Here is a 144179-nt window from a genome sequence, read left to right as displayed (position 1 = left end):
AATCTTTAGTTCTCTCCAGGACTGCCTTATGATTTCTGTGGACCCTGGGCACTTGCCCCTTTGTAGAAATATTAAAAGTTATGTTTTATACTGTTTTGGTATAAAGGTTAATATAATCAGTCTGAGTTCATTATTTTGTACTCATTATTATTCATTTTTTCTTCTGATTTTAACAGAAATTAAACTTAGAGCATCCTATGAGTCCCTGAAAATAAAGCAGTCCCAAATCACTTTCTCTTCCTTGTTCCAAGTGTTGCTCTCTCTTTCCCTTTCACCAAATCTTACCAGCTTTCCATCTTACTCTTCCTTTACAAGGCATAGACACCCAAGAACATTTTTTACTGATACTCTGAGACTGCCTGAAACCTTGGGTTTCTTCCAAACTAATCTGAGCTGCCATTTGGTTAGCACTTACTATGTCCCAGGTACTCAGTGAAACACCATCTATCATGTCCTTAAATCACTACAAAAGCTCCCATTAGAGGCGTACTATTGTTCCCAGGACACAGATAGAGCAGCTGAGGCTTTCAAAGGTTTCAGTAGCTGGCTCAAACTCTACTGTCAGAGGAGGTGGGCAGGATTCAGACCAGATCCATCTCACTCCATGTCCCAGGGCAGCCCCAGCTCTTGCCTGGAGACAGGACAGTAGGGAAGGAAGTGGGTGGGGCAACGGGAAGCTATTCTGGCTGTTCTCTCTCCTTCGGCAGAAGGGAGGTGCAGGCAGCGGGTCCTCTCTCCATTTCTACCTACCAGGTCCTTAGAGAGTCTTTGGATAAATTTCCATAGGAAAACAGAAAAGCTTTTTGCTCAGCTAAATTCTATCATGTACGTACACCCCTTCCATGCCCTGTCTCAGGTTCTGCCTATAAAACAGTATATTCTGACTGACACAATAGACACTAACAAAGCAGGCTCTAAGTGCTAATAGATGCCTCTTACTGCCAGCACTAAATACAATATTCTAGTATGTGGCAGCATTCAAATGCTCTAAAGTTATAAAATTAAATTAAATTAAAGTTATAAAATGAAACATTTTAGGTGGGGAAAAAACAAAGACAACTGAAATACAAACAAACCTATGTGCTTTTATTTTTTTTTAACTGATTTAAAATTTTCTGATGCTCAGTTGCACCCTTCAGCCATCATTCGACAAACTAGAGCTTTTTTTGGAGAAAAGACGCATTTCTGGACTCGGGGGGGGAGTACATTTATCAAATTCCCTCCTGCCCGTGGAATAAAAGCTCAGGATACAGTGCTTCGTTTCTCAATAAGAAAGAAAGCAAGGCGCTTGATTTTTTTATTAGGTGTGCGCCCAGGCTCCCTTATGAAACAGAGATAAGAGCAGAGCGTGTCTCGGTGAGTAATCGAGCACTGTTCATTAGCTGACTGAGGCGGTGGCCAGCAGCCAGCACAGCACCAAGTAATAAAAGCAGTGGCTGTGTGGGCTGGAGGTAAAGGTGTCTGAGGGGAAGGCTGTGACTAAGTCTCCACTAATCACTGTTTCATCAGTGCCTCACAGTGGGACCTTCCGTGGGCATGCTTAGGTTCCCACTCACACAGACTTCAAGGCATCTGCCCAAGAGGATGGGGGTTGTGTCTGAAAACCCTTAAGCTACATTCATTTATAACCCCAAGTATGAAATAAACATGAATCCTTACCAGTAGAAATAAATGACTGAATAAACAAAGAATGAAGAGAAGAGACATCTCTTCCTTATAGAAGAATCCAAATACTACTCCTCAGTCCAGGAGATGGAGCTTAATCCCCCCACCCCCACTCCTCAGGGATGGGCTAAACATAGTGACTTGTTCCCAAATAATAGAGTAGGGAAGGGGGAAATGGTACCTTTGTGGGTACTTTTGCAGGTACCCTTGCAGACCTGGGAAATACTTGCTCAGCCAAGGGAAGGTTCCCATCACATAAATATCATGTACTCCCTGATCAAAGTGACAGGAATGGGACTTCACCTCTGTGGTCTTCATTCAGAACCCAGAGTCCCAATCTCCAATCTCCAAGACCTCAGACAGACCAGATTCTCTGGATCCCTGACCAGTCCTCCTCAAGACTGTGGAGGTTCTGAAAGACAAGGAGACCCTGAGATCCTGTCACAGATCTGAGGAAACCCAGTAGATGGAAAGACTAAATACAATGCTGTGCCCTGAACTGGATCATGGAAAACCTGTGGTTTCCTTAACAGACTCATACATCTGACAAATGAATCATGAAGGTGTTAGATATTGATATTGGAGACCCCAGGTGAGGGGTATACAGAAGCTCTGTGCTATATTTGCAACCTTTCTGCAAATTCAAAATTATTCCAAAATAAAAAGTTATTAAAAAAAAAAAGAAAGGAAACTAAGTTTACTCGTTTACTCCCTAGGAAAGGAGTAGATTATTAGGGATGTCTACTACTTTTTTTTTAATTTTTTAATTAACATATAATAAGGATGTATACTTCTTGGTGTATTCTATAAGCTAATTCACAGTTTGATTCCTCCTCCCCACACTTGACTTAGTTTTGCAATACAGTATTGCAAAACTTTGGTATCTAGAGTTTTCATTCTTTATATGCCTTTTGAAATCAAAATGCTTGCTGTTGATCATCTTGGGACAGCTAAGCTATGCACAGCCTGAGCCTGGAGGGCAAGCCCAAAGAGCAGATTGAACTTTCGATCTTAAAGCCTTTTAATATATTCCAGCTATGAATGGCTCTCTGCGTAGGGCAGCAACACTATTGACAAAGGCGAGTGGTCAGGAAGGGAAGGGAGCATGTTAAGAAAATGCTAATCTGTTCTGGACAAAGGACTCTCCCTGTCTTTCCAGAGACCCTCCTCACAGGGCAAAAATGGACTGGAGTGGCAAGAAGAAGAAAGGAGCGTGGCAAACGGGTGTGCTCCTACCCTATCCCAGGCCTGTCTTAACATAGCCTCCTAGCTTGACTGTCACCCACACCTTGACTCTAATTACCTGGAGCTCTGTGTCCCCCATGCAGACTTTCCCAGCTTCCTCCCTTGACAATGGCCGCCAATGTCCTAGAGGTGGTGGGAGCCACCAGCTCCTATTGCCGCAGGGGCTAAGGGACAAGGTGTGATTCTGCAACCAGAGTTGAAGAAAGTTTTCCTCCAGAAACAACTGGAAACTTGGCTTTTTTGGGGCCTTAACATAGCATTATGCTTTCTCACACATTAACAGATTAATCTGTGTCGGTTTAAGAAAGTAAGCTCCGTTCCATTGCACTATTTCTCTGTGGAAATCATTTCGAATTCTGAACATCAGCTTCTAACAGATGATTTGGAACATTTAAGTTGGGAATTGCTTGATCAAATGAAACCATCAGCCCCGATGAAAGTGGAAGATATAAACCTTGGTAGAAAAAATAAAAATCAACTCAATTTCACATAGAATTTAAGATGAAAAGAGAAAAGAAAATGGAATCAGAATAGCATAAGCCCCGTGAGATTAGCTCTCCTTGACTAAATGCAGAAACTCCCAAGCCCTTGTTGAGTTAGGTGGCATTCCAAGGCAAGGACATCATCAGGTTGAGCTTGTATCTTTCATAAGTATTGCAGAGGTCAGGAAATATGACTTGGAATAATTTGGCACTTGACTACCATGGTGTCCTCTTTCAAAATGGAAATGACTATCTTTGTTTTCCATCATGCACTGCAACAGGGATTCACACATTTTCATGAGAATTGAATGGGTATACAAATACACTCCTGGGGGCAAAGGGAAGGACAGAGTTTGAATTCCATTATGAGTTTTCTTTAGAAGAAACTACCATAAAATGGTCCCATTCACAGCCCCATAGCATCAATATATACTTGGGAATGGGAATATTCTTTATTTCACTTTGCCATGAAAAGCAACTCACAGCTAAGGAAATTTTTTTCATTCACCAGATACCTCCTTTTAAATGTCTGTTAACTTTTAGGCTTCTGAGCTACTCTTTTTTTTACATCAACTGATCAGTATCCTCTCACAAGCTATAGGCCAAAAACATAGCATAATATCTGATTGAAAATTAAAATGCAACTGATTTTTGTGAAGAAAAGAGGTAACAGCTTCCAACGTGGAGCTGGGACTGTATGATAGAAAACCTCTATTCTAGCCATTTCGGTGTCCAAGCTGCTTCAGAGTCAGGGAGGTGACTAGGAAATTGGGATTTTAAGAGCTGATCTTTTGATCTGCTGTTTCCACTAAGGCACAAATACATCCTCTGTTTTGGAAAATCATCAGGTTTTCTCTGCTGCCCACTGACCTTCAGACGGTCTGCAATGCCCTTGGTCCACTGCAGGGAGCCAGGGACTGGGTCCATCTGCATAGCAGAGAAAATCTTACATCTTCCATTTAGGTGGGTGGAGAAATCAATTTCTTAAAAATCTGTATAAACCTGGTGTGCACTTGAATGTGAGCTTCTTGAAACATTCTTTCCAATAGAAGGATTAGGAAATCATTGGGAAAGTCATTTTTACATCTCCCAGCCCCTGGATCTTTCTACCCACCAGCTAAGCTGTTGGCCCATAGATGTTCTTGGTACTTGAGTCCCCTCAGGGACTGTGGTATCTCTGAGGTCTAGGCTAAAGAGGTAAAGTGAGAGGCCTTTTTGAATAGAAGAGTCTAATCAGAATTATTTTTTCTAATCAGGATTTTTTGACATCGTGATGCCTGCCAACATGCATTGGGGGGAATGAAAGACCTCAAATTCAGCTCACATGTGAGCTTATTCAAAATTATATATAATCCAGGTGTCTCTCCACAATGCAACGGATGTAAATTCCCTCTCCTATTTTGTGCCTCACCACTAACAATCTGCTTCATACAATCACAACAGAGACTATTAATAGGAAAACAGTAGGAGAGGACACTTTCAGTATATAACTTGGTGTTTAATCTGATGAGTATGTCTATCTCTGGGGACACTGAATATATGATGATATGTATATGCACATAATGATTATTTCATTTCCCAGTGTCAAAGATTCTGTGAATCCTCTATGCCTATATTTTCTGTAAATAAAACATTTCCTGCCCAGAAGGTTCATATCATTCATGGGATTTTTAAAAAGTTCTTTTCACTGAAGTCCAAGAATCACTTATAAGGCACATCTATATTAGTAATTTGTTTAAGTCTATATAGTATTTGTGACACACAGGCACATGCATATGTGAAACTGTGTAACTCCTTAGCACATATATGTCTTCAATTTAATTGTTAAGGAAAGCTGTATGCATTCAGTTCTCTAATACTGGATTAGTTCCCAGTAATTCTTTATTTTTCGTCTGAAATTTTAGATTTAAATATCTATTTTAGGTATGGTTCTTTTTTTTAAGATTTTATCTGTATATTTGAGAGAGATCCTGAAAGAAAGAGAGAGAGAGAGAGAAAGCATGAGTACAAGCAGTGGGAGGGGAAGAGGGAGAGGGAGAAGAAGACTCCCGCGGAGCAGGGCCCATTGTGAGGCTCCATCCCAGGATCCTGGTATCATGACCTGAGCTGAAGGCAGATACTGAACCAACTGAGCCGTCCATGTGTGTTTTGGGAACATGGGAGTCATGTATGTTTTGGGAGCAATATCTATATCCATCCCTTGAGGAGACAGTGAAGGTTAAAGCAGATGAAAACCACAGAAGGTACGTGCATCTCCTAGTTCGATGTGAAGTGCCAGGTGCAGAACTTGCATTAGGAAGTTATGGAGATCACAGATAGATACCCCACGCCAGGCTGAGATGAAGTCAGCATTCTCATATGGGGAAAGAGCAGACGTGGAGGATGTCCACAGTTACTGAAGCTCAGAAAGTGCAAACTTGTTTCCTTTTCCCGCCATCTGCAGTACCACAGCCTTCCCTGTCCTCTTTAAAGGTGCTGCATATCTTTCAATAAATCCACATGAACCAAATCAGATGTTAGCCTGGCATCTTGACAAAGTAATTTCTTTGTGGGGCAGAGAGCAAGCATTCTTATACCACCTCCAAAACATGTGCAGCAGTAAAACCCATGGATGGGGTATTAAAAACAAAAAAAAACAAAAAAAAAAAAAAAAAAAAAACAAGGAGAGTCAAGATGGCGGAGAAGTAGCAAGCTGAGACTGCTTCAGCTAGCCGGAGATCAGCTAGATAGCTTATCTAAAGATTGCAAACACCTGAAAATCCATCGGCAGATCGAAGAGAAGAAGAACAGCAATTCTGGAAACAGAAAAACAACCACTTTCTGAAAGGTAGGACCGGCGGAGAAGTGAATCCAAAGCGACGGGAAGATAGACCCCGGGGGGAGGGGCCGGCTCCCGGCAAGCGGCGGAGCAACCGGGCACAAAATCAGGACTTTTAAAAGTCTGTTCCGCTGAGGGACATCGCTCCAGAGGCTAAACCGGGGCGAAGCCCACGCGGGGTCAGCGTGGCCTCAGGTCCCGCAAGGTCACAGAAGGATCGGGGGTGTCTGAGTGTCGCAGAGCTTGCGGGTATTGGAACGGGAAAGCTGGCTACAGAGATAGAGCTGACAGTAAGCTCGCAGCTCGGTGTTACCTTGAACCGGTCGCAGGCTCGGTGAGCTCGGAGCGCGGCCGGAGGTCAGGCAGACGGGAGTAACTGGGCGCTGTTCTCTGAGGGCGCACTGAGGAGTGCGGCACTGGGCTCTCGGCTCCTCCGGGCCGGAGACCAGGAGGCCGCCATTTGTATTCCCGTCCTCTGGAACTCTACGGAAAGCGCTCAGGGAACAAAATCTCCTGAAAGCAAACCCGAGCGGATTACTCACCCCGGCCCCGGGTAAGGGCGGTGTAATTCCGCCTGGGGCAAAGACACTTGAGAATCACTACAAAAGGCCCCTCCCCCAGAAGATCAACAAGAAATCCAGCCGAGACCAAGTTCACCTACCAAGGAGTGCGGTTTCAATACCAAGGAGAGCAGCAGAATTCCAGAGGAGGAGAAAGCCAAGCACGGAACTCATGGCTTTTTTCCTGTGATTTTTTTTAGTCTTGCAGTTAATTTAATTTTTTCTTTTTCATTTTTTTTTTTCTCGCCTTCGGGTAAAATTTTTTTTTTTAACTGTTACCTTTTTCTTTTTTAACGATTTTTTACTAGTTTATCTAATATATGTATATATTTTTTTACATTTTTCTTAGGTGTTTTCTTTTTTTAAAAATTCTTTTCTTTTCTTTTTTTTTTTCTTTTTCTTTTCTTTTTGTTTTTTTTTTTTTTCTTTCTTCCTTTTTGAACCTCTTTTTATCCTCTTTCTCCCCACTCACGATTTTGGATCTCTTCTAATTTGGTTAAAGCATATTTTCCTGGGGTTGTTGCCACCCTTTTAGTATTTTACTTGCCCCTTCATTTACTCTTATCTGGACAAAATGACAAGACATAAAAATTCAACACAAAAAAAAAGAACAAGAGGCAGTACCGAAGGCTAGGGACCTAATCAATACAGACATCGGTAATATGTCAGATCTAGAGTTCAGAATGACAATTCTCAAGGTTCTAGCCGGGCTCGAAAAAGGCATGGAAGATATTAGAGAAACCCTCTCGAGAGATATAAAAGCCCTTTCTGGAGAAATAAAAGAACTAAAATCTAACCAAGGTGAAATCAAAAAAGCTATTAATGAGGTGCAATCAAAAATGGAGGCTCTAACTGCTAGGATAAATGAGGCAGAAGAAAGAATTAGTGATATAGAAGACCAAATGACAGAGAATAAAGAAGCTGAGCAAAAGAGGGACAAACAGCTACTGGACCACGAGGGGAGAATTCGAGAGATAAGTGACACCATAAGACGAAACAACATTAGAATAATTGGGATTCCAGAAGAAGAAGAAAGTGAGAGGGGAGCAGAAGGTATACTGGAGAGAATTATTGGGGAGAATTTCCCCAATATGGCAAAGGGAACGAGCATCAAAATTCAGGAGGTTCAGAGAATGCCCCTCAAAATCAATAAGAATAGGCCCACACCCCGTCACCTAATAGTAAAATTTACAAGTCTCAATGACAAAGAGAAAATCCTGAAAGCAGCCCGGGAAAAGAAGTCTGTAACATACAATGGTAAAAATATTAGATTGGCAGCTGACTTATCCACAGAGACCTGGCAGGCCAGAAAGAGCTGGCAGGATATTTTCAGAGCACTAAACGAGAAAAACATGCAGCCAAGAATACTATATCCAGCTAGGCTATCATTGAAAATAGAAGGAGAGATTAAAAGCTTCCAGGACAAACAACAACTGAAAGAATTTGCAAATACCAAACCAGCTCTACAGGAAATATTGAAAGGGGTCCTCTAAGCAAAGAGAGAGCCTACAAGTGGTAGATCAGAAAGGAACAGAGACCATATACAGTAACAGTCACCTTACAGGCAATACAATGGCACTAAATTCATATCTCTCAATAGTTACCCTGAATGTGAATGGGCTAAATGCCCCTGTCAAAAGACACAGGGTATCAGAATGGATAAAAAACAAAACCCATCTATATGTTGCCTCCAAGAAACACATTTTAAGCCCGAAGACACCTCCAGATTTAAAGTGAGGGGGTGGAAAAGAATTTACCATGCTAATGGACATCAGAAGAAAGCAGGAGTGGCAATCCTTATATCAGATCAATTAGATTTTAAGCCAAAGACTATAATAAGAGATGAGGAAGGACATTATATCATACTCAAAGGATCTGTCCAACAAGAAGATCTAACAATTTTAAATATCTATTCCCCCAACGTGGGAGCAGCCAACTATATAAACCAATTAATAACAAAATCAAAGAAACACATCAACAATAATACAATAATAGTAGGGGACTTTAACACTCCCCTCACTGAAATGGACAGGTCATCCAAGCAAAAGCTCAGCAAGGAAATAAAGGCCTTAAATGACACACTGGACCAGATGGACATCACAGATATATTCAGAACTTTTCATCCCAAAGCAACAGAATACACATTCTTCTCTAGTGCACATGGAACATTCTCCAGAATAGATCACATCCTCGGTCCTAAATCAGGACTCAACCGGTATCAAAAGATTGGGATCATTCCCTGCATATTTTCAGACCACAATGCTCTAAAGCTAGAACTCAACCACAAAAGGAAGTTTGGAAAGAACCCAAATACATGGAGACTAAACAGTATCCTTCTAAAGAATGAATGGGTCAACCGGGAAATTAAAGAAGAATTGAAAAAAATCATGGAAACAAATGATAATGAAAACACAACGGTTCAAAATCTGTGGGACACAACAAAGGCAGTCCTGAGAGGAAAATATATAGCGGTACAAGCCTTTCTCAAGAAACAAGAAAGGTCTCAGGTACACAACCTAACCCTACACCTAAAGGATCTGGAGAAAGAACAAGAAAGAAACCCTAAGCCCAGCAGGAGAAGAGAAATCATAAAGATCAGAGCAGAAATCAATGAAATAGAAACCAAAAAAACAATAGAACAAATCAACGAAACTAGGAGCTGGTTCTTTGAAAGAATTAATAAAATTGATAAACCCCTGGCCCGACTTATCAAAAAGAAAAGAGAAAGGACCCAAATAAATAAAATCATGAATGAAAGAGGAGAGATCACAACTAACACCAAAGAAATACAAACTATTATAAGAACATACTATGAGCAACTCTATGGCAATAAATTTGACAATCTGGAAGAAATGGATGCATTCCTAGAAACATATAAACTACCACAACTGAACCAGGAAGAAATAGAAAGCCTGAACAGACCCATAACCAGTAAGGAGATTGAAACAGTCATTAAAAATCTCCAAACAAACAAAAGCCCAGGGCCAGACGGCTTCCCGGGGGAATTCTACCAAACATTTAAAAAAGAACTAATTCCTATTCTCCTGAAACTGTTCCAAAAAATAGAAATGGAAGGAAAACTTCCAAACTCATTTTATGAGGCCAGCATCACCTTGATCCCAAAACCAGACAAGGATCCCACCAAAAAAGAGAGCTATAGACCGATATCCTTGATGAACACAGATGCGAAAATACTCAACAAAATACTAGCCAATAGGATTCAACAATACATTAAAAAGATTATTCACCACGACCAAGTGGGATTTATTCCAGGGCTGCAAGGTTGGTTCAACATCCGCAAATCAGTCAATGTGATACAACACATCAATAAAAGAAAGAACAAGAACCATATGATACTCTCAATAGATGCTGAAAAAGCATTTGACAAAGTACAACATCCCTTCCTGATCAAAACTCTTCAAAGTGTAGGGATAGAGGGCACATACCTCAATATCATCAAAGCCATCTATGAAAAACCCACCACAAATATCATTCTCAATGGAGAAAAACTGAAAGCTTTTCTGCTAAGGTCAGGAACACGGCAGGGATGTCCATTATCACCACTGCTATTCAACATCGTACTAGAGGTCCTAGCCTCAGCAATCAGACAACAAAAGGAAATTAAAGGCATCCAAATCGGCAAAGAAGAAGTCAAATTATCACTCTTCGCAGATGATATGATACTATATGTGGAAAACCCAAAAGACTCCACTCCAAAACTGCTAAAACTTATACAGGAATTCAGTAAAGTGTCAGGATATAAAATCAATGCACAGAAATCAGTTGCATTTCTCTACACCAACAGCAAGACAGAAGAAAGAGATATTAAGGAGTCAATCCCATTTACAATTGCATCCAAAACCATAAGATACCTAGGAATAAACCTAACCAAAGAGACACAGAATCTATACTCAGAAAACTATAAAGTACTCATGAAAGAAATTGAGGAAGACACAAAGAAATGGAAAAATGTTCCATGCTCCTGGATTGGAAGAATAAATATTGTGAAAATGTCTATGCTACCTAAAGCAATCTACACATTTAATGCAATTCCTATCAAAGTACCATCCATCTTTTTCAAAGAAATGGAACAAATAATTCTAAAATTTATATGGAACCAGAAAAGACCTCGAATAGCCAAAGGGATATTGAAAAAGAAAGCCAACGTTGGTGGCATCACAATTCCGGACTTCAAGCTCTATTACAAAGCTGTCATCATCAAGACAGCATGGTACTGGCACAAAAACAGACACATAGATCAATGGAACAGAATAGAGAGCCCAGAAATAGACCCTCAAATCTATGGTCAACTAATCTTCGACAAAGCAGGAAAGAATGTCCAATGGAAAAAAGACAGCCTTTTCAATAAATGGTGCTGGGAAAATTGGACAGCCACATGCAGAAAAATGAAATTGGACCATTTCCTTACACCACACACAAAAATAGACTCAAAATGGATGAAGGACCTCAATGTACGAAAGGAATCCATCAAAATCCTTGAGGAGAACACGGGCAGCAACCTCTTCGACCTCTGCCGCAGCAACATCTTCCTAGGAACAACGCAAAAGGCAAGGGAAGCAAGGGAAAAAATGAACTACTGGGATTTCATCAAGATCAAAAGCTTTTGCACAGCAAAGGAAACAGTTAACAAAATCAAAAGACAACTGACAGAATGGGAGAAGATATTTGCAAATGACATATCAGATAAAGGACTAGTGTCCAGAATCTATAAAGAACTTAGCAAACTCAACACCCAAAGAACAAATAATCCAATCAAGAAATGGGCAGAAGACATGAACAGACATTTCTGCAAAGAAGATATCCAGATGGCGAACAGACACATGAAAAAGTGCTCCATATCACTCGGCATCAGGGAAATACAAATCAAAACCACAATGAGATATCACCTCACACCAGTCAGAATGGCTAAAATCAACAAGTCAGGAAATGACAGATGCTGGCAAGGATGCGGAGAAAGGGGAACGCTCCTACACTGTTGGTGGGAATGCAAGCTGGTGCAGCCACTCTGGAAAACAGCATGGAGGTTCCTCAAAATGTTGAAAATAGAACTGCCCTATGACCCAGCAATTGCACTATTGGGTATTTACCCTAAAGATACAAATGTAGTGATCCAAAGGGACACATGCACCCGAATGTTTATAGCAGCAATGTCCACAATAGCCAAACTATGGAAAGAACCTAGATGTCCATCAACAGATGAATGGATCAAGAAGATGTGGTATATATACACAATGGAATACTATGCAGCCATCAAAAGAAATGAAATCTTGCCATTTGCAACAACATGGATGGAACTAGAGCGTATCATGCTTAGCGAAATAAGTCAAGCAGAGAAAGACAACTATCATATGATCTCCCTGATATGAGGAAGTGGTGATGCAACATGGAGGCTTAAGTGGGTAGAAGAAGAATAAATGAAACAAGATGGGATTGGGAGGAAGACAAACCATAAGTGACTCTTAATCTCACAAAACAAACTGAGGGTTGCCGGGGGGAGGGGGTTTGGGAGAAGGGGGTGGGATTATGGACATTGGGGAGGGTATGTGATTTGTTGAGTGCTGTGAAGTGTGTAAACCTGGTTATTCACAGACCTGTACCCCTGGGGATAAAAATATATGTTTATAAAAAATAAAAAATTAAAAAAAAAAAAAAACAAAAAAAAACAAAACAAAAAAACAACAACAAAGTATACACTGAATAAAAGGTACTAATTATTTTACAGATATTACTGACTTGGCATAATAATATTTCACTGGTCCTTGACCATGTTTCTCAGTCTCCCATTCTTAGTCTTAGTTGCATGTATGGGGCTAAGCATTTTCTACAAAGAATTGAGGAGAAACTAAATACATAAATATAAAATAGAGTAACAGTAAAATTAACAGATAAATTTAAAAAATTAGATCATGAAAGCACATGAAAATATAGAACATATTTGTGATGAATTTCTAAAATTTTCAAAACTACACTTAATGACTTTGGATAATCATAGTTGAAGCTGGCTCTAAATAGAATATATAGATATTATTAATGACATTTCAAAGGAAATACTTCAAATTTCTAGACTCCAATGGAGCAACTATCCTTTCTAAGACATCATTTAATCTTATCTTTTAACTTGTTGAAAACTTCCTTAATTTATAAATGAATTATTCATAAGCTCCACTCAGCATCACTGATCTTAAGCCCACCCTCAAAGGAGGCCTTAACTAGAAATTAATAATGTAAATGGTTTTGAGTATATCAGACATAACTTTGATGTCAGTTAGTTTTACGCAGAAGGGCATTCTAGTCAAAATACCTTTGAGGAAAAAATGTTCTTGGCACAATACTAAACACGTAAGAGCTACTCTAATTATGTTTAATATTTTTGGCACAGTGTCAAATTCCTGTGGTATTGAAAATTACAGTGGAAAGGTTTTTTCCAAAGTGGTTTCTAAAACAAATAAAGCCTATACACAACAGACACGCACGTACTGCTCTAATTTGATGTGGAACTCGAGCTCCCTCAGTCCAGGGAGGAAGACATGAACCCTGCCTGAAGTCAACTCCCTGGGACAGATCAGAGGAGAGCCAAGGGATGCAACCACAAGATACCTGGTACCCAAAGGGTGCTGTGAAATCAGGTGTGATTTGTGTTATGCCTGAGTTTTCGCGTCCTAGAGACCACCAAGGAGCCAAGCACCGATGCAATCACACGAGGGTTTATTTGACAAGCTTAAGCTTGGGCCCAAGTATACCCAACACAGCGGAGTAGGGACTTGGACCCCGAGCCAGATTACAGTCAGAGTTTTTAAAGGCAGAGTAGGGGTGGATGCGGCGGTGGTTGAGGACAAAGGGGGTGTTCAGAAGGGCTATCAGGGTAAAGAAGACTGTCAGGATATTGAAGGCCTGGTTACTATCAAGCCAAAGCCATTTTTCCCTTTAATGAGGCACTAGCATGAAGACAATTGGGAGTTTCCTGGTGGAATGTCACATTCTTGCTATCAAGCGTCCTTGTTAGTGAGATTTGGATTTAGAAGAAATTTAACTTTATTTAGGGCTTGAGGAACTGAGTTATTTGCCTCTGGAAATTGTGCTATTGTTAGATAGCTTCTTTGTTTGTAGATCTCTAGGACATTTGTAAACCTAGGGAGACTTTGGTCTTGCAGGATTGTGATCTCTGTAAATTAACTGTTTGCTTTTCTTTTAGGGCAGTTAGAGGTGGTTGAGGAATGTCACACATACTGTCCAGGGGAGGGGAGCGGGTGGAGAGGGGGTGCAAGGTGCCAGCTTTTGCTTTGGCAAGATGGCTGTACTTATGTCAGGGGTAGACTTGAGGTGGGTACAGCCCTGTTTTTCTTGGCTTATTAGCCAGATGACTGCTAGCAACATAATAGCCTTGTGATCTCAACTCCTAACTCTGGGCCCTACAAGGTCATGGTCTAAAGTTAAAGAAGAATAGTGATAACCATTAACTATGGAATGCTAACCACAATAATTGCTATTTATTAGGCACCGGTTTTGTATCAGGAATTAGGCTAAATGGTCTAAAAACATCATTAGTTTACAGCATTATATGACCAGACACAGTGCTAGAAATTTGCTATGTATTATTTCTAAAACTTTGAACAACACTGTAAGATAGTTATCATTGGCCTCATTTTCCAAATGGGAAAACAAAGGATAAATACGGTTTAATAACTTGCTCCAGCTTGTATGTGAGAGATTCAGGATTCACTCCTGGCCTATAAATCCTAAATTAGTGCTAAATCCCCTCATGAGACTGTATTGTGTTTCGAATATGTCTCAAGCATAAATGGGTCAGAACTTGGGGTTAATAAAGCCAGCTATAGGCAAATCCTGGAGAATTAAAGAGAAATGATTTGAAAGTGGACACATATATGTCAAGGATTCAACTAATAGTAGTGTTAATGACAGAACAATAAAAACAACTCAAATTTGATGGACATGTATTAGGTACCAGCCATAGGTGATAGCAAACGTTTAGTGTTTTCACCCAACTGACATCTATTGCCCTTTTTGCCAATAACAGAAACTCAGAAACCCTCCCTTTTCCTGACTCTATTAACTTCAGGTGAGATCCATTCACCTACTTGAACTCCTATCTAAAACTCTGGGGCATGAGCTCATGAGGCTGACCTTGCTACATAACATCATTCCTGGTGTTTTCAGAATTGCTACATAACCCAGATCAGACCAACCTGGAGTCATCCCCAGTGCTTTTCTGGGTGTTATCAACAAAAAAACCTGTGCTAGACAGATATAATATCCAACATGCAACTGTACTTCATCACCTTTGAGAACAGTCTGCTTGAGAAAGACACACAAAACCAAAGGAACTCAGAGATAGAAATTCCCAATGATACGAGACCACACTTTAAGCCATCCTACCCTTAGATTTTTCAGTTAAGTTGAGTTAATGATTTTACATTTAAGCGAATTTTCAATTTTTTCAATTAAGCGAATCTAGCTCAGATTTGGTTTCTGACCTTTGCCACTGAAAGTTCCCTATAATACTCCATTCTAACAGTGTGCATGCATTAGTTTATTTAATTACATTTAATTGTTGTAACAGCCATCTAAACATTGATTATACCTTGTATACTGTGGAGGTGGGATATACCCAGGCCTAGGTCAAAGTCATGATCTGAACAAATGTCTACTACCACCATTTCCTTTTTCTCCGTCTTACTGTAGTGTCAGAATATTGTGTAATAACTATAGTCAGCATTGCTATGCTAATTCATATATCTAATTTTTACCACTTGGGGTGTTCTTTAACTTAAAAATGCCAGTGTTGTTGCTTGACACTTTAGCTCTAAGTCTGGTATTTCCCTGAAGCCCTGGTCCCATGATGTTAGTTAGCTCTTTGTTGTACAACATGACTTCTTTTCTGAGTTTCTCTTCCCTACCAATCCTGTTCACTGGGATTCCTGTCTGCAACATGGGGTCTGTTGCAGTAGGACCTGAGAAGTCCTCCAGGTAAGCAGAAATAAATAGAAACATTACCAACTGGAGTGTACAAACTTGCAAGTAGTAGGAGTGAATAAACTACATGGACCTGGACACCTTAAAAACGCACCCAGATGAGTAGATTCTGGCCCTAGACCATGAGTAAAACACTGTCAGGAAAAACCCATGAAAAAACTAATTTGAGCTCAAGAATATTATAGGATCTTGGTAAAGATAATCATGAAACCACACTTGTAGGCCCATTGTAGGGCAAAATTATAGGGCAAACTCCAGACTGCAGAGCACTTGCAAGACTGCTGTGAAACATAACTCCTGTTGAAGATAAAGTCACAACTCCATACTACAAATACTACAATGGACATGAAAAGAAAATCCTGAGACTTATAACTGGGTTACTTGATATTCATAGAAATAGAAAAAGTTAGGCAAACAGAAAAAGATTTAAAGCATGTGCAAAATATTTAAAGAGAAAACATGATTTATATATCATAGAAATAGGAGATTATAAAATAATAATGAACCAAGGAAGGAACAAGGGAAAATATATGGTAATTGAAATAGAAAGTTAATAAAAAATAGACATGTTAATCAATAAAGGTGACAAAGTGGAAAGGGACTCCATTGAGTGGAATAGAGACTTCGGGACCATGACAAAAATGGAAGTAAAATGAATGGAAATTTAAAAATTGGAGGGAGAGTAGAATGAGACATTTTAACTTAAATCAAATAGCAGGATCCAAGAGACAGTAAGTGGAAAGGTAATGTTCCAGGAAATTAAGAAGAAGTAAAAAAAAAAAAGTGGGGGGAGAAGAAGAAGGGAGAGAGGGAGACAACAGATCAGGAATCAGAATGTCAACTGGGTCTTTTTATACCGAAACCTGATTGGTTCTCACATCTATAAAATGTCTTGACTGCCTATGAACTTCACAACTTACTTGGCAAACAAATGGCAGTATTCTGTTACTGATTATTAGTTTACGTAACTGCCATTGATACTTCGTGTCCTCTTTCTCCTACTCTATTTGACTGCATATTCCATGCTTAAGAATCTTCTTGTTCCCCCCAGCCTCATCAAACAAGCATTCATCATCAGTAGATTGTTGCTTGACTGACATGACGTAGTGATATAAACACACTCCAAACCATACACATGCACACTGACAAGCTTGGCTGTCCATGTCCTTAACCAGGGTATCCAACTTTCTATAGTGTATCAATCATGGTTTGTTAGGTGATGCTGGGGTAGTAATCAGCCTCCAAATCCTAGTAGCTTAAAGCAAGCGATATTTATTTCTAACTCTTCCTTAATGTTGTATGCAGGCCAGATGAGAGCTCTGCTCTGCACAGTCTTCTCTAGGATGTAAGTTACTTCGTAAGCCACCATCTTGAAATTTATTAGTCAGAATCAAGGAAGGAAGACAGTAATGCAGATCCCACCCTGGCATGTAAAGCTTATACTTCCATATTTCCTTGGTCAGACAAGTTATATGACCACACCCAACTCCACAGGGTCAGGAAGGGCCGCCCTACTCTATGACTGTTTGGAGAACCAGAAATGTTTGGTGACCAGCTCTAATAACTGCCATATAGTAGTAGGATCATTTCCCTTATCAGATTTTGAGGAACATTCTGAGACAGTCTAGCTTAATTTCTTAATTACAACCTATGTTGTAGAAAATAGGTAGTCATTTTTTACTTTTTCAGAGAGTCAGCTCTGCCTAGAAACCTCTGACACATACCAAAAGATGTCAACTCTCCTTGGCAATAAGCAAACAAGTCATCTTTTCCACCTGGAGAGAGGTATTGTCAAGGGTATTGTCAAGAAGAGGGATTCCTTTCATTCTTTCATGACTAACTTGTGATTTAGAAAACATAAATAGTGTCTCAATGGAATATTCTGCCATATGAGATTCTCAATAACTTTCTACACATTGATACAAAAAAAATCCGTAAAATATTTTATGAAGGTTTACCATTTGTTAAGGTATCAGAGCATACAACCAAGTTTTGAGTAAAAAATAATTCTCATCTCCTCATCAATGAAATATAAAACTGGAATTTATATTCTGGATTTCATTAACTTATTATACTTTAGCTTCTTTCAATTATTAATTAAGGTGTATATGAATACATATTGTTTATTTGTTCATGGTTTGTTATTTATGGGTTTAGAGTCATATAAATCTGACTTTAAATGTTGGCACTGCCCATTACTAGCTCGGTTATCTTTGTGAGTTACTAGGTCATGCTGACACTCATTTTCTTCAGTTAAACAACTGGAATGGTAATATTCTTCTAGGAGGTTTTAATAGGATTAAATGAAGAAATGCCTGACCCAACATACAGTTAATATTAGGACTCCTCTTGCCTTCCGTCTTGCTCAGGCAAGACTGTTCTACACTGTTCAGATTGCATCCTGAAATAGGATGCCTACAATGTGCATTTCTTCTTTTAACTAATCACAGAGAATAATGAGTAATTAGGGAATGTAAAAGCAGAATAAATAAAATTCTTGATGACAGTTGGTTGGCAGAGTGGCAGTAATTCAATGCAAAACTTAATTCTGTGGCTTATAAATTCCCCATGATGATTGTCTCTAGAGTTCTTGAATTGCATCCCCCTGGAAATCCGCATAAATGCAACAGGAATGCAGGGCTCAGGAATCAGGGATGCATAACTTCCTACTCAGATTTCCACCGCCCTGTACATGTGAGAGGTAACCAAGCACCTGGGGCTCACAGGGACAAGCACCTTATGGTTTTTGCTCCGTGCAGCTATTGACCTTTCTTATGTTGAATTCCAGGTGTGTCTTTTTTCTCTTTCACACACTTTATTCATATTCATTTATTCTTCCTCTCTCTGTCATCTCTTTCTATTACACTCCTTCCTGCCTCCCTCCTCTTTTTACCATGTTTCTTATTAGATATACTTCCCCAATTTTCTCTCTTGCCATTTATGATTCAGGAACTTATTAATCATTTATTCCACCTAATTGCCACTCTTCCTTCAATTCTATTCATTACTTATTGAGAATAGTAAGACTTGCCTTAACTTTTAGATTCCTGTAATCGTCCCAGGATCAAGGTCAGCCCAGCTTTGTCCTCTGAGTGACCTTTTAGATAACAATCTTTGTAGATGATCATCTCTACCAGAGCTTGCCAATGGAAAAAATCCTTTTTTTTTTTTTTTCCAGAAAGCCTTTCATGGCATTGTCAGGGAGCTCTAATATTTGCACTAAATTTACTCTCACATTTTTTCTGCTACCTTGACTCAGTGGGGTACACTGGAGGCCTCTTCCTCATGAGCCTTCTAGGTATTTGGAAATACCAGTTATAACTGTGTTTTCTGTGGCTGCAGACACACATTCTCAATTTTTTGCTTATTACTCTGCCTATGAGCAGAACCTATAAGTATAAATTTGATGCTCTTCTTGAGCTCTGGGTCTTGGCCTATACTTCTAGCTCTGCTTCCCCACACCATATGCTGAAAAGATGTTTAATGGGCATCTGTCATCCATGGAACTCCAAATGGGTTCAGAACACAGAAAACCCAAGGGATAAGTTTTCTCTGGCTTGTTCCCCAAAGATGCAACATCAACCTACAGTTATGAGAGAACAAATATACAAATGAACAATGACCAGACCATATATTAAAAATAGAGCTCTAACCCCAAACCTTTAGCAACAAGTTTAGGAGCCAGCATATCAACCACACTAGCAAGCCAGGAAGCCATTCGGCTATCCTCATTGCAGACAAATAGGACATCTGACCATGCTCTCTAGTAACAATCCAGGGAGCCAAACAACAACCCCTATAACAATTGACCCCAAATGGTCAAGACCTGCTTAATAACTGATAGCTTCCTTAATTGTTATCTCCACTTTTAACTTAGGATCAATCAGAAAAAGCCAAATTATGTATGACAAACCAAGCATACAGGATACCATATCTCTAGCCAAAATCCTCCAAATGGGGCATATGTGAAGCCTTCTTTTTTGTTCCTCTATGACGCTTTCCCTCTCCTCCACCAACCTTTGGATCACTGTGAAACAAACAAGATAGTTAACTGTTTCCTGATTTTGTTAGTTAAAGCTTTTGCACAGCAAAGGAAACAGTTAACAAAATCAAAAGACAACTGACAGAATGGGAGAAGATATTTGCAAATGACATATCAGATAAAGGACTAGTGTCCAGAATCTATAAAGAACTTAGCAAACTCAACACCCAAAGAACAAATAATCCAATCAAGAAATGGGCAGAGGACATGAACAGACATTTCTGCAAAGAAGACATCCAGATGGCCAACAGACACATGAAAAAGTGCTCCATATCACTCGGCATCAGGGAAATACAAATCAAAACCACAATGCGATATCACCTCACACCAGTCAGAATGGCTAAAATCAACAAGTCAGGAAATGACAGATGCTGGCGAGGATGCGGAGAAAGGGGAACCCTCCTACACTGTTGGTGGGAATGCAAGCTGGTGCAGCCACTCTGGAAAACAGCATGGAGGTTCCTCAAAATGTTGAAAATAGAACTGCCCTATGACCCAGCAATTGCACTATTGGGTATTTACCCTAAAGATACAAACATAGTGATCCAAAGGGGCACATACACCCGAATGTTTATAGCAGCAATGTCCACAATAGCCAAACTATGGAAGGAACCTAGATGTCCATCAACAGATGAATGGATCAAGAAGATGTGGTATATATACACAATGGAATACTATGCAGCCATCAAAAGAAATGAAATCTTGCCATTTGCTACAACATGGATGGAACTAGAGCGTATCATGCTTAGCGAAATAAGTCAAGCAGAGAAAGACAACTATCATATGATCTCCCTGATGTGAGGAAGTGGTGATGCAACATGGGGGCTTAAGTGGGTAGGAGAAGAATCAATGAAACAAGATGGGATTGGGAGGGAGACAAACCATAAGTGACTCTTTTTTTTTTTTTTTTTTTTTTTTAAAGATTTTATTTATTTATTTGACAGAGAGAGATCACAAGTAGGCAGAGAGGCAGGCAGAGAGAGAGAGAGGAGGAAGCAGGCTCCCTGCTGAGCAGAGAGCCCGATGCGGGACTTGATCCCAGGACCCCGAGATCATGACCTGAGCCAAAGGCAGCGGCTTATCCCACTGAGCCACCCAGGCGCCCCATAAGTGACTCTTAATCTCACAAAACAAACTGAGGGTTGCTGGGGGGAGGGGGTTTGGGAGAAGGGGGTGGGATTATGGACATTGGGGAGGGTATGTGTTTTGGTGAGTGCTGTGAAGTGTGTAAACCTGGTGATTCACAGACCTGTACCCCTGGGGATAAAAATATATGTTTATAAAAAATAAAAAATTATATTAAAATTTCAAAAAAAAAAATTAAAAATTAAAAAAAAAAAAACAAGATAGTGATTGACTCCCTGGTCATAACAAGCTCTGAATTCATAAGTTTTCTTGTTTCTCAGTTAGTTAGTCTTCATTTATTTCCAGAGGTAGGAGCCCAATGGGATAAAGTGGTGATTTTTCTATGACAGAGATCTAGTTTTTACATGGGGGCAGTGCACCAGAGAGACAAAAATCATTTCTAATTAACTTAGAGGAGCCTATAAGGATTCATATGGACAGGACCCTCAAGTCTCTAGCTCCAAGTCTAGAAGACCACATTGCTGCCATGCTAGATCCTTTTTATGGTCTTCGTGCCCAGTTTCCTGGTTCTCTTGGAATCCTCATCTGAACTTAGGCCACAATAGAGAGTCATACAGAAAGAATCAAACATGGCATTCTTCCCTATTTTCGAAATGCCTTTTGAAAATGAGTCCCTTGACCCATCTTATTCCAGAAGATTACTGTTATTACATGCCAAGAAGAATCTACATCAGTTTAATTTCCAGTTAAAAGAGAAAGGACATGGTGAACTAGCTGTTTAATCTGCAATCTTCAACTTTTAGAAAGTCAGTAAAAGATCTTTTTCTTCTTGCTTTTTTTTCTATATAAATGTATCACCACAAATGATGACTTAACATGACAAATGAAATTTAATTTTATGCTATTGATCTAGACTCTCAGCAGGTCAGGGGAGGTGAAGCAGGGAAATAAAGGCATTGAAGAGAGAATAATTTTTAATCATTTTCAAACCAAAATCCTTGATGCTGTGCATGTGGCAAAATAGGAGGGAGTGATGGTGGGGAAGAAGTCCAGGAGAGGTTTTTTCAAGGGATGCCAATGAAGATGTTTGCTTCACTGCCACCCTCCAACCCCGTGCCTCTGGGAAATTTATGGGATATATCACTTGGTAACAGTCCATCCATAGTCCAGAGCTAATAGCCCTGGAGGGGTTTGTCATTTAAGGCAGTAGTAAAGGGTGACTGCGTGGCTCAGATAGTTAAGTGTCCGCCTTTGGCTCCAGTCATGATCCAGGGGTCCTGGGATCAAGTCCCATATTGGGCTCTCTGCTCCTTGAGGAGTTTGCTTCTCCCTCTGCCTCTGCCTCTCTCTCTCTCTGTCTCTATCTCTTATGAATAAATAAATAAAATCTTTAAAAAAAAAAAAAAACAGGCAGTGGTAGAAATAAATGGGAAAGGGTTTCGATCTCTCCACATTTATACTTACCAGTTATTTCATGCCTGCCTTATGCTAAATACCACACATATTCTCATTTGATTCTTATTTACATCAACTCCATGAGGTTGATATTGTTAATATCCTTCATTTTGTGAATGAAGAAACTAGGACTCAAAAAGACTATTGAACTTGTTTCAGGTCCTAGGATTGGTTAATTGCAAGCCAAGATAATACCTGAACTGACAGCCTGGGTTAACCATGGAACTACCCTGGTTTCTGTTGCGTTCACATACTGAAATCACTCTCAAGTGATCTACATTGCTTTGGGAAGGTAGGCAGTCTTGGGATCCCACCCCGGTGGAGTGGAAGTCCGGCTGTAGGGACCAAAAGAAAACTGGGAAGGAAAAAAGCTTCTCCATCACCTGCCTGAAAAACAATAAAATAAGCAATAACGTCGATCCCTATTTTAACAGCATTGTAAACGCCTTTGGCATTTATACCATTGTTCTCAAGACACGATTTACAGACGATGTATTTACATCAAGGATATTAACAACTGCTGAGTCCTTCTCTGTCTTTTGATTTTTGCCTCCCCCGCCGAGGGGAGAGCACTCTGATGGACAGCAGATAAAGAGCATGCTATGTTTGTTGACAATAGTTACCCAACTTATTTTTCGGATGCGGAGGCAGAGAGTGGTGAAGCGAATTACCAGTTTTCATAAAATAAGTCAGAGGCAGAGTAACGAAGAAAGCTCAGACACGTTGTATTGTCGGGGCTGGCTTCAGGTTCCCTAGGCGACGGGATCTTTGTGTCAGCAGATAACAGAATCAGTCAGAAAAGTAATATTAAATGGCATCAGTGAAAGTATCTTTTAAATTTAAAAAGGAACGCTTACAAATGAATCTTTGTGGCAGAAACAAATGAAAATTATTAAAATAGAATAGCTTTTATCCTCACACAGAATAAAACTTCAGCTGACAGCTATGTTTTGAGAGACATTTCTATTTGATTTTTGGTGAATTAAGGGAATTTAAGGGAATTAAGTCATGATTTCAGTCACAACAGTATATAGAAAAGATAATTGGAAGAGATAAGTACACAGACAATTGCAAAAGTGAGAAAGTGTGGTGGAGTAAAATGCCCATTCAATGGAACAGAGAATTAGAAATATAGTGAGGCCATTTTTTGTTACTACCATTTGAATGTGCACATCACATCCTTCATTGGAATAAGGCAAGTCAGAAAAGTTTCGGGTTCCCGCCTCAGAGAAGGCCTACATGGAAGTCTCTCGATTTATTCCTTGACCAGCTGCATGTCCACATCTCTCCAGGTAACAAATTTACCTATATAAATAAATGTACCATTGAGGGAAAGGTAATAAAAAGTTAATGACAAAGGGGCACCTGGATGGCCCAGTCAGTTAAGTGTCTGTCTTCGGCTCCAGTCATGATCCCAGGGTCCTGGGATAGAGCCCCACATCAGGTTCCCTGCACAGTGAGGAGTCTGCTTCTCCCTTTCCTTCTGTCTGCTGCTCACCCTGCTTGTACTCTCTCTCAATCTCTCTCTGTCAAATAAAGAAATAAAATCTTTTTTTTTTTTTTTTTTAAGTAAATGACAGGAAGGGACACTGAACTCCTGTTCGGTTTTCCTCTCAGTGTCTGTACATGTGAGAAGCCCAAAGAACTCAGGAAGTAGGTTAGCTATTGACCTTGAAACTGTAAAATTCCACATATAACAAATGTCATTAATGGCTTGTGTTTGTAAGTGCATTTCTGACAAGTTCAGGAACATCACAGACCTCAGTGGATCCTGGGTTTAACTTCTGGGAGGCAGAACTGAGATGTACTTATGAAGAAAGGAACTTAATTTATCACACTGCACCCTTTCTGCAGTGATCATACAGATGGAAGGAAACTAGTTAGATATAAACTAACCCAAAGATTCCATTTAAGCACCCTATGGGGAGAAGATGCTCTCTCTGGTCAGCATGGATATCCTAAATTGATCATCTCTAGGAGCATAGTAGGCTGTGGAAACCAGAGGCCATTACACCTTGGAACCAGGTAACCACCAAAAACAGGACTTGCAGTTTGCCTTCTCCTGTACTCATCAGATCAGAACAAACATCCATTTCCCTTCATAATAACATCCCTCTTTGCAAAATCATGCATTACATTCTGGCAAGTTTTATTAGTATGAATTAGCACCTCTGAGTCAGTTTGCTGCTGAAATATTGACAGTACTAAATTTTTCAGCTTATAGTGCTAGGGGCCAGACTTTGAGCAAGGTTGATCTCACTCACTTAGAAGCTGTCTTAGTGGTCCTGATGGAGCTAGAGGCACCCTAGATACCCCTGTCCAATGCAAGAGCTGCTAGGTTCTATGTCAGATTTCAGGGGCAGCTGCTCTTAAACTTAGATGGAAAACTGGGAGTAAAGATGTAAAGAGGAAGTTCTAGTTTTGTACTAGAATGTATCACTTTAGTAATTTGTTGGTTTTGATTTTGATTGCTTTCTAAATTTTGGTTTTACAATTTTCATTTTTATAACCCATAAATTACTGTAGATTAATTTATTTTGACATAATACTCTTTTCCCTTTATCTAAAATGTTTATTACTTTTTTACCTAGTAGATTAAAAACATCCAGATTATAGATTTTAGTCTTAGGACAATAGACTGCCTCCCTATAAAGATGTCCTTATCTGGGGACCGTGGGTGGCTCAGTCAGTTAAGCATCTGCCTTCAGCTCTGGTCATTTAGCAGGGAGTCCACTTCTCCCTCTCCTTCTTCCCTTACTTGTGCTCTCTCTCTCTTTTTCCATCAAATAAAGAAATAAAATCTTAAATTTTGTTAAAAGTCCTCATCTGTGTGATAAATTAATTCTTATTAAGTAGTATCTGTTTAGAGTGTCAGCTCCGACTTTTTCAATTCTACTTCCTTACAGTTTCACTAGAGTCCTCTAGATAGTTCTACATTTAAAGGACAGATGAGTGGTACTCAGGCCTTCTAATATGTCCCAAATAATTAGATTACCAATGTTTCTTGCTAATGTGCTCAAAGCTTTATCAAACCCCCTACAGAGTTAAGGAGCAAGATTCCAAGCTTTGTTCACCAGATTCCAGAGACTGTCAATGATGAGGTCAAGGCCAATGTGGAGACAGATTTATGGGGAGTTAGAAATGGATGGAAATATTTGAGTGCCTCTCCTTTGTTGAGTTCTGTTTTTGGACCAATGCCTGTAATTTTTTTCTCTTAGTAACTGTAGCTTGAACCTGAAGGATGTGGGTGATGAATGTAATTTCCACATTAAGAGACATACCAACCCCCAAATATTTCCTGTATCTGCACCACCTCTTCCTGTGGTCTGGGCTCAGGGACAGAATTCACTACCCAGTGTTCCACTGGGTCTGTGGAAAAGGTATAATGAGGGCCCTGTGTAAAAAGGCACACGATAGCAAAAATAGGTTCATAAACAATTAGCTGTTTATTCAGTCAGTCGACTGTTCAGTCATTCAGTTGGTCTTTTGATTAGTAAATTAAAAAAAAAAAGTTCTCTGAAAAGTACTGTATCATAGGTAACTTCAGTGAACAATATTGGATTTGGAGTAAATTACCCCTAAAAAGCTTCGAGTTCACAATTAATTTAAAAAGCAAGTCAAATTTTAAATGTAAATCATAGAACAGAATGCCTGACACCAATTAGTCCTTTAATAAATGTTATCTCTTATTATCACCCACAGGATACATATATTCACAACTATAATTAATCTCATCCATCATCACTGCCACCTTAGTTTCAGTAACTAAGAGTGTCCTCTGTGGCTTAGAATCTTGCCCTGGACTGTTCCTCTCTTTTCTCACTAGAGATTCACACCCTCCATCTCTATTCCAGACCTTACCTCACATGGGTTTCTGCAAAAAGCATCGTTTTTCATGCAGTCAATTCACTGTTATTCATTCATTACTCAGTATGCACCTACTATGTGTCAGGCTCTGTACAGGGCTCTATGGCTGTCTCGAGGTTCACCAAGGGAAACCTGCCCTTCAGATAATGTTACCCAAAGTAACTATCATCATTGCCATCATCATCATAGCTTAAATACAATAGCAGAATTCCTGAATTGTATGACATATCAAATCTATTGCCAGATAGGTAGAATTTTCTTCCAAAACATTTTCTGTGATTATAGTTGTAACAAACGATGTTTTACCAATTGGTGCATAATCACACAAAAAAAGTAATGGGAAAGGCAAGTGCTATTTTATACTGAAGTTACAGTCAAAATTAGCTAAAGTTTGCTTCTTCAGACTCTCATCAAAATAGACTTCTGCCATTAAGTTTAGACAAAATATCAGGAAATATTACTAGCAGAGGCAAAGAACAGCTAGTAGAAGCTAATTCAGAATTTGAATTTCTAAGTTTGACTAGCTCAGGGGTTGGTTATTATTACTGTAGAAACCACAAAGAGATATTTCAACATTCAGTCAATAAACTGGTGGATAAAAGTGTTGAGAGGTAAGATGGGAATGCTTAATGCTTTGTCATTATCAGGCTCATTTTTTTCTTGTCATTGTTCGGAATTCTCCCTTCCTTTCTCAGAGAAGATAAGAAGTTCCTCATTAGTTATGACAATCCAGGGTTCCGCTCTGCAAGTAATAGAATAGAGCAATGTGTAGAAGCATCACTGTCCGTGGGACCTTACCTTCTTTTAGAACTCTGTCTCTGGGTCTGCACTACTGTGGGAATGGCACAGGCAAGGGTGGATGCACAGACACTCAAATAAGGAAAACTGTATATTCTGAGTATTCAGTTCCTTCAGAACGTTTCATAATAATCCCAAGCTATGCCGACGTAGCTCTGCTGCTTAGGGGCATGTGTCACAGCAGAGAACCTAAAAGATCCTGGTGGAATTTTAGGTTGACAATGTACAGACACTTCTTCTTCTCCTTCTAAATACAATTCTTCACTAATGACGCTCTTAAACCTTGATGGCCAGAACGGAACACAGTACTGCAGATGTGGTCTCTCTACTGTGTGGAAAACACAGGCTTCGAAGTCAGACAGACTCTAGGTTCTAAGCCAAGCTTTGTTGTTAATAGTGGAGTGACTTTGGTCAACTGTGATTTTTGAGCCTTAGTTTCCTTATCTGTTAAAAAAAAAAAGGCAATAAATGCTATAAAATATTACTGTAAAAATACATAGTGTAGTGACGCATTAAGTATATATGCCAGGTTAAAAAAAAAACAACTATAGATCTTTTTTCTGTTGTCTACGCTTTTCTTAAATTACTCACTTATCTATTGAATGACTCAGGACCAAATACAGGTTAACCCTGAATAACCAGTCAGGGTTGTTCCTTTACTACTATTCCAACCTGACTTTATTTTCAGCCACCTTACCCATATAGATAATATGATAAATGAAGAAATCGCTTTTAAGGACTTAAGCTCTTGATTCAGACAGGGCAGGTTCAAATCCCAGGTCTCACCAGCTGGGAGATGCTGACAACAGGGCTTAAATAGCCCCAGCCTCATCCTCCTTGTGTCTGAGACAGGCATCCCAGTAGTACCAACTTGGGACCTACTAAACATCTGGTACATATCAGCTATTATTCATAAGTACCTTTCAATATTAAAATATTGAATGTCTTGCATGTCTATAGTTAATCTGGCATGAACGCTGTCTCCTAGACTTCATATTCTTTTCAAAAATGGTCATGAGTTATTTACATGTCCCAGCAACTTCATTACCACAGGCTAGCCTACCCTTCAGTAATACAACAATACAAATCAGTTTATTAATCTCCTCCCCGGCTCTGTTGTCCTCTTGCTATAATTCTACCCATACTGAAGCCTAACTTGCAATCTTTCCCAATGACATTCTTCCCAGTCTGTGTTTCCAGAGCATTTCACAGCATCTACACGTTCCCCCATACCTATCATTACCATGCACTATCCTTATTTGGGATAAGGATATTGGGATAAGGACCCTTTGCAACCTCTAAATTAGACCATAGGGTCATGGAAATAGAAACTGCCATTTGTTTTAATACCTCAGTCATGCCCTGCGTATCACTTGTGGAACAACTGAAGAAATAAATGAATCCATGGTCTAGAATTTTGTTTGCTTATCTAAATCAAGATAATTGATTTAAAATTTTGGATTTTTTATCTTTCTTAGCATTTTCCTAAGGTTTCAACTTATTATGGATTACCTACTTCAGTCTATTTAATAAGTCCATTTTTATAAGTCCATTTTTATGCCACCTTTTGGGTTTCATTTATTTCTTTTCACTTTTGGTTATGTGATTTTTCTCCCTAGTTTTGTATATGTATTTTAAATCTAAGGTCATCTGAGAGTTTCCTGTGCAACTGAATGTGAATTTCTTTGGCTTCTTATACCTTTTTTTCACAACTGGAAACATTTATGATTGTATAGTTTCTTTTCAGAACTTTACATTCCTCTTAGATGATGTTTTCTGTTGAGTCTATGCCTAAGAAGGACTTGGGACCTGTTATTGTCTGTGCTTTTTGAGAGAAACCAGTCAGGTCAGACACAAGTTGGACATCACTATATTGTACTCCTTAGCAGAGAAGTCTTCCTTCTTAGGGAAAGAGGCCTCTGGGTATAACGTGAGAGGCTAAGAACGGAGGGTCATTTGTGAGGATATGTGTTACTTGCTCTGAGCTTCTCAGGATTTCTGACCAAGAGAAGATTCCATACCACAGGAAGCTGGAAAGCAGGAATGACTCTCCCAGAATCTTGTGATGGCCTTTGCTCATTGTCTACTTCTCTAGCCCATCCACCCCACACATCATTCTCCTTATCAGTCTTCTGTTGAATCTCCCTTATCTCTTCATTTTTGTGTCCTGTCTCTCTGTCTCCCCTCTATCTGCCTTCCTCTGTCCATCTCTGTCTCTGAGTCTGTCCTTTTCTCTCTCAACTCTTCAACATCCATACTTTAATGTCCACATTCCTTTAAATAATGTTTTTCCTATCTCCTTTTGCTCTTACATTTCCTTTCAAAGTCTCTAGCCATGGAATCATGCCAGTCTTTTTATGAACTTCTGAAAAATCTGTTTTCCTAAAGTCTAGAATGCACATCTGACTATGCCCACTGTTTCCTTTCTTCGCTATTATAAATTCCAAGATGACTTGATTTCTCCCAAGGTTCATATAAATTTTACTCCAACAGTAAGCTCTTTCTTGTTACTTAGAATCAAATATAAAATAACAATTTTCCTTGCTACTTCCTCTACAAGATGAAATTGTCAATAAAGAATGTCAGATATTCTACTTTCCACAGAACGTTTCCAGAGTTGTATCCCCTTCTCACTACTACTTTTTGCCTTTGAGATGATCTATATTTTCAAACAAGATCCATCCCTTTTATCTTCTACCTGCCAGGAAGTTTGTCCTACATATCACAATATTGTTGTCTGCTTTTCTCCCTTTTGGCCTCACCTGAATGTTTTCTACCATTCCTTATGGTATTTTGTAAATTATGTGTATCTTTCAAGAAACATAATCATCATTCTATTGGAGCTATCTCTTTTGAGCAAAATTTATCCACTAGTAGTCCTGTTTTGGTCATCAATTTCATGCCATCCACAGCTGGAGATACTTAATTTCTGTAAACTACTGTAAACTACTTGAGGCCAGAAATCATATGATATTCATTTTTGGATTTTCAGAGCCTAAAATTGACCTGAAACATATCCAACATGAATTCATTAAACTGACCTGATGCTTGTTTTAAAACTACAAGTGTAACTGACTCTCCCCAGTACACTGTGCATAGACATATAAACATTTGAGACTTTAAGTGGCTTCTGCATCTTTCAGTTTTTCCGGAAGATAACCTAATATTTCTTTCATAAATTCTTTCTGTTATTTTTCATAGTATATAACATGGCATTTTCCTCCCTAACTTCAAGCTCTAATTTGAAGAGCTTTTGAGCAGCCACTGATAGAAGATTATCATTGAGAAGCATCAATGCACCCAAAACTACATTAAGTGTTCTGTGAATATCAATCTTAATCTTTACAACAACCTTACCAAACAGCTATTAGTAAATTATATATATATACATATATATATGTATATATATATATAGACATTGAGACTCAGGTTAAATGACATAATCCTGCCAACATAGCTATCAAGTAAAAAGCTAAAAGAACTAAAAGATCTGAGTAGTACCAAAGCTGTATTTCTTCTTCTAGTACCATCCATTCCACCTGGCTGATTGGTCAGATGTTCAGCATTATTTTAGGGCACTTTCAGGTGTCATAACCAGCTTTGCTTGATTATGCAGGTGAACAAAACTGGAATGAACTCCAGCTCTTGGTTCTGCAAGGGAATATTTCCATTGTGATTAAAGGTATGGTGACTCTTAAAATACTACACTATTTTAGAAAAACCATGGCTGACAACAGTGGCACCATGGTGGCTTCAAGAACAAAATGTGTAGTTTTTCCCTTTATCTTTGCCATGGCAGACAGAAGGATAATATAAAAAAGCAGGAGGCAGGTCACCCATCCTCTTTCATGACCCCAGCAAGAGGGTAGGAGAGAATGATTCATTCCTCTCTTTACTAGTTTGATCTCGCCTGAACTATAGCTGCAGGCTGTTGGCCTCAAGAATAGTCTTGGACCGCTGTTCAAGCATGCAAGAAAGACACATTTTATTTTGATATAATTCAACCTAATTATTATTTTGACCTCCTAATCTGCTGGTGTGACAAAAACTGAATTGTAGTTATTTTAAGTATTCTGATCTCACTTCTACCCTTCTCTTGGGATTGTGTCTAAGTTTCTGGGACATCAAGAGTACTGAGGCTAGGTTTGGACAACAGTCCAACCTTCCTCCTTGTCTTTTGACTACATCAGCCTCTGGGGACCCACTTGTCACTCATCTGGTCCTTTGTCATCAGTCCATACCAGTGATGGCACAAAAGCAGCTGTCAACCACTTTTATCCAACTAACATTCATTGAGTGTCCATTGCATAGAAGGCATTGTACAGACTCAGCCCTTCACATATGGATGCAAATGAGACAGATAGGGCAGAGGAAAGCTGCCTTCTCCCCACTGCATGCCAGGACCATGGGTAGGGAGGAGCACTGGGGACAAAGGCCAATGTTGCTATAAGAATGCAGAGTGAAGAAGAGAGGGGCCCAGGCTGAGTCTGACATGTGTAGGGTCAGAACAGGTAGACCATGGAAAGTTTACCATCTTTACCCTAAGATAATAGAAGCCACCAAATGGTTTTAAGCCTAAACTAGTATGTTCTGATTTTGATTGCTAAAAATAATCACTCTGGCTTCATGCATAACCATTTGTCAGAAGATGAAGATCGGTCAGGAAGTCCTGACACTTATTTACATGATGGTCTGTTAAAGAGATTGGAGAAAGTTACAGATACTTCAGGATGAAGTATTCAGATGGAATTGAGGGAGGTAGAGTAGGTGGACAAGGGATGTGGAGAAGTCTCCTTGGGAATCACGCTTTTGTTATGTGTTTTGTTTTCTGTAAGTCATGCCCAGAGTTGCATATAATGCAACAAACAAGTACAGGAAGTTAGTGGCTTACAGTCTAGGAAGAAATATGACATTTGCTAAAAACAATAGACAACATTTACTGACATCTAATATGTTCTAAGAGCTTTGCCTATAATACGTCATTTTATTCTTAAATGATCCAAAAATGATGACACTAGGTTAATAATACTCATTTTATAAATAAGGAAGAGACAAAAGGAAGTGGGGTAATCCATGCAGGTCTCGCTTTAGAATTTAAACACTTCAATCATCATTACTTAAATATGTTCAGATCAGGGCAAAATGTAAAAGGAAAGAGTTAAGTCCAGCCTGAACAAAGGGCTGAGAAGCAGTGAGAAAACCCTTCACAAGATAAGCAACGTTGGAGTCTTCTCTTGAAAGATGAGGCGTGGGTATTCCACAGGCAAGAACAATAACATCTGAGCTAAGTAAGTTACCATATTAGTTCACAAAACTGTTGGCCTAAGCAACGTTTTTGAACAATACAACTTGGAACAAACGAAGGGCAAAGTGCTGGGAGACAGACTCACAATTCAATTTACCTCTGATTGCTATGTATGTTTGGGTGAGTCACAGAGTTCTCAGTAAGTGAAAAGTTCTTGAGGATCAGTGAAGCTGACTACAGTAACAATGAGTCAGGAGCTAGATGTCTAAATAATCTCCTTCATTATATTTAAATAATATCAGAGGAAAGAGAAGAAGAGGGAAAATATTTAGATAAATATCACTTTTGAGATAATAACCATCACCTTGGGTTATATTAGTTTACCATTCTAAGGACTGGAAAAGTCCAGAAGAGTAGTGAACAGTTTTCAAATTCAATGCATTAGACCATATTCATTTACCATCTCCTGAACATTAGCAGGCATTAGCTTTGGCTCTATAGAGCCCAATGAACATTGTAGTACCATTTGGACAGGATTCAATTATTTATTAAGTTCCAAAATTTCTCCCCTGACAATGTGAACAGCAAGGTGCACATAAGAAGTTAATTTAAAGGAATGAAAGACTGATTCAATCTGCCTTCCTCTCCCACTGAGGACCCTATCATCCTTTTCCCAACACTGCAGTTTTAAGAAAGATTTTTCTAGTCTTTCCTCCCATTCCCTCCAAATCCCCTGCAGTCTAGTTCTGAGCATACTCCTGTTATCTGTTATTGAAGGATGCCAGAGACTTGCAAACCACCAGGTAGAAGGACCTCTCTCAGACAAGCTCGTTAGGTTTCACACTGGACTTCTTCTACACATTATCCCTTAGCTTCCTGTCTCCTCAGACTTAACTCAGCTCCTTAGGAGATCGTCCTTGACCTTCCCTCCTAAGCAGCCCCGCGGCTCTGTCTCCAGGGCTTTGTATCATGGCTTTCATTGGCCTTGGGCATATTGGGCTTTGTGGCCCCTTCCTCCATAAAAATATATTTAAAAATTATATTTTACAACTGCATTGGTATAAAGATAAATATATAGTAAATATTGTCTTTGACCTAAAGTTTGTGTTTTTCTTTTGACTTACAAAATAAATGAAAGTACTAGGTGGTCAGTGCCATGAAGTCAGGGAATCTAATACTGCCCTTAGAAGAATGTCTGGTAGATTTAGTCTTTTTTCAAATATTTTAGAATTTTTTTAAATTTTAAATTGTAGTCTTAATAAACACTTATTAGATAGATCAAACTCATTCATCCCTTGAGTGACTTTCTCCTTCTTTTTGAGCTTCTTCTGTTGACTTCTGGGACTACTCTTATTCAGTCTTTTCTTTTTCTGGGACTACTCTTATTCAGTCTTTTCTTTTTCTTCCTGTTTGTCTCTTCTTCTTCCAATTTTCCTTTAAATTTAGGTCTTGATTTATCTGGAGAGTTCTAGGCTTACATTTTTGCTGGCTATTTTCACATGGTTCACTCCACAGTACCATCCTCTAAATAGATAAAACAAACTCACCAGCTTCTCTGGTTCTCCGTAGTGTTATTATTACCATTATCATCATTGTTATCATTATTCCTATTCCTGGCATCTCCATAATGGTAATGCCGTCATCGTCTTTTGAGGTTCTCATGCCTGGTCAATGGAAGTTATCTTCAGATTCCCTTTCTGCTTTATCGGAGGTCCAGTTTGTGCCCAGATTTTGCTAATACTGTCCTTTACCATTTCAAGCACATCTGCTTCACCTTCAGATTGACACTGTCTTGCTCTAGACCTGCAGTAAGCCTTATTGGTACAGCACACTGGCCTCCCAACCAGTCTCTGGGTCTCTTGTCTTTCCCTTCCCTGTTCTAATAGTCACACTTCTTCCTAGAAAATCATCTTGGTTAAAATATTTGGTTGATGCCCATTGTATACAAAATGAATTCTAAACCCCATAATTCAATATTCAGTGTCTTATCTCCAACTTATTTCTACCAAACAGACCCTGTGGTCCTGTTATACCATGCTACTTCATAGTTCCTAAAAATGGATACTATAATTTTCTGCATTCTTTTTTCAAACTATTCTTTCCACCCAAAATGGTACTCCACTCCCCCAATGTATGTGCATCTATCTGAATGCTCCATGAAAGCACAGAACACTAGCAGGTAGCAGTTAGATCTTAATTCTGTGTCCCTCCCTAGTACTAACAGAGGGCTTTGTCCAGAGGAGGAAATTAGTAGATGTTTATTGTTAAACTTAAAATGAAAGAAAGGAAAATAAACATAAAGAGCATTAGTTTCTACCATGGTATCATATTTTATGTCAAAAGATGACAATTTTAACTTTTTAAGAAATAGTAAAGAAACAACCAAACAGCAGAAGTCAATGCAGGTAAATCTACTTACATCATTATCATTCTGTATCAGTATAATCCAAACTGTACAACCATTTAGCATGATAAACTCAGGCAAAGCTAATTTCAACATGGATGAATATTTCCATTTCAGAGTTTTAATCTAATCAACCTGAGTAAATTAATCAGAAACATCTGCCTTGTCTCAAGAAATGCCTCAATCACTAAACCAGCCTTAATAAGACAAGCAACTAATTATATTATACCTCTAATAAAAGACAAGGAAAGGTTAGGGTACAGGAGGAATAATGGGCTTTCGTGTAAGAAACACAGATAATGTGAAATGATAATTCGACTATCTAGGGATTTGGTGATGAACTTGATAATAAAATGTAAAACACACTCCTCTTCTTGTTAAACCTGAAGTTTTTTATTTTATAAAAAAACAAAAATGAGTTTTTTTGTGAAAAATTTGGATAGCACAGGTAGGTACAACTAAGAAAATGGGAATAATAATAATCCCACTCCCCAGAGAAAATCACTGTTCATATTTTGCCATAGAAATTTCTAGTCATTGTTTTGTCTTGCCCTTTGTGTGTACGTGTGTGTGTATGCAGAGTATATGTGTGCTTGTGTGTGTTGTGCATGTGCTGTGTGTGTATGCATGTGTAAGGTCCTATATACTTCTGTGTGTATAATGGAATTTAGAACATAAGGTATATAATCTTTTTAACTTCCTTATTTTTTGATAAGCTGTCAAGCCAATAAATATTCTTCTGTAACATTATTTTTAATGACTGAATAATAATCCATTTCATTACTGTGCTCTTCTCAGAATTTTTCAATCTTTTACCATGTGCTTTGAGAAGAATCTTCTACTTTATTCTGTGTATACACTATCTCTGTGTCACTTAAAGATAAATTCCTATGTGTGGTAGAGCAGGACAAGAGATGCAAAATATTGTCTTTTAAATAAAATCACTCTTCACAGATCTGATATATCAAATTATATTAACATCAGCATTCTCACAGCCTTTTTGTTTTTCAAGGATTTTATTTATTTGTTTGAGAAAGAGAGAACACAATGGGGGGAGGGACAGAAAGCAAGAGAGAAGCAGGCTCACCGCTGAGCAGGGAGCCAGACAGGACCCCGGGATCACAATTTGAGCAACCTAGGTGCCCCTTTCTCAAAATCTTATCCACAATTATAGTAACATGGTAACATGTTTTACAGATAAGACTGGGTTATTTAATATGCTCATTCATCATTTGCATTTCTTCTTTTCTGAGCTTATTACCTATCATTTGAACATTTGTCAACTGGAAACATTTTTCTTTTGAAGGGCTCTTCATATTTTTTTTATTATGAAATATTTCAAATAAAATATAAAGACTAATATAAAACACATTTAAGCCTACCTCTAGCTTTATTAAGTCTCAAGAATTTTCCATATTTATTTCAGTCATTTTTTTTTAAACTATAATAAATTACGCATCAAGTGCCAGGCCGGGCACCTGGGTGGCTCAATGGATTAAAGCCTCTGCCTTCAGCTCAGGTCAGGATCTCAGGGTCCTGGGATCGAGGCCTGCATCGGGCTCTCTGCTCAGCGGGGAGCCTGCTTCCCTCTCTCTCTCTGCCTGCTTCTCTGCCTACTTGCCATCTGTCAAGTAAATAAATAAGATCTTTTAAAAACAAACAAACAAACAAATGAACAAAAACTTCCTTTAAAGTACCAGCTCTTGTTACCCTCCACTCTGAGACAATCACCTTCTTCCCATCTGAAGGAAGTCCCTTTACTTTCTTTGTTTCCGTGTGTGCACTTTTGATATTACTGTAGTTGTGTTTGTTTATAAATTACAAAGTTTAGACTGATAATATATATAATCACTAGTGATTTCGACTCACTGTTGTGGAGTTTAAGGTTTTGCATCCGTATTTGTCTTTTTGTTTTGTTTTGTTTTTGTTTTTTTAAAGATTTTATTTATTTATTTGACAGACTGAGATCACAAGTAAACAGGGAGACAGGCAGAGAGAGAGAGAGGGAAGCAGGTCCCTGCTGCTTCAAGCCCAGTGTGGGGCTTGATTCCAGGACCCTGAAATCATGACCTGAGCCGAAGGCAGAGGCTTAACCCACTGAGCCACCCAGGCGCCCCACATTTGTATTTGTAAATGAAATTTATTTATATCAACTTTTTCTTATGTTTCATTTTCTGGTTTTGGTATTAAGCTTATATTAACCTCATAATTAAGTTGGCTATTTCCTCTCCTTTTTGCTATAAAATATTTTGTTTAAGAAATGGATTATTTGTTCTTTGAAGCTTTGACAAAAATTTACCTACAATATTAAGTCTCTATTTCATCTATAGCTATATTCATCAATATATTTGATATGATAATATTTGAAATATTATTTATTTATCTCTTTTCTCTCTTTTCCTTGATAATATTTGCTAGAAGTTCTTGCAGTTTATTTGGGATATTACCTTTTTATCTCTCCTATATGTTACAAATATTTTTTTCCAAATTGTCTCTCAAGGATCAATTTTATTTATGGTACATTTTCATGTAAAAGAGTTTTTAAATTTATCTCTTTGTTTATATGCATTCATTTAAAAATACTTATATATCCCCTTGTACTATTTGTTTATTTTTAAAATTTAAGCACTTAGCATACTTAGAGATTTTTTAATTTTTAGTTTACATTAGAAACTGAAGCTCTCAAATAAATCTTTTTTCTAAATATGCTGCCAGTCTTCCAACATTAATTATTAAATTTTTCACTAATCTGAAAAGCCAGTTTATTTTTTCTAAATTTTATTTATGTTTGACTCTATATCTGTTTGAATTCATAGATCTGTCCCATTGCTTTTTTTTTTTTTTTTTTTTTTTTTTTTTTTTTTTTTTTTTATAAACATATATTTTTTATATACATATATTTTTATCCCCAGGTCTGTGAATCACCAGGTTTACACACTTCACAGCACTCACCAAATCACATACCCTCCCCAATGTCCATAATCCCACCCCCTTCTCCCCAACCCCCTCCCCCCGGCAACCCTCAGTTTGTTTTGTGAGATTAAGAGTCACTTATGGTTTGTCTCCCTCCCAATCCCATCTTGTTTCATTTATTCTTCTACCCACTTAAGCCTCCATGTTGCATCACCACTTCCTCATATCAGGGAGATCATATGATAGTTGTCTTTCTCTGCTTGACTTATTTCGCTAAGCATGATACGCTCTAGTTCCATCCATGTTGTTGCAAATGGCAAGATTTCATTTCTTTTGATGGCTGCATAGTATTCCATTGTGTATATATACCACATCTTCTTGATCCATTCATCTGTTGATGGACATCTAGGTTCTTTCCATAGTTTGGCTATTGTGGACATTGCTGCTATAAACATTCGGGTGCATGTGTCCCTTTGGATCACTACATTTGTATCTTTAGGGTAAATACCCAATAGTGCAATTGCTGGGTCATAGGGCAGTTCTATTTTCAACATTTTGAGGAACCTCCATGCTGTTTTCCAGAGTGGCTGCACCAGCTTGCATTCCCACCAACAGTGTAGGAGGGTTCCCCTTTCTCCGCATCCTCGCCAGCATCTGTCATTTCCTGACTTGTTGATTTTAGCCATTCTGACTGGTGTGAGGTGATATCTCATTGTGGTTTTGATTTGTATTTCCCTGATGCCGAGTGATATGGAGCACTTTTTCATGTGTCTGTTGGCCATCTGGATGTCTTCTTTGCAGAAATGTCTGTTCATGTCTTCTGCCCATTTCTTGATTGGATTATTTGTTCTTTGGGTGTTGAGTTTGCTAAGTTCTTTATAGATTCTGGACACTAGTCCTTTATCTGATATGTCGTTTGCAAATATCTTCTCCCATTCTGTCAGTTGTCTTTTGATTTTGTTAACTGTTTCCTTTGCTGTGCAAAAGCTTTTGATCTTGATGAAATCCCAGTAGTTCATTTTTTCCCTTGCTTCCCTTGCCTTTTGCGTTGTTCCTAGGAAGATGTTGCTGCGGCAGAGGTCGAAGAGGTTGCTGCCCGTGTTCTCCTCAAGGATTTTGATGGATTCCTTTCGTACATTGAGGTCCTTCATCCATTTTGAGTCTATTTTTGTGTGTGGTGTAAGGAAATGGTCCAATTTCATTTTTCTGCATGTGGCTGTCCAATTTTCCCAGCACCATTTATTGAAAAGGCTGTCTTTTTTCCATTGGACATTCTTTCCTGCTTTGTCGAAGATTAGTTGACCATAGAGTTGAGGGTCTATTTCTGGGCTCTCTATTCTGTTCCATTGATCTATGTGTCTGTTTTTGTGCCAGTACCATGCTGTCTTGATGATGACAGCTTTGTAATAGAGCTTGAAGTCCGGAATTGTGATGCCACCAACGTTGGCTTTCTTTTTCAATATCCCTTTGGCTATTCGAGGTCTTTTCTGGTTCCATATAAATTTTAGAATTATTTGTTCCATTTCTTTGAAAAAGATGGATGGTACTTTGATAGGAATTGCATTAAATGTGTAGATTGCTTTAGGTAGCATAGACATTTTCACAATATTTATTCTTCCAATCCAGGAGCATGGAACATTTTTCCATTTCTTTGTGTCTTCCTCAATTTCTTTCATGAGTACTTTATAGTTTTCTGAGTATAGATTCTGTGTCTCTTTGGTTAGGTTTATTCCTAGGTATCTTATGGTTTTGGATGCAATTGTAAATGGGATTGACTCCTTAATATCTCTTTCTTCTGTCTTGCTGTTGGTGTAGAGAAATGCAACTGATTTCTGTGCATTGATTTTATATCCTGACACTTTACTGAATTCCTGTATAAGTTCTAGCAGTTTTGGAGTGGAGTCTTTTGGGTTTTCCACATATAGTATCATATCATCTGCGAAGAGTGATAATTTGACTTCTTCTTTGCCGATTTGGATGCCTTTAATTTCCTTTTGTTGTCTGATTGCTGAGGCTAGGACCTCTAGTACGATGTTGAATAGCAGTGGTGATAATGGACATCCCTGCCGTGTTCCTGACCTTAGCGGAAAAGCTTTCAGTTTTTCTCCATTGAGAATGATATTTGCGGTGGGTTTTTCATAGATGGCTTTGATGATATTGAGGTATGTGCCCTCTATCCCTACACTTTGAAGAGTTTTGATCAGGAAGGGATGTTGTACTTTGTCAAATGCTTTTTCAGCATCTATTGAGAGTATCATATGGTTCTTGTTCTTACTTTTATTGATGTGTTGTATCACATTGACTGATTTGCGGATGTTGAACCAACCTTGCAGCCCTGGAATAAATCCCACTTGGTCGTGGTGAATAATCTTTTTAATGTACTGTTGAATCCGATTGGCTAGTATTTTGTTGAGTATTTTCGCATCTGTGTTCATCAAGGATATCGGTCTATAGCTCTCTTTTTTGGTGGGATCCTTGTCTGGTTTTGGGATCAAGGTGATGCTGGCCTCATAAAATGAGTTTGGAAGTTTTCCTTCCATTTCTATTTTTTGGAACAGTTTCAGGAGAATAGGAATTAGTTCTTCTTTAAATGTTTGGTAGAATTCCCCCGGGAAGCCGTCTGGCCCTGGGCTTTTGTTTGTTTGGAGATTTTTAATGACTGTTTCAATCTCCTTACTGGTTATGGGTCTGTTCAGGCTTTCTATTTCTTCATGGTTCAGTTGTGGTAGTTTATATGTTTCTAGGAATGCATCCATTTCTTCCAGATTGTCAAATTTATTGCCGTAGAGTTGCTCATAGTATGTTCTTATAATAGTTTGTATTTCCTTGGTGTTAGTTGTGATCTCTCCTCTTTCATTCATGATTTTATTTATTTGGGTCCTTTCTCTTTTCTTTTTGATAAGTCGGGCCAGGGGTTTATCAATTTTATTAATTCTTTCAAAGAACCAGCTCCTAGTTTCGTTGATTTGTTCTATTGTTTTTTTGGTTTCTATTTCATTGATTTCTGCTCTGATCTTTATGATTTCTCTTCTCCTGCTGGGCTTAGGGTTTCTTTCTTGTTCCTTCTCCAGCTCCTTTAGGTGTAGGGTTAGGTTGTGTACCTGAGACCTTTCTTGTTTCTTGAGAAAGGCTTGTACCGCTATATATTTTCCTCTCAGGACTGCCTTTGTTGTGTCCCACAGATTTTGAACCGTTGTATTTTCATTATCATTTGTTTCCATGATTTTTTTCAATTCTTCTTTAATTTCCCGGTTGACCCATTCATTCTTTAGAAGGATACTGTTTAGTCTCCATGTATTTGGGTTCTTTCCAAACTTCCTTTTGTGGTTGAGTTCTAGCTTTAGAGCATTGTGGTCTGAAAATATGCAGGGAATGATCCCAATCTTTTGATACCGGTTGAGTCCTGATTTAGGACCGAGGATGTGATCTATTCTGGAGAATGTTCCATGTGCACTAGAGAAGAATGTGTATTCTGTTGCTTTGGGATGAAATATTCTGAATATATCTGTGATGTCCATCTGGTCCAGTGTGTCATTTAAGGCCTTTATTTCCTTGCTGATCTTTTGCTTGGATGACCTGTCCATTTCAGTGAGGGGAATATTAAAGTCCCCTACTATTATTGTATTGTTGTTTATGTGTTTCTTTGATTTTGTTATTAATTGGTTTATATAGTTGGCTGCTCCCACGTTGGGGGCATAGATATTTAAAATTGTTAAATCTTCTTGTTGGACAGACCCTTTGAGTATGATATAGTGTCCTTCCTCATCTCTTATTACAGTCTTTGGCTTAAAATCTAATTGATCTGATATAAGGATTGCCACTCCTGCTTTCTTCTGATGTCCATTAGCATGGTAAATTCTTTTCCACCCCCTCACTTTAAATCTGGAGGTGTCTTCGGGCTTAAAATGTGTTTCTTGGAGGCAACATATAGATGGGTTTTGTTTTTTTATCCATTCTGATACCCTGTGTCTTTTGACAGGGGCATTTAGCCCATTCACATTCAGGGTAACTATTGAGAGATATGAATTTAGTGCCATTGTATTGCCTGTAAGGTGACTGTTACTGTATATGGTCTCTGTTCCTTTCTGATCTACCACTTGTAGGCTCTCTCTTTGCTTAGAGGACCCCTTTCAATATTTCCTGTAGAGCTGGTTTGGTATTTGCAAATTCTTTCAGTTGTTGTTTGTCCTGGAAGCTTTTAATCTCTCCTTCTATTTTCAATGATAGCCTAGCTGGATATAGTATTCTTGGCTGCATGTTTTTCTCGTTTAGTGCTCTGAAAATATCATGCCAGCTCTTTCTGGCCTGCCAGGTCTCTGTGGATAAGTCAGCTGCCAGTCTAATATTTTTACCATTGTATGTTACAGACTTCTTTTCCCGGGCTGCTTTCAGGATTTTCTCTTTGTCATTGAGACTTGTAAATTTTACTATTATGTGACGGGGTGTGGGCCTATTCTTATTTATTTTGAGGGGCATTCTCTGAACCTCCTGAATTTTGATGCTTGTTCCCTTTGCCATATTGGGGAAATTCTCCCCAATAATTCTCTCCAGTATACCTTCTGCTCCCCTCTCACTTTCTTCTTCTTCTGGAATCCCAATTATTCTAATGTTGTTTCGTCTTATGGTGTCACTTATTTCTCGAATTCTCCCCTCGTGGTCCAGTAGCTGTTTGTCCCTCTTTTGATCAGCTTCTTTATTCTCTGTCATTTGGTCTTCTATATCACTAATTCTTTCTTCTGCCTCATTTATCCTAGCAGTGAGAGCCTCCATTTTTGATTGCACCTCATTAATAGCTTTTTTGATTTCAACTTGGTTAGATTTTAGTTCTTTTATTTCTCCAGAAAGGGCTTTTATATCTCTCGAGAGGGTTTCTCTAATATCTTCCATGCCTTTTTCGAGCCCGGCTAGAACCTTGAGAATTGTCATTCTGAACTCTAGATCTGACATATTACCGATGTCTGTATTGATTAGGTCCCTAGCCTTCGGTACTGCCTCTTGTTCTTTTTTTTGTGGTGAATTTTTACGTCTTGTCATTTTGTCCAGATAAGAGTAAATGAAGGGGCAAGTAAAATACTAAAAGGGTGGCAACAACCCCAGGAAAATATGCTTTAGCCAAATTAGAAGAGATCCAAAATCGTGAGTGGGGAGAAAGGGGATAAAAAGAGGTTCAAAAAGGAAGAAAGAAAAAAGAAAAAAAAAAAAAAAAAAGAAAAGAATTTTTTTTAAAAAAGAAAACACCTAAGAAAAATGTAAAAAAATATATATATATATTAGATAAACTAGTAAAAAATCGTTAAAAAAGAAAAAGGTAACAGTTAAAAAAAAAAAAAAATTTTACCCGAAGGCGAGAAAAAAAAAAAAATGAAAAAGAAAAAATTAAATTAACTGCAAGACTAAAAAAAATCACAGGAAAAAAGCCATGAGTTCCGTGCTTGGCTTTCTCCTCCTCTGGAATTCTGCTGCTCTCCTTGGTATTGAAACCGCACTCCTTGGTAGGTGAACTTGGTCTCGGCTGGATTTCTTGTTGATCTTCTGGGGGAGGGGCCTGTTGTAGTGATTCTCAAGTGTCTTTGCCCCAGGCGGAATTACACCGCCCTTACCCGGGGCCGGGGTGAGTAATCCGCTCGGGTTTGCTTTCAGGAGCTTTTGTTCCCTGAGCGCTTTCCGTAGAGTTCCAGAGGACGGGAATACAAATGGCGGCCTCCTGGTCTCCGGCCCGGAGGAGTCGAGAGCCCAGGGCCCCACTCCTCAGTGCGCCCTCAGAGAACAGCGCCCAGTTACTCCCGTCTGCCTGACCTCCGGCCGCGCTCCGAGCTCACCGAGCCTGCGTCCGGTTCAAGGTAACACGGAGCTGCGAGCTTACTGTCGGCTCTGTCTCTGTAGCCGGCTTTCCCGTTCCAATACCCGCAAGCTCTGCGACACTCAGACACCCCCGATCCTTCTGTGACCCTGCGGGACCTGAGGCCACGCTGACCCCGCGTGGGCTTCGCTCCGGTTTAGCCTCTGGAGCGATGTCCCTCCGCGGAACAGACTTTTAAAAGTCCTGATTTTGTGCGCGGTTGCTCCGCCGCTTGCCGGGAGCCGGCCCCTCCCCCCGGGGTCTATCTTCCCGTCGCTTTGGATTCACTTCTCCGCCGGTCCTACCTTTCAGAAAGTGGTTGTTTTTCTGTTTCCAGAATTGCTGTTCTTCTTCTCTTCGATCTGCCGATGGATTTTCAGGTGTTTGCAATCTTTAGATAAGCTATCTAGCTGATCTCCGGCTAGCTGAAGCAGTCTCAGCTTGCTACTTCTCCGCCATCTTGACTCCTCCTCCCATTGCTTTATTATTTTGTATTTTATAAAATGTTTTTAAATGAAAGGAAAATGATTTCCTGCCCCATTTTCTTCTTTCTTTAGAATTACATGGTCTTTTCTTTCAGACTCACCTTAAAATCATTTATATTTTAACCAAATTTAAAATGTAATCCAATCTGCATTAAATATATTGACAAGATGGATTCCAATTACATTTCTGTAGCATTAAGTTTTCACACTAAAGAAAGCAGCGTGTCTTTTTTATTCATTCGAATTTCCTCCTTCATGTCCATTATTAGTAAAACTTTGTTGTTTTTTCATAGATATCATTTAAGTTCTTTGTTAAATTCATCCATATATATTTTATATTTTTCCAACTATTGGGAATGGAATTGTTTAATTTATTTGTTTCTTTGTTTCTTTCTTTCCTTGTTTTCACCAATTTTCATATGTGTTGCAGATAGATACTTGCTTTCTTTCCAGAAAACTTTAAACCAGTTGCAAAGAATTATTGAGGTACATTCTCCGGCCTGACTAAATTATTTGAAATCCACCGGTTAGCACTGGTTGCTGAAATTCAGCCATGGCAACTTTTTCACTTTCAGGTGGTTTGTGTTGTTACTAGAAATCTCACCCAGCCAGGTCTGGGGGCACCTGGTGAGCTTGCGCCTTGCCTTGGAGAGGTTCCCATCCTTTTCCAGCCACTCATTTCAAAGAGTTCCGTATTCAGTTTTTCTCTGTTCCCAGGACTGTGCCAAATTATTTCACTTGCCTTATCTCACCTTCTCCCAACAATAATCCTATTGTTGCAGGACCACAGGATTCTAGTCTCACGGAGTAGAGGAATGAATCTCCCAGACACAAAAGTGTGAAATGGAGTAAAAGTTTAACTGAAGGTGGGAACAGACAGCTAGAGTGAGGTGGGTCCCAAATGGATTGCCGCTGCCAGTATTTAGGGCAGGTCTTTCATTGAAAACTTGACCACGGAGCTTGTGGCCTTGAGATTTTTGTGTCATTTTTGGTTTGAGCAAGAATGATTGATAACACCCTCATGACTTATTTCTTTGAGGTTTGATCATTTTCTGTGATTACATTGTAGCTGTCAAAGAAAAATACTCCCCAACATCCCCCACCAGGTGGTCTTGTCTAGACTCTCATCTCTGGTTCACTCTGGCTAATGCTTCAGCCTTCCAGAAATAGTCTCAGAGCTTAGTCAGAGGCCCCTATCTCTCCCTGCTTATACCTTAACCCTTTCCTTATTCACTGTGAGGCTAGAAATATTTTTATCTCTCTGAGGAGACCACTTTGTGGTTTAGCACGTTATATCAGGATCAGGCTGATCTTCTTGTCACATAAGATGTTTTGGCAATTTCATCTGTTGCTTCAATAAATCAGGAGGAAATAAAAAGGATATTTGGTGTTCTTTCATGGGGTTAAAGCTAGCTTTATATAGCTAATTTACTCCAACAAGAAACTTAGGTATTAGAGAATCTAATCTTAGCATGTGGCTCACAGAAAATATGCAACATAAATATTGCCCCAAAACATGGAATGTTGCCTCAGTCCATATGAGTAGGTCTCTTAGTCCATTCTGTATAACTGATACTTTGTTCCCAATTATGCTATTTGCTTATTGAATAAAAAAGCATTAAAATCTGTTGATCTTCAATTAAGAACCATTCTTATCTTCCTAAGTGGTGAATTATACTTGCATATTCTCCTTTTTCCTCCAAAGTTAATTGCTGAGTGAATGTGATTTGAATGTAATTTTTTTTAAAAGAACTCTGTTTTATGTGTATCATATTTTAAGACTTGCCAGGGTCTGATCTTTAAGGGCTTGAAGAAGTAATCATTAATTTAGAAATAGAAAAGCTTAAAATGACATAAATCCATAAGTATATAACAGATTTGAGTAAGGGTCAGTTTGGGGTTTTTTCTTTTTCTTTTTTTTAGCAATATTCTCATCTAAAGTTATTATCAATGAAAATTGAAACTCTTTTAAAAAACATAGAAGAATAGGGTCAGTCTATATGATTTATTTTCAGTGGGATGGAGATAGCTTTTCAGTTTTAAAAAGAAAATGTTACTACTCAACTGTTAATACCTGTCATTTCTGTCACTATGATGAAATAAAATAACATAACTGAACATCTCTGTGTACCAGATGCTTCCAACATAAATATCCTCACCAAAACTTGAGGATCCAAGCTTCACATATTCTGCTCTTGGAAGCAGAGAAGGAGAGAGGAAGGGATCCCTCTCTGGTCTTGACAACAAATCAGTCTCAAATAGAAGAGTGTACAGTACATGGGGAGAATTTTTACTCTCTGTCCAGGAGACAAGACCCTCTCCCAGACCCTTTTGGAGCTATGTAAGCCTTTTGTTCAAACCCCAGATACATTGGAAGTGACACAGAGAAACCAAGCCCTGAAAGATAAATTCTGAAATTTAAGTGAGGGACAGACTGAGCTCACATCAGGAGCTTAAGAGCCTGTCCCACAGAAAGCCTAAAGTTGAAGTATGGGGACTCATATGCTTACCCAAGGCCAGAGACTCCCAAGGCTTGGGCTCCTCCTAACAGGTCATTCTCTAATCACTTCGAAGGAGTCTTTTTGAAGGGATCTAAGTTGAAAGGGGAAGGGTGAGGAGGGGAGGTAGAGAGAACCAGGCTCTCCTGGGATGAAGGGATGCTTTACATGACACCCACAGCCTAGGTCAGCAGGGAAGATGGCTAAGAATTAAGAACTAGAGAACTCATCAAAAGCATATTTAAATAGAAGCCCAAAATCCCTGAAGCAGAAGCTACAGAGTTAGGAGTTCCAGTCAGTCTCCAAAGAGAGGACAAGGCTGAGCCTTAGAAAATCAATATACACTGTATGTTGAGAGAGGGCCGAGTCCAGAGAGAGACCAGCATGCTCCCTGGAGAGGTACCCCCCCACACCCTCACCCCACCTTAGTTGCCTACATGGAGAGCATTGGCAAGGATTTACTTTCCCCTCAGGAGCTAGACTAACCCGGAAGCCAGGGATTCCTCCCTCAACCCTGGGACCACAATACAAAAGGGTAGGGGAGAGAGGTGAGAGAGAGCCTGTGGATTTAACTGAGAATTTACCCCAGAGAGACCTTTAAATGGTCTTTAAATGGGAAATAGATTGAGTTATCTGAAGGTGGCAAGATGAAGAATTTCGCCTTGAAAGAAAATGGAAGCTTCTGAGGTAAATTAACTTCAGTGACAAAGAAATAACAAATGTTAGGTATTAGTCCTGAAAAGTCTATGAAATCATATAGAACATACCAGATAAGGAAGATCTTTCTTTAGTCAAAACACGTTTTATAGCTTTCTAGCTCATCAAAACCACATGGCAAGCCTCAAATATTTCTTCCATTTCTTTTTTCAAGAAATGTTTATTGAGCAGCTAATACGGATGATAGTTTGTTTCCTCAAGATTAGTGAAATAAGATTGGTAGAGGAATATTAGTGTATTGTGATAAGTCCTCCAGAACAGGGTACTATTTGAGCACAAAGGAAATTACAGTTACACCCTAAGGGAAGAGGTGTTACTTAGGGAAGCCATCTGAAAACACGTGACATCACTTAAGCTGGGAAGAAGGAGGAGGAGGAGGAGGAAAAGAAGGAGAAGAAGAGGAAGAAGAAGGAGGAGGAGAAGAAGAAGAAAAAAGGCAGGGGAAGAGAGGAGGGAAGAGGAGAGGGGGAAGAAGAAAAGGAAGAACGGGTTAGTGGTCGGCCATCCAAACTGAAGAGCAATGGGGACTCATTCCAAAAAGAGAACATGGCACATACAAGAAATGAGAGGCAGGCAAAGGAGAAGTGGAGGTTGGGCTTGGGGTGGGAGGTGGGTGAGGGAGACCCAGGACAGAGCCCAGAAATCAAAGGCTAAGTGTGGTGCCCGCAGAGAAGACATGGCTGTGGACTCTGAGGTGGCCCAGGGGGAAAGCTGTAAGAAGGTGGACCCATAAACACAGCCCAGACCATATGTATAAGCCAGATTGGAAGACCGGACTTAAACAGGGGAATGACGAGAACAAGAGCAAATGTCAGGCACCACAAAGCAAGTGGGTCATGGCAGGTACTCCACACTCCATCGGGGGTTCTTTTATTCTTTCTCTGAAGATTTTATTCATTTATCTGAGAGAGAGAGAGCAAGCACAAGTGGGTGGAGGGGCAGAGTTAGAAGCAGATACCCTACTGAGCAGGGAGCCCCATGCGGGGCTTGATTCCGGGACCCTGGGATCATGACCTGAGCAGAGGGCAGACGCTTAATGACTGAGCCCCCCAGGAGCCCCTCCATATGGTATTCTTGGTACTGGGTGGAGCCATCACCTTTATAACAAGTACACGCCTCTCTCAATATGCTTTCACAATTTACTTGGCCCTTCACTGATTGCGGCATCAGTCTTTTGCAGATAGACTTGCTTCTTTTTTCTGAAAAGGACCTTTTTAAGGCATGTTTAGCTAATTACAATTTATACTGAACAATTATGCAGGGTTTTATGTATGGGTTTTATTTTGTGTGTGTGTGTGTGTGTGTGTGTGTTTTCTAGTGTTCAGCTTTAAGACATTTCAACCTATTTCTTAGCATTTGAGTGGTTTTGAGACTCCAAAAATTTGGCTTCCTGTTTTCTACAGAATAGGAAAAAGATCCCCCAAATTAGGAACACAGTGTATAGAAAGGTTGAAAAATTGTTAAAAATGCTAGTGGAAAATTTGTCCTGTTCTCATATCTCAAACAAACATTTACTAACTGCCGTATGCGGGCAATAAGGTGCTTGGAGACCCTCAGAATATTTGGAGTTTTCTTCTTCACATCTCGTTTCCTTGAGAAATACATAATCTTAGCTACAGGGAAAGCAGGCTAGAGCACATGAAGGTTAAATAGAAAAACAGATGTTCTCAGTGCTCCCAAAAGAGGAAGAGAGTGGTCGAGAGTGACAAAGACTGTTGTCTTGTCTGGTGAGGTACCAGTCCAGATAAAAGTGCAACTTGGTTTCTTCTAAGTGCAGCAGGCAGAAAACTTCATTGGTTTTTGAGACTCCCCTAAATCAGAATTTGAAAGAACTCTGGTTAACAGGCCTAACATGTACCTTTGTACTTTCTGTGGAGTAAGAGCTTACAAAGCAATCTAAAACTGTAAGCAAAGGAAATGCTAAAATCTCAAAAATATTTTAGGGCAATTTGGAAAACCACTTTATATGTAAATTTTGTTCCAAAACACTGAACATACTCATAAATTATTCGTTTTTTAAAGTATTTACTTACATAGGGGGTTCTCTTTCCTACCATCAGCATTTGCAGTATTTCAGTATTTCAAAGAAATTAAAATAAAACGTCCTAGTGTTTTAAAGTCAAAATTTTTACCCTATCATATAGATGGTTACCAAACTTTGCTCTGCAAAGAATTTGCAGACTAGGCAGTAGAAAGATAAGTGAAATTTGTTGAGTAAGTGGAAAAGTGTACAGCCCCCCAAAGGACTCACCAGCATGTGCAGGTCACAGACACACCAGCCACCATAAGCATGTGACAGTCCAGAGAAAAATTAATAACGACCCGTATATAAACTATTCCTGTTGAAAATGCATTCTCCTTTAGTCTGTCAATTATTTTGAACTTGTGCTAAATAATAGTAGAGTTTCCTATGTTATCAGTCTATTTGGCTTGCCCCAAAGATTGCACCCTCTTCCTCCCACGTTAAGTGCCTCCAGGAGCACCCTGACTCCATGCCAAGGTGGCTGGGGCCTCCTGTAACACTGTCGTGTGGCCCTGAGCAAACCCATGTTTGCAACTAGTTACCGCCTGGCTGGCTCTAGTCGGAGGGCCCCTGGAGTCTTGACTGCACTGTCCAAACTGGAACCTGTTCCCGCCCCACACACTGCTCTTCCTCCTACTTTCCTTATGCAGTTACCTGCACCAGCCTGGCCATCTTGCAGCCATTCACATGCCTCTGTCTCCCTGGGCATCTGCAGGCGCCGCCTACGTCTCTTCCCGCCGTTTGCATCTTTCTGCTAAGCGCTGCTCTAACAGAAGAACTCACTAACTGATTCCCACAACCGAAGATGAAAGAGAACAACGACAAACTAGTTTCCTCTTCAGTTCTGCCTTTGTATGTCTCCCACATAAACTCCTTATATGAATTAACATCTTGCTGCTCTAACAAATTACCACAAACTTGATCATTTAAATGACCCATAGGTGCTATCTCACAGATGCAGAGTGCAGAAGTCGACAAGCCTCACTGGGCTAAAATTCGAGTGACATTAGGGCTGTGCTCCTTTCTGAAGTCTTCAGGGGAACACCTGCTTCTTTGGTTTGTCAGGCTTCCGGAGGCCGCCTGCGCTCCTGGGTTCGTCTCCAAAGCCAGCAGAAACATTAGGCTGAATCCTTCTCCTGCTGCCATTTCTCTGGGTCTCTCTCTTCTGTCCTCCACTTTCTGTTTTTAAGGATGCTTGGGATTGCATTGGGTGTCCCTCCCCGATAGCCCAGGAGAAACTCCCATCTCAAAACCAGCAGGTGAGCAAACTTAATTCCATCTGCAACCTCAGTTCCCCTTTGGCATGGGAGGTAACTCACAAGTTCTGGGATTCTGGACACAGATGTTTTGGAGGGTCGTGATTCTGCCTGCCACACCCCTCATCTTCTGATCACTGCCCCGCCCGAATTTCAGTGCTCATTTGCTGTCTTCTACTAAAGGCTTTTTAACTGGCTTCCCTGCCTTCAGGCTCCTTATCCTCAATCCTCTATCCACAGAGATCCAGTTATCTCTGTGGAACACAGATTTCATTAAGCCACTGTTCTTCATCTCTGCCTGCCTCCCATGGCTTCTAGTGACCCTGCCCAGCCTTCCCCAGTTCCTTCCACAGCCCTGCTCCCAAAGCCCCTCTTTCCCCACAGGTGTATTTGCCTGTTGCTCAGGCCTGTCATTGATGGAACTTCCTCTCACATTGTGCCCACTTCTGGCTTATCCTGTCCCCTTTCCCACCTGGTTCTCAAACCCTTTCATCCCCAAACTCACTCAACTGTTACCTTCTCTTTGTGGATTCCCCAAAACCTTTACCAAGCCCAGGACAAGTAATTGCCTCTCTGTATAACACATACTCCATCGTACTGTGGCTGTTGGGTTATATGTTTTTCTCTCTAAGCTTGACCGTGAGTGCAGTGTTCACCCATTTATCCATCCATCTTACATGTTTGTTGAGCACCCACCATTTGCTAAACTTAGGAACATATGTTTTGGATATAGTGGATCCTGGCCTTCGGCGAGAATATAATCTCTTGGAGGAGGTTGACAAGTGATCAGACAAAATTCCTGGTTCCTGTCTTAAAATAGAGAAATATATTATTGGTAGCACAGAACACAGAGCAAGTAATTCTGTGAGGGGACTTAAGGAAGGTTTCATAAACGGTGCTATTTAATCTGGTTCTTAGGTTAAAAAAAGAAAAGAAAAGAAAAAAATACTAGACATAATTGAGGTAAAAGGATATATCTCTCCCCTTTGTAGCCCCAAGAACTAGGAGGTATTTGTTAAGTTGAATGTTGAATGGAGAGAGTTGGAAGACTCCAAGGACAGGCTGGGCATGCGGGGTGGGGGGGGGTGGCATGGGGAGGGCCACCTGAAACACTGGATGGTGAGCTCAGCTGCCCACTTACAGATCAGATCTCTGCGGGCGGGGCTCCTGAATGGCCTGTTCACTATGCTTCAACACATTTCAGTTCTACAGTCCCTGAACTAAGCTGAGAAGACCAGGTTGAGAATGCAGAGTGAAACCAACGAGAAGGAGGTTTAATTAGGCCTAACAGAAAGATACCTGAGGTGCTCATGTTTGTAAAAACTCCTTCAGCAAATATTTACTGAGCAAAGATTATGTATTGGGCACTATGCCAGGTGAATAAAGAACAAGAAGGCTCTAATCTCAAGAAGTGTCCCCGCCAAGGGGGTATTGCTTAAAGCAGGCATGCAGAGAGTAAGATGAGCATATGGGGAAGGGGTTCCATGAAGGACCCCGGAGATGACAAAGCTAGCACGTGAGAGCTGGGAGAGAAGAGTCACACAAGGAAGCGCAGAGACAGCAGCCTGAGGTCCAGAAGCTCTCAGCCTACTGAAGGGGCGATGAGGAGGTCAGCGTGGCTCGAACCCAGAGAGTACATGGCAAAGTGAAGTGGGAGGCGCCTGGAGAAGGGAGGAAATGAGATCATCAGAGTTTTGGGTGACCCACCATCCAGGTCCTAGGGATAAGAGATATCCTGGGACTCAGGACTTCCCTAAAACTAAGACAGCCCTAGGCAAACCAGCACAGGGCCTAGAGCTTTGACCAGAGGCCAGTCTAAGACATTTGCATTATAAGGGCAATGGGCTGAAATTAAAGCATTTTAAGTAGGTCCATGGGCTATGATTTACATTTCCAAGAACCCCTCAGAGTTTTGGGTGGAAGATGGATTGGGGAGGAGGCAGCCAGAGAGGACGATCTTCCTTGATTTGCAATCGGTTGTTACCAGACTTGGCGGTCGTAAGAAAGATGAAGAGGGGAACAGGTGCAAGGTTCATGTGGAGCATAGAAAGAAAAGTTGCCGGTCACTTACAGGGGAGAATGAGGAGAAAGGGAAGAATCCAGACGGGCTATGGAGCTGGAGCAGGGAGCCCTCAGGCGGCCACAGGGTTAACGGGAAGATACACTTTTCAGGGAGTGTCTCAGATAGGCAGCTGCGTTCATGGGTCTGCAGCACAGAAATGAAATGTCACAGAGTTAAGGAATTCACTGGATTTACCCGCAGGCAACCTCACACTCCAGCACTCTCTGGCTGCAGGTCACCTCGGACCCTAGTCTCTGTGATGGCTCTGGTGAACTGGAGCCCCATTTTCACCCGCGTGACGAGGGGAGCCCGACAGAGCACCTGCCCGGCCGCACACCCTGTGGGGAGCTCAGCGGACAGGGCGACTCAGTCCTGAAGGAACAGGCATACCGCTATCACGCCATTCAGCTCCCAGCATCTGCCTTAAAAGCCTTCCTTTGAGGGGTGCTTGGGTGGCCCAGTCATTGTCTGCCTTTGGCTCAGGTTTGATCCGAGTCCTGGGGTTGGCCGAGCCCTGCACTGGGCTCCCTGCTCGGCAGAAGCCTGCTTCTCCCTTTCCCACTCCCCCAGCTTATATTCTCTCTCGCGCGTGGTGTCTCTCCCTCTGTCAGATAAATAAATAAAATATCTTTAAAACAAAACAAAATAAATCTTCCTTTGTGTTCCACCTTCCAGCCTGGAAGGAGAGGAAGGGGCTACAGTGATAATTCCTGCCTTCCTGAAACATGTAGTCTTTTTTGCATGAGCCGAGGCCACAGCTGAATGACAGAACACAAAGCCTGCTTCCATGTTTTATGGAGCCTTAAAGCATCGTTCTTCTGCCCGAGTTTCCACCTGAGAACCCAGAGCAGTAAGATTTGGTCAGTTTGCCTAAAGACAAAATACAAGTACGTCCAAAACTGTCTACCTTTAAAGGCCCGCGTCATAACACCCAGTAAAAAAAATAAATAAAAATAAACCCTATGCCCTTCTGAAACAGCTGGCACTATCGACAGCAGGTTGAGTGACCCAAATGTTCCCAAAATGATTCTTCCAGGTGAAGTGCCTTTTCTGTTTAAAGTGATTCTTTAAGATGACCTTCTGCTTTTGTTCCTTAGACACAGCAATCTTCCAAATCCCTTTTGTGTCCCCAAAGGCATCTTGTCTACACCCCCACCCCAACTGAGATAGCTTGATGAATTTTGCTAGAAGCCGTGGGCATCTTGATCTACTGAAATTAACCAGTGCCCCACTCCTGCTGCACCATCTGCCCCCTCAGAACTGCCCCATCACAAGACAGGTGGGGCCAGACACAGTCACAAAGAGACACCAGCTGCTCCCACTAAAAACAGAGTTTACCTCAAACACTATTCTTAAGTAAACTCTTATGTTAGAATGTTATACCTGGGAAGTTCAACCAGCCAAAGAGGGTTATGACTAGTGAGACAATTTCTGTTGTTCTCAGTTCTAACTTCAGGATTTTGAAATTCAGACCCAAACTCGAAACGGGGCTTTTTCTCCTCCTCGATGTGGAAAGAGCGATGCTCTGCTTCCCCTGTGTGGCAAAGTTTGATACTTCACTCTCCAGAAACCAGATTTACAGCCAAGACAAAAGGAGGAAGTGGGCGCTGTCTGGAGGTTTATTTATTTTTATTTTAAATGACCCATATCACAAGTTCCTTTTTTGAACAAAAGAAGCCAATAGCGATTTCATAATATCTTAGAGGAATTTCCTTCTTATTCTTCTTCTCAATTTTGAAAGTCAGCCAGTAGCCCTCTCTATCTATAAAGATGGAGGGTGTTCTTTAAGCTCATGCCACACTCAGGGGGAAGCCAATGGTAAGTTCATACATCTTTCCAGCTCCTCTACTTTGTAAAATAACAACCATAATAATATCTATATAAATAAAGTCAAGTTCCTATTTATCTAAAAATGACATATACGACATGCTGAAAACGGAAGTTTAAGATGTCCTGGGAATTGGGAAAGTACCACCCACTGTGGGAATCTCTCTCTGGAGCCCCTGAACCAGATGGCTGGCCCTAAGTTCTCTCAGGTGACATAGATACGGGCTCTGTGGCGGGAACAGCACCTACCTTAGTGGATCCACAGAGAACCAGAGAGATACATCATTATCTTGAGCCTCTAATCTCTTGGATGTCCTGCCTGTATGGGCAGCACAGTGGTCTCCTGGGAGCATTTTGGAAATGTGGCCTCTCCACCCACACCAGACCCCACCAACCCAGAGTCTGCACTTCAGCGAGATTCCCAGATGATTCGCATGGATTTTAATGGGTGAGGACCACTGGCACGACTGGAACAACCAAGACCCACCCACTGGGAAAGAGGATGACGGAGTTCGTCCACCATATTGAAAACCCACAAAGGACTTAGAACCTCACATTCTCCTCTTTCCAGAATGAGGCCAACCCTTCATGTCAACACGAGGGATAAGCAAGAAAGATGGGGACTCTGGCCTCCAGGCACCCAGAATTCAACACACTCAAACCTGCTGTGTTCGCTGTTTCCTATTTGCCTTCTGCCTTGTCCGCTGATCTTCACATGGGTTTCTACATGCCAGCAGAGGGCACAGTCACTCAGACCAAGACTTTTTGACCAAGTCACCAGACTTTTTGCCTCGACTCGTGGAAATTTACAGAAGAAGGATCAGAGATCCTGAGAGAGAAATAAATTCTGATCATAAACACAAGGGTTCAGGCCAATCTGTATATCTTCTGCCTCTCCCCAGCCCAATACCTCACACAAGAGGGGTCAAGAAATTGGCCTTTAGGCTTTAGGCATTGGAGGATACAGCCTGCTGCTGCAGAGCTGGGGTATCATTGAGACCTGGGCCTCCGATCAGGAGGGAACAAGTGAGAAATCTGACAACACTTGTCAGCTGCTCTTCACAGATGGGCGCTGGCTGAGGATGAGTGGAGTTCCTTCATCTCCTCCTCACAGATAAATCCTTGATTAGATTTTGGTTGCTACTGTTTCCTCTGTTAGGCTTTTTTCCTTTTTTTTTTTTTTTTTTTTTTTTTTTAACAGACCTTGGCTTGTGTCTTGGACAGAGAGTTTAGGACGGGCAAGGGTATGTGTCCCAACCAAACCCACCACCATCCTTTCCAAGACTTTCCTGTGGAGTTAGTACAGAAGATGATTGCATGCATGCGGGGACTGCTGGAATAACATGGATTGGGGCTCGCTGACAGCCATGTTCCCCATTTTGTGGAGCAAGACAGTCTGTAGGACAAATTTATTTATTTGACAGAGAGGGAGAGCACAAGCCGGGGAGCAGCAGGCAGAGGGAAAGGGAGAAGCAGGCTCCCTTCTGAGCAGGGAGCCTGATGTGGAGTGGGAGCCCAGGACCGTGGTATGACCTGAGCGAAAAACAGACACTCGAGCAACTGAGCCACCCAGGCACCCCAATAAATCATTTTCTGCTTCGGTTAATTTGAGTTAAGTTTTGTTTCTAGAGAGCAAGAGAGTCGTGCCAAATGAATACAGCCTGGAGCAGAAGGCTTCAGATCGGACAATCAAAAAAAACCTGGGGGGTGGGGGGCGTGAGGGGGTGGTATTGCTTGGTGTGCGGAAGGGGGCAGTGTGCATCCTTCAGGCCTTGTATAACTGTTCGCCGATTGTTCCGTATTTTACTTCATTTCATCTCACAGCACCCCTGTGGGTGGTACTGCTGCTAAGCCCCTTCATGTCTGAGCACCTTGCTCAGGACCCTTATGACTGAAGAGACACAAAAGGGTGTTCAAATGCAGGTGCTGCTGCACCAGAGTCCTGGCAGTGACTTGCCTACTCAATGCTCTCCCTGCTGGAGGTTCCCAACACTTGTCTCTCACACTGCTTGATAACCCAACTGTCTATGGGCCACAAGTTTCACAGATCTACGGATCTGCCCTGTCAGTTTCTAGGCGTCCAGGGCTGCGGGTGACCTACCACTACTGGAAATTCAGCTCTTACTGTTAGTGCAGTATCATTTTGTTGTCTGACATACTTTACAATTTTAAATGTTTCCTTTTGTTGAGATATTTAATCCACTGAGGTTTCCAGGACCTTTGGCTTGCAGTCCAAAACAACCGTTTGACACACCGAGGAATGTTTTATCCCTTCTCCAAAGAATAAAAAGTGTATTCGAGCAAGATTGTTTTCCTCCCGCCCCATGACACGCTGCTGCTTACCTAGTAATAGCTGCTTTAGGCAAAAATTACATCCACTTTTAAAAATATTTTCCATGACAATGTTCTCTTTGAAAAATTAGGCCTGGTCTTCTGCCAACTGGAGATTTGATGTAACCAAAGATCTTAATCCAGCTAGAGAACTAAATTCACTGAAAACAGAAAGAAAAACTTTCACAAATGGCTGTTTGCATTCCTACTGTGAAATAAGATCTGACCCAGTACTTATCTGGGAGGAACTCCCACCAGAGCTGTGGAAATCTTGTTTCATGATCAGAAATCTTGTTTGGGAAAGAAACTACTCTGCTCTCTGTCCAACAATATGGACTCCTTTGTTTCCTCATGTTCTCATGTTAATCCCCAAAGCACGACTGGCTGGTAAACAGCACTGGCTGGGAGGAAGGGATAGAAGTTCTAGAGAGTAAATGGAGACCATGTGAGGTGCTGACTTCATCAGTGAATTCACTCTGAATCTTTTGTTTGCTTGTTTCTTTTTTTTTTCCCCTCCATGGTCTGAGTTTCAAACTGAACAAGATAAGTTAAAATTCTCAGAAATTGAAAAAAATTTAAAAAAGTATATAATCTCTGAAATATCAGGTGGTACTTGGCACTCTCAGGGTCATCCCTCTTCTGGGAAAACTTGAACCTGGGTTGAAGTACTTTGGAAACTCTAAAATGATATTCCTGGTAAGAGCCTCCCAAAGGGGCACCTGGGTGGCTCTGTCAGTTAAGTGTCTGCCTTTGGCTTAGGTCATAATCCTGGGGTCTGGTGATAGAGCCCTGCTCAGCAGGGAATCTGCTTCTCCCTCTTCCTCTACCCCCATCTCTCTTAAATAAATAAAATCTTTAAAAAAAAAAAAGAAAAAAAAAGCCACCTTAAAGAGTTAAAAGGGTGGAAGAAAATAATCCTTGAAATTGTTTAAGAGCTGAGACATTTAAAAATGTTTCTGTGCTAATCTCAGATTTCAAGATATACTACAAAGCTATAGTAACCAAAACAGTATGGTGGGGGCACAAAAACAGGCCCATAGGTCAATGCAACAGAATAGAGAGCCCAGAAAGAAATCCACACCATATGGTCAATTAATCTACAACAAAGGAGACAATAATATATACACAATGGGGAAAAAAACAGTCTCTTCAATGAAAGGTGCTGGGTAAACTAGACAGCCACATGCAAAAGAATGAAAATGGACTACTTTCTTACACCATACACAAAAACAAACTCAGAATGGACAAAAGACCTAAATGTGAGACCTGAAACCATGCAATTCCTAGAAGAAAACATAGACAGTAATCTCTCAGACTTTGGCTTTAATAACATTTTTCTACATATGTCGCCTCAGGCAAGGGAAACAAAAGCCAAATAAACTATTCAGACTTCATCAAACTAAAAAGTTCTGCACAAAGAAAGAAAGAAACAAAACAAAAGGCAACCTGCTGAATGGAGGAAGACATTTGCAAATGGCATATCCAGTAAGACGTTAATGTCCAAAATATATAATGACATTACACAACTCAATGCCAAAAAAAAAAAAAAAAAAAAAAAAAACCAAAACCCCAAATAATATGATTAAAAATGGGCAGAAGACATGAACAGATATTTCTCCGAAGAGGACATCCAGTTGGCCAACAGACATATGAAAAGATGCTCAGCGTCACTTCTCATCAGGGAAATGCAAATCAAAATGACAATGAGATATCACCTCACACCTGTCAGAACAGCAAAATTAAAAGACCCAAGAAACAACTATTGACAAGGATGTGGAGAAAAAGGAACTCTTTTAGCACTGTTACTGGGAATAAAAACTGGAGTAGCCATTATGGAAAACAGTATGGAACTTCCTCAAAAAGTTAAAAATAGAACTACCCTAAGATCCAATAATTACACAATTGGGTTTTTACCCCCAAAACACAAAAAAACATTAGTTCAAAGGGATATATGCACTACTATGTTTATAGCAGCATTATTTATAATACCCAAATTATGGAAGCAGCCCAAGTGTTCATCAATAGATGAATGAATAAAGAAGTGTTATATATTATATATTATATATATATATATATTTTAAGATTTTATTTATTTATTTGACAGAGAGATCACAAGTAGGCAGAGAGTCAGGCAGAGAGAGAGAGAAGCAGGCTCCCCACTGAGCAAAGAGCCCGATGCGGGGCTCTATCCCAGGACACTGAGATCATGACCCAAGCCGAAGGCAGCGGCTTAATTCACTGAGCCACCCAGGCACCCCAAGAAGTGGTATATATTTTATTTTATTTTTTTTTTAAAGATTTTATTTATTTATTTGACAGAGAGAAATCACAAGTAGGCAGAGAGGCAGGCAGAGAGAGAGAGAGAGGAGGAAGCAGGCTCCCTGCAGAGCAGAGAGCCCGATGCGGGACTCGATCCCAGGACCCTGAGATCATGACCTGAGCCGAAGGCAGCGGCTTAACCACTGAGCCACCCAGGCACCCTTGAAGTGGTATATATTTTAAATGGAATATTATTCAGCTATAAAAGGAATGAAGTCTTGCCATCTGCAATGACATGGAGCTAGAGAGTATAATGCTAAGCAAAATAAGTTAGTCAGAGAAAGACAAATACTATGTAATTTCACTCATATGTGGAATTTAAGAAAAGACAAATGAACAAAGAAAAGACACCAGCCAAGAAACAGACACTTAACTATAGAGAACAGATGTTTACCAGAGGGGAGGTGGGTGGTGGATGGGTAAAATAGGTGATGGGGATTAAGGAGTGCACACGTGATGAACATTGGGTGGTGAATGAAAGTGTTGAATCCCTATATTGTACACCTGAAACTAATATAACACTGTATGTTAACTATGCCAGAATTTAAAATTTAAAAAAAGGATCCAGTGTTTCTTTAAAAAAAAAAAAAAATGGGCAGAGGAACTGAAAAAACATTACAAAGAAGACATACAGGTGGCCAACAGACACATGCAAAGCTGCTCAACATCACTCATGATCAAGGAAATGCAAATCAAAACAATGAGATTATCACTTTATACCTGTCAGAATGGCTAATATCAAAAGGAAAAGAAGCAACAGCTGTTAATAAGAATATGGAGAAAAAGGAACCCTTATGCACTGTTGGTGGAAATGTAAATTGGTTCAACAATTGTGGGAAAAGGTGTGAAGATTCCTCAGAAATTTAAAAATTGAAATACTGCAAGCGTACCTGGATGGCTCAGTGGGTTAAGTGTCTGCCTTTGGCTCAGGTCATGCTCTCAGCGTTCTGGGATCGTGTCCTACATAGGGCTCTCCACTTAGTGGGAGGTCTGCTTCTCCCTCTCACTCTCCTTCTGTGCTCTCATGTGTGATAAAAAATCTTTAAAAAAATTTTTTAAATTAGAAATATACATAAGCCAGTAAGTCCACTACTTTGTATTTACCCAAAGAAAAAGCACATGCTAATTCAAAAAGATATTTGAAGCCCTTTGTTTATTGCAGGATTTTTTACAATAACCAAGATATGGAAGCAAACCAAGTGTCCATTGATAGATGAAGGGAGAAAGATGTGGTATGTATACCACGGAAAATTACTCAGCCTTAAAAGAAAAAAAGAAGATTGCTATCTTGCCATTTGTGACAACATGAATGGACCTAGACTATATTATGCTAACAGAAGTAAGTCAGACAGCAAAAGACAAATACCATATGATTTTACTTATATGTGGGATCTAAAAAACAAATGAAAAAAAAAAACAAACAAACAAAAAACAGAAACAGACTCATCCCATAAATATAGAAGACAAACTGGTAATTACCAGAGGGAAGGGCGTGGGAGAATGGGCACAATAGGGAAGATGAGTTGAAGGCACAGGTTTCCAGTTATGGGATGAACAAGTCACCAGGATAAAAGATACAGCATAGACAATGTAATCACTGGTGTGATACTAGCACATAATGACAGTAGACGATAGCTACCCTTCTGGAGAGCATAACACAATGTATAGAATTGTAATTCAGCATTGTACACCTGAAACTAACATAATATTGTGTCAACTATACTTCAGATTAAAGTTTTTGTGCTTTCAAAATACTCAGATTTTATAAACAATTTTTAAAATAATGGTCTATATCCTAATTTTTTATTAGGATGTAGAATAGAATTCTCTATTATTTATATTAACAAATAGTATACATCTGCTGATGCAGAAGTCAAAGATATGAAATAACCGAATTTATAATATGGGGCTGATGACATCTTTTTATTATCTGTAAGACTTGAGGAAAACAAGCACCTTGGAGATCGTTCTAATCACACTGTTTCTATTACTACCTTTCTATATATTTGTCCTTAGCTTCTTTTGCTTTTTCTAAACTCCCTCTATCTTAAACAAATCTAAGAATGCAAGATGTAATTTTGCTACGACTACATTTATCTTGTACACCCCTTCTCAAAGAGATGGCTTTCCTATACATGGTGAGAGAATCTCAGAAAATTAGTTCAAAAGCTGATGCATTCATAGAAAAGAGTAGCTCCAGGGGCTGAGGTGAAGGGGGAATGGGGAGGGACTCAATGGGTCGAGTTTGTGTTTATGATGATGAACAGGTTCTTCAAAAGCATGGTGGTGACGGTTGTCCAACATTGTGAATGTATTTAATGCCACTGAATTGTGCACTTACAAATGGTTAAAATGGTAAACACATATATGCATGTATGTCACCCTAGTTTTAAAAAAAGAAGAGGTGGGAAAGGCAGATGCAGCACACCATTTCTTTCAGACATGACCAATTTATTCAGAATATTCAAATTTCAGTTTGGCAAAGTATATCCAGGAGCAGAGAGTTTGGGACAGTCATTTCATTGGAAGCAATCACATTTTCTAGAGCTAAATAAATGTCCATGGGGTAGTATCTAAAGAAAGCAAAACTTTAAAAAATAATTTAGTGTGCATGAGGTGATAATCATAAATATTGACAGAGTCAACAAAACAATCAGTTTACCCAATCAAAGCATGAAAAATGCTTATTCTAGTAGTACTTCTTTATTCAATTTAGTTCAACACACATTAAGCACCTAATTTATTCAAGACACTGGGCTAGCTGCTGGGGTTGATGTGGAAATACAATACAAAGATCACCAAGACACAATCCCTGTCCTTAAGAAATTTACAACAGCACATATAAAAATGAGTGCTATAGGTGAGGTACAAAATAACTGCTCTAAAAACACGGAGAAGAGTTAACTTCTCAGTAGAGATTAAAGTCAGGACCCCCTTAATTTGGTGCTGTGCGTGAGGCAGGATACAGCATGCCAAGAGAAGTATGGTGCCCAAGCATGGCTTGGCACCAGGAAATGGGACTAGCTCCTCCATAGCTTTAAATGTGTGATTAGGGCAGGAGTACTCAAAGGTATTTATTTTTAATTCCTCTCATCAATGTTAGCCCATTATAAGAAAAAAGATCTACAGAAGTGAGGTCTATTAAAAAAACAAAGTCTGAAGAGGCAGGGATATGAGCAGGAAACACCATTATGTGTAAACTCAACCCCATGCGTATATATACATCCAGAAGCTTAAGTAACATCATTAAATGGGGTGGGGGGGGAATCCATTGGGAGCACCACAGTTTATCATGGCAGAACAAGTTCTCTCTTGTTAGACTATAAGACTAGCTTTGGCTCCTGCCAGTGGAGGATGTAATGCTACACGGAAATTGAAAGTCCGTATTTTTAAACATGAATTAAAGTCCTTAAATGTTACCTCTTCAACTCAGCATAAACGATGAAGACAGTTTAGAAGAGATAATTTGTGGAGAGAGATTAAGTCTTTCTAGGCTAACTGATCTAATGATGACTTGGCATGCTGTATTTCCTATTTAAAAAAATACAAGATGATCAAGTCTTTCCTGAATAACTATGTGTAGAACATACCTCAAGAGGAATTTTAACAGAACATACTACTAATCAAACATCACAGTTTCTGCTTTTGTAATTTATACAAATTAACCTTAATTATAATACTTTAGAGAACACTTACAAACACAATATGTAATGTTGCTTTAATATTATTCATCAGCCTTAACTTCTACAAGTTTGGCTTATATTATTTTACCTTAAAAAAAAAAAACTACTTCTTTTATAAATCTCATTTTCCCACAGAATTAATTCACTATCCAATTTTAAAAATAACTTTTAAACAGAAACCAATAGTAAACTGGAATGCTAATACCTGCCAGGCTTTGATTAAAAATAAATCATATATATGTATCTTACATAAACAGCACCTCATAAAACCAAAACCTTTTGAAATACAAAGTTCAATTCTTCTTGCCCTCTTAGTAACTGCTAATCAAACCCCTCCCCCCCTCAATCCAGGAACTGTTCTGGTTTGTTAAGTCACATAACACATAGTATCTTTTAGCATTAATAAATTATTGATATGGTATCATGAATAGCTATTTTTTTAAAAACCAAAGCAACTCAGAGGACTAGTAGAACAAATATAATAGTACACTAAAAATTTAAAAGAAAAAAAATTTTAAATATACCTTATCCTGGTCTTGTAGTAATTCAAATTAAAAACCAAAGGATGAAGTATCATTTCAGACCTATATACATCAAGATGCCAGTTCTTATAAAAATGTACTTTAGTTGTAAATGCTAGGTTATGCAAAAATAAGTTTATATCAATTGTATTTAACTTTAATGAATTTCCCCCAACTCTAATATTAAAAATGTTACAAGAACTTAAATTTTAATGGCAAAAAGTTCTTATTTTCCCCATCTATTAAAAAAAGATTTTATTTTCCCTTATTAACATACAATGCCCTATTGTTAAGGCACAACTTTTTTTTAGAATAAAAATGAAACCATAGACTAGGTTTATTTTATATAACAGTTACAAGACAGACTTTTTTATAGGCATATACTGCAAATAATATAGCTCAGATTCAACCAAGATCAAAAATGAAAAATCAGTTTCTGTGCAGGACCAGTCAACACATAGCCAAGATAAATAGCTGAAGCTAGAATAACCCAAGTAGATTCTATTTTTAACCTGCCAAAGATTGTCTCCATGAGGCCATTTTTAAGGTGTTATCAAAGGAGAGGCAAGCTGGATATTCTCTTGAGGAACTGGGGGTGGTGCCACCCCAGCTTTCTTTACTTTTGCGTTGCTATCAGAGATAGTTGTCACCTTCAAAGCCCAAGTGAGATCCAATTTTTTAACATCTGAGACAAGGGCAGAGTTCCTGATCCCAGGGCTCAAGGCAGAGAGGGAGGCTTTTTTGCTCTGCATTCTCCCTCTCCTACCCTTCCCTGGAGCTTTCTTCCTTCCCACCCTCTTCTTATCTACTTACCCTACTTCCTCCAACCCAATCTGCCCATTATTCAAGGGGAGCACCAAGCGAACAGAATTTGCACAATTGTTAGATTCATGAACTAAACACTTATTAGATTCATCATATAGCCATAAACTATTCATCTGAATGCTGATTTAAAATCCAGAAAAATAATAAAATCCAGAAAAAATACAATTAAAGAGGACAATTGAATACCAAATATGACCCACCTTGTAGGCCCTTTGTAATCTCAACTGAAATAGGGACACAAGTATGAAAGCCAACAGAAAAAGGAGGTTTTCATTAGCAGGCTTATATACCTAATTCTTGTATCTTCTGCATTTTCATTCTGTGAAGAAAGGATCTGGAGAAATGCTTTGTAAAGACAGAAGCACTGGATTAGACTCGATTGTGTAAATATTTGTGGTTTTGAACGTGATTTTCCTTTATCTTTTGAGAACATCTTTGAGGAGTGATGGTCAACCAGAATTCTTGCCCAGCTTCATCTCCCTAAGAACTTAACTCAGTTCTACCATAATATTTCAGCAGTCAATCTTGAAAGAAGTGGGTCTAGGAGAGAACTCAGGGGTTAAGTTTTGAGGGAGAATACTGGTCCAGAAAGAGGGGCAGATATAGAAGAACATCAACAGGCTGTAGAACCAGGGAATGAGGTAGAGACGAAGGCCAGAGCAAAGGGACAGCTAATATATACTGAAGCTACTGATGCCACTACTTTTACTAAATGTGATGTGTAAAACTCAAGTTTAAGGGAACATTGTGCTCTAAATGAGGGCAAAGATAAAGGAAAGGGAAGACCAGGAGTTGGGGAGGTGAGGCTCACTAAAAGTTCAACTCTAGTTATTTTGCTACATTTTAGAAGTAATTTATGTAATTCTGAGAGATAGTACATGCCTCACTTATTCATGGTGTTTTACTGGTATGTTCTGGCATGGAAATGTCTCACATTAATAAATATAAATACTGTTCTTTTTACTTATATTAGTTCTATAATGTACATTATCTTTTAGAAAAAAAATTAAAAATGAATTTTCTACAAAACCACGTAAAAACCATTAGTAACTAGACTATACCCAACAAATTATAAAAATAATGCATTAATCTGTCAGCCAATATCTTAATTTTTGTACACAACACAAGCCCTTCGCAAAGTCATTATCTACATGCAGATTAATGGAATTAAAAATAAAACGAAAGCGATCATGCTTGGTAATATGATCTAGTTTCATTTCCATTAAATTACAAAGTTTCCATGTAATATTTAAAAAAAAAACTCCACAATTAAATGCCATTTCTTAATATGCCAGTCTTCTTGCCCCATTTCTGATACATTACAATTAAAATAAATGCTTATACCATGGACTCTGGAAAGAGTATATGCCTCTGCCATCTCTCCTGAGGAAAAAAAATATTGTTTAATTGAAAAGTAAAAAGATGAGGTCTCCCATATTCTATTCTGACTCCCCTAAGTCCTGTTTAAATATCGAGTGTTCCAACTACCAAAACTTTGTATGAATTTTCACTGAACCAAATCTTACCTATTGAGGCCCACTACACTTTCAGGTCTGTGACCAGTTGCTAGAGACTGGGTGGAAACATGTGCTTTGTACTAAATTCAGTTCCCTAAGGAGGAATGAAAGGACTCTGGAGACTATAAAACTCAGGCCTAAAATTGTATGCACATTCCACCAGAAGAGGATGTCCATTCTTTGGTCAATTTTACCTCTAAGATAGGAAAAGAAATGGAAAATTGTTTTAAAGAAAAGGAAGAAGAAAACAATGAGCAATCCCCTTCCCCTCTAATCAGTATATTATAAAATACAAGGACATCAAAGTCACATGAAATAACGGTACTGTTTACACGAAGTTTCCAGATAACATACTAACAGAAATCCAACATCCCAATGAAATTCACAAAACAAGGATCTAATTACAGTGACACAGTGAATATGCCACCTTTCTTCCAGTCAGATTCTGCCTACTGAATTAAAAGAGAAATTAATCAAAAAGTAACATTAACCTTTGTTATTTTAATCTGAACAGAAACATTAAAATATATTAAAAATTACTACTTTGAGATTAGGTCAGATCCATTTATTAATGGTGAAAGCAACCATAAATCATTCTTGGTAAGGATAGAACCTCTACATACAAACCTGGCAAAGTTTTTAAAAAGTACTAAAACTTTTGAAAATAAGGAAAGCTAGCTCAATTTGTGTAATATCAAATGACTCAACTAACAATAATTTATATTCTTATAGTGCATAATTTATCCCTAAGGAGAACATGTACCAAAATCCTAGTGCTAACCCTGAAACCTTAATCCAAACCTTACGTGTTGAAGACCAAATGTTGGTTAGGAGGGAAAGGATGGGACCATGCAATGTCCACAGAGCAAACAAAAATCAAGAGTAAGATGGCAGGAATGTTGGACCGATGGGTACAAATACACTTTTCTGTACCAAAACAAAAAGCAAAACAAAAATACACACACAGAAACTACAATTACAACGCAATCATCATATAGCTATATTCTCAACTAGCTGGTGAACTTATTATTAAAATTTCAAAGAAAAAAAAAAACAATTTAAGTTTTTTCTTTTTTAATCCATAAGAAATATTCAGTAACAACAGATAAATAGAGCATTTGTTGCATATTAATGAATGTGTGGCTTCTTGTGCTTTCCATCTGAATTAGGGATAAAAACCCCCAATTACTTTATTTTCAATGAGATACAACTGTAAAGTAGTATTAAATCTACACAAAATCAATCCTTTCTTCAGCCCAATTCTGTATGAAAATACTAACAAATAGTGAAGATTCATGATGTTGTGTGAACATGGTGACTCATAACAATGTAGACTCAGCTATAGATTTCAATTCACAAATGTGTGTGTGTGTGTGTATGCATGTGTGTGTGTGGGTGCTTTGTGTAGGACAACCATACGAAAATAGTCTCAAAAATAAAGACAATACTTGAGACAGGAAGCAACCCACTTTCCCTGATCTTGCATCCTATTACAGGGAAAGTAAGTCTCTGATGCTTCATAAATACTTAAAAAGTTCAGGATGGCCTTAACCATGCAGAGTCTCCACCGATGCATTTGAAGCCCCCAGACGCTTCAGGTTGACTGTTCAACTGAGGAAGAGCTGTGATCTGTGATTGCCTTTGCTTATTTATGTCCTGTCTTCTCTAGATCTGGGAGTTTTCTGACCAGAGCTTGGTGGTTCATTCTGATGCTAGCAAGAAGCCCTCCTTCAATGCCGTCGGAACCAGTGTAACTGATTTCTTCACCACTCAGGGTAGTCATATGCCCCCCAAGGGCTTTTAAGATGGCATTGCCAGCACATATATCCCATTTTTTGATATATGTCACATGGATATATAAATCAGCTTTTTCTTGACTTTTATCAGGCACATCCAAGAGTGCTAAAACTTTATAACCTAAAAGGTAAACAAAGAATTTAGATTACAACTCAAAAGATTTAAAAAGTAGCTTACTTTTTAAGAGTAATTGTGAAAAATAACAGCACACAACAGGCAGGAGTTCTCTATACTATCTCTACAACTGTGAAATCTAAAATTATTTAAAAATATTTTTGTTCTGGGGCACCTGGGTGGCTCAGGAGGTTAAAGCCTCTGCCTTCGGCTCAGGTCATGATCCCAGGGTCCTAGGATCAAGCCCTGCATTGGGCTCTCTGCTCAGCGAGGAGCCTGCTTCCTCCTCTCTCTCTCTGCCTTGTGATTTCTGTCTGTCAAATAAATAAATAAAATCTTAAAAAAATAGTTTTGTTCTTTTCTCAAGAAAGTAAACAGTGCAGACATTAAATCCAAATGAGCAAAAAATATATAATGTAAAGCTATTCTCAAGTGTAACCAAATACACATCTATAATCTTTTAAATTTAAATCTACTTTGTGAATGTGGAATACTATACTGAAGCTAAATATCCATGGATTTCATCTGAATTTCTAGGAACACTGGATTTGAAAGAAGACAAAATAACACAATCTTAAGTCTTTTTTGTAATGAAGCAGAATTTTTTTTTTTTTTTTTTTTTTGATGAGGCAGAATTTTTTAAAAATAATTAAACAAAGAGAAGAAACCAGGTCTTGAATCTGGTTTATCCCATTCATACTGGGTATTCTGAACATTACCCTTCCTAACCAACATTAACAGAGGGCTTACAGGGAAATAATAAAGTCATACTAAGTAAGGTACATATATGTAATCACTAAATTAAAACTATTAGGCTTAAAAGTTAATAAGCATTATTCTTCCCTTTATTACTATACTGAAAAGGTTTTCAAACACACATTTCTGACTATAATTTCTTATTTATTTGAATTAAAACACTTCTGTCATATTAAACAGCACTCAAAACAAGGGCAGGCAAATGGCCTGCGAGCCAAATCCAGGCCATGCACTATTTCTGTACAACCTTCAAGCTATGAATGGTTTTCATATTTTTAAAGGGTGCTGACAAAACAAAAATCCAAGAACAGTAGGCAAGAGAGTCTACACGTGGCTCATAAAGCCTGAAATATTTACTCTCCGGTCTTTCGGAAAAAGTAAGCTGACCCCTGATCAGCAGCAGGTAATAAAACAGAGCAGAACATACCAGTAAGCAGAGTGGCCCCCAGACTCTGGCTCATGCCGGACATACAAGCTGAGGAGTTCAAAGGTGTTACAAGTGCCCAGGGTTTAATCATCCTAGTAATACTTATGAGGATCCCTGGCATCTTGGGGCCACAGAGAGCATTGGACTGTGCTTGATCTTCCCTTCTCTCCCTGACAGTCCTACAGTTAGCCTAACAGAACAATTACTTTGAAATTACATCATATATAAAACCATTGTTGCTGATACATCACTGACATGAAGATGCTTTTGTAGTATTTGAGGAATAGCAGTCACTGTAGTGAGACTATTGGCCCTACTGTGAGGTGGTTTCATTCTTTTCTTTCCTTTTTTTTAAAAGATTTTATTTATCTATTTCACAGTGAGAGAGAGAGAGCGCACATGCACAAGCAGGGGGAGCAGCAGACAGAGGAAGAGGGAGCAGCAGGCCCCCTCGCCAAGCAGGGAAATCAGTATGGACGCTCATCCTAACGAGCCACCCAGGCGCGACTGTGAGGTCCTTTCTAACAAGAAGGCACGTATGACTGAAATCTCACCCTAGAGATAACTAAGCAGGAGACCATGTCTGTCTGCAAAGTACATTCTCCATTCTCACTTTTTTCCCAAGCACAGGAATACGAAATCTTTCTCCCAACATAAGCCTTAACACTGTCCCCAGCACTACAGGGGAGTTGCAACGTACCAGCACCACCAGCTGGGATAATGGTAGTCTGGTTTCCAAAAGTCTGAAGAGCAACCTGTTTGACCATTCCTGAATGTGAGCGTGACACTACGATCCTTGGGGTCTTCTCATTGTAGGAAGTGCGGGCTTTCACATTGGACCCACCGTCTACCATTGCCCAAGCTGAAAAGGAAATATAATATTCATTAATAGCACTGAAACTTTTTGAAACAGGAACTCGAAGTGTCAAGAATTGACCAACAAAATAACCTTTTCCCCAGAATTACTTGTATGTTCTCCCCAAAAACAGAAATACTTTTTTTCTGAGAACGAGTAATATTTAACATTTTTATACATTAAGATAGGTAAATATTAAGACAAAGCTAAAAAGGCCATGTAATCCTGCCCAACCTCAGATAATAACTACTAAAAACTTGGCTTAAGAACTCCCAGGCTACACCTCCCAGTGAGGTGCTAAATAATACTGCATCAATTATCTCTCTGTACCTAAAATGGCTTCCTTCCCTACCTTACACAACTTTGATCTCAAGGTAGTCTTTCCTGAATATCCTGCATGCTAATCTCTATCCCAAAAGTCTGGTTCCTGGGGAACTCAACTATGACAACCTAGGACATAAAGACAACTAGTTACCCTGAATAATTCAAAATTTAAAACAGGTAAAAACCTGTTTTTTTTTCCTGGTTTTTTTTTCCTAATTTTTTTTCCTCCTCCTATTTTCTCCTCCTTACTATTTCTCCTCCTCTTATTTTCTCTTCCTATCTACTTCTGATATATTTATGGTTTTAATGATAAACAAAACAGAGAGGTGAGTTAGATTTACACATCTGCTTTATCACGAGAATATAAAAAGAAAATGCTCTAGATTTCAAAATAAAACAAATTTCTAAGAAGGTGAGGAGACCTTAGAAATGGCCTGAAATATTTTTCTTCACTAACTATACCAAGCTATACAAGAAAATAAACTTACTCAGAATCATCCCAATCAGACTGCTGTTCTAGCAGTCACTCACTATGGGGTAAAGCACAGTCCACCACGGCTAGCAGTGAAAGCAGCTGCATTACCACTTACTCCCGGCTGCAGGAGAAAGCAAGGAAAACGAACAGAGAGTCTGGGTTTCTGAGCTGCCCAAGGATGATGGCAGTCTTTTGGACTCCTCTCACACTTCTTTCTGAAAACCATACACTGCAACAAGAAGAGCAAATAATAACACCCTTAATCAATAGCTAAAGAATAAGAAGGAGATGAAGAATAGTCATGAACACAAATTTATGAAAAAGAGGGAAGTAAATACCGAAGATCAGTAGAATGAGTGCCAGAGCTGAACCCAGTGTGGGGAATATGGCAGGAGCTTCACAGAAATGTCAAGAGTTGGTGGAAGCCTCTCAGTGGTGGTAGGACTCAGAGAACAGCCAGGATTTCTCCCCAGAAGAAAAAGGTCCCATCTAAAATGAGAACTACTGAAAGTAGGCCCGAGATATGGCAACAGAACAGTTATAAGAGGAGGCCTGGAGAAGACACAGAGCCAAAGTGAAGTTCTCAAAACAGACCAGATGACATACAACATCTTTCAGAAAGTGTCCCCATGAGAGACAATTGGAAGACAGCAAGCAGAAGAAAAAGAACGGGTTGAAGATAAGGACTTTACTAAAACAAGACAAGATCCAAAAAAACAGAAAAAAAGTGAAAACAAAAAAAAGATGCCTGATAATAAAGATAATGCCTTCCTCGCTCTAACAGAAAAGAAATTTCCTGAACTGAGAACAACCCAAACTCCTTTTCTGCCACCTTCCCATCTACTGCTGGTGGCCGGCCCAAATATAAGAAATATGTACAACTGCAATGTCCACTGAGAAGTCTAAGAAGAAAACACAATGAATGAAGGTTAAAATATTTCAGGCTACTTGAAAATTTCTCTAAAGCAGAGTAAAACTAACACAACATCCGAAGACGATTAAAAATAAATAAGCAACAACAAAAAAAACACTATGGAACAAAAAATAACTCAAGAAAGATAGAAGATATGAAATGGGAACTCACATTATAGGAAAGAAACTGCAAACAACAACAAAAAGACAAAATCACTTAAGATTTAGCACTCGATCACAGGATACACAGAAAGGCAACAGATTGGTTCAAAAGCACAGCAAGCAATGAGAAAAGCAAAAAATTAAGTGAAACAAGCAAACGGATAAAGGGGACCAGAGAGAAGGTTAATAGATACAGAAGTCAATTAGAGAAGAATCAATATACATGTATCAGGACTCTGTAAGAAATAAAAACAAAAATAATGAAATAGAACTAATCTTTAAAACTTTGATTCAAAAAAATGTTCCTGAAATAAAAGACGATTGGGAGACAGTCACACTGGGAGACATACTGTGTAGATATCTGCCCTGAATCCCAACTCTGAATCTGAGATGTATCACAGTTCTATTATTTGTCTTTTAAAATAAAGCTCTTTGGGGTTCCAGGCAAAAATACTGAGCTACTTACTGACAAAGGAAAGAAAATCAGATTATCAGCTTTTCTGCCAATAAGCTTCAACATGCACCCACACAGATACCGTATCAGTCCAACAGTTTCTACCCAAGAAAAAAAAGAGTGTATAGTTGAGTGATACAGTGTCCTACAAAATTCTGGTCGACGGGAACCTTCAGAATATGACCTCATTTGGATATAGGGTCTTTGCAGATGTAATTCAAGTTGAGGTCATATTGGATTAGAGCAGGCCCTAATATTGGTGTCCTTATAAAAATAGATGACAGAGAAATATATACCAGGAGAATGCGAACTGGAGGTACGAACTGGAGTGGTATGTGTACAAATCAAGGCATGTCAATGAACACCTAGAGCTACTGGAAGCTGGAAGAGGCAAGGGAAGATTCTTTCCTGGAGCTTTCAGAGGGCACACAACACAGCCAACAACATGCTATCAGACTTCTGGCCCTCAGAACTGTGAGAAAATAAATTTCTGCTGTTTTAAGCCCTCTAGTTTATGGTAATTTATTAGAGTAGTCCAAGGACACAGGGCTAAACCAAAGAGTCTATAAGTAGCTGAGAGTTTTTCAAGAATGAAGGCTACAGAAAAAGCTTTTCACATGTGAGAACTCACGTAATATGACCTGGATGAGCTAGCTCTCCTGAAGTAATCTACTAGAGGACAAGTTTTATCCAACCAAAAGATGACTGAAGATCTCTTAGCAAAAGCACTGTTGGTCAACACTGAATAAATTTAACTGTGGATTTAAGAGAAAACCAAAGATAGGAATAAAAGTGTGTCAATGTTATCTCACAGAGTCGAAGGTTACCATTTAAATCAGAAGAAATGAACAGCAGAAACACACATTATCAAAAAAGAAATGACTTACTAAAATGGGATGGTAGTCAAGGAGCCTAAAATAAACTGATTTCACTGTTGCTCACAGGGGAGAACCAACAGAGGAGACAACTAAGGCAAAGGACGATATAATGGCATTTAAACAAAAAGGCATATATAAAGTAGTTAGTAAAAATAGGCAAGGAAAAGAACAGATTTAACTTAAAAAACAGTATCTGTAGTTTGAGTAGCAGTGAATATACAAAAATCCATGAGACCTTAAGGATATCAAAAAAATAAAGGCAAAGTCTGCTCTTCATCGAAAAAAATAACATTTGTTTCCACTGGAGGTAGTTTTTACCCTACGTCCTTACTTTGAAATTGGTGAAGAAAAGAAGTTAAACGTGTATTTTGTCTTCCTAACAGGAACTACCTTTCAGGATTAAAAAAGTAACTCCAGTTGATAGAAGAAATTTCTCAGTAGAATTCCAGCTCATGTATGTAGAAAATACAATAGAATTAGAAAATTCCATTTCACATCTTTAATAGATCTTAAAATTATTCTGCGAAATGATGAATTAGAATCCTGATTTCAAATGGTGCCAAAATATTTCTCCAGACTACTTGCTGATAGCAAGGGAATCAAAATAATTTATAACAGAGATCTGGTCAAGACCACTTGAACCATCTTACAGCATCACTAATAATGACACTAGATATGTCATATAAAATGATGCAGCAGGAAATACATGAAGAAAACCTACAATGTATTCTTGACAAAAATCAACCTTAATCCAATCAAGACTTCAGATCTAATTTGCATTTTATAAGAAAAAGAAGATAAAAAGTAAGTAAGTTAAATGACACTCTGAGGAAATATTCAGAAGAGTCCAAAAAGCAGGACATTATATAACAACTAACTTGATCTCAACATGTCAATGTCATGGGGAAGAACAGGACTGGAGGCTGTTCTAGATTAAGAGAACTTAACAAAACCACCAAAAAAAAAATGCATGTTACTTGACTAGATCTTGGTTTGAAGTAACCAATTGTAAAATCCACTTTAGAAACAACTGGAGGAAATGTGAATATGGGATCAATTACGGAATAAACGTTAATTATACTATTAAATTCATAATAGTACATAATATAAGTATTACATTAATAGTATATTAAGAGATGCATAGTGACATATATAGGCATAAAATGTCACAATCCTTGTAATTTTCTTTTAAGTACATAAAAAAAAGCAAATATAAAGAAATGTTCAACTGTTAAATCTTGATTAAAGAGCATATGAAAATTCTGTACAATTTTATGTTTGTTTGAAATTATCCACAAAGAAGTTAAAAAATGAGAAAGGAGAAAGCAAAACAACAACAACAAAAAAAACCTTCCTCAATTCTTTCTAGAAATGATCAGTAAAAACAGTTTTATTAAGAAATGAATTTACAGTGCTGCATCTCTAGAGGTCAGTATTGTGTAAGAGAATAAAGACAGCCTATCTAATACCAGAATAATCTTAGATAAGAATTAGTAATTTAATATTTTAAAAATGTATTTCATGTTACAGAATTTCAATAAATTCTGTCCTAACACATGCATGGACAAATTATTTCAAGCACTTTAAAAAAATTCAGTAGGTAATTAAATAAATGATTGATGATGATGACAAGGTAATCATGAAAAGGTAAAATAGCAGCTAACAATGGGTTTACTCTATCTGAGGATATGCTAAAAAAAAAAGCTGAGTGGGAAATAAAAAGTGACTGTTACTTTGCTACATATTTCAGACATTATAACTTAGCTACATATTTCCAATGCTTGCATATACTACTACACTAAAACATTTATATATTACTTTGTTAAAATACTATTTAAGTACCTGTTGCTTCTTAGGATTTCGAACTCAGTGAAATACTTCTAATTAAGGATTTTGATCAGTTTTGCTCTACCTGCTGCCAACAACAATACTATCTAGCTCCCATTATAGTCAAGTGTAGCTAAATTCTGGTTAGCATATAATACTTGATAGTTGGTACTCTGCCAGTATCAATATACAGTCTGGATCTGAAAATAACAGTCCAAAAAGAGAACACAAGCCAAACACACCTTCGATACAGGAACAGAAGGTCACCCCACACCTAATTAAGGACTTATTGATTCTTCTGGAATGTTTGCTGACTAGCAAGTGCCTTTGTTCCAGCATACTGGACAACTTAGCAGCATCACAGAAGAACAGGGCATTTTCTTACAACTTAAGGAAACCATTTTGAAACGCAAGCTTTTCCTAAGTTAGAAACTTTGGGCTTTTTTATTTTAGAGGAGTTAAGACTCTAGGGGGAGGGGATGCATAGTCTTATGGAATACATTTTTTTTTAAATGGGCATTTTTTATGATCCTTATTCTCCCACCCCTAAAAGGAACAGATGTGGAAATCAGGACCCAAAGAATGTTAATCTCTTCACCTATCTAGTACCAACTTCCTCTTCATTTCCTTTACTACAATTCTGATTCTCTCTGGAGTAGCAGGCTGTTTGCAGCTAAAGGGGCCATGTGACATTTGGCTAATGAGATGGAGCAGAGGGCTTAAAGTTACTCTTTCCTAATACAAAGAATATCTGGGATAGATTTTTTGTCCCTCTTCTTTCCCCTTTCTTCCAGCCTGGAAGAAAACCATGGAAACTGGAAACACCCATCTTTGTAAGCAAGCAAACAAAAAGCTACCTTCTAAGAGAAAAAGCAAAAAGAAGATTCAGGTGCTTAACAGTATCATAAACTGAACCTTCCTGCCATTTGCCTATCTTTACTACATGAGAAAAACAAAACCTATTTATCTGTATACAGATAAATATAACCCTAACTGATATAGATAGGCAATGAGGAACACTATAAAAAAAAATGAGTCAACTATACTTCAATTTAGAAAGGAAGGAAGGAAGGGGAGGGAGGGAGGGAGGAGAGAAAAAAAAAGAAAGGAAAAGAAGAGGACTTCAAAGGCTTAAACTTTACATGCCTGTTTTTCTTTCTTTAATTGAAAGTCACTAGAATTCCTCTTTTACATACTTTCCAGAGTAATTTTGAGGCTGAAATGAATTTATGTCAATACATTTCATAAACTGTGAAAATACTAAACAAATGTGAGATATTAATAAGGAGTGGTTAGCTCTTGCTCTAACATTAGGAACTATGTGGCTTTCATAAGAGCTTTGCTAAGCCCCTTTTCCCATCTATAAAAAAACAAACTAACAACACTTATCTTTGTCTCACAGAGTTATCATAAGGTTCAAATGAGATAATTTAGTTTATTGCAAATAGTTAACCACTATACAAATGTTAGGAATTGTTGAGTTATTACGAAAGTGGTGTGATATACTGAATTGCATAAAATTCCCAAGGTTGCTTCCTCCTCTAATTTAGCTGGATGACCTTGAGGAATGCATCAAACTTCTAAGTCTCATTTTCTCATCTGTAAGTGGTAGTATTGGTAAGTGTACCCTTCTCTCATGTGTTATACTAAGTGTAGCAATACTGCTAAATTAAGTTATGCTCCAATATCCACTTGCTCTATTCTCCCTCAGTGACAGAACCCTTAAACTGGATGCTTTGGATGGCCATTAAAAAATAAAGACCACATTTCTAAACCTCCCCTATGGCTGGGTTCAAGCTACGTTTTGGTTGATGGGATATGAGCTGAAATGATGCATGCAACTTATAGGACAAACCCTTAGCAGAAAATGTCCACGTCTCCCCTTTGATCCTCTTCACTGGTGAAATGCCGATAAACCAGAGAGCCATCCTCAGTCAAGCAGAAGGGGGCACCAAAATTTAGCAAGGCAAAGCAACAAAAAGAGAATAGCCTGCATGCCTAATCTGTTTGCATATGGACTATTAGAGAAGAGAGAAATCAACTATTTTATTCAAGCTCTCTTATTCTGGTGCACTGTATTACAACAGCCTAAATTAGCAGCCTAACATGTAGCCTCACTTATGCAGTAAGGATTAAAGGAAACATGTGAAAGCAAACCACAAACCATAAAAAGATTACATAATTAATTTTAAGGCACACTGTTGCAATAATGACATTAAATTCTTTATAGCTCATCAAATTGTTAACTGTAAAAACTGTATGAATTATGAAAAGAAGATATAAGGTCAGATTAACACAAAACAGATTTGGTCTATGTTCAGCCAATCTCAGAGGAGCTGGAATCTGGGATACAAAGTATTCCTCAAAGCAAGTAGTTTGAAGAGTAGTCAAAAACTGACCTTGTCTCCATTTCTGTCCACTTGACAGCAAGCCTTTTTACGCAGTGTCAGCCACACAGTGAGGCACAGTGAGAAGGGCAGAGTAAACAAAAGAGCTAACTGTATGGATGCTGGGTGTATTTGTTTCCTAGGGCTGTCATGACAAACTACCATAAACACGGTGGCTTAGAAGAAGAGAAACTTACTTTCTCAGTCTTGGAAGCTCACACATTTCACAGTTCATGAAATGTACTGGCAATCCAAAATCCAGATATTGGGACTGGTAGGGTTTATTACTTCTGGACACTCTAAGGGGAATTTATTCCATGTCTCTCTTCTAGCTTCCAGCAGCTGCCAGCAATCTTTGGTGTTTCTTAGCTTATATGCATCACTCTAATCTGTGCCTCTACCATCCTATCCTATACCCCATGTCTCAGTAATGCTGGTTTCTTATAAGGATACTCTCATTGATTTAAGGACCTACCCTAATCCAGGATGATCTTATGCTGATAACTTACTTTAATCACCTGTAAAGACCTGACTTTCAAATAAGGTCACATTCTGAAGTTCTGACTGTTAGCGGTTTATTGTCCCTCAAAAGATATACTGAGTCCTAATCGCCAGCATAGCAGAATCAGACCTTATTTGCAAACAGGGTTATTGCAGATGTAATCAGTTAAATGAGGCCACGGCAGAGTAGGGTGGGTTTTTTATCCAGTATGACTGGTGTCTTCATAAGAAGTAACCCAGAGACATAGGCAGAATGCCATGAGGGGCTGAAGACAGAGAATAGAGTGATGCGTTCACAAGCCAAGGAACACAACAGACTGCTGTGAAACTATTAGAAACTAAGAGAGAAACTACAAACTAGCCGGCAAACTACAGCAAAATGGTTGTGCTGATACCAAAATGTCATGCCAGTATTCACTAGCACTGGAAAGACTTTGGGTAAGGTCATCCTGAGCTGCAGGGGAAGCTCTTTGACATGATATTCTATACTCCCAACTCCAACATGACGATCAAAGATCTCACCTGCCATCTGTACAAAGCTAACAAATATGACTATATCAAGAAGGTGGGGTAGGCAAGGGTCAAATGAACTCTGAAACTGAACTCTGAAGAAGTGTTTAGGGCTATACTAGGATTAGCCTGCTGCCAAATTGCCATTCCCCTTAACCACCACAATATCAAACTTATTTTTTTTTTTTTTTAAAGATTTTTATCAGAGAGAGAGAGAGAGGGAGAGCGAGCGAGCACAGGCAGACAGAATGGCAGGCAGAGGCAGAGGGAGAAGAGCAGGCTCCCTGCCGAGCAAGGAACCCAATGTGGGACTCGATCCCAGGATGCTGGGATCATGACCTGAGCCGAAGGCAGCTGCTTAACCAACTGAGCCACTCAGGTGTCCCTCAAGCTTATTTTCTAATGTGACAACAAATTTGGCTAAGGTCCCTGAAGGTGGATCTCAGAACCCACATGGAATCAATGTGTTAAGATCCCTGGACCTTATCCCCTGCAACAGCACAAGAGAAAGAATTCAGCTGCTGGGAAGTCTGTGTCCAACTATACTCCTCAACACTGACTATCTCTCATTGTCAGTTTCTATCCACTAAAGAAAGTTTAGAAAGCTCCGCTTCATTGTATATTATCATTACCAATGACAAAATCCTCACTGTATCCAACAAAAGGGTGAGGTATGGTAGGGGATTGACCTTAATAATTGCTGAGCTACAGCTGAGATTCTGATAGGATGGTTAAGTATTACAAATGTATGACTTAAAAACATTAACTCTCGAAAGCTTTAGTGCATTTCTTACCTGTATATTCAGAAAATGGTTTATGTATCACTCCTAGTACAGGTTTACCATTCACAGCCACACATACCATAGTAGTGACATACTTTCGAAGATCCTCTGTGAAGAAAAAGAAAACAAAAAGAACAGTAACAAAAATTATTAAAATAATTCAAATTTTTAGTTTTAAATTTGAAAATCAACTCAAATACTTAGTCTCTGTACAAGGGATGTACTCACTAAATATCATCACTATTATATGATCAGGCCAATTTTGGTTTAGGAAACATTTTTATTAAAAAAATCCCCTCGAGGGGCGCCTGGGTGGCTCAGTGGGTTAAATAAAGCCTCTGCCTTCGGCTCAGGTGATGATCCCAGAGTCCTGAGAATGAGCCCCGCATCGGGCTCTCTGCTCGGCAGGGAGCTTTCTTCCTCCTCTTTCTCTCTGCCTGCCTCTCTGCCTACTTGTGATCCCGGTCTATCAAATAAATAAAATCTTTAAAAAAAAAAATCCCCTTGGGGCACCTGAGTGGTTCAGTGGGTTAAGCCTCTGCCTTCAGCTCAGGTCATGATCTCAGGGTCCTGAGATCAAGCCCTGTGTCAGACTCTGCTCGGTGGGGAGCCTGCTTCCCCCTCCCTCTCTGTCTGCCTCTCTGCCTACTTGTGATCTCTCTCTCTCTGTGTCAAATAAATAAATAAAATGTTTAAAAAAAAAAAAAAAAACCCTCAATATTCCCCATTTCCATTACCTATTTCTACCTATTTCCATGACCTATTTCTACCTATTTTCTAATATCACTACTATTAAGACACCTTATATATCTTCCTCCTGTTCTCCAAAAAGCTACCTACTGAGTGTCTATTATGGTCAAGTTTAGTGCCTAACAACTAGAATACAAAGATGAAAAGCAGAAGGCCCCATACTCAGAACTTACCATCTAGAAGGAGGGCACATAGATAAGCAATTAACTTTACCATATACACCAAGAGAACAGAGAAAAAATGGGAATTGGATATCTCTAGGTGAGAAACAAGGCATGAGAGGAGTTATAGAAATGGAAATCTAAGCTAGGGCTAGATTAAAAAAAAAAGAAAGAAAGAAAACAAAATGGAGATGAGGTGAGTAATTCTCTCTTTTGCTACTTAATTACCCCTGGGTGCCTAGTATTCTGAATTCCAAAGATAGATGTATATACAATAAAACCTAAATTGCCCAAATCACAAGTAAATATTGTATTTTGGCTATATAAATAAATACCTGAACTCATACAATATATAACTCAATAAAAAACACTTCAATAAACAGGTGTCCAACAGGAACCATTTTTTTTCTGACTGTTAAAAATGTCCCTTCACTGAAGGATCAGTGATACAGTGAATCACTACCACCAATAGGAGTATGCCACAATATACTGGTTTTGTGGTCAGGGGAGAAAGGTTGAGAATAACTGATCCAGTCCAAAGGTTTCATACTGCACTGCATTAATCCTTAAAATCTAACTGGAAAAGTTGTGTAAGATCGGTAAAGTATTTACTACCAAGTATATATTACCTGCCTTTGTTCTGGTTCTCCAATATATAATGGCAATCTAAAGTCTGAGATCAATCTTAATGTAGAGTCACCTGTATATTCCTGTGTAGCATCAAGTGGATCGATCCAGACAGTAACACTCTCTGCTGGTACCTCTTTAGGGGTGGCTATTTCCTTCAGGATGTCCTCAGGAATCTTACGATCCCATAAGATCACCTCCTGATCAGCTGCATCCACATGTTCCTCAGTATTTATCTGCACCAAAACCAGAAGACAGATGAAAAATTTAGAAACAAAAAAACGCCACCTGAGAAAATACAAGACAGAAAAACATTTCAGACCAAATCACACAAACCGAAAGTAGGTAAAACAGTATTTTTATTTTGAAGCACTTCACTGTAAAATGGAAATATGTAAAAGAAATTCCAGCAACATCCTGTCTTCAAGTACTTTCTAATCTAATATTTAAGCTGTTTGTTGCCTAAGATAGAGAATCCAAATATAGAGAAATAGAGAGAAACTAAGAAAGCTTAATGATATTTACAAAAAACAGTAGATCTAAAGTGTAAAAATAGACTGACAATATGATGGAACACTGAGCACGATCAACTCTAAAAGGAAGAGAAAAGTGACAATGGACTTAAAAGAAATATGCCTTAAAACAGAGAAATGACGAATATATGGATGTTTCCTGTTTCCTGTCTTGCTAATTTTGGCCATTCTAACTGGTATAAGGTGGTATCTCAATGTGGGTTTTTATGTTTTTGTGTTTTTTTAATTTTTAATTTTTTATAAACATATAATATATTTTTATCCCCAGGGGTATAGGACTGTGCATCGCCAGGTTTACACACTTCACAGCACTCACCATAGCACATACCCTCCCCAATGTCCATAACCCCACCCCCCCTTAACCCTTAGTTTGTTTTTTGAGATTAAGAGTCACTTATGGTTTGTCTCCCTCCCAATCCCATCTTGTTTGACACAATGTCCTAGAAAAGTAATCATCTAAAATATACCTTTGATCAAAAGAGAAAAGAAACATGGAAATAATAATAGATCATAAGTTAGTTAGATCATAAAATGTAAACAAAGGTAAGCTGGGTAATCCAAAAGGACAAAAACAGAAAATCCCAGAAACATCAAGCCACTTAAATCAAAAAATATTTTTAATATGGTGTACAGTAAGCATCCAACCCATCCATTCACTTATTTCTTCACTGATTCTGCAAATGTTTACTGATTGCCTACTACATGCTAGTTCTAGGGCCTGATGTATAAAAGTGATCAGTTTGAGATAAAAATCTCTGCCCTTGCGGAACTTAGTAGAAATTCTAGAGAGGGAGATAAACAATAAACAAGATACATAAGTAAAATGTGATATGCTGAATAGTGACAACAAGAAGACATAAAATGTAGCAGGGAAGAAGTATGTTGTAGGACAGTAGAAGAATGGCTATTCTTTAAGATAGGGTGCCTGGTTTTATTCCTACTAACTAGCCAAAAATTAGAAACTACCTAATGCCCATCAGCTGATGAATGGATAGACAAAGAGTGGTTCATCCATACAATGAAATGTTATTCAGCCAAAAAAGAAATGAAGTACAATTCATACTATAGGGCTGAGGAACCCCCAAAACATCATGCTAAGTGAAATAAGCAAGAAACAAGAGATCGCATACTGGATGATTCCATTTATGTGAAATGTCTGTAAAAGGCCTATCTACAGAGTCAAGAGATCAGCGGTTGCCTGGGGTAAGGGTAGGAACAGAGATTAACAGTAAATGAGCACAGGTTAATTATTAGGGTGATAAAAATGTTCTAAAACTGATCAATGACAAAAGTTGTACACTTTGGCAAATCAAAAAACTACTGAAATGGACAAATGCCAGGGGCAAATTATATATGCAAAATATGCTGCAATAAAGCTGCTATTTGTTTTCAAAGATAGGGTAGCTAAGGAAAAGGTGGTATTAGAATGACAATTTAGAGGAAGTGAGCCTAGCAGGCATCTCACCTTCCAGCCCATGGAGTAAAAACACAAAGGCCCTGAGATGGGAGTGTGCCTGGTATATTCAGGAGCAAGCAAGAAGTAAAGTATGGCTAGAGCAGGGGCACTTGGGTGGCTCAGACAGTTAAGTATCTGCCTTCAGCTCAGATAATCTCCAGGCCCTGGTATCTAGCCCCAAGCTGGGCTCCCAGCTCAGCAGGGAATCTGCTTATCCCTCTGTCTCTCTTCCTGCTTGTGCCTTCTCTCTCAAATACATAAATAATATCTTAAAAAAAAAAAAAAAAAAGATAAGGCTAGAGCAGAGTAAGCCAAGAAGAAAGGAACTGAATGAAGATGAGGTTTGACAATAATGGAAACTGGATGGTGTAGGACCATACAGGCCTGACATAGAGTGAGCTGCCCTCCATCCTAACCTCTGTTAACAATGCACAGAGCATCCTAGCCACTGCAGAAAGTTAAAGGAGGGTGGCCTGTGTAGGGAGGTACAGAGATAGAAAGAAGTGAAATCATAACATGCAACTGGTGACTGAGAAAACCCAAAAGAAACTGTAGATAAACTACAGAATAACAGAATGTAGCAAAGTCTCTAGATACAAGATCAATATTTAACAATCAATTGCATTTTTTATATATCAGTGAAAATATTAAAAGTACTTAACATAAAAATGGAAGCTTTTAAAACTAACAAAAAAGTAAAGTACCCAGACTTAAAACTACTATTAAGATGTGCAAAAGTACAATGGAGAAAATTAAGATGTATGAAAAAACATTAAGGAATTACAAATGGTAAGGATGTCAATTCTCCCATCAGTAAATCTATAAATTTAATGAAAACTCCAATCAAAATCCCTATAAGTTGTCTTCTTTTTTTTTTTTTTTTTTTTTAATCTCTTCTTGGAAAAAGAGCAAGCCATTTTGGTGAAAGGAAGGAAGGAAAAAAACAAAGAATTAACATGGTGGGATGACTTCCCTGACCAAATATCAAGACTTACTTTAATGTTAGAATTAAGACTGTGGCACTTTTCCCCAAAGCTTCACTGAGAAAGCTACACATATATACATATGTGTATATATATATTCACACACACATGTGTGTACAGTGTATGTGAAGTGTATAGTGTGATGATTTGATATATTCACACACACGTTAAGTATACAGTGTGATGATTTGATATATGTATATATTATAAAATTATTACCACAATCAAGTTAATTATTAATTAATGCATCTATTACTTATTTTTTTCTTCTGTGGTAAGAACGGTTAAGATCTACTCTTGAAGCAAATTCCAAGTACATGATACAGCATTAACCATAGCAATCTGACTATGTATCCGATGCTTAGAACTTACCTTATTTATAACTAAAAGTTTACCCTTAGACCAACATCCCCTCCATTCCCTAGACTCTGGCAATCACCATTCTCATCACTTTTTCTATAAGTTCAACATTTTTTTTTTAGATCCCACATACTACTGATACCACACAATACTCTCTCTGTGTGGCTTACAGTTTCAGGTGGTCTATTTAAATCTTTTGAACATTTTTTTTTTTAATTTCATTTATTTGACAGAGAGAACAAGAGGGAATATAAGCAGGGGGAGCGGGAGAGGGAGAAACAGACTTCCTGCCAAGCAGGGCGCCTAAGCGACCTGAGCCAAAGGCAGAAGCTTAAGGACTTGAGCTACCCAGGCACTCCTCTTGTGCGTTCTGAGTTAGTTTCTGTAGAGTGGTGTAAGATAGGGATCCAGTTTTATTCTTTTGGATATAAACAGTTTTCCCAGCACCTTTATTGAGAAAACTATCATTTCCCTGTGGTATGTTCTTGATGCCTTGTCAAATACTAGTTAAATGTGTATGTGTGGATTTATGTCTATCTTCCTTTGATCTAAGTATATGTTTTATGCCACTACCATACTGTTTTGATTAAAGTAGCTTTGTAATATAGTTTTAAATCAGGAAATGTGATGCTGCCAGCTTTGTCTTTCTTGCTTAAAATTGCTTCAGCTAGGGGTGCCTGGGTGGCTCAGTGGGTTAAAGCCTCTGCCTTCGGCTCAGTTCATGATCCCGGGGTCCTGGAATCGAGTCCCACATCAGGCTCTCTGCTTCGGCAGGGAGCCTGCTTCCTCCTCTCTCTGTCTCTCTCTGCCTGCATCTCTCCCACTTGTGATCTCTGTCAAATAAATAAATAAAATCTTAAAAAAAAAAAAATTGCTTCAGCTACTTGTCTCTTTTGTGATTCCATGTAAATTTTGTGTTATTTATTCTATTTCACTGAAAACTGACATTGGAATTTTTTTTTCTTTTTTCTTTTCTTTATTTCTTTTCAGCTTAACAGTATTCATTGTTTTTGCACCACACCCAGTGCTCCATGCAATACATGCTCTCCCCAATACCCACCACCTGGTTCCCCCAACCTCCCACTCCCCGCCCCTTCAAAACTCTCAGGTTGTTTTTCAGAGTCCATAGTCTCTCATAGTTCACCTCCCCTTCCAATTTCCCTCATCTCCCTTTTCCTCTCCATCTCCCCATGTCCTCCATGTTATTTGTCATGCTCCACAAATAAGTGAAACCATATGATAATTGACTCTCTCTGCTTGACTTTTTTTCACTCAGCATAATCTCTTCTAGTCCCATCCAGGTTGCTACAAAAGTTGGGTATTCATCCTTTCTGATAGAGGCATAATACTTCATAGTGTATATGGACCACATCTTCCTTATCCATTCGTCCATTGAAGGGCATCTTGGTTCTTTTCACAGTTTGGTGACCGTGGCCATTGCTGCTATAAACATTGGGGTACAGATGGCCCTCCTTTTCACTACATCTGTATCTTTAGGGTAAATACCCAGTAGTGCAATTGCAGGGTTATAGGGAAGCTCTATTTTTAATTTCTTAAGGAATCTCCACACTGTTCTCCAAAGTGGCTACACCAACTTGCATTCCCACCAACAGTGTAAGAGGGTTCCCCTTTCTCCACATCTCTCCAACACAGGCTGTTTCCTGTCTTGCTAATTTTGGCCATTCTAACTGGTATAAGGTGGTATCTCAATGTGGGTTTTTATGTTTTTGGTTTTTTTTAATTTTTAATTTTTTATAAACATATAATATATTTTTATCCCCAGGGGTATAGGTCTGTGCATCGCCAGGTTTACACACTTCACAGCACTCACCATAGCACATACTCTCCCCAATGTCCATAACCTCACTCCCCTCTCCCAACCCCTGCCCCCAGCAACCCTCAAGTTTGTTTTTTCAGATTAAGAGTCACTTATGGTTTGTCTCCCTCCCAATCCCATCTTGTTTCATTTATTCTTCTCCTACCCCTTTAACTCCCCATGTTGCATCTCCACTTCCTCATATCAGGGAGATCATATGATAGTCTGACATTGGAATTTTGATAGGGATTGCACTAAATGTGTTGACTGCTTTGAGCAGCATGGACAGTTTAACAATACCAATTTTTCTAATCCAAGAAATGCAACACCTTTCCATTTTTTATGTGTCTTCTTCAACTATTTTTACCAATGACAGAGTTTTTAGATCTTTCACCTCCCTGGTTAAATTTATTTTTAAGAATTTTATTGTTTTTGATCCTATTGTAAATGGAATTGTTTTCTTAATTCCTCTCACAAATAGTTCATTGTTCTTAATTCACAGAAATAAAATGGTTTTTGTTTGGGTGCCTGGGTGGCTCAGTTGGTTGGGCACCTGCGTTCAGTTCAGGTCATGATCCTGGAGTCCTGGGATTGAGTCCCTGCTTCTCCCTCTGACCTTCACCTTCTTGTGCTCTCTCTTTAAATCAGTAAAATCTTAAAAAAAGATTACAGTTATTATTATTAGTTCTAATAGTATTTTGCTAAGAATTTTAGTTTTCTATATGTAAAATCATGTCATCTGCACATAGATAATTTTATTTCTTCTTTTCTGATTTGGATGAATTTTATTTCTTTTACTTACTTAGCTCTGGCTAGGACTTCCAATATTATGTTGAATTAAAAAGTACTTGCGCATCCTTGTCTTCCTAATGATGTTAGAAGAAAAGCTTTCAGATTTTCATGAATGGGTCTCATGTTAGCTGTGAGCTTGTCATATATCGCCTTTATTATGTTGAGGTGTATTTCTTCTATACCTAATTTGTTGAGTTTTTATCATGAAAAAAATGTTGAATTTTGTCAAGTTCTTTTTATCTTTTTATTTTTATAGTGAGATATATATATTTTTATATATTTTTATCTTTCATTCTGCTCAGGTGGTATATCACATTGACTAATTTGCATATATGGAAACCATCCTTCATCCCAGGTTAAATCCCACTTAATCATGATGTTTGATTCTTTTAATGTCTGTTGAATTATTTTGCTAGCACTTTGTTGAGGATTTTTGCATGTTATGAGCATGAGAAATAATAGCCTGTGATTTTCTTTTCTTATAGTACCCTGCATAGCTTTGGTATCAGGGTAATGTTGGCTTCATAAAGGGGAGTTTGGAAGTGTTCCATCCTCTTCAATTTGGGGTTAGAATTTGGAAAGGACAGGTATTAATTTTCCTTTAATTGTTTGGTAGACCAGTCAAGACATCTCATGGGATTTTCTTTACCAGGAAGTTTCACTAATGATTCAATCTCCTTACAGGTCAGTTCAGGTATTCTATTTCTTCATGAATCAGTCCTAGTAGGTTGCGTGTTTCTACAAATTGATCCATTTCTTCTAGATTATCCAATCTGTTGGCCTAGCATTGTTAATAGTCGTCTCTCATGATCATTTGTATTTGCAGTATCAGGTATAATGTTTATGCTTTCATTTATGAATTTTATTTTTAGAGAGAGAGAAAGAGAAGAAGGGTAGTAAAGGGAAAGAATCATAAGCACCCTCTGAGCTGAGTGCAGAACTCAATCTCACGACCCTGAGATCATGATGTGAGCCAAAATCAAGAGCTGGACACTTAACCAACTGAGCCACCCAGGTGCCCCCTTTTTAGTTAATTTCAAGATTTTATTTCCCTTGTGATTTCTTCTTGAACCCACTGATTGTTCAAAGGTACACCGTTTAATTTTCATAGGTCTGTGCATCTTCCAGCTTTTGTCCTGTCATTGACACCACCGTGTTCAAAAAAGACCTATGATTATCATTTTAATCTTCAATTTGTTAGGACTCGTTTTCTGCCTTACAGGCTATCTACCCTGGAGAGTACTCCATATGAGCTTGAGAAGAATGTGTATTCTGTTACTGTTGAATGAAATGGGTTATACATTTCTGACAGTGCCTATAATAGTGTGAAAATAGTACAAGTTTATTATTTCCTTATTGATGACCTGTCCAGATGATGTATCCATTGGTGAAAGTGAGGTACAGAAGTCTCTATTATTATTGCACTGCTATCTGTTTCTGTACCCAGATCTATAATATGTGCTCGATATATTCAGTGCTCTGATGTTGGGTGCATATGTATTTACAATTATTTTATCTCCTTGATAAACTGACCCTTTTATCATTACATAAATTCTTCTTTGTCCCTTGTTAGAGTTTTTTTACTTAAAGTCTATTCTGGGGGCGCCTGGGTGGCTCAATGGGTTAGGCCTCTGCCTTCGGCTCGGGTCGTGATCTCAGGGTCCTGGGATCGAGCCCCACATCGGGCTCTCTGCTCAGCGGGGAGCCTGCTTCCTCCTCTCTCTCTGCCTGCCTCTCTGCCTACTTGTGATCTCTGTCTGTCGAATAAATAAATAAAATCTTTAAAAAAAAAAAAAAAGTCTATTCTGTCTGATAACAGTATAGCTATCCCATTCTCTCTGGGTTTCCATTTGCATGGAATATTTTTTTTCTACCCCTTCACTTCGATCCTATGTGTGTCTTTAAAGCTGAAGTGTTTCTCTTATTGGTGGCATACATTTTGGTCTTTTCTCTTTTTTTTTTTAATCCATTCACCTGGTCTGTTTTTGACTGGAGAATTTAGTTCATCTACATTTCAAATAATTAGTAAATGTGGACTTACTAATGCCATCCTGTTAATTGCTTCCTGTCTTTTTGTGGCTTCTTTGTTCCTTTCTTAGAACTCTCTAAATGTCTTCCTTTCTGATATGATTATTTTCCATGGTGGTATCCTTTGTTTGTCTATCAGAGGTTTTTGTCTTGTGGTTATCATGAGACTTACATAAAATATCTTATAGTTATAACAGTCTAATTTAAGTTGATAACAACTTTGATTGCATATGAACTCTTCCCTCTTTCACTCCTTCTACAACATGTTTTTAATGTTACATCTTTTTATATTCTATATCTGTTAACAAATTTTTGTAGCTATAGTTTTAAAAAAAACTCATCTTTTAACTTTTATATTAAATGATTTACATACCACTATTACATTCAAAAATTCTGAATTTCATTATATACTCATTTTTTATATTACTATTTAGCATCCTTTCATTTCAACTTGAAGAACTCCATTTAACATTTCTTGTAAGGCAGATCTAGTGGTGGTGCATTTATTTACCTGGGAAAGTCTTTATCTTTTCTTCATTTCTAAAGACAGAGTGTTACAAGGTAAAGTATTCTCAGTTGGCAGGTTTTTTTGTTTTTGTTTTTCTTTCAGCACTCCAAATATATCCTGCTCTCTTTTGGCCTATAGGGTTTCTGGTAAAACATTTGCTGATAGCTTTATGGGGGTTCCCTTCTATCAGATGAGTTTTTTTTCTACTGCTTTCAAAATTCTTTGGGTTTTGACAGTTTTATTATAATGTATCTCAGTAAGTTCTCTCTGAGTTGAATTTGTGAACTTTTGAGTTTCACACAGCTAGATATGCCTATATCACCCCTGATTTGGGAAGTTTTCAGCACCATTCCTTTAAATAAACTTTCTGCCTTTTCTCTCTCCTTCTCTGGGACTTCTGAAATGTAAATTGTTACACTTGATGGTGCCCCATAATGCACGCAGGTTTTCTTTACTTGTTTTATTTATTTTCTTTTTTCTCTGTTGACTGCATGATCTCAAAGGATCTGTTTCTGAGTTCGTGGATTCTTTCTTCTGCTTGATCAAGTCTTCTGCTGATTCCTGCATTTTCATTTCTTGTATTCTTCAGCTCTAAATTTCTAGCAGCTTTTTAAACTTCTCTGTTTTATCTCTTTTTCATTCATATATTGTTTTCCTGATTTCTTTGAGTTGACGGTGTTTTCTTAAGCTCACTGAACTTCCCTAAAACAATTATTTTGAATTCTTTGACAGACAATTTATAGATCTCTATTTTGTGGGGAGCAGTTATTAAGAAATTATATTCCTTTGGCAATGTTTTATTTCCTTAATTTTTTTGTACTCCTTGAAGTTTTGCATTGCTGTCTTCACTTCTGAAGGAAGTTATCTCCTCCACTCTTTCCTGACTGGCTTTGGGAGACAGCTGTCTCACCTTGAGTCTGATGTGGAATTCAGAGGCTTTCTCTGACCTTTTCTGTAGATGTGCCTTCTCCACACTCTCTGTTCCCTCCTGGAGGGCATTCTTAAGATTATATGCTTTGTCTCAATTCCACAAACCCAGACCAGGTGCTGAGGGTCACCCATTTGTTTTCTCTAGGGTGGTACCTTGCAATACTCAAGTCTGTGAGCCTTTTCGCAGTTATGCGGGATTTTTGCACTTGTTTGCTAGCCATTTGCAAAGGCTCAGTCTCACCATCTACAGGAGCACACGCTAAAATAAAGCCAATGTCGGTGAGTGGGGTGGGTCTGCACAAGGTATATAAAATATTGAGGCTGACTGTGAGCCAGCTGTGAGGATCTGAGGGTGAGGAGTCCACAGTGGGCTTGTGGGCAGCCTTCCTTTTGGGTATCTATGAAGCGATTCGTAACAACCCTTTGTAGTTTGAGCCCTGGTTTATGTGCTCCCACAGCGTCTCCCAACCCCACAGCCTTACAGATCACTCTAGTAATGTAGGTGACAAGAGAAAGAAGTGGGCTTCTTGGGCGGTGTCCTGCTTGGCTGGAAAAGCCAGGTACTCACTCAGACTCCTGTGGGTTCAACTGCAGGCTGTAGGGGTCTCTCCTGGCACTGACCTTGATGGAGAGGTGATGCAAGCTAAGTGAAAATGTTCCTCTTATTTGGATCAATGCATCTATTCTTAAGTTTTGGTTTGGTTTTTTTTTTTTTGGCCCCAATGATGTGCTGGAACTTCTCTGCTGGACTTCCAGACTCCTACAACGGAACTCTCGTCTGTGAATGACTACCAAAATCAATGTCCTGTGAGGGAATGACAGTAGAGAACTCCTTTTGTACCATCTTGCAGACATCAAGTTAAAGTATTTTGGATTTAGAGCCCATACGCTTAGTAATACTACAATGCTAGGCTATGTCAGATGAATGAATCTAAGAGTAACACCATACAAACACCACAGAATAAACTTAAACAACAAATGTGACTCCCAGAAACAACAAAGTAGTTCACCAACTACAAACCCTTGTAGTTTACAAAAATGGCGATGCCAAGTCTAGGAAGCAACTACTGTGCCTTATGATTTAAGAATTTTGCCTAAAGTTCAAGTCAGCTTCTCCATATATTTTCAATATAGTATGACCTGACAAATTATAGAAGTGTATTTGAAAACATCTTTCCTGAGAAACAAATGAAGCAGGAGAACATCAGCACAATGTCCTCATCTGCTTTTGCACAACTGCTACTGGTAACCTGCCACTACCATTACACACCTACAAATTGAATAAATCCACTTTCCGCCACTGTAAAGAGCCTCACACATAGCTGGTAAGATCACAAGCAGTAAATCTATCCCAGTTCTTCTCCACATTTCACTAAGTCCTCCCAATTTCAAATAAATGAAATTATGAAATTATGTATTCCAAACAAATCTCAATTTAAACCACCATCTAGCTCTCACCTGGATTTCTCAAATAGCTTTCAGTTGCTCTGGTCTCCTACAACGCATTCACTGATTCGTGCATTCATTCAACAATTACTAATGACCATATATTCTAAACTGTTTTGGGCACTAGGATAAAATAATGAACAAAATGGACAAAATCATGGCCTTAACGGAGCTTCCCTTTGCAACCCAGCAACTTGTCATCTTCCTAAATAAGAGTATTGTCACTCCCTGCTTAAAACTTGCCAATGGTTTTTCATTACACAGAAATAAAATCCAAACTCCTCACCATCACCTACAAAGTAAGGCATGGATGATTTGGCCTCAGTAACCTTTCTTTACTTGCATCCTTATTTCCTACACTCCAGACTTGTCTTTTCTGGTCCCTTGGCCTCAGGGCCTTTGTACTTGCTTTGTACTTGTACTCTTCTGTTCATATACACTTTTCCCAAATCTCTTCATGATGGTCTGCTTCTTATCATTCAGATCTCAGTTCAAACCACAGAGCCATACAATGGCCTGCCCTGACTATCATGGCTGAAGCAGAAGCCCCCACTCACTCTTCTAACATGGTCTTATTTTTCTTCTTCAAAACCCTTATCAGTATCTGAAATCAGTTTATTTGTTCATATGTGTACCATATGAATACTGAATACAGAATACTGACCCACCAGACCTTAAGTTTTATAAGTTCTAGGACATAATTTCCTTCATACTGTAGCTGCATCCCACTGCTGAAACTGGCATAGTAGATGTTGAATAAATACTTCTGTATTGACAACATTATTCTTTGCCATTGTACTTTCGTTTCTTCCCCATAACCATTTCCATTCAGTCTTCTCCCTCCCTCATTGGTACTGCCTGTCTCAGTCCTCAAAAGGGAACTGAAGAATAGGAAATCAAGACTCCAAAACACAATTAATGCTATTAATATGAAAGTTCAGTAATTTTGGGGTTGAAGAGGCTTTTGGTTAATGCTTAAGGAGGTACCAACTACTGAATTTCTCCATAAATCATAACATCATAAAAAGTTCTCAGATATAGTACCTCGCACTGTGCCTATCACACAGCAGGCATTCAATAACTATTTTCTAAATGGGTACCTTCTTCTACCTTTTTAGACGCGTTTTACTATCAACACCATCTTTCACACATATACCTATAAATAAACATGTTCTAGTTTCTCACATTTTAAAAACACCACCAAAAAAATTCATAGAAACTTCTCTTAGTTTCATATAAGACCCCAGCCAAGCTCTGTAGAAGTCCAATTTCTTAAAAGTCTTGTCTTTTACTATCTCCATTTTCCCTCATCCCATCTTTTTCAATTCTGCAACCTTTCCATCAAGCCACCAAGCAAGCTCTTAAAAAGTTCACCAATGACCATTCACCATGCAGAACCATCACTAAGAGTATGTTCTGTCATTGCCAGCTCCTCAATTTATTGGGAATGTGACTTATCTAGGCTAGTCACCTAATCTTCCTGAGCTGCTAAAGTGGATGATAAATCTATCTTCCTACTGGGATCTATGGCTGAATTAATGAATAGAATAGGTAAAACAAACAAGCTTAACATTGTGCTTAACAAAGAGTAAGCATTTAGTAAATGCTGGCTGCTATTATTATTAAATGATTATTTTCCATCTTTGCCTTAGGCCTTTGATATTCCCCTTTCACACTATATTCTTTCCATAAGCAATACTGTTCCAATTAATATCACAACGATGACTCACAAATTCGTATTTCAAATTCAGATGTCTCTTCAGAGCCATATATTCAAATACCTCCTTAACATGTCCCCTTGGCCATATCAAAGACAACTCTTAACTTCATAAGTCTAAGATGGCACTTGTAATCTGCCCCCGTGGACGTATCATCCCTCACTCTTCATCTCCAGCAAAACACCAATTGTGAAAGCCAGATATAGAATACACTCTGTAACATCCTTAGAAATTCTCTCATCTCTTTCCAATTCTATCTTCACTACAAACACAGCCCCAATTTAAAATGCAGAATGTCTCTCTTGAAAAAAATCTCCTAACTGGTTTACTCCCTCCAAACGATTCTCCAAGCATCAACTCTGAGGCCTTCTAATCATTCAAAATACTGTGGGTTAGTTAAAAGTACACTGTAGTTATACCTCCTATACTGACTTATATATACAATTAAACCTGAGATGATTCTCAGACCATTAAATGAATCTCTCTACAGGCCTAAAATATTTTCTAGCTATCTAAAGTTTGGTAAATTATTTAGCCTTTCCAAGCCTCAATTTCTGTAGCTGCAGAATGGAAGCAATAGTACTTGACTTCCTATGCTGTTGACAAGAGTACCTTAATGGGAATAAAAACTTAAAAGCTTAATTCAGTGCTTGCTACTGAGAACTAAATAAATGTTAGCTAGTAAACCAAGCTGAGTGTAATGTTCCCACTGCCTGAGCTCTGGTCCTCATCTCTTGCACAGCCTATTTTAACATACCCCAACTGGTCTCAAGAACCTCCAAATACCCACAGCTCAAAGCGTATTGTAGGCTTTAAACAAGGTCAGGTAAATCTGGTCTTCTTTAGTACTTTCGGATTAAATTAAAGATCACGTTCAAACTTCTTTGAGTTTGGCACATGATCCAGCCCAGTTACCTTCCTATTTTCTTCCACAGTCATTTCCCCCAATGTGCATCGGATTCAGACCTATCAGCATACTTGAATTTACTATACTACCACCTCTACTGGGCCAGCTCCTTTCAACTTGGGTTTTTTTCTGTCCGCAATGCTTATGTCTGCACTAATTGTCAAATTACTAGTTATCTGGAATTTATAGAAGAGGAAAACTGCAGCTCAAAGAAGTGAAATGACTGGCCAGGATCACATAGGTGGGTGACTAGACAAGACATCAAGGCAAGTGGTTCCTTTTATTTATTTATTTATTTTTAGAAATTTATTTATTCATTTGAGGGACAGAGAGAGAGAGCACTAATGCACACAAGCAGGGGGAGTGGCAGACAGAGGGAGAGAGAGCAGCAGACTCCCGACTGAGCAGGGAGTACAGAGCTCAGGGTGGTGCTCCATCTCAGGACCCTGGGATCATGACCTGAGCTGAAGAAAGCCATTTAACTGACTGAGCCATTCAGGTACCCCTCAAGGCAAGTGTTCTAGCACGATATTAGCACTTCTCAGACTTTTCCAATGAGCACTCCTGCTGAGAGAAGAGTTTAACTCCCATCCCAGAGGTCAAGGAAGTCCTACACCCAAGACTCTGAAGAGCAAAATGAATCATTTTCAAAGTCAAAAACTCTAAATAAGTTGAAGATATAGAGGCTCACGCAGTTAGAGCTCCCCGTGTGTTAAATTGAAACTACAAATCCAAGTTGTCTGTTCTGTGGCTCTAAATTCATTCCACAAACCTATCGTCAGCCTTCATTTTCATCACTATTCAGAAGGATGTAATTAAAGACAGTATCATACAAATGGCTGCAGTTACTATTACTTTCTTAAAATAAAATCAAGTACAGCCAGAGTGTTTAGAAGAAGAGGAGAAAGACTGCCCTGAGGACTCTCCCAAGAACCCTAATGTAAGAAAGGCTGAAGACAAAAGGAAATCCAGGGATCATAGGTCAAACCTGAGTTTTCTTATGATAACACACTTCTGCAGAGGAGGGCTTCTCAACCAGGGCACCAACTGAAAACTTAGGCCAGATCATTCTTTGTTATGGAGAGCTGTCACGTGCATTGTGGGCCACTGTGGGCCAGTTAACCGTCTACCTACTAGATGCCAATAGCATTCCACCCCAATTTGTGACAAACAAAAATCTCTAGACTTTGCCAAATGTCTCTCAAGGGCAAAAACACACCCCTGTGTACTCTAGAGTGTACTCAGATATACACCTGGTATAACCTTGTTCTGAGAAGTAAACATCAGGAGAATTCAAGACTGAATCTTGATTCTAGACAGGAAAATCATCAGAGAAAGTAAGACACCTCTCCCTATTTGCACAGGACACCAGGGTAAAAGAAGAAAGTATTTGTGGCTTCTCAGTGCTAATTTGCCATACGAAAGTAAACTGAGTGGGATTTGACTTAAATTCCTTATCCAAAAAATCCAGGTGAGGCTTCAAAAACAACGAGACATTGAAGACTGTATTCTGGGTGCTGCAGGAGAGGAAAGAAAAGAATCCAGAGCCGAGTTTCTACTTAGATGATAGCATTTGGTCTCTAGTTTAACAACATAGTGATAAAAGGAAGCAACTCAATATGATACTACCCTACTTTGATACTGTATAAATGAACATAACCTCCTTTACCCCAGCAAAAGTCCAACATTAAAAATATACATGTGAACATTCAGTCACAAGAAAACAAAAAGTTATTTTACTTAAAGGTAGAGCCTTCAACATCTGCAATTCTGAAAGCCTAGCTTTTATGTTTAATAAAATGCAGCTCACCACCCTTGGCAGCTATTCCCATAGCATTTGCTAAAAAGTGAGAAAACAAAGCAGAATCCTGTGGAAGTTCACCAAAGCAAAAGGTCTGGTAGGGGTGGGGTGGAGTTCACATGTGAACACACACGCACATACTTCCATGTTTTTGGTATTTAAGACTATTTTGTCTTTACCCTTAAAAAAAGAAATTCAACTCTACTTCATATATTTTATTATTATTGCTTTTAATATTCCACAATTTGATGTCTTCCCAGGAAATTTACCATAAGTTTTAAGTAGCCTCCTAAAGATCTAGCTAAAATGAAGAATTAGAGAGTTCACATAAACTACAGTGTCATGAGCCTCAGATTTCCCATCTGTAAACTGGCATAAATAAAATTTACTTCTTAAAAGTTGCTGTGGCGAGGGCACCTTGGTGGCTGTTAAGCAGTTGCCGTCAGCCCAGGATCCTGGGATAGAGTTCCGCCTGGGGCTCCCTGCTCTGTGGGAGGCCTGTCATTCCCCATGCTTGTGCTTGCTCTCTGTCTCTCCCTTGTTCTCCCTGTGTCAAATAAATAAGTAAAATCTTAAAAAAAAATAAAAATAAAAAAGTTGCTGTGGCGATCAAATGAAGTCCTGTGTGGCCACTATCTGGGGGCCTAAAAAACAGTCAAGAAATGGTTATCATTTCTACTGTTGTAACTATTCTACATCAACTTCTCTGAAACTCCTGTTTCTTCCACAAATTCTGAAGAGAAGAACACCTGTTTTGGAGAAAGAATATATTTTAGAAGCACATCTTACATCTATGAAAACACAACGTAAGTATTTGTGTTGATAAAGATTTGTAATGATAAGGTAAGCTAGGGCAAAGAAAAATAAATTTTTGGTGTTTTGTTTCAGAATTCTCCTGTCAAATACACCTGACTGCTAGCAGCTCTGCCAGAAGCCAATGTTCCTTTCCCTGCAAAAAAATTTTTAAGGAAAAAAAAAAAAAAGAAAAAAGAAAAAAACGACAGAAAGAGGACAAAGGAGAAACAAAGCAATAATATGACAGACCAGAGGAAAGGTTACACAAGATAAGTAAATTCTACAATGACAATATTCTCCTAACTCTTCCAAGAACAACAGTAAAAGGTCAGATGCCTTCCAAAGAAGCTGGGGTTTAGATTTCACTGTTTATCTAATTAATAGAATACCACTGGAAAAAATTTTTCTTCCCAGTAGCCAAAATCTACTATTAGGTGAGTTAAGACATACACTTACAAAGCATTGCTACGCTATGCTAAGTTCTTCCTCCAGAATTATGTTTTTTAAAATTTTATTCATTCAACAGCAGCTCCACTAAAATGAATTTTAGAAGTATTAGTAACAAAATTCAAAATTCTAGATTTACCTAAGAAAACGTCAATTCCTTCCCCCAGAAATCTATCCAAATAAAATGCAAAGGTTCTTCAATTCTATCTGGAGATAATAACCGGGTAGACAGCTGAAATGAAGTTGCTGGGAAACATACTTCCAAACACCCCTTTAAAGAGCCCCCAGAGTACAAGTCATTAAGAGATCACTCCACAGCTAAAGTATATCATGAGCATACCCCCAACAAATGCCCTGCACATTAACAGCTCCGCAACAAGACTTCCACGGTTTTTAGCCCTCAATTAGCTCCTGGTAGGTCCGGCAAAAACATGAACTCTATAGTCACAACCCTTTCAACAACTACATCAAGGAGGGCTACACGGCCAAGGGGGTTCTAGTCCAACCTCCTTCATTTTAGAAAAGGGCCTGCAGTGAGGAATGAAGTTAACTTTCACAGCCTTTTCATATCCAGGCCCACCCAGAACTGAGAGTTCCAGCTTCCAGGTACAAAGCACTTACACAAACCCCGGGAGGGCCAAGAAGTTAGGTAAGGCCTCTCAGTCAGACTACCTGCAACCTCACCCATCTCGCCTGCCAACCGTTTGTACGACCTTGAGCACCTCCACTTCGCGTCTCAATTTCCACGTCTGCAAAATGAGAGTCAGGACCCCAGGCCCCGGGGCCGTCGGAGGAGTCAAGGCTCCGGGACGCGCTCCGCGGCTCCCCGGCTCCCGGACCTGGGCAGGCGGCGCCGCCCATCCGCTCCCGGCGCGCCCGGCACTCGTGGCACCCACCTGCACGTTAGGGAAGGCGGTCTTAAGCAGGTAGAACATCTTGCGGTTGGACAGCACGTCCCCGCTGGTCATCTTGTCCTCGGCGCCTTCGCGCGTCTTCCCCTTGGACTTCTCGTGGAGGACGTTGCTCTCGCGGACGCGCCTCACCTCGTCGCCGCCGCGAACAGCGGCCAACACCGACACGGCCAGCATCTCGCGGAGGTCCACCGTGCCCCCATCGGCCGCGGCCGCGGGCCCCGCCGCCCCGCCGCCGCCCGGCTCGCCGCCCAGGCCGAAGAGGCTGAAGCGGCCGGCCAGAAAGCCCGAGTACAGATGGTAGAGTACGCCGAGCCCCAGCAGGCAGAACACGGCCACCCCCAGCGGGGACAGGCGGATGCCCATAGGGGCCATGGCGCGGGAGGCCGGCGCTCCGGGCGGCGGCCCTCACAGGCCTCCCCGCGCCCGCCGCCGCCGCCGCGCTCCCGGGCCTGGCGCCGCGCTTCCTACACCGGCGTCCGCTCGCCGGCGCGCGCGCGCCCCATCGCTCCCTTCCGGGAAAGGCCGAGCCGCGCCGAGAAGCCCACCGTTGACGGGCCGCGCGCCCAACTGTCCCGGGCAGCGCGGTCCCGGGTGCTCAGCCGGGCAGCGGGTCTCACTTCCACGTTAGCCAACGGCTGCGAGGTGAAAGGGGAGCGTGGGTGTGTATCCGGGTTACGCGAGGAGGCGGGGCGGGGCGGGGGTACTATAGGCCACGCCCTCGGGGCGGGGCGACCCTGGGGGCGGGACGACGGTCTACCAGTTTAGGGAGCTGCTAAATTGCTCCTTGTCCTTTAGTCCGGATGGAGCAATGTTTGTTTTCGAATCACTCTTCCGTGTGACGGGACAATTTTCCATGGAGGGAAGGTGCTGAGTGCCTTGCGCAAATTTAAATTAAATCTCTCTTCGAACGAAGATGTATGGCTGAAATGAGGTGTACTATTTAGTTTTTAGAGTACCCATCTGATGAGGGAGCAGGAGGCTGGCTGAGGACAAAGCAAGAGCTGGCGCCTTGCACCCCCCCCCTTCATCCGCTCCCCTCCATAGGTGTAGCATTCCTCAGGCACCCCTGACTGCCATAAAATGATAAATAGTTAACTTGCTGAGATCACAATCCTACAAGACAGGAGTCTCCCTTGGTTTGCAAATGTCCTTGAGATTACAACAAAGAAGTTACCTTATCAATAAGCCCATTTTCCAAAGACACAGAACTCAGTTCCTCAAGCCTAATGTTACCCTCCCCTCCATAAAAACCGAAGGAGGTGGAGGTAGAAGGAAAAGTAAATAAAGTTAAATTTCTTCTAAACCTAAATCTCATTAACAAGGATGCTTGATAGCAGGAATGTAACATTCCACCAGGAGACTCTCAATTGTCTTTACTTGATAGTAACTAAGCCTTCAATATCCTGATAGTATTCTTTGCCCCAATAGCCCTTCTGAATACCCCTTTGTCCTCACCTACCCAACTCCTGCGTATATAACCAACCACCCCTCACAACCTGGGGCAGCAGCAGCTCTTCCTGCCCACGGGTCCTGTCCCCGTGCTTTAATAAACCACCATTTTGCACCAAAGATGTCTCAAGAATTCTTTCTTGGTCATCGGCTCCGGACCTCAGCCCACCAAACCTCACCTAGGTTCTAGAACTTCATCACATCGATCTCAGAATATTGGCGAACGGAGGAAATTACAAGCCATTTTCAGAGAGATCGGTATGCTTTTTTTTCTCTGGCGCTCATGGAAACAGAGCCTGTAGCTTTAAATCGCTTCTCTGCCCTGGGAGAGGTGGGCAGTGACCAGTACTGGAGAATTTTACTTGGCTCTTTAGTGTATTGGTCTATCTGTGGTTATCTAAACGTGTGTGCATTTACAACTGTATATTATATAGATTTTTCCCTATATCTCCATTTGCCAGAATAAACCATCCTTTATGCAGCTGAAAAACATGGCTTTGATTCTGGACTTACGTCCAGAAAATGCCTGAGGCTTCTCTCCTTTCCAAGGATGGTTTATACGTACCTTTCCTCCAGAGGTCCAGATGAAAGAGGAAAGGTCTGAGAAAACCCAGTTGATGTAAAGATTATTACAGGATGGTCAGTCAATCTAGAATATGTAATCTTTGAGTCAGTATAGGCCCTCCAAAGGTATTTGGAGAAGCCTTTAACAGATGTAACTGCCTTGTATGCCACTTACCTTAGCAGTCATAGTTAATACTAAATTTTAGTAAGTATTATAATAAGCATTAATAAATTCCTCTTCCATCTCATAAGTGAATATTAGGATGTGCAGTATCACTCTCAGGTATTAGAACAGCTATATAAAATCAGCTTAAAATGCAGCCTATTTTACAGTTCATAGGCAAAAGTCATTGGCTTTAAGTGGGCTTTAATAAACATTAATGACCTTAAAAACTGGAAATATACGAAATGGATTCTGAACATCCTTTGTTAAGCAAGTCCTTAGAAACAGGCTAACCTTCACCACTTCTCAGGAGTTCAGAACATCTGTAGAATTTGCATATGGCTATATAGATACAATAAACAAAGACTTTTGATTGCTTGGTTTCCCTGGCAGCAATCTGTAACTAGCTTAAAAATAATCACAGCACAGAATCAAGCACAAATACAAATCAATGAAAGAACAGTCTCTGGAGTGTTGACAGCACCAGATCTTAAGGAACTGGCACTGTTTTTGTCAGCTTTTGGGAACAAATTCACAATTAAGCAAAGCTGCTTTCAAAAGAAATTTGAAAGTGAAGGTCACAGGGTAATTATGGCTACCAAATCCAGAGATAAAGATCCCGGTTGAAGTAGACTTAAAAGTTCAACAGAACCACTTCAAACTATACTATGAGATCAGCAAAAGATACGGGTTGGGGAGTAGTTGTGAAAATATTCAAAGCATCATTAGATGATGCTTTTTTGGATGAGGTTTGTAAAAATAAACTGAATAATATTTTCCAAGGATATTAAAGAGAATTGTTGGCCCCATTCACTGTGGCATTATACAAAGCACCAGTGAGACAGCCAGAGGGATACTGAAAGCTCTAGCAATTTATGCTGCAGGGAAAGGGATTAAAGAATCGAAGGAGAAAATGCCCTGAAACAAAATGTGAGTTTAAAGATCATAGTTCTGATAAATAAATAAATATCATAGTTCCAAAAGGGGCTCTAGTACCCAGGTAACCACAAGGAATAGGTAATAAATACTGATAAAATATAGCATGTGATCATTAAGAGAAACTGTGTGTTGAGGAAATGCAATTAATTACATGTGGGACAGTGATGTTGTCTTAGAAACTTCACAGGAATTTGATTGCAAGAAACTTGCTTTCTCAGTAGCAAGTGGTCAGAGGCTCTAAAGAATGCTTAACTGGGTGGCCTGGGTGGTACAGTTGGTTAAGCATCTGACTGTTGGTTTTGGCTCAGGTCATGCCCTCAGGGTGGTGATATCAAGCCCAGCCCTGTGTCCCACTCCATGCTTACTGAGGCAGCTTGAGATTCTCTCACTCTTTGCCCCTCCTGCTCACTCTCTTTCAAAAAACAAACAAAAAAGAATGCTACATACCAATGAAAATTATATGCAAGTAAATGTAAACTAAAAGATTTGTGAACTGAGGCAAACTGGACTTTCAAAAATAACTTTTTTTCTAAGTGCTGAAGAAGATGAGGCAGACCTCATTATTCTGTATAAATACCAATAGCAGCAAGCATTGACACACAATAGAAACTTCCTTAACAACTTTCCCCTTCACTAGCTTGGCAGACCCTGCTTGCTGCCATCTGTGTGTTTATATACAGTAAATGCCACCTTTTGAAGCACTGTCCCCTCCTACCCCCACTGTTAGAGCTTTAAATACTTCTTAAGGGTTAATTTTGTTTATTTCAACCTCATTTTTCTATTGTGGTTACTATCACAAATACATACAAGTTAAATGTTATTAAAACAGTAAAATATGAGTATAAATCTAAAGCTGAAAGCATTTAATGGCTTGATATGGGTGAGTCATTAAAAACAAAAATTACTATCAAATTAAGTGTTGGAGCAAAAACTGTATCCGATTGTAAAGAAAAAGAATCATAAAAGCTCAAACCAATGCTGAAGTCAGATTGCTTGACTTTAAGGAAACCAGGCTGGTTATCTTAAGTAATGCATTACCCATGTAGTTGAAAGTACAACTAATGAATATACTGAAAGAAAACCCTTTGTGTTGTATAAAAAGATAGACTAATGATTATATATTCAGATATTTACATCTACAACCCACTCCTATCTTGATTATATTAGACAAAGAACCGCCCCTTAAAGTCTGGATATTGCTACCTTCCTACAATACCACCTTTCTTTATGCTCTCCATTATGTATGAAATAAATAATATCCATGTATAGAACATTATTGAGATCTTAAATGATGAGGATATTTTGACTTGTCCGAATGACTCCTGGCCCCAGAATTTATCTTAGAGAAAACGGTGTGTGTGTGTGTGTGTGTGTGTGTGTGTGTGTGTGTGTATGTGTGTGTGAAATCTCTGCCAGCTAGTTTTCTTCTTTGGTTTTTCTTTGGAAAGAGCATTTAATGGGGACAATGAAATTAATTAAGTGTTCAGGCAAGTTGAACCTTACAGACAAATGGTTTTACTACTTTTCTGAGAAAGCAAGAACTGATGGCATTTCTTCATGTTTAAAATATTCCAAGAAGAATATTATTTGCATATTCTTGCTTGAAACGAGTTGAGCCTATAAAAACAATAATTCTATTTTGTAATAGACCCAGTGATATGGTGCTTGGTCTGCCATTAAAGTTCTCTCTATAGAAGATCATGTAATTCTTGGGATAATGGCTTTCATATATTAAGATTTCTTATGCCTATTTCTAAAACATGATCTACATCCATTCTTAAAATTGATTTTCCCAAATATTTAGAAATACCCCCACTTAAATGGGTAACTTTTTCAATTGATATAAAATAATGTGTTAGCACTGTAACCTTCTACTATGGCTCTGATCTTAGCAATAATAACATCAAATACTTATTTTAAATAGAGGCAATGCGGTAGGTATGTAAAATAGAAAATTGCATATAATTTCTACCCTTCGAAATTGTGATCACTCTAATCCACATGATCCACATGAAGTCAGGTAGATATTTTACATATCTTTCTATCCTCTGACTTTTTGCATATATGAACTCAGTAGATATTTATGAAAGTGGACTTTTAAAAACTAGTTTTAATGAAATTTTGTCTATTGTGTAAAGTATTTTTAAAAAATCTTGAATTTAATAAATACATTGAGGACCCAACATTCCTTTTGTCTGTCCAGAACTTTCATTTCATAGGCATACAAGTCAGAAAAAATATTTGCTTTGGGGCTGTTAAGATGTCAAATATTTGTTAATTTTTGTATGTGCTCCTTATTAAATCCAATGCCTGGCAAAGCATCAATTTAGTTAGTAATATAAACTTTCCCACACTATATTTTTTTCTCTGAGTGGTCCAAACTCATACTACATATTTTCTCTGCTATCTACCTGTAACTAGAGGTAAAATTTATCTTCTTAAAACTCCATTTAGTTAAAAAAAAAAAGCCCACAATATAGTATCTAAAATTTCCTAGTCTCCAAAAATAGCAATTGAGTATGTTTATTAATCACGATCAGAATGTGTCATTTATGGCATTGTGTTTATGATTTATATTACAGAAGAACCCCAATATAATACAGGTTGTTATTGCACATTCCTAGGTAAAATGCAAGCCAAATCATGTCACCCAGAATGTAAGAACTCAGTGTATTTAATAATATCTTAGCCAGTGTATCTCAAATGTATTGTCAATGAGAAAATATATAAAAATATATTTTTAAAGGAAAATTGCCCTAACACTGTTTGCCCTACTACATGAAATATTATTCTGTGTGTTTAAACCCTCTGAATTTATTTGATGATTCTATTAATGACTCACTGTTTGGAGACAGTTTTCTGTGAGTCTCTATTTCTCTTTGTCTTTCCAGCACAGGCACTGACTCCCTTATGAAGAATGCTATCCTTTCAAGGCTGTTTGTTGTACAAACAGCCTTGAAAAACAGAGATAGTGTCTTCCTCCAGAGAAAAAGACAAGTTTGTTTCCTGCACATTGAAATAAAGATAATGGGAGGCAGGCTTACTGTTTCAAGGTTCCTGAGCTCAGAATTCTGCTCCTCTGGACCCTCTTAGTGTCACTCAGTGAGAAATGAGGCCTGAGAAACAGGGGCCAATGCTGACTCTGAATGCCTCAGTTGCCTTGTCTCTGAGCCAGGACTCTCATGTCTTCTGCCAGCATCCATGAAACTTGTATGCTAACAGGTTAGTTGCAGGTAGGGTAAAGTCTCAAACAATATTCCCACATTATCAATTTAGCCATAAGGCCAATTTTGCCAATTTATTTCTACACCTTAGTCCCAAAGCAAATAGAAAATGTATTTTTCTGCAGCATCAACTTACTAATACAGCATTATGCTACAAAGTGTCTTCCAGAAGCACCTCCTCTTTTAGCAGAATGAAATCTCTTACTCCTCTCTATTCACCCAGGAGCTTCACTTAGAGCTTCCTGCTAATCCTGGGGATTTCCATAGTTGGCAGAGATGGGACACACCCATATTGCTCTAGATGAGAAGCATTCCTGTAAGACTATCTGTAGTAATGAGGAACCCCAGGAACATTCTCAACAACTTAGATTCATTCTGTGTCTCATTGCTTCTACAACCATATTATTCCACAGATCATGAAGTGCTTCAAAGTTGACTCATAGTCATGAAGAATGCAAAACAGCTCTAGTAACCCATGTTTCTTCCATGCATCGTATTTACACCAGCAAGAAAACCTCAGATTAGGTCACTCATACTGGCAGTGTTCCACATCAAGTTACTTGTCATGTGGTACTTCCCATATACATCTCGCTGGGTGCCTTTGGCTCTGGACCAATCATTTCATCCAGGATAAGCAGGGTTACTTCCATTGCATATCCACACATATAGCAAAAGCCATAGCCACTTGAAGAATAGCTTAATGTTGCTTTCCTTTGCAGAGGGCCATGGGCAGATATAGTCATTATTGGCCATCTACTAGTGCCTCAAGTAACATCTTAACATCCTTATGCCTCACTACAAAGTTACAAACACCTGCCAGGTAAACATCGAATCAGGAAAGTCTAGCGATTAAAACACTGGAGAGATCAGTTTGCTCCATCTCTTGTTTTTGTAGGTCAGTAAGCTGAGTTCCCCCAGGGCTAAGCTGGATGGGAACCCTGGTCTTCCATTTCCTATTCAACATGATTTCCACACAATGCCCACATATGGGCCACATATCCCTTCTTTGGAAGGCAGCAAGTGCATTAGCCCCTCAAATGCAGAGCCCTCGTTTCCAGGCTCTGCCACAAAGACTGCTCCATGGAGTGGCATATTCTGTCCCTCTTTGTCTTTTTCTCTCTCTCTTTCCCTCTCAGTCCCTCCCTCCCTCTCTTTTCAGATTCAGTTGATTCACCTTAGATTTGCATATAACCTGATTCAGATTGCATTTTTAATTTTTCTCCCTTCTTGCATGCTTCTGCATGATACCACTTAATTTTAAATAGTCTCCAGTTTCTACTTTGTGAATTGCTTATTACCACAAACAACCCAGAGAAAGCAATTCTCAGGTTTTGTGCTCTTCATGATCTTCAAGTCTGGATACCACAGTCTCCAGGAGGCTTCCCTGGTGGAAGAATGGATGCCATGCTCTTTGTGTGTGCTCCAGTAGCCAACAGCATTGCCTGCCATTGCCTGATCCCAGCATCTCTTCACTGCCCAGTTACCTGGTGACTTCCCGTACTGAACTGTGAGCTCCTGGTGGACAAGACCCATACCTCTTTCTGGGTTGGTATCCCAGCACTTGGAATACCTGATGCATGCCCAGCAAGGGCTTTATAATGCATTTTGTTCCACCCACCACATTTACACCACCGTTATTTATCCCTTCCAGAATTCCTTGCTTAGCTTTGTTCATTACTTCTTATTTCTTCCTATTCCCATAGGGCAAAAGAATAAGGGAACAATCTCTCAGACACAAAATCCTACAAAAATCTAACCAAAAGATAAAAGAGCAGTAGGAGGGAGAGTTTACTACATTGAATTTCAACTGTGCATTCCTTTGTCTTTAAGCTCAGATGGCTCTCTTTTGGCCTCAGATAGATGTCAATTTTAGGGCCATCTCTTTGGAAACATGGACCAAATTTATCTATGATATTCGTGGAGCAGATCAACATAGACAATGAGTCCAGCTCTTAGCAAGTGGCAAAAGATGGACAGTTCTTAATAAGTCCAGATTCTTCAAGATGCTAATTAGAAAATGACCAGCAAAATGGAATTTCTGTAAACTAAGAACAAGACGACTCAGGGGATATTTATGTGACCATGCTCCTTTTAGGCTGCTCACATCCCTCCTCATGTAGAAAGGGACAAAGTGTGCCAGGGTCAGGGCTAGAAGGAGGGGGTTGATGGCAAGAAAACTTGAGGCAACATCTGGGGTGATGGAAATATTGAATATTATTATTGTAGAGGTGGTTCCCTGACATTGGTCAAAATTCAGCAACTTGACAAATAATTAAAATCGGCATATATAAATTGTACATCAAAAAACCGATTTTTTAGAAAGAAGGAAGGACAAATCAAGTCAAGAAACAGATCCTGTATATGATAGCAATGTACCTCTTTGGAGACAAAATAGAATGGGGGGAGAATTCAGCATTTCTGCCCTATCATGTTGTAACAAAATTGTCTTGATGTAATGTCTTAAGAGGATAAGAAATTTCTTCTATTCCTGTCTGGCATCATCTGCAAGCTCATTCTCCCCACCAACTCATGCAGGTAGAAATAAACACAGAATAGTCGAGGGAAAAAGTCCAGCCCTTCGGCTAGTCAGACTAGAATGCCAAGGACTGGGGAGGGGGCAAAGTGATATTTCTCTCCATTGGGCACGCTGCAGATGAATATAAATCATGAGGATGAATAAGTTCCCTGTCTGACTGGATTTGTGACTGAAGGTCCTTCAAAGATTGACCTGGATAAGAAAAACTAGGGCAGCATTTGAAAGTGATGTCACGTGTCTCCATCAATCCCGGGGCAAGGCTCCAGCCACATGCAAGGAGGAGACAAATGCCTGCTGAATAATCTGGAAGGGGGCTCTGCTTACTCCCTAACTAGAGCACTCGGGGCCAACTTCACCTAAAGCTGTCATGTCCAAGACAGGGCTCCTGAGGCTGACACTACAACGGGAACAAAGATGCAAAACCCTTTGCTTTCCCTTTATGATGGTGTATGCTTTATAACCACAGGTTGCTCTGTCTCTCTTAGAAGCTGTCTCCCCTTCTTCTGGGCATCCTCCTTCCCTTCTGGGTCTTGCCAGTTCTCCGCCATCCTCTGAGCCCTGTACAATCATCCCTTTTCCCTCCTCAGACTCCTCCCAGCAGCTCAGTCTTTACATTTCTTCTGTGCTCCTAATCTTTCCTGTTCCGCTTAGCACTGCAAGGCCTTCCTCATTATTTCTGCATAACATTCCTTGAGCTCTACCAACATGGTCTTGTCTCTCGTGCTTGAAGGAACACAGCATGGCAACCAAAGGATCATTTCCCTCAAATTCTCATTCTTGACTTGCATTTCTCATACACTGCAAAGGCCATGCTTTGCTTACTTTCCTCAGATGCTGGGCACACATTGGCTCTCTTGGGCTATCTCTGACCGAGGAAGGCCCTTCCCTGAGGATGAGGAATTCTGTGGCCTGTGGGCCCCTGGAGAGCCTAAGACAAGGAGGCATCCTGTATTTGCACACTTCTGGTTATCCGGCAGGGTGGGACAGGCTACCCCCTGCTTCCCCTCCTTGTGCCCTCTCCCCTCCCAAGACTCTTGCCTCTGGGCCACTGTTCTGTGATTGTTGAGGAAAATTTTATGACCATGGAGGGCATCACCTCCCTCCACACCCCTTCAAGGGCTGACCAGCCTAACCGGGCCGGGCCGTGCCTGCTGGCACAGGTCTGCTGTTGACTCAGTGTGTTGTGTTTTAAATGGACACCCTTTGTTTTACTTACTTTACTAGCCTTGTAATCTAGTTTTTCTTTTTCATTTTCTCTTTCTTTCTTTCTTTCTTTCTTTCATTTTTAATATTTTATTTATTTGACAAATAGACACACAGTGAGAGAGGGAACAATTTCCCGGGTAGCTAGCAAAGACCTGGCCCAGTATGGTGGTTGATTGATTATAAGATGACTTGTGCCTCGAGGGAAAAAGAGAGGGAGGGGTGATTCCCAATTGCATCAACCCTATGCAACAGGAGGCTAGACTATAAGTTTTCTCTAGGGCTTGCTGTTTTCATGGAGATTCGAAAGCTGAGAACAATGAAGAAAAGATACATTCTCAAGAGAGGCACCTGCCCCCTCATCTTCCCAGAGCTATTGTCAGGACCCTCAAGGAATAGGGCCAATCCCTCCCTTCCACCACGACATAGATCCATAGATCTGGAGCATGATCAGAGAGGAAAGGTGAAGTGGGGATCCATTAAAGCTAGTTGCTCAATGCAGTTCTTACCTTGAGCGTGCCCCATCTCTGCCTCCGATGGAATAAGAGGGGTTTGGGTGGAACCGTTTAGAGAAAAAAAACCCATGTGCCCCAGATTGTGAGGGCACAGTGTCTACCAAGTAAAAGCCTCGATGTATTTCAAACACATAGATTGACATGCACACTGTATTCTATTTACATTTAAATACACTATATGGAGAAAAGAAGAGAGAATAAAAGAATGGGAAATTGAAATGGGCAAGAAGGTGAAAGTTTGTCTCTCAGTTGTGGGTTCAGCTGATGGCTTGAGTCTCACTATGCATTACAGTGATACAGGGTATCTCCCACCTTTCAAAAGTTCCTATGAGGCCACTTCACTTTCACGTAAGACCTTCTCTATTATTACTGTTTCTGCTAACCAAGGAAATCCGAAGGGGACTTTTGCTTTTATGAGAAAAGGCAAAAAGCAATACTAGTGTCCAGCATTTGTTTTGCATCTACTGAGCTTTTTCTGGGGGCCTCATGCAACCAGAGCAGTGAGGCCAACCCCACCAAGCTCCTTCCCCAGGGAACCACACTCAGCAGCTCAGAATCCAGCCACTATAGCTCTGAACTGTGTCTGTGAACATCCATGCTTCCCTTCTATTTATTTCCTTCATCTGTTAGCAAGATGTTGTTGCGGAACCTGGCCTGGATCCTGGCAGAAGAACCAAGGAGCACTCAGAGACTTTGGAGAATTGGAGGTTTACTTAACACCAGTGGGCTCAGAGGAAGTTGTTCTCCAAAGGTCTGAGCCCCTAGCACAAGCCAGGGAGGGAGATTTATACCCTCTACTTCTACATACTTGGTACTTTTGGTGTGTGCAGGAAACGGGGTAGGAAAGAAGAACTGGGAAGGGCTTTGAGACAGGGACTGGAATTCCCTTGCTGGTTTGGTCAGTCATCTTAGAGTACAGTTTTTCCCAATCATTCCCCCCTTTGATGCCCTTTTAAACACCTAGTTTGGAGGGCATCATTATCGTCTATTACTATGGCCCTGCAAGGCTAATATTTGGGCAGTGGCTCGCCTGGTAACAGGTTTTCTCTGATCTTAGCAATCCATCTTAAGGTTCCTAAGGCTGCCCAATAAGCAATTAACAATAACAAGTTTCTGGGAGAATGTCCAGTCAGATGGGGCAGCAATGTAAAGTTCATCTCTTGAGGTAAGAGTGTTGGTGTCATGCCTACAATAGACAGGACCACGGTGAACAGATGTCCATCAGTTGGTGGAGGTCTCATTGAAGGTGGAGCTGGAACAGGTCTGGAGGATCTGGTAGGGCTTTCCACTGGTGTGGTTCATCCAGCTGGTGAGATCCTTCTTTACTCTAGAGTGGTGGACCCATTCGGTGACACCTAAGGCCCTGAGAGCAGTAGGGGGTGGTTAGAACAACAGTGTGGGGCACTTTCCACCATGATTTGAGAAGGTCCTTTCTAAAGCTTCTCAGGAGATGGGCCTTCTAGTTTTTCCCAAGCTTGGAGGTGTTGGGACACCTCTAAGTTTCCAATCTGTTCAAGGTCTTCTCTAAGACTACTTACTATGGTGGGGGAGAGGAGTAGCCTGCCATAGAGCTTTCTTGGTGAATTATAGTTGCAGCAATCTTTTAAATCCCGTTGACTAGAATAAACAATATCAATGACCTCCAACAGTTATGCTCTACAGAAGTGCAACGTTCAGGTCCAGGCATAAGGGTAGCTGGATTTTAAAGTTTGGCAGGTTTTAGGTATTATTTCAGACACCTCTATCAGTGTAGCCTGGTATTTAATAAGTTGGCCTCCATCATCCATTGGTGGCCTTTGCTTTCTAAGACAAATCTGGACCTGATGCAAAGTCATTACAGTCAGGGATTGTCCCATAGTGAGCTTTGAGGCTCCTTTTATGAGGAGGGCTGTTCTATGCTTAGCTAAAGCCTTTGATTGTAATTGTACCTCAATAGAGGTGGCTTCTAGGATAAATATGACTAAGGGATGAAACCACTAAGAAGCCGTTTTCTTGAGTTGTCCAGTCTTAACAATATCCTAATTACAAAGGATCACAAGCAAGTGGGAGAAAACTTGTCAAGAGGTAAGGTGAGTCCCACATGCATCATCCAATAAAATCATAAAGAAAGTGGGGTCATCTATTATCTCCACAAGTCCATAGTTAATCCTATGCGGTAGGGTATGTTTCTGGCTTTTAGGCAATTTCTTATCCTAGCCCACAGAATTAGTTAAGGTGATAGTTAAGTTATACATTTGGGGATCAATCCCATTTTCCAGTTGCTTAGATAATTATGTGCCCATGGGGTTATTATCCCCACACAATAATCAGCAGAAGATTATCTATATATGAGTTACTGTGGTAATTTCTCTTAAGTTTACCTCTAGTTGTCTAGCTAAGGTAAACAACAAACATTTAAAGACAACCCAATCTAGAACTTTACATCCACAAAGGTGTGTTACTGAAACATAATTTTTCTTTCTAAATAACCCTCATTTCCAGAGATAGCCAAATTAGGACTGATTTATTTGAAAAACAAGTCCAGTTTAAACAGATTTGGCCCAATTATTTACATAAGATCAGCAAGAACAGTGAGTGATCATACAGATCTTTTAGAATCTGCTTTGCTGGAACTTCTTATAAAGAATCTCGGTTGAACTTTCAGTAGCCTTTCTAGACCAGAAACCAAGCCAAGTACTTGCCATCAGACATGCTTACAGCACCTGTAGATTTGGGTAGATTCTTCTTCGTGAGGTCCCCAAAGTATCCTGAAGTTCCTGTACCTGCCAGGAAGTGACTTTCTTTACTCACCTGGTGAGGCTGCTGGGAACTCTGTAAGCAAGGTATCAGGCCAATAGTTCCAAGGGGCTTTATGGCTCCAGGTTTCATAAAGTCAACCTTAGGTCCTTAAAGTTATCTGGTCATATCTGAGTCTATCCATGTCTTTCTCAAAAGACATTCCAGTCAAAGCCTTGGTAAAATAACCAATGTTTCCAATAGTGTCTTATTACACAGAGAACAGATTCTTTTTTTTTTTTTTAAAGATTTTATTTATTTATTTGACAGACAGAGATCACAAGTAGGCAGAGAGGCAGGCAGAGAGAGAGAGGAGGAAGCAGGCTCCCAGGACCCTGGGATCATGACCCATGCCAAGGGCAGAGGCTTTAACCCACTGAGCCACCCAGGCACACCGGAGAACAGATTCTTATTGAATTTATGCAAATGACTGATTGCCATGGAAGAAGGAATACTTACTGAGACCTTTTGAGTTTCAGAGGATTCAGAAAGAGAGAAAAGTTGAATGCTTTGATTTGTTTACAAATGAATGTTTTTACATTTCTGTAAGTCACAGATAACTTAAGTATAACTTTTTCTTAGTCTGGAAGGGCAAACATTAGAGAATGAGCAATGTCTAAAATAAGAGGCATAATGCTATAATCTTTTAGTTCATTTACTCCCATGTTACTAATTCTGGTTTAATTTGAATGCAGCTTTAGTTAGTTCTGGAAGTTCTTTCCATTTCAGTTTTAGGATTTCTAATATATTGGATACCTGTATTTATCCTGAAAATCCTTTATATGAATCTCCTTTAAGGTGAAACTCATTTTACAAGAGAATTAAAACAATTATAAATGACAAAACCATAGAATAGATATGGTTAAAGAGCTGATGAGAGTTTAGCTGGTAAGGAAATCAGGTTATTTCTGTAACACATAACACTTCAATAATAATAATATCAAGTGATGACTTATCAAAATATTGAAATTTGGGGAAATATATAGAATCTCTAGAATCATTATAACATTTACCCAAATGTAACCCAAGGTTGATCATTTGTTCAGTAGTACTTCCTGAGTAACTTAGCATACCAAGGAAAAGCCTAAGGAGTTAAAGAGATTTCATTTGCAATTTAAATCTTGTCAACATTTTCTAAAATCTTAGAAAGTTTTAAAGCACATGCCTAAATATAATTAGGGATGTTAAACACCTGATAGGGGCAAAATGTGGAAAATGTTTTTTCTGGACAGGCAAGGAGGAAACAACTATTTACGTTTTCTTCCTGACAGCAGATCAATTAACCTAAGAAAAGTTTGTCCTTTTAACAGAGAGAAAACCAGCTTTCTATACCAGTGTCTTTTTAAAAATTCATTTCAATCTTAGTCCATCGTGGCCATACTTAAAATTATTTTTCTGAAGATTTCCCTTCACAAACCTTCTACAACTTTCCTTTGCATTTAGGTTTTGTCCCAAGCCATTTTCCTTCCAAAAAATCATCTCATTTAGGATAAAATTACCTTCTTTTCCTTCAACAAAATGCATTCCCATTCCTTCTATCTTTCTTACATATCTCCTACTTTTCCACATAGAGTTGTTTCCCTTATTTCCATCAGTCATAGTTACAGTTAGCATAATTTTGTACTTTTAGAAACACCTTAATAGCTAGCAATGGCTAAGTATTAACCCTTTGTGAACTGTTACAACAGAATTCTTTAGATGGCAAATTTATTAATCGGTTAAGCACAAGACATTTTTACCAACAGATTCATTTTGGTTTTGTTTTTTATTTTTTTTTAAAGATTGTATTTATTTATTTGTCACACAGAGAGAGAAAGAGATCACAAGTAGGCAGAAGAGGCAGGCAGAGGGGGAAGGGAAAGCAGGCTTCTTGTTGAGCAGAGAGCCCAATGTTGGACTTGATCCCGGGACCCTGAGATCATGACCTAAGCCGAAGGCAGAGGCTTAACCCATTGAGACACCCAGGCGCCCCTTACCAACAATTTTAAATATTCTTAGTTTCTTTGCCTACATATTCTTTGTCTCGTTAGTAAGTCAAAAGCACAAACCTATGTCCAGTAATTAATAACTTACCATTTTATCCTATTTGAAAGACCTAGATGTTCAACGAATTTCATTCCATTTGTCATTCAACCAAAACTTTAAAAGTTTCAGATTACCAAAGACTTCAAAAGCTGTATTAACAATTACTCATGAAAACTTTGAGACAATTAACCATCAGTTTAGTCATTATTTTGGAAACACATTTCAACAGTGATAACGAGCTTATTTGACCTTCAGTAAACCTTGATAGAATAAAAATTTCACGTTTGCCACTGATAACTTAAAAGACACATCCGTCTGAACTAAACCAACAAGCTTAGTTTAAATGCTGAAATATGTTCCACTAGCATCTTCCCCATGGTCAGTTTTCACCTGAGACACGTGGGGAAATCTGGAGTGGGTGGTGTTAGTTCCTAGGGTTGCTCTTCTTGCTCCTTGACAGTGGTGCCTAAGGCAGTGAGGAAGGTCTAGAAGCCAGTAATGCAGGCTGCATCCAAGGTGGTGCAAAAACAGGAAAAAGAAAGATGGGGAGGCAGAAGAGACAAAGTGCTGCCAGAGGGCAGAGAAAGAGTTCCTGGTTCAGGAGATCATCAGCTCCAGAGGAGCAGATGCCATGTTTTCACACCAACAAGGGCGGGGATAGACAATCCATATTGGACCAGAGAAGACAGGGAATTCCCTAAAACAAAGGAGGTTTTGCAGCTGCTTGGGAATATTCTTAAAGTCCCTATCCTGAAGGACACCTGGGATCATGACCTGAGAGGAAGGCAGACAGTTTAACCCCCTGAGCCACCCAGGCGCCCCTCCCACTTTCTCTTAAAGGTAAATATGAGAGCTGTTATTTTTCATTCTGCTTCTGTCTGGATCAAGTTTCCTGTGGGCTATCAGAGCTGCTAAATCGGGTATCTCCCTACACATGTCACTTACCAGAAGCAGGAACACTGTCTTCCTGCAGCTCACCTTTAGGCCCCAGGTCAGAGGAGGACTGTGGTCCCCACACTTTCTGACGGGTTCATACTTGTCCAGAGCTCATCCCCATTGCTGCTCCTGAGGCCCACTGGCCAGGGCCTCCCTGATAGGCTTTGCTTCCTTATAGACTCTGAGCTCTTTTACTTGGGTTACAAATGTCCTACTTTGGTCTTTCCTATTAGCGCAGATTTGGACCCATGGGGGCAGAGTTTGGGCTATCTGAAGCCAAGAATCAATACATGGGAATTGGTCAGTGTGTCTGGGAGTCCCGACCATAATTTTGTAAATGACCTGGACAGTGGGCAAGTCTTAGGGCCCCTCAGAGGGCCAGTTAACCCCAAAGGTGGCACATTCCAATTCACATAATGTGCCGAATTTCCCCGATGTTTTGATCCCATAGTCTCCTGAGAATCGCTTCTTAAGATTTTGAGCATACAGTCTAAGACCATAGGTTTTGAATCAGTCATCATGCTCACCATGATGTGCAGGGAGGCTCCCTTGGCCACCCTGTGTGTTCCCTCCCTGTGTCATTGGCATGAAGACAAATGAAGGGTGGGCGAACCTTCAAAGGACAGACCAGTCAGATGTCCCCCTGTCCACCATCCCAGAGGACACCTGGGTGCCTCTTAGCCTTAGCGAGTCCGTATGAATCCCAGACTGGCACCCCAAAGGGGCTCGCCTTAGACCCTATGAGGTCACCAGGGAAGCATGTTAGGGCCACTTAGACTCCATAGGCTTCTGGGGACCCTAAGGGTCCCCATCTGTGGAGCCACAAAATCCATATGCCTGACAAGCCAGGTCGAACTACACATTCACTGACACTTTCACACCTAAGTTATTACAGTTCCTCCCCTCCAGAAGGCCCTGAACTGTGGAATTCCTTCCGGAAATTCCTTTCTGGGATTCCTGACCTGAAGGACCTCCCCACAGGAAGGGCCTACTTGTGAGACTTCTAAGAGGTCTCTGGGAGGTGATCAGTCTCCCCTTCTACCCTCAGGGGTGGGCCTGACTGGGTCCTGGGCCACCAGATCTTACCAGAATCCAAAGTCAGGACCAGGTCCTCAGCTGCCAAGTCTCCTTTGAGTCTGGGTGGGAACAGCAGGGCGGGCCAGCCTGGGGCGACCGGGCGGGAGACTGCCAAAAACCAGGCAGGGCGCACCTTCTCCCTTATGATCCCTCATTCTGGCACTACCCCACCATTGCCCCAAATCAATGGGCCAGTGTGGTTGGGTTTCCTGGTCAGGGAACCAAATGTTGCAGAACCTGGACTGGATCCTGGTGGAAGAACCTAGCAGCACTCGGAGACCTTGGAGGATCAGAGGTTTATTTAACACCGGTGAGCTCAGATGAGGTTGTTTTCCAAAGGTCTGAGCCCCTAGCTCAAGCAGGGAGGGGGATTTATACCTTTCTACTTCCACATATTTGGTATTTGGTGCATGTGGGAGATGTGGTAGGAAGGAAAACCTGGAAGGGCTTTGAGGCAGGGACTGGAATTCCCTTGATGGTTTGGTCAGCCATGTTAGAGCACAGTATTTCTCAATCAGTGTGTCCTAAGACAGATTGCTTTTTGAGTCTGGGAGCACTCAAAGGACTTTTCTATATACATCAATGGCAATTGCTCCTCCTCTTTGTGGCTGTATTGGTTCATTAAAGGTTTCATAGGAATGTTTGGCTTTTGGATAGTGGGGATGAGGTGAGGGGAGGAGGGGGATCTGTGCTTCCCAGCAAGCTGATTTAACATGGTTATCACTGGACTGGGCAGAATTGTCATCTTCACCAAAGTCGTTAGATGTCCTGCTGGAGAGCCCCAATCCAGGATTGCAGAGGGGACCACCACATTCCACCCATCTCACAGTCAGTTTGTGGTTACAGCATCTGGGCAGAGACAGAGTTAAATTTGTTGTATTTGTTACACTTGTGCAGAAAGCAGCTGCTTGGTTCTTCCCATGTGACCTGTGTCCCTAGAATAGAAATAATGTTGCAATTTCCTACCCCATGCAGGTATTTTAAATACATTTTAGGGAAAGACAGGCAAAGTTGGCTAATTCTTAGGTAATTCAGGCATGCCACTCAAATGTTGGGACCCTAGGACCCACCCACAAGAAAAAAACAAGCCCACACCCTAGAGTTCCCCAGACCTTTGTCTCTCTTGACTGGCCGGGTCCTCCCTTGGAGTGTACTTTATCTTTAAAGATCGTTTTTTTTTTTTTTTTTTTAAGATTTTATTCATTTATTTGACAGAGAGAGCACAAGTAGGCAGAGAAGCAGGCAGAGAGAGGGGGAAGCAGGCTCCCTGCTGAGCAGAGAGCCAGATGTGGGGCTTGATCCCAGGACCCTGAAATCATGACCGGAACTGAAGGCAGAGGCTTAAACCACTGAGCCACCCAGGCACCCCTTCTTTAAAGATTTTATTTATTTGAGAGAGAGAGAGCAAGAGAGAAAGAGAGAGGGAGCATGAACAGGGGCAGAGGGAGAGGGAGAAGCAGACTCATTGCTGAGCAGATCCCAGGACCCTGGGATCATGACCTGAGGCAAAGGTATCCTTTTGGAGTGTACTTTAATAAAACTTTCTTCTGCCTCCCTTTCGTTTCCTCTTCCTCTAATTCTTTACTGTGGCACCGAAAAGAACCATCTCACTCTCTGTAACACTTTGATGAATCTAAATATTTCATCCACCTCAATACTGGAAGATATTTTGAGAGGCATACTAAGTCTTAATCTCAAAGCCAGAACTCAGTGAAAGAAACATGATATCTCACAGCTGTGAGATGCAGAGGCAAAGCAAGAGAAAGGCCAGGTAAGCAGGACAGGTCCAGGTCATCAGGGAAGAGTAAAAATATTTTGAATCTTTAAATAATGTAAAATGTTCAGGGGCTTTTTCTTTTCCTTCTGGGCGGCCCAATACTAGTCATAAGATTAATAAACACAAAAGAAAAATGGTGAGAGGATAATAATGCCTAAAGTAAAACACTATCTTTTTATTTTTTAACCTTAAAAATAAAACAGCCAGTTATTTTACCGCAAAATGGGTTTGTTAGGACTATCAGAGAATTGTAGTTCAGGACTTGGAAGCTACAAATTCAGGACAAATTCAGACATGTCCAACAAAGGAGAAAAATGTTAGTGTATGGAGAAGGAGGAGGAAATTGGGAGGGGCTGTTTTGAGTAAAAGTGAACTGGAGAAAAGTGAGGGTTTAGGGTGAAGACGATTCCCCATTGACTGATTTCCAGGGTATTCCATTTCTTGTAAAAGATGCAACTTACATCTCTTCCTGTTGAGGATTCTTCTGTTCTAGTCTGGAATTGACAATTCTTCCTGTAGCTGACATTGAGTGGTAGGCCTCCCTCTGCCAGCCAGCTGACTCTACCTTAGTGAGGTTTCCCTTTATTGATTTTCATATACTTATTGGGGTGTTTATGTATTTCTCATAAATAAATTTTAAAATTTTCGGGAGGCTTTGCCTATTTTTAAAATTATTTATTCTTACTGTAGGGACATTGTCTTGCTTTCATATTTGTTCTGGTACACTGGGTTTTGGTAACATTCGTAGCTGTCTGGCTTTATGTGGGATGGACAGTCCTCAGAGGATAACACTAATGAAAGGGAGCCCAGAGATCAGGAGTTCCTCAAGCAAGAAAATTACAAGTGACCCTTGGACAATTAAGGGGTCAGGAGCACCAACCCCCTGCATAGTCAAAAACCTGAGTGTACCTTTCAACTCCCCCAAAGCTAATTAATAGCCTACTGCTGACCAGAAGCCTTGCCAATAACATAAACAATTGATTAACACATATTCTATATATTACATATTGTATTCTTAAAGTAAGCTAAAGAAAAAAATTGTTATTAAGAAATAATAAGGGAGAGGAAATACATTTACAGTACCATATTGTAAAAACTCTGGGCATAAGTGGACCCACAGAGTTCCAACTTGTTTTGTTTAAGGGTCAACTGTATTTCTTTAGAGTCACTGATGCAGAAAGCAAAGCTGGTTTAAGTACAGACAGTGTGGTTTATAAAGAACACATTGTCTGACAGCATGTGACTCTTAGTCTAGGTGAACCTATGTTGCTTCATGCAGAAGTCTTCTTGTTATCTGTGGGGGGAAGCAACTCCTATATATTTTCTTGGCTACTCCAATAGCTGGCCTTGGAAAGTTCTATGGTCTTACATTCGGGACTCTCAGATCCTAACATGCTCTGTAGACTTCTTGGCCTTCATCTTGGTCCCTGTCCTAGAGATAGTATATGCCTTATCTCTGTGCCAACAGTAGGTTTTTAACTTGGCATACAACTTCCTGACTTTTGCTTAAGGGCACTGTGATCTAGACCACCAATTCTGGGATTCAGAATTCTTTTTTGTTGTTGTTATATAAATTAACCCATTTATTATAGGCTAGCTGTGTTTCAAATGGTGGAGCTTCTGCTGGTCTTTCAACTCTTTCAGTGTTCTGATGGCAGACTTCATGGACAGCAGAAGTAGTATTGTAGGTCTAGCCACCACTGGCTACTATTTTCATGCAGAAACCATGATGCCAGATCCCCACAGCTCATCTTTTCATCTTGGTTTTGCCACAGAAGCCGCAAGTATACTTAGCATGCTGGATTATTTAAATCTTCACCATTTTCCCGAAGGAGGCACCATAACCAGTCCCATAGTCACCAAGGATTCTGACCTTCTTGGTGTGTTTAGCCATGTTGCTAAAAACTAGGTCTGAAACCAGAGATTGGAATTCAGAATTGTTAACTCTCAATGTTCATTCATATTTCTTTCAGAAAGTTTCCTCTAATTTGCGTGTTATCTATGGAAGGCAATTTATATTCTAAAATATTTTTATTAAATTCCTTGTCCACTTAGTGAGACCCCAAGACCCCCACAATCACCCAATGTAAATTTAAGAACTGAAAAGGATGTCTCAGAAATAAAAAGCTTTTTAAAAAAACTTCTTTCCGGAAGAGACAGTTTCCCAAGGCAGAGTAGAGGAGAGACACTGGAGGCAGAAAGAATTAGGCACACATTCCAGCTCTGCCACTTAGAAAAGCCAAGAACTTGGACAATTACTCAGGCTATGGGAATCTCAGGGTTCCTGTCTGGAATCACAAGGTAATGGCTGAGTTTTTTCTAGGTTTAAGAGAGATCGTCTATATAAAGCCCTTAGCACACTGCTTGCCTGTTAGATGTTAGCTGTCATTGCAAAATGAATCCCAGGTATTATGGCCCTTATCTTGGATTAGGTAAAACCAGTCTCTCGAGGAGTACTTAAGACCCTGGCTCTGTTGCTGCTGTGAGAGTGGGAATCCAGGTTCGTCCACTTGTTGGCTGTATGCTCTCAGGCAAGATGCTTGACCTCTCTTGTCAGTGGACCACACAGACACACACGCACACACGCACACAGAGGATGCTCAAGAATCTTCAGAGAAGGGGCGCCTGGGTGGCTCAGTGGGTTAACCCTCTGCCTTCAGCTCAGGTCATGATCTCAGGGTCCTGGGATCAAGCCCCGCATGGAGCTCTCTGCTCAGCGGGGAGCCTGCTTCCTCCTCTCTCTCTGCCTGCCTCTCTACCTACTTGTGATCTCTCTCTCTCCCTCTGTTAAATAAATAAATAAAATATTAAAAAAAAAAAAAAAGAATCTTCAGAGAATGCTTTAGAGAGATAAACATAATCCAACTCATAAGAGTGGTAGGGATTAGAAGTCAAATCTGTCCTTTGGTTAACTTGCCCCATGAATGCTCTACAAATGTGTTTGTCCCCTTCCAGTGTCCCCCAGGAAGCATTCATCTGAGATTTTCCCCTCATCCTTACCCTCTGTGGCCAGTGCTTTAAATTACTTCTCTCCAGTACATTCTCTGCTTCATCCTTGCTAACAGATGCTACTTCTTGTGGCAGAGAACAGATAAAGGCCTCACCCCAAGGAATGGTTCATGATTCATCTAAATAATTGTGATAATGGGGGCACCTGGGTGTCTCAGTGGGTTAAGCCTCTGCCTTCGGTTCAGGTCATGATCTCAGGGTCCTGGGATCTAGCCCCGCATCAGGGTTGATGAGCAGAGAGCCTGTTTCCTCCTCTCTGTCTCTGCTTGCCTCTCTGCATACTTGTGATCTCTATCTGTCAAATAAATAAATAAATAAAATCTTTAAAAAATAATAATAATTGTGATAATGTTGCTCTTTGTTGCCTCCAGCTTCCTTAAAGCTAGAGTGTGGTCATATAACCCAGTTCTAGCCAAGAGTTCTGAAGAAGAGAATAAAAGCCAACACCTTAATCCTGGCAAGAAGGGCCTGGTGCTTCGTTACTAAACACTGGGAATAATGAACGCAGATTTCTTTGCAGTTTTTTATTTGTTGTTGTTCTTAGAATATTTCCCACTAGGACTATATTTGTCAAATGCTATGTTTTAAAATCAGATTATATGATTTTTCTCTGGGTCATTAAACCACCAATTTGATATACAGCTAGGGTCATTTGTTTATTTATGTTTTTAATTTTTAGGGATCCCACCCCCAATTTTGATTTCCTTTTCTATTTACCTTTACACTGTTCCAAAGCCAAAAGCACAAAACCAGGAACAGTGTAAGCAACCCAAGTTCCACCTCTGATTCAATCAATTCTATCTCCCCATACAAGAAACAATTTTTATTAGCTTTTAAGAATTGCTTTTTGAAAAAAACACAAGGCAGAATGTATTCTATTTCTTAGATATAAAGAAACCTACTACCCAGACTGTGGTGCAACTGTGGTGCAACTTGCCTTTTCATTTAGTAGTGCATATTGGAGATTACTCCATAGGACAGTCTTCCTCATTCCTTTGAGGACTAATACTTCATTTTGTGACTATTTGATAGCGTGATATCACGTGGGTATACTATACTGTCTTCACCCAGTACTCTGAGGATGCATATTAAGATTGTTTCCAGTATTTTACAGATAATCTAACAAGAACAAGAGAAAACCACACATATACATATTTTCATATTTTTGTTCAGATATCTTTTGCTTGTTTTTCTTGTTTCAAGTTTTTTTTTTTTTTAAAGATTTTATTTATTTATTTGACAGAGAGAGATCACAAGTAGGCAGAGAAAGAAAGAGGAGGAAGCAGGCTCCCTGTTGAGCAGAGAACCCGATGCGGGACTTGATCCCAGGACCCTGAGATCGTGACCTGAGCCGAAGGCAGCGGCCTAACCCACTGAGCCACCCAAGCGCCCTTGTTTCAAGTTTTTATTTAAATTTCATTTAGTTAAAATATAGTGCAATAGTTTCTGGAGAAGAATTTAGTGATTCATCACTTTCGTACAACACCCCAGGCTCATCACAACAAGTGCCCTCCTTCACCCATTTAATCCCACCTCCCCTCCAGAACCCTCAGTTTGTTCTTTACTAGTTAAGCGTCTGTGTTATGGTTTGCTCCTTTTTTTCTCCTCCTATGTTCATCTGTTGTTTTTTTTTTTAAATTCCACATATAAGTGAAATCATATGGTATTTGTCTTTCTCTGACTGACATATTTTGCTTAGCATAATACACTCTATGTACCTATAACAACACTCTATCCATGACTCTATCCATGACATGATTCTATCCATGTCATTGCAAATGACAAGGTTTCATTCTTTTTGATGGCTGAGTAATATATATGGGTGTATATATACATATACAAATATGTATATACACACACACACACACCCCACATCTTCTTTGAGATATATATGTATACATATATATGATATATATGCATATATATGTGATATATATATGTGATAGATATCATATATAGATATTACATGTATATGGTATATGATATATGATATAGATATATCATTCAAATATATATATATATATATATATATCTCACATCTTTTTCCATTCATCTGTTGATGGGCATCTGGGCTCTTTCCATAGTTTGGCTATTATTGACAATGCTGCTTATAAACATCGGGGTGCATGTATCCCTTTAAATCTGTGTTTTTGTATCCTTTGGTAAATACCTAGTAGTGCAATTGCTAGGTTGTAGGGTAGTTCTATTTTTAACTTTTTTTTTTTAAAGATTTTATTTATTTATTTGACAGACAGAGATCACAAGTAGGCAGAGAGGCAGGCAGAGAGAGAGAGGAGGAAACAGGCTCCCCGCTGAGCAGAGAGCCGGATGTGGGACTCGATCTCAGGACCCTAAGATCATGACCTGAGCCGAAGGCAGCGGCTTAACCCACTGAGCCACCCAGGTGCCCCTATTTTTAACTTTTTGAGAAACCTCCATACTGTTTTCCAGAGTGGCTACACACGAATTTGCATTCCTCTCAATAGTGTAAGAGGTTTCCCCTTTCTCTGCATCCTTACCAACATCTGTCATTTCCTAACTTGTTAATTTTAGCCATTCTGACTGGTGTGAGGTGGTATCTCATTGCAGTTTTGATTTGTATTTCCCTAATGATGAGTGATGTTGAGCATTTTTTCATGCATCTGTTAGCCATCTGGATGTCTTCTTTGGAAAATTGTCTATTTATGTCTTCTGCTCATTTCTTAACCAGATTATTTATTTTTAGGGTGTTGAGTTTGAGAAGTTCTTTATAGACTATGGATACTAACCCTTTATCAGGTATGTCTTTTGCAAATATCTTCCCCATTTCATAAGTTGCTTTCTAGTTTTATTGATTGTTTCCTTCCCTGTGAAGAAGCTTTTCATCTTGATGAAGTCCCATATTTAATTTTGCTTTTGTTTTCCTTGCCTTGGGAGACATATCTAGGAAGAAGTTGCTATGGCTGATGTCAGTGAGGTTACTGTCTGTGTTCTTTTCTAGGATTTTGACGATTTCCTATCTCACATTTAGGTTTTCCATACATTTTGAATTTATTTTTGTGTATGGTGTAAGAAAAGTTTTTCTCAAAACTGTTCATTGATGAGACTGTCTTTCTCCACTAATAATCTTTCCTGCTTTGTTGAAGAATAGTTGACCATAGAGTTGTGTGTCCATTTCTGGGTTTTCTATTCTATTCCATTGATCTATGTGTCTGTTTTTGTGACAGCATGATAATGTCTTGAGCACTACAGCTTAGTGACAAAACCTGAAGTCCATAATTGTGATGTCTTCTGCTTTGTTTTGCCTTTTCAAGATTTCTTTGGCTGTTTGGGGTCTTTTGTGGTTCCATATAAGTTTTAGGATTTTTTGTTCCAGCTCTGTGAAAAAATGCTAGTAGTAGTTTGAAAGGGATTGCGTTACATGTGTAGATTGCTTTGGGTGATATAGACATTTTAACAATATTTGTTCTTCCAATCCATCATCATGGAATGGTTTTCCATTTCTGTGTCTTCCTCAGTTTCTTTCATGAGTGTTCTATAGTTTTCTGAGTACAGATCCTTTACCTCTTTGGTTAGGTTTATTCCCAGGTATTTTATGGTTCTGGATGCAATTATAAATGGGATCAACTCCTTAACTTCTCTTTCTTCTGTCTTGTTAAGTGTATAGAAATGCAACAGATTTCCGTGCATAGGTTTTATATCCTGCCACATTGCTGAATTGCTGTATGAGTTCTAGAAATTTGGGGGTGGAATCTTTTGGGTTTTCAACATACAGTATCATGTCATCTGCGAAGAGTAGAAGTTTGACTTTTTGCTGATTTGAATGTCTTTTATTCCTTTTTGTGGTCTGATTGCTGAGTTTAGGATTTCTAGTACTACACTGAATAACAGTGGTGATAGTGGACATCCCTGCTGTGTTCCTGACCTTAGGAGAAGGGCTCTCAGTTTTTCCCCATTCAGAATTATCACATGCTTTAATGTAATGTGTTTTAGTATGAAAGTGTATTTTTCATGCTATGGAGTAATTTCTAGACAGATGGCTAGCTTCCTAATCACCTCTCATTCTCTTCAAGGTTTCTTTTTTGGCTTTTATTGCTTGTTATAATCAACTTATCTTGATTTAGAAAATATGAGAATATTTTTGTAGTGAATGCATTACATTTATAAATTAATTTAGAAAGAATTGACATATTTATAATTTGAGCCTTCCTATCTCAAACAAGGTATGTATCATTTCATTTGCTCAAGTCTATTTTTGTGTATTTCAGGATTCTTTAAGAATTTTCTTCATATAGCTATTAAACATGTACTATTAAGTTATACCTAGGTATTCTGTTGTTATTACTATTATTTTTACTACTGTAAATGAAGTCTCTGCTTCCATTTTGTTGTTAGAAAATTATCATATGTATTTATAAAGACTAATATTTTTTTATGTTCATTGAATTCTATTATTTTTGTAGTTTTTTAACATGATTTTTTTAGGTTTTCCATATATTTAATAACTTCATTTCTGTTAATACAGATGGTTATATCTCTTCCTTTCCAATTCTTATGCCTGTAACTACTTCATACTGACTAATTATGTTGATAAGGACCTTCAAAACAATTATAGAGAATAGTGGGGAGCCTTTACTTCTTTTTTTTTTTCGGAAGGAACTCTTTTTATAGTTTCCCATTAAGAAAGGTAGAACACAGCTATTAAAGAGCACCCACCCTTCCCAGCCTGAAATGCTTAACAAGCTCCTCTTATCTGAGCTGTGAGGGTGACTCATCTCCAGGCTTTAAGAAGATGGGTGTGGAGAGAGGTGTCCACCTCACTATCTATACTGCTAGAGAGGTTGTAGCTGAGAATTGCAAACATGGCTCTCAGCCACCATCACCTGCTGGGGAGAAATAGCACAGCCCCCTTCATTTTTTTTTTTTTTTTTTTTTGTTGTTGTTGTTTGTTTGTTTGTTTGAATTCTTTTTTTTTCAATTTATTTATTTTCAGAAAAACAGTATTCATTATTTTTTCACCACACCCAGTGTTCCATGCAATCCGTGCCCTCTATAATACCCACCACCTGGTACCCCAACCTCCCACCCCCCCCACCACTTCAAACCCCTCAGATTGTTTTTCAGAGTCCATAGTCTCTCATGATTCACCTCCCCTTCCAATATACCCCAACCCCCTTCTCCTCTCTAACTCCCCATGTCCTCCATGCTATTTGTTATGCTCCACAAATAAATGAAACCATATGATAATTGACTCTCTCTGCTTGACTTATTTCACTCAGCATAATCTCTTCCAGTCCTGTCCATGTTGCTACAAAAGTTGGGTATTCATCCTTTCTGATGGAGGCATAGTACTCCATAGTGTATATGGACCACATCTTCCTTATCCATTCATCTATTGAAGGGCATCTTGGTTCTTTCCATAGTTTGGCGACTGTGGCCATTGCTGCTATAAACATTGGGGTACAGATGGCCCTTCTTTTCACGACATCTGTATCCTTGGGGTAAATGCCCAGATTCAAATTAAAACCACATTGAGATATCACCTTACACCAGTTAGAATGGCCAAAATTAACAAAACAGGAAACAACATGTGTTGGAGAGGATGTGGAGAAAGGGGAACCCTCTTACACTGTTGGTGGGAATGCAAGTTGGTGCAGCCTCTTTGGAGAACAGTGTGGAGATTCCTCAAGAAATTAAAAATAGAGCTTCCCTATGACTCTGCAATTGCACTCCTGGGTATTTACCCCAAGGATACAGATGTCGCCCCCTTCATTCTTAAGTAGAAATGCAAGCATTTAACTGTCCCTTTTTTCGGACCCTTCCCTCCCTGCTCTTCAGAAGCCGAACTTTTCAAAAGAACAGGTTAGATGGCTCTCTTCTAGTACTCTTCTGCTTCATTCTTCTTAAATTGAATTGGGCCTCGTCACACAAAAGATGGATGTCTTAAATTCTTAACATTCCTCTCTCAATTCATTCTGTCTATCCTTTCAGTCTGACCAGAAAGCAAGGGACAGAGGAAACACACAAGGGAGAGCAATGAAAATAAGCCTCTGACCTCAGTTTCCCCAGAAACAGAAATACCTCAGTGGGAAGAAATCCCAAGTTTCAATGATGAGTAATACATAATTCGATTTCAATAGTCGCATGAAATTTAGAAGTAAATAAATATGCCTTAGATGACTTCTTATTGCAGCTTGTTGCAGAGTTTTTAATTATCCAACAGAAAGTTATTTTCTTCTTTGTTAAAAAGAGATTAGATTAGAAAGACGGTTCAGTAACCTAAATCAGAATAAATACCTAACACTTATGTCTGCAATACATGATTGACACTCTACAGATATTTGTTGATTGACCAAATGCATGAGTACATATGTGTATTTCCAAGTGAGGGATTTAAAGTCAATGATGGCATTTCAAATAGCATTTTCACTTTTACGCCAGTTTTCAAACAATCCCCACAAGGTCTCTCAGCAATTAATTCCCTGATTTCGAATAGAAGGCTTTTTCTACTATGTCAGCTTCCACCAAAGTATGTTTTGTGGTTTGGTTAGTTTGTTCTACTGTGAACTAAACTGAGAAGCTTTGGTGGGAATGTTTTATTCTGTTATTGCTTATTGTACTATGATTATTATTTTTAATGAAGGGAGAGTAAGTTTAAGTCAGTGCTATTACAAAATTTATCCAGATAAGATTTTTTTCATTGCATAAAATAAAGCATTAATAATGGTATAGAGGGGTGACTGGGTGGCTCAGTGGGTTAAAGCCTCTGCCTTCGGCTCAGGTCATGATCCTAGGGTCCTGGGATCGGGCACCACATCGGGCTCTCTGCTCAGCAGGGAGCCTGCTTCCTCCTCTCTCTCTGCCTGCCTCTCTGCCTACTTGTGATCTCTGTCTGTCAAATAAATAAATAAAATCTTTAAAAAATGGTATAGAAACACGTTTTTTGGAAATGAAAAAGAAACATAGGATCTATGTGTAGAAATTTGGACCAAAAAAAAGAAATTAGTGCATTAGTTTGGAGGAATTTCTTTATTTTACATGAAGTAGCAGCTTCTATCAGAGAAATACTTTTAGACTGAAGGTTGAAGAAAAGTACTCAGGATGGTCCCAGGCTGACTCATGACCTGCCTGCCTTCTTAGTGGTGGGGAAGTCATTAAACTAGTCTATATTCCTTTGGTGACCATAAATTTTAAAAATTAGTCCTGATTTTTCAGAATCTTTGTTCATAAGCTGCTTGGACACCAGGGGAGATTTTTTAAAAAGTACTTGTGAGGAGCGGGACACTTGGGTGGCTCAGTTGGTGAAGCAGCTGCCTTTGTCTCAGGTCATGATCCCAGGACTCTGGGATAGAGTCCCCACATCAGGCTTCCCACTCAGTGGGGTGTCTGCTTCTCCCTCTCCTTCTGCCTGCTGCTCTGCCTACTTGTGTTGTCTATCTCTTTGTCAAATAAACAAATAAAATCTTTTTTAAAAAGTGCTGTTGAGAAACATATTGAGGTTTAACTACAGAAACATTTGTGCTGCCATTAGCATTAGTTGGACCTGCTTGTGCATTATAGGAGCTCAGGCATGATATGTCTGTGGCCATTACATTTCACCTACAGCAGCAACAACCTGGTTGGTGCAAAAAATGTAGGAACTAGTGACCTAGGAGGTTAGTGGTTGAGCTCAGATGGACATGAGATGTGAATAATGTAGTTTGAGGACATGTCTGAGGAAGTTATGAAAAACGTGAAGGAACTTGGGTGCACAAGTAATTAACGCATTCGCATTCCATGGACTTTCACTTCCACTCTGGACTTTACTGGCCTTGAATGTATATCTTCAGTCTGCTCAATGACTGCTCCTAACTCCAAGAAAGGTTGTAAGGACTATGACCACAGTCTTGAACTCACAGAGTGTGGTATGGGGAGTCTGCGATTCCATGAAAATAAAGGTAATGAAAACACAATGATTTAAAATGGTCCATCTGTGTGGCTATGAATTTAAGACAGAATCATTTAAAACCCTTGTGCCAAATAATTGTACTGTCTATTACCCTATTGCACAAGAGCACCTTGTATTTATCTAAACAGTTATATGGTAATATACCATTTGAGAGGCATGGAAACTTGGCAGAGCATTTAACCTCCCTATGTTAACATTTTTGCTTTGTAAAGTAAGACTACTACACACATAGCACTTCTTGTGGGAAGTAAATGACGAAATACACTTTAAAAGAAATACACAGCATGTGTTTGAAAGCAGAGTGGGAGACGCACAAAGTAGCAAATAAGAAGGCAGAGATAAAAAATCAGAGACACTTGTATTTTTAATATTAATAAGAAACCATGAATATTGATAGGTCTGTAAAGCCTAAGAAACAATATAGTGATAGCTGTATTATTATAGGTAGGAAATGAACAATATAAGAGATAATAGCTTTATTATATTTCATAGTGCTCAAACAATGTCTGGAGTTCTGTATTAAAATCTCAGTATCAGGGCGCCTGGGTGGCTCAGTGGTTAAGCCTCTGCCTTCAGCTCAGGTCATGATCCCAGAGTCCTGGGATCCAGCCCCACATTGGGCTCTCTGCCCAGCGGGGAGCCTGCTTCCTCCTCTCTCTCTGCCTGCCTCTCTACCTACTTGTTATCTCTGTCTGTCAAATAAATAAATAAAATCTAATAATAATAATAATAATAATAAAATAAAATAAAATCTCAGTATCATATTAGACTAGTCTCTTAATAAGTTTCAATGTACATTTTAAGTAAATCTTTCCCCACAAATCCATTGGTTATGGAGATTCACTCAGCAGTCATTCCCAGGCTGGAGAAAGGGCATTTTTCCTCAGGAAGCATCAGAAGAATCCCCCACTGCCCCAACAAGAAGACTCTCAGGGAGAGGGAACAATGTGGGGGAAAACCCTATTCTCCTCTCCGGTAAAATCCAGGTCTCCAAATGAGAATCATTTGTTCTTAATTCTTAAAGAATTTGAGTCCTATCTTAAATTTGAGTGAACGAGAAGCTGCTCAAGTCCAGATGAGAAAAGTTTCTTTACGGAGGCAAGTGATAGTTAATTGTATGAATTGCTTGACATCATATTAATTTATCATTATGTCATCTTGGTCTTGTTTAAGGGTCATTGACTTATATTCATAATTTGGCCTTAAAATGACCCAAATAACCTTTACTGAAAGCTCATCATCCTACTTTATGAACCACATAAAGAGCTCATGAGCTCTTAATGGACTTGAATGAGTACAAACTTCATGTGTTAAACCCCTGAGGTTTTTGTAGTTTTGTTATTACGGATTCTTCGAGAAAGATCCTTTGATTGAGAATGTGAGCATGATTTCCTAAAACCCTTAATAAAAAGTGAGGCGTATTTTATTGGTCAGTCTAGAAAATTATTTCTGCAACTGCAGGTCCTGCATTCCCCACCTCCTATTGCCTAATACACACTCTCATTCAACTTCACTAATGTGAACACTTACCATTCAAATGAACCCTCTTTAGTTCCTCTAGCTATAGGATATAATACAGTCAGAGGAGTGAAATTATCTTCTTGTGTATTGTCACATTTTTACCCATACTTGTTTCCCTCCTAAAAGGTCCTTGAGTGTGATGCTGCATAGTGGAAGGCTTCCTGTCTAAGCAGTTAGGCTGTTTCATCTACTCCAAAGGTTGCCGAGGGATGATATGGGAATTCTTTTTTCTCTTCCTTTTTATCTTGAGGGCTCAGAAGGATTTACAGACTCTGCAGTAGAGTCAAAGGATAGAATTTCAGGGAACTTTGTATGCCTTATTAGGGCTTCCATAGTCTATGGACATAAACCATGTAAATCTCATGGTTGTCAACATTTCAACAGCGACCAGATGACTTACTCCGTCGTCACTGGGGATGTCTCCCACCTCCTCAACCTTTTTTTAGGGTGGGGAGTGCTCAACAACCAAGACAAATTGTGCTTGCTTTATATTAGGCATGAGTTAGGGAATGTGAGTGGGAAAAACCAGCATAATATCACATTACACGCGAGCTCTGATGGGGAAATATATAAGCATATACACAGTCCCACAAAGTAGTCATCAAGCTGTGCAGAGGATACAGGGACTTGGGTACAGCTGGATGCACTCTGGGCCATAAGAACCTGACAACAGGGCCTGGGAAGTGATTAGAATAGTCCCTTAATGGCAGAATTCCTTATTCCACACCTTCCAAATTAGTCCCCCCACTTCCAGCTGAATATCTTCATTCAGAGAGTGCTGCCTTGATCAGAGCTATCTAAATTGGAAGAGTATGAAAGTGGGGGAAAAAAGACATTACAGATAATCATACCTGAACAACAGGCATAAATCAGGACTATCATGGGATAACTGATGCATGTGGTAATTGCACCTTTAACTTCAAAGTGGTCCATTTCATATTCTCCAGGTAATTTTAACATTGGTTGATGTTCATCCTGTTACACCAAAGAGCATTGTCAGTTTTTTTTATGGCTGGAAATCCACTTGGATGCTTGGAGAACATGCTATATCAGGTGTTAAATATTTCAATGTCATCACCATTTAGAATGTGCTTTCTTTTATGAAACCAAAATCTATAATTTAACCCATTGATTCTAATGCTCTCTCTTGGAGCCATGCAAAGCCAGTTTAATTCTACCACTTACGTTCTGCATCCATTTAAATATTTGAAGATAGCTATTTGAGAAATCAATGTCAAACTTGAAATAAAGCTTTAGACAATCTGGGACTTCTGAAATACTGTTATAGTTTCATTAAGGAATTAAATGTGAAAAAAAAGCAACTCTAAAAAAGGTAGGAGAAATATCAATGTATATTTATTCACCCTCTAAACTGGAAAGAAATTTCTTATATTAAATATTAGCAAAAAATAGATGAGGTTAAATTTTTTGAATACATTAAGACAAACTAATGAATAATAGCAAAGTCAAAGAAACTAAAGAAAATAAACTTGACAGATGTGCTAAAATATCAGCATAATTATATCATACAAGTCAATAAGGAAAACACTAATTAGTTGGTCAAGTAAGGTAAAAAAATTCACAAATGCAGAAATATAAGTGATTAATAAACTTGGAAAATTGTTTAATCTCACTAATAACTAAAGGAATGCAAATTTTTAAAAACTCGTGAATTTTCTCTAAGAGAAAACATTTTTAAGTAATTCCAAACACTAGAGAAGGGTTGATGAAACATGCATTCTTAGCTATTTACCAGTGGGAGAAAAATATTGAAAGACAATTTAGCATACATATGAAGAGATTTTATGCAAGTAGACAGTACTTTGATGAGTAGGAAAATGGCTTCTGCACACAAATGTGCATCCCAATGATATTTATAATAGTGAAAAATTAGGAGCAATCTAAATCCTGAGCAGTGAGTGGCTGTGATATATCTTCCCAGTGAAACAGTATGTGTTTTTAGGAAATGGTGTTTTTGAAGACCCTAAAAACATAAAGCAAATGCTTACTCTCCTAAATGACAAAAACATGCAAAAATGCAAAAAATACATAAAATGCAAGAGTATCTTAAAAGATTATGCATGGAAAATAGTCTGGAAGGAACTATACAAAAGTTATGTTAACAGAGTTTGTCTCTAGGTGGTGGGAATATGGATAACGTTCCACCCCCTACCCTGTGAGTTTATTATCAGAAAAAGCTTAGCTTCTATAAAATATTCTTGTAAAGACAATTATAGCCTCTCCATTGATCCTTCTTTGCTCTTCCATCTGAATCATTCCACTTCTTTCAGCTTGTCTTCCTATGGTTTGGTTCTGCGACCCACCTTATCCTTTTGCACGTGTGATGGAACCTGAATGAAATACTCCATGTTTGAGACAAGCAGTGAAGAGCAAGGAAGAACACCGCTCTCATTCCAGGCACTACTGATATCAGTGACCTTTACTGCTTCTTCGCAGTCATTTCCAGTATTGACTTTTACTGACTAAAACTCTCTGAGTGAATGGATCTCAACAGTTTTTATTTTTTTCTCTGCACCTCACCTGAGTAATGTAACCTCGTGCACATTAATGGCGGTGAGTTACTCAAGGTGAGAGGGCAGGGCAGTAAAAGGAGTGGGTCCATCAGAAGATTAGGATGAGAATGAATGGTGGGCAGCTGTGCATTCCTGTGAAACGCTGGAGTGAAAAAGGCTGAGCCTTTGCCATAATCTCTTGTTCCTGACTTCCTAATGCATAGAGTTCCCAGCGTTCCTTAATGTTAGATGGTCCTGTTAACTGAGTTCTAACCCATGGAATAAGAGAAAGGGAGTGATGCCTGCCATTTCAGAGCTACACCATTATCTCCTCCTATACAGAATCCTGCATGGTCCTTCTCCCTCTGACCCACTGAAATAGAGAAGGGATATTAGATTGAATTGGATTTTGCAAGCTAGGGATATTGGAACCCACATACTGAAGATGGCAGGACTCTGTCAGCCTGGATTCCTGAAGGTTTGTATGGCCAAGGGCCACTCTGCTTCATCTGCTCACCTTCCCAGCATTGTTACGTAAGTAATACATAGTCTCTTCTTGTGTGTTAACAATTCCATAATTTGGGATCTACTTTTTTTTTTAATTTATTTTTTATTTTCAGCATAACAGTATTCATTATTTTTGCACCACACCCAGTGCTCCATGCAATCTGTGCCCTAACCCACCACGTGGTACCCCGACCTCCCACCCCTTTCCCCTTCAAAGCCCTCAGATTGTTTTTCAGAGTCCATAGTCTCTCATGATTCACCTCCCCTTCCAATTTCCCCCAACTCCCTTCTCCTCTCTAACTCCCCATGTCCTCCATGCTATTTGTTATGCTCCACAAATAAGTGAAACCATATGATAATTGACTCTCTCTGCTTGACTTATTTCACTCAGTATAATCTCTTCCAGTCCCGTCCATGTTGCTACAAAAGTTGGGTATTCATCCTTTCTGAGGCTTAATACTCCATAGTGTATATGGACCACATCTTCCTTATCCATTCGTCCATTGAAGGGCATCTTGGTTCTTTCCACAGTTTGGTGACCGTGGCCATTGCTGCTATAAACATTGGGGTACAGATGGCCCTTATTTTCACTACATCTGTATCTTTGGGATCTACTTATTAAAGCACGTAGCCAACATTAAATAATATAATATCCAATGAGGCCGTCCAGATTTCCTTGGTACTTCCTTCTTCGTTTGTTTGTTTGTTTTCATCTTCTCTGAACCAAAGGAGAGAATTTGCCCAAAATGTTTATCTTCAAATGCTTCAGACAAGACCCAAGAAACTATATGTATGCTGTAGATATTATGGACCATGATGTAAGACTCCATATTTAATATGTAATGAATTTTACCTTGTTGAATATCTTATCATTTGGGCTTTTCAAACATCTATTTCATTTAATTACATCATTCCTAATTTCCTGCCCTCTTCACATTTAATAAGCATCCCTTCTATATTATCAGGAAAGTTTTTTACTAAAAATTATGAACTAGTTACATTAGTGCAAAGCTAAGCAGTTTATTAAGAATATAATTTAGAATATGGCTGTGTATTTACTTTCAAGTATTTTACCTGGAGAAAATGCTATTGTTTTTACCAGTGAGCTTTTGTTGTATTACAAGCCATGCCAAAACTTAGCAGCATAAAATAAAACACTTATTATTTCCCATTATTTCCTATCCTGGCTGGAGAGGGCCTTTGCCTGGGCCAGCTCAGGTGCAGCTGGAGAATCCAGGATGACTTTGCATCTGGGACCTCACCTGAAATGGTGGGAAAATCTGGAAGGCTGGAACCTCTCCCTCCACCAGGAGGCTAGCTCAGGCTCTTTCACATGGGAGAAAAGGGTTTTCAGGATTAAAAGAAATGGAAAGCTCCTTGGTTGCAGCGACCCGTTGACCAGTTGTCTGGTGGGCTTGAAGGGGAGGTCTCGGTGGGACCTCCAAATGAAATGCCAATTGAGTATTACCCCCACCTTAAAAGACCACCAGAGACGTGAGTCAAAGCCAATCAGCAAGGGTCGTTTATTGCAGGTTCGAACCTGGACCTCTGCAGTGCTCGTTGCCGATAATGCCGAGAGGTCCAGAGCTGGGTTGGTGCAGGGTTTTTATAGACAGGTACAAACAAGTTTCGGGTGGGGCTGAGCTGATTGATTGACAGTTTGAACAGGCATACTTGGCGTCAGCGAATTGGGTCAGGGGACCCCACGCGAAAGCAGACAAAGCAATCTTACAGAAGCAGAACTGGCCGGTTAGCCCACGCATGCGGAAAAAAGCACTATCAGGATATTGAAGGCCTAGTTACTATCAAGTAAAGACAATTAGGAGTCTCCTGGTGGAATGTTACATTCCTGCTATCAAGCATCCTTGTTAATGAGATTTAGGTTTAGAAGAAATTTAACTTTATTTACTTTTCCTTCTACCTCTGCCTCCTTCCGTTTTCATGGAGGGGAGGGTGACATTAGGGCTTGAGGAACTGAGTTCTGTGTCCCTGGAAATTGGGCTATTCATAAAGTAACTTCTTTGTTGTAAATCTCAAGGACATTTGCAAACCAAGGAAGACTCCTACCTTGCAGGACTGTGATCTCTGCAAGTTAACTATTTATCGTTTTATGGCAGTCAGGGGTGCCTGAGGAATGATACACATATGGAGGGGAGCGGGTGAAGGGGGGTGGTGCAAGGCACCAGCCTTTGCTTTGTCCTCAGCCAGCCTCCTGCTCCTTCATTAGCATCAGTGTGGGAGGCCGTACCCATAGACCTGTCCACAGAGGGAAATCACGGCAGGCACTTTGCAAACAATAACCACGGTGCTCTTATTTGTTTATTTAAATGTATTTGCAATTTATATCTACACCCCAAGTTATGGAATTGTAGCATGTAGAAGTACAGATCCAATATAAGATTCGAGTAATGCAGTGTTGGGGTTTAAAGGACTATGTATACCAGAACACCTGGGCTCGTGGAAGCTACTACAACTGAACACACAGTGTAGCTCTGAGTTAGGCAGGAGAGGCGGGGATAGAGTTCCTGATGAATCCCAGCTTCACAAAGTCAGGCCTAGTATACGACAGCACACAGCATCTGTAGGAGCATGTCATATCTGAAGTCTTCCCCTCCCGTTTTCCCTTCTTTCCTCTGATCTTCGCTCCTTGTGCTCATACTGTATGGCAGCGAGGTGGGAAACCACTGCAAGAGAAGGCAGTGAGAGAAGCAGAAGGGGACTGGGAAGAAAAATATAGCAACATGGAGGGGTAACAGGGAAAGAGGAAACAGGGAAAAAGGTAACAGAGAAAGTGAACAGGGTAGGCATGGGGCCCTTGAGAATATTCATATAGAAAATTAATTTTCAGATGAAACTCAAACTAGTTGCAGGGTCTTTATTCATGCAGTTCCTTCCTCCTGGAATGCTATTCCTGCGGACCATAGCCTGGTTCTGTTTCCATGTCACTGAGACCTCTATTCTGACCTCATCTCGTCCTAGAGGCCTTCCCTGGCCTCTCTTCCCAGAAGCTCTTCTCATTCTCTAGTTCCTTATGCTGAGGCTTTTTTTCTTCCTGGCCATACTCAGTCTCTGAATTCAATAACTTGTTCGCTTGTTTATCTTGTGACTGACTCATGCATTAAATCTTGAAAATGGTGAAGGTCTTGAGCTGGAGCAACTAGGTTCCAAATCTCAGATCCACATCTTCCTAGTTAACTTCTTCTCAATGTCTTCATCTGAAAAGCAATAATGCTGCTACTACTGAGTTGTGAGTCTGAAATGCGTCATCACACAGCATGCACTTAGGGTGATAAAATGGTCAAGTGGTAGAGTTGGGGCTGGCAGGAAAAGGAGATTTAAACTCTTCTTTTCCCATCGCCAGGACGTGAAGATACACGCAAGTTACTCACTAAGTAAAGCCCAACAGCAATGCTTGAACACCACTGAACACAACCTCCACTCAGGTCTTCGGGGAAAGAGGTATGTAATGATGGCCAGTGTGGCCCTTGCCATAAAGTAATACTTTAAAATCACAGCATTCTGGAATATGCTATCTGAATTTGTTAAGGAATTGCTATCATCTTCAAAGACATTAATATTTCCTTTAAAATAACCAAAGATCCTCTACTACTAACACAATGTTTTGGTACTTCAGTCTTTGGTAGGGAATTTATGACCCAGAGTTGAGACTGACCCAGTCCGTATTTTCACAGAACTTACAAATAATTAAAATGCAGAATTTTAGCAGCACTCTTCATGTGTTCATCCTAGCACATGCTTACAGTACTGCCTTGTCATTGCTGTTCATTGGACTAGGTTGATTCTCAGGTGAGTAGATAATATTGTTGCTATTGGGATGATGTCCAGAAATTAATTTTCAAACATGAAGCATGATCTGTGACAGGTGTCTTCATGGTTGACATGATGGTGGTGATGATGATGATGATGATGATTTTACTGTGTATCATTTGCCCACTGTAGGGAAAATGATTCTTATTCCTGGCTTTGGCCAAGTGATAAATGATTTCTTACTGTGTAGAGATTAAAAGGAGCAGAAGGGCTAAGGGAGAACTTGGAGGTCCTCCTATATGTAGAGGTATGACCACTAATCAGGCTACTACCACAAGTTGCACATAGGCACACACACACACATTCATACACACATACACTCACACACACCTATGAACACAGGCACACACACACACATATACCTCACACACCCCATATACATCTTTTAATGAGTACCTTTTTAGAATTAAATAATCTGCCAATAGTTGGTAAAAAAAAATATTGCTTCTTTCATGTGGTTATTGTCAGTGGTTTATTCAGTAAGACTAATCACTCAGTAAGACTAAATATGATTCAATCAAGAATAAACACTAGAGAAAAAAAAAAGAATAAACACTAAAAAAAAAAAGACCATGCTGCCCCTAAAATTTTTCTCGTTCACAGCATATTTTTTATTGAAGTGATTGCTTTAACTGGTCACGACAAAATGCCAAGTGACTCAGTGACAATGAAATTTTTCCATGAAATCTAATTCCTAACACCCAGTAGGATGAATTTTTTCTTATAATATATAAAAACCAATTTATCATTTTAAAACAAATTAGAATAGGTAGCTATATGATTACTGATAATTCATTATTATTCCCCATTTTTGTATTTTGTATGCTCTATTTCCTTTAGGAAAATGTAAAGCCTGGAATTCTAAGAAGTTCGGCAGTTATTACAGCTCTTCATCATATGGAGACATAATCTACTGTTCATTTGTCTTCATAGTCATTCGAAAGCTATTTGAAACAGTCTTTGATGACAAGGCTAGACTAGCTGCCCATTTCCCTCCCTCACTCCTGGGTCTGCATTTGGGCGAAAATGCAGCAACTTTTTCCTCAGAGGGCTGTAATGAAATGACCTCTGGTAGGTCATGGAACTAAAAGGTCAGGAGAAGAAAAATGGTCGATTAGAAATGTCTCTAGTTTCACAATTTTAGAAGACATACTTCCATCTTCAAAGCTTGACATTTAGTTCCCATTTGCATGTTAAGAACATGTTTCTCCTCCAGGAAAAATCCCATATATCTCTTCTTCTTTTTTTTCATCCCATATATTTCAAAATCACTGGTTGGGGATGTATGAGATGGAAGGTGAAGGGGTGGGAGAAATAGTAATTTAAAATATCCCAGTGATAAATTGGATGAGCACCCCAGATTAGCAGCAACCATCTACTACCTGTGAAGGACATGGGAGGAACCTGAGAAATCACTTACAAGGCCACTGAGGCTGAGGTAGTTGTTGGCTTGGTCAAGATATCACTGATGTGTGTAGCTAGGTATTGAAGGCCCCCAGCTACTCTTTTTAAGCAGATCGGCACACAACAACACAATGGAGCCTATTTGGGTCTGTTTTTCCTTTTTTAATGGACTTTGGTTGCTTTGTCAATATAAATAATAAAGCAATTAAAATTTATTAATATTGCATCAGTCTTTTTTTTTTTTTTTTTAAAGATTTTATTTATTTATTTGACAGAGAGAGATCACAAGTAGGCAGAGAGGCAGGCAGAGAGAGAGGAGGAAGCAGGCTCCCTGCTGAGCAGAGAGCCCGATGCGGGACTCGATCCCAGGACCCTGAGATCATGACCCGAGCCGAAGGCAGCGGCTTAACCCACTGAGCCACCCAGGCGCCCAATATTGCATCAGTCTTAATATTAATATCCCTAACTACCAGTTTTGCATGCTTATCTTTATTTTAAAAAACAAGCAGGATTTATAGTCTTTAAAAATTAACCCACTTGGTCAGAGATTTGACGAATGATATTACAGAGTACAGTCAGCGAGTTTACCATTCTGATGAATAATGACCCTTTAAAACCTTTGGAGGGAGTATAGTTGGGGGGGGGGGCGGGTGTATGATCCCAGGGGTCAGGGGTCCTCCGTTCTGTCTCCTCACTGACATTGTTCATGACCTGGAAGAGTCATTTTTTTTTTTTTTTTTTTTTTTTTGGTCTTTGAAAATGTCAATGTCCCTGCTTGGATGAAATTATGAAGTTAATGTGAATTTCAGTTTCCTTTTTTCCTTTCACTCACCCTCCTTCGAGCAGAAGGAGCAGGAAGGAGGCTGAGGGAACAAAGCCTGTATCTGCCCAAGGCTGGAGGTCCTCAGGATTGTCCCCTTGCCACCTTCCTTCTCCACTCACCCCCTTTCCTCCTGGCTCCTTTTGAGCCAGGGTGCCCAGGGCTCTGAACACCTTCTCCCTCTTCACTTGCAGATACCCACCTATTTATAGAAGTTCCCTCCCCACCACACTGGGGTGGCACTGATTCTTGGCCTGTGTTAGGTGGTTTGTGGAAAAAAACATGGACTTTTAGAGTCAGACAGACCTGGGTCTCCTCTGCTTTACCTCGCACCATCTTGGCTTAGGTCAAGTACCCTAGGATCCAGAGATCAGGGAACTCTTCATGATACCAGATTAATAATGATTACCATACTGGGTAGTTGTCAATATTAGAAAAGGTTACATAGTAGGGCCTCAGCTGTAAATCCATCTTTTCCTTTCCCTTGTGTGTGATCTTTTACTCCACATCAGACTTTGCTGTCCTGTATTTCATATCCTCTATATCAGACTCTTCGTATACACAGCCTCATTTAATCATCCTCAAACCCTTTTAAGTCATGATATAACTTGAAGGATAATTTTCAAAATGGTAAAATCATGACTTTTTTGTAAGATGAACATGCACTGAAGATTTTATGTAATTCATTAATTAAGAAGGGAACTGCTGAAAGGTAAAAACTAGTTCAAATTCAGATTAATGTATAAAGATGTATATTCTCAACCAGACAGAATTGATTTGTGTTGCCCTTAATAAGATTAAATCATGTGTCTATAAGCACTATAAGTCTTCTGTAGACTCACTTCTATCTCTACCAAACTGTAAAACAGCCTCATTGGAGACCATCAAAGACACACACTCCCATGGAATCCAATAATCCTTGAACATCCATGGAGCAATGCCCAACATGCCATTGAAAGGACACTCAGAGATCTCTTAGGCCCATTCCAAAGTCTTTCAATTTCCCTGGGCTTGAGCATTCCCACTTGATAGACAAGTAAACTAAAAATAGAACTGTTAGATAATGTGCCCGAGGTCTTTATGTAGTAGGTCTGGATGAGGCTCCAGGTTGGCCTGACTCCTTACCTGTGGTGACTCTCTCCCTGGACCACACGAAGCCTGCTTTGTTTTCCATGTTGGCTTCTCATCAAACTCTGGCAGGGGATGTGGACAAAGAAAGGAAAGGAATTCTCAAAGAAGGTCTGGCAGAGGGACCAGGCTCTGTGCTTGGCTTCCCGAGGAGCCATGTTCTTCATGTCCATGGGCCCCTGGAGTAGGGGACTCGGGACCATCTCTCATCTCGCCCTTCAGTCTCTCTAGCATGAAGTTCTAAAAGAAGTGGACATGGGGATCCCTGTTCCCTGCAGGGGCTTGTGTCCAGATGTCCCTGAGATTGCCTAAAGGTAGGTTACTCCTCTCATCTGGCCTCTGGAGAATGATAAGTGTCCAGAATAATAAGAGTCCCAAGCCATTGTATTTTTAAAGTATTATAATCTGTCTTTCCCTTACTCCCACTGTACTTTCAGTGGGTAGTAGACCCTCCTCCTCCCAGGCTCCTAGCAGCAGACTGAGCCTGCAGGCTCCCCAGCTCACACTTTCCTGGGAATGTGTGAAGAGAGCAAACATAGGATTAGGCCCAGAAGTGGAGAGAACAAATATATCTCAATCTGGTGTATTCCCAAGTGGGTTACCAGGTCTCAGAGATCTCTTCAGAGATGCTGAGACTACTGCTTTTCCAAGCAATCTATGACGGGGGATGGGGACAGGAAAGGGGAAGAATTTATCCAGAAGCTTCCATCTGCTACTGGCCACATTTACTGGCACCCAGTCCCTTGGCAGTTACCAGAAAGCTGGATCATAAATCCACAGCAGTGATAGCCAAGACTTGGCCACAGTGGGTGAGGCTGGGGCACACCCTGCCAAGAGCAAACACAAGGGAGGGCCGAAGCGAGAAGGGAGAGCTGTGGTGTAGGAGGTGAGGACACAGGAAAGGCGCTGAAAGGATGTGCTTGCCAGACAAGGAGGTGCGGGGACCAAAGCCATAGCAGGTTGGCAGGAGGAGGGTACGGTGGCCTTGCACTGGCCATAGGGCTCAGCAGACGCATCCTAATCTGGAGTTCACAAAATGCTCGCAGGAATGGAGTTGGCACCAACTCATCCTTCTAGCATCTGGAGGGTCATCTCTAACATGGACCAGAAAAATGGACTGAGGGAGTCCAGGGAGGCCCATAGCCCATGGCTGGCATTCCAGGCATGGAAGCTGCTGGCGGTGTCTTTGCTGGTACCTCTGTCACAGGCTAGTTCTAGAAGGAGCACCTGTGTCTGTTCCATGTACCCCAGAAACCCAAGGTATTTGCATTTGATGTTTTTTAATTCTCTGACTTTCTGATGGGTGGGATTTAAGGCAGGGTAAGAGAGGTACTCATTGGCCACTAGGCTTTCCAACTTACTTTCCTTTTCTTACCTCAGGGACTTTACTATAAGGGCTTATCTGTGATGGGGAAAGTCAAATGACAGAAAGGGAGGCCCTTGGCAGCCTTTCCCCACATGGAAGTTGTGGGCTGATTCTGCTTCCTTTTTTCCAGTCATTTTCTCCTCTGACAGGAAACAGTTGCTTCTTCCCACCACCCCTGCTCTAAAGGGTCTTGTTTTCAGTGACTGGGGGCTGGTTGGGTGGGAAATGGCTCCCTGTCTCCTCTGGTTACAGATTTAGAATGCTCATTTCCTTCCTCACTTTCCCTTTCCCAATGGGTCCTGGAAATTCAGACTATTTCATATAACATTGGCCTCAGTGCCTGCCTTGTAGTTTGTTCTTCTGGGAATCCAGGTAGGAATGGGGGACAGTATGAGCCTCTAAGCTATCCAACATTTGTCAAGTACCAATCTTACAGCAAACATCGAGGCAGGGGCTGAGGAATCTGACAGCAAATCAAGGCCTTTGTCCTTTAAGGACTGGAGTTCACTAGAAGGAATTTGATATGCAAATTAAAAAGTTCACCAATCTCAGTGAAAGATTCCTGTATATACAGTACCTGAGCACTCAAAGGAGAGCATGCCCAATTCCACCTGGGCAGTGGGATGAGATGCGGGGGAGACTCCTGAACTGAGCATGCGGACATGAGAAGGGTTTTCCAAGAAGAGGAAAAGGAAGAAGCAGTGGGCTGGGGAGTATCTTCCTTTCACAGCATGTGAAAAAATGGCGGGTCCTTGATGCCGCCAGGGTAACTGGAATTCCTTTGCGGATAACTGTTCACCAGTCTCCCCTCAGCCTTCTGCCAAAGAGAGAGGTGTCCAGCTCTGAGATGTGTGGCATCCCTCACATCAGACCTAAACTTTTCTATTAATTTCTATTGTCTCTCAAAAACTGCATACTTTATATGTTAATATTTTACTGTCCTATTTTTCAAACTAATGTGAAGTTCTTCCTTTATAGTGCACAGCACTGATTCCTAACTCTGTCTCCAGCTTCTGGAGCATAATTTGGCCTCAAGGAGGGCTCTGAAGTGCTTGTTGGTAGTGGCCCATCTTTGAGATTTCCAAGGTAGAGGCCCTTCCCCAGCTCCAGCATGACTGCCAGGCTCTGCTGCACCCCTCAAAAAAGTCTCAGCTCTTAGGAGTTTGAACAGCTGATGGATTAAACACTAATCTCAATTTGTGAAGTGTAGGAGCTTCATGGAGGCTGACCACAGCTGACGTTGTCTGCAACGTGTGCTCCAGCTGTATGCTGATGCTGTACGCGACTCCCACCAAGATGGGACAGTTGCTCTCTGTTATTGTAAACTCCGTATGCCTTTGATGTGACGGTGTAAGGATTTCCAAGGTTCTTCCAGTCTAAGTCAACTTCCCTAGAGTGAGGGATGGCACACTCATCCAGGTGTGGCCAACCTCATCCAGTGAGGATGGCACACCATCCTCACTCAGAGTGAGGATGCCTGGCTGGTGACCAGGTCAATGATGTGATCGCAGGTGTGATCCAAGTCTCCCAGACAAGATATGCCTAGCATGACCAGATGTTGGCTTTCCCATCAGCGGCCACTATTCTCATCCATACTACCCTGCAAGCACGCGGCACTCTCCAGCACCCGCACTGATAGCTCTCCTCCAAGTCCGCCCTTGTGGGACACACTCTATTAGACATACCTCTATTAGACATACCTCCATATCTGACAGTCCTTCAGCTTCTACATTTACACTCTAAGCACTGAGGAAACAAAGACCCCTCCAATTACCATGACCCCGAATTATAAAGAATGACAGCATGATGCTTGTTCTGGTCATATAGGCTCCTCCCATGGCCCTGGACTCACCAGCCAGGCTGACTGCTCTCAGGCAGTGCAGGGTCTGTGCTCGCTGAAAGTGCTTCTCTGTGGGCCTCCATTGATCCCTGAGGGCTCATTCAAAATGGGGTCCATCCCCTTTTCCCAAAGCTTGTTCTTGTTCTTGCTTTTACTTTCCTTTGCCGGTGACATAACAGGCACACTGGCCCCCATGCCAGACACCAGGGTTCATCACAGACACCTCTTTCTCCTTCACTTCTAACTTCCAATTAGTCACTCACCTTATTAATTCTATTTCTGTTGTATCTCTTCTGTGCCCACCCCTCCATTTCTTCTGTCCCCTCCATTTCTTCTGTTCAAGTGGACATTAATCCTTTTTCTAAAAAAATTATTTATTTATTTGGCAGAGAGAGACAGCGAGAGAGGGAATACAAGCAGAGGGAGTGGGAGAGGGAGAAGCAGATTTCCCACTAGAGCAGGGAGCCTGATGCAGGACTTGATCCCATAACCCCAGGATAATGATCTGAGCCGAAGACAGATGCCTAATGACTGAGCCACCTAGGAACCCCAAGCAGGCATTAGTTTTCGCTTGTGTTATTGTGTTAGCTTTTGAGCTGGGCTCCTTATCAAAAGCCGCCCCCCCGCCCCGTCATCAAGTGAATAGCCATGACCAAGTGTCCTACTTAGTAGATCGCAAGCTTTGTGGAAATGGGGATTGTCCCTGCTCTTGTCCAACTTTTTTCAAGGTAGGGAGTGCAGTGCTCAGAGTAAGCCTGCGGTCTCTGTGGGCACTGCCTGAGCATCAAGATGAGTTCCTAGCTGTGTGCCTCTGGATAAGCCACTTTATATGTTCTGCCTTTATTTTCACATCTGTAAGATAGGGATAATATTAGGATTTACTCCATATGCTTGTTTTAATATATGTAAAAGGCTTAGATTAGTACCTGTTTTATAATGAACACTAAGTAAATGTTAGTGTTTATGTTAAGCATTTAATATTAATTTGTGTGAATGAATGAATTATTCCTAATTTAACTTTAGCTTATTTTATATTCTTCCCTAGAATATTCGTCCTTGTTGTGGGCCAAGAAGTCCTTGATCACTTCTAAGTTCCTTGAATCTAGAGACTGTAGACTTTTCACCCTCCATAGTACCTAGGCGAGTGCAGAACACACAGTGTTCATTCAATACATACTTACTGAACAGCTTAATGTTCTGGAGTAATTATGCGAAATTCCTTGATGTACTGGGAGACCATTCACAATGGGTCTCTTGGCTTGGCATGTCTTATGAGCAGAGGCATTGACAATGTTTGTTCTAGATTCCCTTTTCTTTTTTTTTTTTTTTTTTTTTTAAAGATTTTATTTATTTATTTGACAGAGAGAGATTACAAGTAGGCAGAGAGGCAGGCAGAGAGAGAGAGAGGAGAAAGCAGGCTCCCTGCCGAGCAGAGAGCCCGATGCAGGACTCGATCCCAGGACCCTGAGATCATGACCTGAGCCGAAGGCAGCAGCTTAACCCA

At 39.8% G+C, this 144179-nt stretch overlaps 1 protein-coding gene across 1 annotated transcript; it reads right to left on the bottom strand.

The window, feature by feature from the left end:
• Nucleotides 1-61379: 61379 nt before the first annotated feature.
• Nucleotides 61380-98280, bottom strand: BPNT2 (3'(2'), 5'-bisphosphate nucleotidase 2). The gene is made up of 5 exons (XM_059166408.1): nt 97612-98280; nt 80269-80431; nt 78670-78765; nt 69290-69451; nt 61380-67412 (listed from the first exon to the last, which is right to left on the bottom strand). The coding sequence occupies exons 1-5, from the start codon at nt 97999-98001 to the stop codon at nt 67141-67143; spliced, it is 1083 nt and encodes a 360-aa protein (XP_059022391.1). The 5' UTR covers nt 98002-98280; the 3' UTR covers nt 61380-67140.
• Nucleotides 98281-144179: the final 45899 nt, after the last annotated feature.

This window comes from Mustela lutreola, chromosome 3 (assembly GCF_030435805.1).
Source record: "Mustela lutreola isolate mMusLut2 chromosome 3, mMusLut2.pri, whole genome shotgun sequence".
Classification (NCBI taxonomy): domain Eukaryota; kingdom Metazoa; phylum Chordata; class Mammalia; order Carnivora; family Mustelidae; genus Mustela; species Mustela lutreola.
The sequence above is the reverse complement of the archived record's forward strand: the minus strand, read 5'-3'. Positions and strand labels throughout refer to the sequence as shown.

Bases quoted from the DNA above. Each gene is read 5' to 3' on its own strand.
- BPNT2 (XM_059166408.1), bottom strand. From the start codon at position 98,001: ATGGCCCCTATGGGCATCCGCCTGTCCCCGCTGGGGGTGGCCGTGTTC. The intron at 80,432-97,611 runs GTGGGTGCCACG...GTTTTGGTGCAG, and splicing joins CCGCCTTCCCTAACGTGCAG to ATAAATACTGAGGAACATGT. The intron at 69,452-78,669 runs GTAAGAAATGCA...TTTCCTTTTCAG, and splicing joins ACCATTTTCTGAATATACAG to CTTGGGCAATGGTAGACGGT.